Source organism: Pseudorasbora parva, chromosome 25 (genome assembly GCF_024679245.1).
Source record: "Pseudorasbora parva isolate DD20220531a chromosome 25, ASM2467924v1, whole genome shotgun sequence".
Lineage (NCBI taxonomy): Eukaryota > Metazoa > Chordata > Actinopteri > Cypriniformes > Gobionidae > Pseudorasbora > Pseudorasbora parva.
The window spans coordinates 13,597,456-13,741,634 of NC_090196.1; the positions used below are offsets into that span (position 1 = coordinate 13,597,456).

Consider the following 144,179-nt stretch of genomic DNA (forward strand, 5'->3'; position numbering starts at 1 on the left):
AAACATGCCCATATCATGATGCTTGCACCTCCATGCTTCACTGTCTTCACTGTGTACTGTGGCTTGAATTCAGAGTTTGGGGGTCGTCTCACAAACTGCCTGTGGCCCTTGGACCCAAAAAGAACAATTTTACTCTCATCAGTCCACAAAATGTTCCTCCATTTCTCTTTAGGCCAGTTGATGTGTTCTTTGGCAAATTGTAACCTCTTCTGCACATGCCTTTTTTTTAACAGAGGGACTTTGCGGGGGATTCTTGAAAATAGATTAGCTTCACACAGACGTCTTCTAACTGTCACAGTACTTACAGGTAACTCCAGACTGTCTTTGATCATCCTGGAGGTGATCATTGGCTGAGCCTTTGCCATTCTGGTTATTCTTCTATCCATTTTGATGGTTGTCTTCCGTTTTCTTCCACGTCTCTCTGGTTTTGCTCTCCATTTTAAGGCATTGGAGATCATTTTAGCTGAACAGCCTATCATTTTTTGCACCTCTTTATAGGTTTTCCCCTCTCTAATCAACTTTTTAATCAAAGTACGCTGTTCTTCTGAACAATGTCTTGAACGACCCATTTTCCTCAGCTTTCAAATGCATGTTCAACAAGTGTTGGCTTCATCCTCAAATAGGGGCCACCTGATTCACACCTGTTTCTTCACAAAATTGATGACCTCAGTGATTGAATGCCACACTGCTATTTTTTTGAACACACCCCTTTCAACTAATTCAACTAATTGCCCAATTGCACAGCCTTAAGAGCGTGCATATCATGAATGCTGGGTCTCATTTGTTTTCTGAGAATCTACTGAACCTACTGGTAACTTGTTTGCCACGTAGCAATAAAAAAATATACGAAAAACCTTGATTATTCTGGTTAGTCACATTGTACTGCTATTATTTTGAACAAGACTGTATGTATGTATGTATGTATATATATATATATATATATATATATATATATATATATATATATATATACATACAGGTGCTGGTCATATAATTAGAATATCATCAAAAAGTTGATTTATTTCACTAATTCCATTAAAAAAGTGAAATGTGTATATTATATGCATTCATTACACACAGACTGATATAAAATGAATTTTTATTTATTTTAATTTTGATGATTATAACTGACAACTAAGGGCTGTTCATAGAGCTCCGTGTCCAAGCACATTAGGGGAAGGAAAAGATGTGTACTTTTTTTAAGACTTTTATTTTTTTAAGTGTACAAGCAATAGGGATGACCGCACCGTGGAGAGGATTGTGAAACAAAACCCATTCAAAAATGTGGGGGAGATTTACATTTTTAATAGTAAGTGTGGACTGCAGCTGGAGTTGGTGCTTCAAGAACCACTATGCACAGACGTATACAAGACATGGGTTTCAGCTGTCGCATCAGACAGCATCAGAAGTTGTCCAAAGTTATATTCTTTGATGAAAGTAAATTTTGCATTTCCTTTGGAAATCAGGATTCCACAGTCTGGAGGAAGAGAGAAAAGAGGCACACAATCCACATTGGTTGAGGTCCAGTGTAAAGTTTCCACAGTCAGTGATGCTTTGGGGTGTCGTGTCATCTGCTGGTGTTGGTCCAATGTGTTTTCTGAGGTCAAAGGTCAACGCAGCCGTATAACAGGATGTTTTAGAGCACTTCATGTTTTCTGCTGCTGACCAACTTAATGGAGATGCAGATTTCATTTTCCAACAGGACTTGGCACCTGCACACAGGTCCAAAGCAACCAGTACCTGGTTTAAGGACCATGGTATCCCTGTTCTTAATTGGCCAGCAAACTCGTCTGACCTAAACCCCATAGAGAATCTCTGGGGTATTGTGAAGAGGAAGATGCGATATGCCAGACCCAACAATGCAGAAGAGCTGAAGGCCATATCAGAGCAACCTGGGCTCTCATAACACCTGAGCAGTGCCACAGACTGATCGACTCCATGCCACGCCGCATTGCTGCAGTAATTCAGGCAAAAGGAGCCCCAACTAAGTATTGTGCTGTCCAACTAAACAAATTCTTAAACTCAAACAGATTTTTTGACAATTTTCAATCTGGTTTCCGACCACATCACAGCACAGACAGCGCTCATAAATATTATAAATGATATTCGCTTAAATACTGATACGGGTAAAACTTCAATTCTGGTTCTACTCGACCTCAGTGCTGCATTCGACACTGTTGACCACAACATACTTCTAGACAGGCTGGAAAACTGGGTCGGGCTTTCTGGGATGGTCCTCAAATGGTTCAGGTCATACTTAGAAGGGAGAGGTTATTATGAGTATAGGAGACCATAAGTCTGAGTGGACGTCCATGACATGCAGAGTCCCACAAGGGTCAATTCTGGCACCACTCCTGTTTAACCTGTATATGCTGCCACTGAGCCAAATAATGAAAAAGAACAATATTGCTTACCACAGCTATGCTGATGACACCCAGCTATACTTAGCACCATCACCTAATGAAGACAGCCCCATTGACTCGCTGTGCAAATGCATTGATGAAGTTAACAGGTTGCAAAATGTCATGAGGTATGACTCGGCAAAAACACATTTACGAATAAATCATATTTGTAAAAAAAAATAAAAATAATTTTTACATATTAGAAAATGTAGGCATTGCACTCCAAAATTATTTCAAGCTTGTAGTCGACTATGAAGAGGTTTACTAAATGACTGGAGAAGTATGTCGATTTCATTGGAAGATCCTATTATATTTAGATTTTTGTAAAGACAATGTTTAAAACATACAACATACATGGTTTAATCAATCTTAAAATCTGACATCCATTTACAAAATATATCGGTAGGATTTTCATTTCTTGCTTGAAGCCATATTTTTGTAAATTACCACATAATTGTTTCATCCCACATCAAGTTTATAAAAAATGTGCAATGTTTAGATACACCAGACAACATATAGCAAAAAAATACAGAACAACTGATGAATTTTAAGCAACTTTTATTAAATTAGATCTTTATAAAACAGTGCAGAGTCCTATTATCGGCTTTGCTGATTACAAGTCTCTTTAAAGCATGTCTACCACACTTAAAGTTGTCAAGAAAATGGAAAGCCAAACGACTGAAAAAACCCTACAATGTAGGGCCTACATCAACGTTCAGTCCCTTATTCATCATCAGCAGAAGAATCACGCTCATTCTTTGCTGGCATGGTTGAGGTCAAATGAGCAACTTCATAACATGCTGCAATGAAAACATGAGTTCTATTTGCAATAATTCGCATATTTTGCTTCTGCAAAAATTGAGGTAACCCTAATAACGCTGCAATGTATCTTCAAAACAGTTCATTTAAAGTGATACTTTTGGTTTTAGACTTTACATGGAATGCATTACGAGCTACAAATGTAAAGGTGTTATTTTCGCTTACATTATGTATGCTACACTCTAGATTTACTTATCTTAACAAATGAGCTCACTATCGTCTATAAACAAACAAAATGAAACGTCTGATTGTAGACATGATTTATGAACCATGTGACTACTTGGATATCATCACCTCAGGTTTTATAGGTTGCCTTAATCGGCTTTTGCGGTTTGAAAAAGGAACATCACATTCAAAAAGGATCACGGCTGGAGCGAATTCAACGACATGGAGATCAATACGGAAAGAAATTTGCATAGAATGTCATTTATTTCCAAGTAGCAGTTACCGAACAATAACACTCTTTGTTCATATAATCTGGGACTGTCACGATGAATCGATCACATTTGCAAGGAGCCCGTTTTATCGGTTTTATTATTCCGACAATTATTGACCTAAATTCACAACAGAGAAAAAGACCTCAGTTAATTCATTCTCTGCATAAACCTCTTTGAGGGGAGAGTGTGCATTGCGTGGGATGACGTTCAGAGTTTTCTAGCATGGTTCTGGTAGAGGGCCTGACTGTGGGGTAAGGTCATGCTGTTAAGGTGTATGGTTCAGCAACCAGCAAAAGTTATCAGTGTGTTAAGCCTTGGTCACATGAAATCCTCGTAGTCCTGTGCATAACCGCCATCAAACTCTCCGTAGTCTGCCAGATCATCTTTCAGCTTGGCTTTAAAACCTCCTGCTGGTACAACTCCCTTCTTTTTCTTTTTACCTTTGTTTGCCTATTGAATAAATAAATAAAAATGCATATGTAAAATATTTAGGACCAAAATAATAATGATAATAAAGTAATAAATAAATTATATATACAGGGCAAATGCAGAATTGAGCTCTCTTTCACGTCTTCTTCCGCTTGAACAGACAAATTCAAACAAAACGATGTCAAAAGACCCGTCTTGGCAAGTATCCTTGTAAACATAGTCAGTTATGTCTTAAGTGAAGGCAAACAGTTGAGAAAGGAAATGCATGTGTATCAGTATATTGGAACCAAGTAGCTCTTAAAGGGACAGCAGCCTAATATTCCTGCTGCTGTCTGTGTTTTTAATGTTAATCAAAAGACAAAGAACAATCCCTCATTTCTCTGAATTACTTTAACTTTTAATAGATTATTTCTTATGGCTGGTTAAAAAAAATATATATATGCTGTACATTTTCTTAAAGGTGGGTTAAGTGCTATCTGGTAACCGTTGTTGATATATTTTAAATGACCAAAAGGGTCTCGACCCTATTTTGATAGCTCCGCCCCACACATACGTAACCCAGGCAACGACTATGGCAGAATCTGTGTGTAACTAATTCAGGTCGAATATTCAATGAAAAAGTCACCCCTTCCATCACAAAACACAAACCGTTCTCATGAACAACTCGATAGAACACGAGCCGACAGTGCAGCTAATGACATATTACAATTATGACAAGATAAGAGTTATAGCGATCACAAAACAAATCGTTCTCATGAACAACTCGATTACGTTAGTATACAAGCTCGATAGTCCAGCTAATGACATATTACAATTATGACCGGATGAGCCGACGCTTGAAACCTTGAAACACTGAGGGGATTTAGATGGTCCATTAGGTGTGGAAATGAATGGGTCTTTATCATCGCTGAAGTAAGAGACAATACGATCGCAAATGGACAAACAAGCGAACATAACACACGAGCATATTCAAGCAAAAGCCAGCATATATTAGTTATTTCTTGGCTAATGTCCGTCCTGTGTGACTCGTGCGTTTTGAATAATGTTGTGCACTGGCCCCCTCTTCTCACCATAGACACGCCCCTTACCTGTTGGTTGGGTACAAGTTTGTTATTCCACTTGGCCAAAGTCCTTTTTCTAAAACGGTTCTGAAATAACACTTACCCCACCTTTTAGTCACCAGCCATTAGCCCATGCTATTTATTTTTTCAGTTAAACACATTACAAATATTTAAAGCAGCATCTGTTTTTTCTCTTATCCTTTGGCTAGCGTTATAATCACGCTCTTTTTCATGCAAATGCTTTTAAACTATTTTTTTGTGGCCAACCCGTGTTTTTTCCATTTCCTGAAAATTAGCCGATTTGTACATACAGGGAGTGCAGAATTATTAGGCAAATGAGTATTTTGACCACATCATCCTCGTTATGCATGTTGTCTTACTCCAAGCTGTATAGGCTGGAAAGCCTACTACCAATTAAGCATATTAGGTGATGTGCATCTCTGTAATGAGAAGGGGTGTGGTTTAATGACATCAACACCCTATATCAGGTGTGCATAATTATTAGGCAACTTCCTTTCCTTTGGCAAAATGGGTCAAAAGAAGGACTTGATAGGCTCAGAAAAGTCAAAAATAGTGAGATATATTGCAGAGGGATGCAGCAGTCTTAAAATAGCCAAGCTTCTGAAGCGTGATCATCGAACAATCAAGCGTTTCATTCAAAATAGTCAACAGGGTCGCAAGAAACGTGTGGAAAAACCAAGGCGCAAAATAACTGCCCGTGAACTAAGAAAAGTCAAGCGTGCAGCTGCCAAGATGCCACTTGCCACCAGTTTGGCCATATTTCAGAGCTGCAACATCACTGGAGTGCCCAAAAGCACAAGGTGTGCAATACTCAGAGACATGGCCAAGGTAAGAAACGCAGAAAGTCGACCACCACTGAACAAGACACACAAGCTGAAACGTCAAGACTGGGCCAAGAAATATCTCAAGACTGATTTTTCTAAGGTTTTATGGACTGATGAAATGAGAGTGAGTCTTGATGGGCCAGATGGATGGGCCCGTGTCTGGATTGGTAAAGGGCAGAGAGCTCCAGTCCGACTCAGACACCAGCAAGGTGGAGGTGGAGTACTGGTTTGGGCTGGTATCATCAAAGATGAGCTTGTGGGGCCTTTTCGGGTTGAAGATGGAGTCAAGCTCAACTCCCAGTCCTACTGCCAGTTTCTGGAAGACACCTTCTTCAAGCAGTGGTACAGGAAGAAGTCTGCATCCTTCAAGAAAAACATGATTTTCATGCAGGACAATGCTCCATCACACGCGTCCAAGTACTCCACAGCGTGGCTGGCAAGAAAGGGTATAAAAGAAGAAAATCTAATGATATGGCCTCCTTGTTCACCTGATCTGAACCCCATTGAGAACCTGTGGTCAATCATCAAATGTGCGATTTACAAGGAGGGAAACCGTACACCTCTCTGAACAGTGTCTGGGAGGCTGTGGTTGCTGCTGCACGCTATGTTGATGGTGAACAGATCAAAACACTGACAGAATCCATGGATGGCAGGCTTTTGAGTGTCCTTGCGAAGAAAGGTGGCTATATTGGTCACTGATTTGGTTTTGTTTGGTTTTTGAATGTCAGAAATGTATATTTGTGAATGTTGAGATGTTATATTAGTTTCACTGGTAAAAATAAATAATTGAAATGGGTATAAATTTGTTTTTTGTTAAGTTGCCTAATAATTATGCACAGTAATAGTCACCTGCACACACAGATATCCCCCTAAAAAAACTAAAACTTCCAAAAATATTCAGCTTTGATATTAATGAGTTTGTGTTGATTGAGAACATGGTTGTTGTTCAATAATAAAATTAATCCTCAAAAATACAACTTGCCTAATAATTCTGCACTCCCTGTACAAGGTTTCCGTCCGACAGCGATTGTGTGTGTGTGTGTGTGTGTGTATACACAAACAAAATAATAAGAGCATTTTACATTAAAAGACAAAACATTGAAAAATAAAATGTACATAGTTTAGTTATTGTTTGGAATTAAATGGATTTCATACCTTTTCTTGCCTCTGCTTTTCACTCAGTAACACTGTCAGCGAGTTGCTAATTTTCTTCAAGTCGTCAACTTCCACTGCAAAACCGATTGGAATCGTACGTGATTTACATTGAGAAGGAATGAAGATCTATCAAAAATGAGGCGTACTTACATGATAGACACAGGTCCCTAAACAGCGTCTCTAAAAAGCTGGAATAGTGTATAGACTTCTCATAGGGAGATATTTTTTCTTTTAGCAACCGCTCAAACTCTGTGAAGTCTTCTTTTGAAGCGGGACTCATAGCATCAATTCCTGTAACATTATTCGATACTACACCTACAAAAGAGAATAAAAGTTAAACATTCAAAATGTAAAAATGTTGGATATGGATATACTGAAAGCACTTACCAAATGCCTCTTTTGCTAGTTCTAAGTCTGAATCCTCCTGTAGTTTTTTCACTCTAAGTTTTTCTGCCAGCTCTTCTTCTGGTGTGAGTTCTGTGCTGTTTGTTGATGACTCTAACTGTTGAAAAATTATAGTTATGCTGAGTGCAAGTCTTCATATATGCTTCTATCACACTTATACTATTAATAAAGGTATGAATTAATAAAAAAAAAAAATATATATATATATATATATATACACACACACATTTATAAACACTACTGTTAAAAAGTCTGAGGTCATTAAGATTTTTTTATGTTTCTATTTATTAGATTAAAAAAATAGTGTGATATATTTCACAAAATATTTCAGCATCACTACTCCTGTCTTCAGTGTCACATGATCCTTCAGAAATAATTTTACTATGATTTTCTGCTCAAGAAACATTTCACGAGTTCACACTTACATCAAATAATATAGAGTAAAGATAATGCGTATTTGGCGTGCTGTACAGGGGAGGGCCCCGGGCTCAGAATTTTTTGCCCGAACCCAGAGTATCCCCGTTGTTTAATTATCTGTATGTGCTCCTCCCGAAATTAGTTAAAGGGGTACTTCAGCGCTGGGAAGATGAATCTGTATTTAAACTGGGTCATCAATGTAGTAGAAATGTGAAATTATTTTTGAATTTGGTGCCTTCTAGACTGAGAAAAGACAGAAAAAGTATTTGTCTCATGGGGATGAAAGACTACAATTCCCAGAATGCTTCGCTGCCCTGTTAGGCCATTCCCAAAGTCACCTACTGGATTACTGTGACTGAGTTGGAGACCTCAACGTGTCTGTTAAATATAATGAGTGAGTCACCGCGCGAGTATCACAGCACTGATCACACTGTGAGAGAAATGAGCTCGTGATGAGAGCTGAGGTAATCGCGACTACACTCGCGGCATAGATTCACAACGCGAGTTCTGTCTGGCGCTTTTCAGTTCATGCCTTTGCAAGCTTAACTTTCATAGAAATTAATTTGGGAAGTTAAAAGACTTACATTGCACACCAAAGCTCCGTTTAAATGAGTGCCTGTAGCTGAGCTGAGCTGAGCTCTGAGTGTAATCTCCCATCCCCCCTGCGCGGGTTCAAAACATGCGGAAATAGCTTCCTCTGCTGGCTGTAGTCTTTGGCCTTATTCCATACATGCAAATTGACGATATTTGCATCATAGGAGGAATTTTTCCAGAAATAAACTGCATAAATTTCTTGTCTCAGGGGGATGTAAGGGGGGAAAGCACAATAATTTGAATATACTCCAGGGTTTCTACTGATACAAAGCCATATGCTAATCGCTGAATTAACCCTTTAATAAAACTTCACTTATTATTATTATTAATGTTGAAAACAATTGTGCTGTTTCATATTTTTCTGGAAATAGTGATACTTTTTTCTTCAGGATTCTTTGATGAATAGAAAGTTAAAAGAGCATTTATTTAAAATAGAAATGTTTTGAAATATTATAAATGTCTTTGTCACTTGAAGATTAAACATAATTAAAAAAGAAATCACAAACTTTTGAACAGTAGCGTATGTATTAGGGCTGCACGTTTTCAAGTTTTTCATTAACCGTTAACCGAGGCCCTTAGCGGTTAATACTCGGTTAACCATAGTGTGCGTCAGGGTTATTTTTAGCTTATTAATTTGACGACCACCATCTCCGTAGTGAACGCGCCTATAGAGAGAAATGCACATCATGGATTACATAATCAGAGAGTAGCCTATTTCTTTTCGTTTTAAATTGTTAAAAGACATTTTAAGTTTCTTCAGATCTATTTCATGTCTGCGAGGCTTACGCTGAGTTTCGTTAAATTAGGATGAGATGCGCTCCAGTTCACAAGCAATGCGAGTGGCCGCGAGGGCGCCTGCATGATTAGGGCATTAGTAAAATATGCAGCCGAGAATGATTCACACAGCGTTTGACTCGCGCGGCTGAGCCTCTCCCGGCAGAGAGTTCAAGCATCTGTGGACTCGTTCCTTCAGCTCTGGCCATCTTGCTTTCAGTCCGCGATTAGCTTTTTTGTTTTCTTCATTACAGTTAAAGTAACCTCTGCTTTTCTCTAGTCATTCACAAGTTTCTCACTTCAAACTTTCTTTCTTCTGATCCGTTATGCACAGCGCGCGCGGCTCCCGCTCTGCTTCTGCCCTAATGCGACTTATAGTCCAGTGCGACGTATGTTATTTTCCTCTTCATGACGCATTTTTTGACTGATGCGACTCATACTCCGGCGCGAGTTATAGCCTGAAAAATGCGGTAAGCACTGCATTGCAATACTTGCATTTTGCCCCGTCACTCTCATTTTTAAAGTGCTCCCACGCTTTCTATGCCCGCTTCATTGCCCGCTTAGAAAGCTGGTCATGACTTCTTCTTGTGGATATTACAAATGTCTGGGAGCGCTCTGGCGGTCTCTAGGGGTGCAAACATATATTACAACTAAATTCAAAGCACGTCATTGACGCCACTTAACCGAGCAAAATGTTTCACTCGGTTACGCAATTTTTAACGGTTAATCGGTCAATCGGATAACCATGGACACCCCTAGTATGTATATAAAAAAAAAATGCAACATTTACAAAATGCTGTAAATAAAAAAGCTGTCAGAGTCACAATGTAAATTAAATATAACAAATGTGAACATGTAATGCATAACTTTTTACATTACAATATTAAAATATTAAACGAAACACAGCCATGTCTGAACGTACTTGTTTTTTGAGCTCCTCTTGTTTTTTTCTTTGTAAATTTTCTTTTTCTTTTATCTTTTCACTGAGTTTCTTCTTTTCTGGTGGTTTAGCTTCAGCCTCTATATATGAAAAATACACAATTAAACCTCAAAGTTTAACTTTACAACTTTTAACTGCTTTGAAGAAGGTGCATGCAAATATGTGCATAATTTTGAAGCGGTTTAAAAAAAAAATTATACTCTTATTATAGCCAAAGATTCATTAAGAAATCTATCCAAAAATATATCTGTCACACACAGGACTACACAAGTTGACTACTATAAACCATTACAAGAGGTGAAGACACGTACATACAATATATATATATATATATATATATATATATATATATATATATATATATATATATATATATATATATATATATATTTCATCCGAAATGTTGAATGGTTGACATATACCAATTTATTTCATATCACTGTACCTGACTTTTTTTCCTCCTCCTTTTCTTCCTCTTCATCATCATCCCAATTATCCTACATAAAATAAAATAAATGCTTCATAGTGGTAGGTAGCATTAACATAAAATGAAAAGATTAACTGGAGATCTTTACTTCCACATTCATAAAATCAGTCTATCCTCTTGTAAAGGCTGGCTACTTTCAGAGTTATCATCAAGCATCAGATGAAAGTGATGTTATGCTGTAAAGTAAATTAATTAACTTACTAACTAAGCAAAGACATGCCTTTAGCATGTAATTAGTTCATATAATTATTATAATTCCACTGTGTAACTTATGACTATGTGTCTTTAAGCAGGTGTACGCCTATATGCTAATACTAACTGGACTCATCATCCTCATCACCACGCTATTTTTGACACTGTTGAGTTAGCAAGAGTAGCTAGCTTGAGTTAGCTGACTGCAACTTCTAGTTGTTTACTTGTTAAGAGAAATAAACACAATCATGGTTAGTGAACGACAAACAAAGCATTCATTACTAACTTTCACGTCGTCTTCTTCATCCTCGCCCTCCCACTTGTCGTGGACTGCCGCCTTTTTGATGGGCTCATCGGGCTCGAAACTATCGGCATCTGGAAAACAGCAGGGTTTAGACAGGTTACTAAATGACAGCCGTGCTTTATGGCGGCACTTTATTTGAGAAAACATATAAATAGGAATTTGTGCGGCCAGAAAAAAAAAAAATAACGGTGAAGTTTACACATATTCTCACCCCAAGAATCGACGTCCGCCATGATGTCAGTGTCGATGAGGGGGAAATGAGGGATTAGTGAAGCTGCTGAGAACACACTGCGCGCCAACATTTCCAGACATTTCAAAATAAAAGGCCATTTTTAGTCCGTGTATCAGCTTTAAAGGGATAGTTCACCCAAAAATGAAGAAAATCATGTCATAATTTACTCACCCTCATATTGTTCTAAACCTGTATACGTTTCTTTGTTCTGCTGAACTCACAAAAATATATTTTGAAGAATATTGTAACAAAGCAGAGAACAATCATTCACTGGTGTTTTTTCCCCTACTATGGTTGTGAATGGTTAATCTCTCTGCTTTATTACAAACATTCTTCCAAATATCTTTGTTTTTTTGTGTTCAGCAGAACAAAAGAAACTTGTACAGGTTTGGAACAACATGAGGGTGAGTAAATGATGGCATAATTTTCCTTTTTGGGTGAACTATCCCTTAAAGGCCATCTATATGCTAATTTACTCATAAAGGTGGACAAAATGTATAGCAGATTTATACATATTTAAAGTGTACAGTTTTTGCTATAGAAAAAGGAACACAATATTGATGACTCATCCTGCACTATGAGTGATTTTTTCCAATCAATTCTCACTAGAACACACCTCCCCCTACAACCAACTATTGCAGTCACATTCATCATTGTTTGGTAAATGTTTTAATGGGAATCCATGCAATCTGGAATCTCACATGAGGAAAAAAGATGTCCCCATACATACAGGTTTTGCTCATGCAGTTTCACCACATTGACCAACAGAAAGCTGCTTCGTATTAAAGTGACTTTTTATGTGAGCTTTACCCTTTAATAATTTGAGGGAACAACCATTTGTAGCAGTGTCTGAAATAGAGGACATCCGTGAGAGTACTTGTTCAATCCCACAATGCACTGCAATAAAAATGCACAAAATGTCTCCCATTGAAAATTTTCTAGTGACTGATCACATCTACATTTTTTAGTTGGCCAAAGTTCTGTGAATGTAAGTGGTGGTTACATGCGATTTAACTTTTTTAACTTTAGTTAGTGCGTAATGTCGCTGCTTGAGCAACTCTTTTACCACTCAGTCCAAGTGGTCTCTGCAGGATAGTAATAGGAGTTACCAGATCAGTGGGCGAGGCTATGAACAGTGGGGCGTTGTCCATTGCCATACCTGATTTGCCCACGTCACATTGTGGTTTAGGGGTGCACAGCAAAATCTCCAGTGTTGAAATCCTGTTGTTAAGGACTAAGGACTTTTAGAGTAACATGTTACATTTCTGGTGTTGAATTAACACTGCTAGTGTAAACCGCACTCTCTGGCTGGTGAAAATACTGTATGTAGAGTTAAAGAGAGAGAGAGAGAGAAAGAGAGAGAGAGAGAGAGAGAGAGAGAGAGAGAGAGAGAGAGAGAGAGAGAGAGAGAGAGAGAGAGAGAGAGAGAGAGAGAGAGAGAGAGAGAGAGAGAGAGAGAGAGAGATTATAGTCTCTATAGAGAGATAACTGTTTGTACACTTACAAAGTTCTCAATGCTCTGGTTTGCATGTAGGGACCCTCATTATGCTACCGTGTTAGTGTGAGACTATTTTGAGCCTTGTTAGTGGTATTAACTGGCGATTTAATTTCACTTACCCTGTGCCCCATAGACAAGCTTTATAAGCTAAACTGTTTTTAGACATAAAACTGGTGATTGTCCTTTAATCTGTTACATGAATGAACAACTAATGTCATTAAGGCTTTGCTAAAAAGAGCATTTAATGCTTAGCATTTGAGATGCTAATGTGTGCTTTTGCTAACTAAAAGTAACGTTAAAATATATGAAACTGAAGTGGATGAATGAATATATGATTTTGAATGCCCGATTCATTTCAGGGAGCCATATATCAATTTGAAACTACTTAATTGATTCACTTAAAATGTATTTATTCCATGATGTTGTAGTAAAAAATTATTTAACTTAATTGATTTATGTGGGACCGATGTACACAATTAAACATGTAAATACAACACACTTTTTTCAGTGTGTAACAATAAGACAACAGCTCTGATTTTAAAAACTGAACTTTACATTTTAAACAGATTTTATGGGGTCTTTATTGTATGTGTAATGGACATGGCCTGGTGCGCTAGCGGCTGTGGTCTTTAGTGTCCTTATAGCCTCCCACGCTGGAGACCCTAATCCAGCTCAGCGGGTCAAGTAGGGCGGTTACATTTGTAAAGTATATTTGCATGATTTCACAGTTCTGGATTCTTTGATGATCTATGTATGAACTATTTAAAGAAACCTCTCTTCTCTTCAGACTGTACGTCTATCTCTCAGAGAAAATTGTGCCCTACACTATTTGCTATTCCCTTTATTACCAATATAGTACACTGAATGAGAGAATGGAAATGAGTGTGTGAATTCGGACACTGAGTGCGGCAGAAGTGCTGCGGACACCATCTTCTGCCAAGACACTAGAATTAATTTGGCACAACACTTCCAGTGCAGGGTATTCTTTAGCGCCTAGTTGATGAGTTTACATCAATTACTTGCTATTCAATACAATACACTTGCTATTGAAGTGCATTGTAGGACTGAAAGAGTGTATTCGATAATTACCACACTACTACAAATGGCTGTCCTCTGAAATAATGCGCTATATAGGGAAATTCAAGATAAAGCCCCAACAACACAATTTTTATTATTGCATATTGTTATATTAGCCTACATAAAGTGCACTATTGTGATGTTTTCCAGACATGAATAGTTTAGGCTGATAGATAAAGAAAAGACTATCTGTAAATTAAGTTTGTTGACTTCAGAAAGGGAAGAGCATTCTTCTCACAGAAAAACAGAATATTTTTAAGTTTTGGACAAATCTAAAGAATGTATTTGCTAGTAGCTACTGTCTCTTTAAAAAAAAAAAAAAAAAAAAAAAAGTCATAAAGCGCTTTTCTGTCCCGGGATGCTGAGGGTGTGTGTGTATGTGTGTATAAGCTACCACGTTCCTCAGCATCTGTGGTTCATCAAAGACATGTCCTAACATTTGGTCTGTAAATGTCTGAGCACAACAACGACAGATAGCCATTCATTTGGTTGAGCAACGCCAAACTGGCTTCGGTAAGCGCTTGCTCATTTTAAAAGCTTATCTTCGGTCGGTTTTTAAATGATATATTACACGCTTCGATTTTAGTCAGTTTTATAATACCTGCACTAAAAAGATAAGATGCACAACGTGCGAATGCTCATCGCCACGTGTTATTTTGTCGTTGTGAGTGAGTGCAGGTTTTAAGCGCGTGCACATTTATGGCATCTCAATGACGCTGAAACGGCGACGTATCTTCATATTCTCTGGATATGAGGCGGGCACATGTTCCATATGATGTTATGTGCAGAGCATTTTGGCTATTATTCACGGAGTATGAGCTGTGTTTGTGATTAATTTGGGCTGTGGGGAGTCGGGTCGATGGATGTTGCAGTAATTCAGGCTCGAGATCACTGGAAGAATGGATTGTGACGTCAGAACTGCTGGGCTTATTTTGGTGCTGAAGGAGGTTCATTTAGAAACTTTTCGAAATATTTAAAATTCTGAATCGAAAGAATGTTTTGTGAGCTGTTATAAAAAGCAAAAGCTGTACAAATGCATTTGGATAAAACTAAGGTTGTTATCTGACCATACAACCTTGCTAAAAAAAACAGCTTAAAAGAGCACACACCGCTTTTATTGTCCCTTATAGGCTGTTTAGAGAGGTTTGGGATACTTTTTACCTGGTCAGACTAGCTTGTTGACCAGATGAAGCCAACAAAACTGTGGTTCTTTTACTAGCTTGTCTTAATTGGCTGGCTGGTTTAAGATGTTTTCTTTTTTCATTTTCTCAGCAGGGAAATATCCAGACAAAAGCATTTACATTTAAATGAGACAACAGCTCTCTGCAGATCTAAGGGTTGCACTTGCACCTTTACATTTAAACCCATGTTTGACAGATTGTGCATTTGTGTATTTTTCCTTTACCAATCCATTTAATTTGTCAGATATGGGCAGATCTTTGTGTTGTTGTTGTTGTTTAAGGTAATATGTGACTATGGACCACAAAACCAGTCATAAGGGTCCATTTTTTAAAGTTAATATATATACACCATCTGAAAGCTGAATAATTAAGCTTTCTATTAATGCATGGTTTGTTAGGATAGAATGTTTGTTCAAGATGCAACTATTTGAAAATCTGGAATCTGAGGGTGTAAAAGAAATCTAAATTTTAATAAAATCACCTTTAAAGTTGTCCAGATGAAGTCCTTAGTAACGCATATTACTACTATTAATACATTTTAGATATATTTACAGTAGGAAATTTACAAAATATCTTCATGGAACATGATCTTTACTTAATATCCTAATGAGTTTCTGCATAAAGGAAAACTTGATCATTTTGACCCATACAATGTATTGTTGGCTATTGCCACAAATATACCTGTGTGACTTATGACTGGTTTTGAGCTCCAGGGTCACATATGGTTATAAGGTAATAGGAAAATATGGATATGCATAGTGAGGGAATTTTAAATGTTGAAATTTTTGGTTTCTAATACTGGAAAATCAACGAAAATTTAAACTAAAAGATTAAAATACTATAGTGTTTATACATTTTCAAGTTGCTCAATTTGAGTGCAATCTATAGTCTATAAATGATTTTTAGTCCATATCATGAATGAAGAAAAGCTTTTAAAATCTGGAAATATCAGGGCATTTTAAGAAGAAATTAATATATTTTTTCCTATCTATTTTCTGCTCTAAAATATTAAAATATTTAAATCATAATTTAAAATAATCTCATAATCAAGAATTATCTGAAAAGTAATTGAAAAATCATGGAGATTCATTGTTCAATGGGTGTGAACTGTGAACCGTGGAAATGTCATGTTAGTTCAAGTGGCATTCGTGAACATAAGATAATCTATTTAAATCTAAGTGCATTCAAATACTTAAAATGGTGTTTATTTCAAACCTATTTTGTTAAATGAGCATCACAGAGAAATAAATTAAGGCACATTTATGCAATGCTGAATAAGAAAGCTCTACAATTTAGACCAAACGGGGGGAAACCCCTCTGCAAATTCATTGACAGTTGCTGAACATATGAGGAACATTAAGGAAGACAAGTATATTGGCCAGTTAGAAGTTGTTTGGTGATCTAATAGCGATACTAATGTGTTCGATTACATGCTTCAACCAAGACCAAGTTTTCAGCTTATGCTTGCTGTTTTTTTCTATTAAGGTCTGGGCCACTTTTACTTTGCAAATGTATATAAACCACATTAGCAGATAGATTAACAAGTTAAGCAAATCTAAATAGTGGCTGAAAAAAAAACCATTCTGCCACCCGTGATTTTTCCATTCTTAAATGTTTAGCAGTGAAGGCACATTTATGAAGGCACAATTATGCAATGCTGAATAATAAAGCTCTACTAAGCTATTAGTACCTTTGAGTACAAATACTTCTTGTGGTAAAAAATGACAAAGATGTCCTTTTTAGGGTACTGCCTCAGTGGCAAGCTGTTGTACCCCTAAAGGTTTTTTCTTTTTCTTTGTGAACCTAAAAAAAACCTGTCCATCTGTGTTGAAGCAAGCTTGTGTTGTATAAGGGGACTTAAGTGAGTCACAATCAAAAGCAGGAGGCCGTATTTCCACTGGGAATCTGATGCCTCTCATCAAGAGAGAAATCCCTGGTGTGCCGGAAAGTATCAGCATGTTTCCTGCTGATACACCTGCTGAATTGTGCAGATCTGTCTCTCTGATGCTGTGGTGTACTGTGCTTGATTTGGATGAGGTTGTTTTCCTCAGAGGTTTTAATACAACCCAGGGAGTTCAAGTCAAGCTGAGTCAAGGTATAGATTTAATTGCATATAGAATGATGCCTTGTAATCAGTTCTGGATATTGGCACATTTTATTCCAGTACTTTCTGGATATTAGCACTTTATTTCACTGCATACTTTATTGTACCAAACATTATGTTCATATATCTTGAGAATCTCTTCATCTCTACCTGGCTAATAAATGTTCTGTTATTGGTTAGTGTGTTGCACTATTAAGGGGCAAACATTTGCTTTTTTTCAATAAAACATATGATTGAATCCTTGTGATGATTTCAAAGGATCTTGATCTGAATCTGTTTTTCCCTGCATAAAGGTGTGGTCACATTTACTGTTGAAATCCTGTAATTTTAGTAGGAATCCACACGTCATTTCATGGCGAAAGATCTCCCCCCCAAGCAGATTTCAAGTTCAAGTTGGTCACATGAGGGCCTTTTGCAAAGAGTAGTTTAAGGAACTAAGTTATAGGAACTAGCTACCAGGATGGTAAAAGTTCCCCTTGGGCTGTTTTGTTAAATTCACACCACCATGTAACCTAACGTAAGCTGAACTTGTTGTTGTGACTTTTATTTTGACGCTACTGAGAATGCCAGAGCGTGAGCACACAGCAGCTTTACGATCTGTTTAACAGTCCTGTCCAATACGTTATTTGATAGAACTGTTATTCAAAGAAAGTAGACAGTATATGAAAAATATTAGCGTTTGCCGTGTGGTTATGTCGCTAGCTGAGCTGAAATACATAAACATGTTTCACTTGGTCCCCTTAAAGTTGCGTTGGATTTTCTCCTTAGCATAAAGGTTGAGAGGTCCATCTATTACTATTTTCCATGTTTGTAGAGTTAGTTTGTGTTGTAAATATATAGGCTATAATCTGTACACAGCTTTTTTTTAAATGGCTGGTGCTGGTGTTTCGCATGCGTTCAGCCAATCACTGTACGCTTACGCCACTGTTAGTTCCTTTTGTCGGTTAGACCCTACTCTGAAGTAGGAGCTAATTTATTTCCCCCAAAAGGCATTCCTAGAACTACAATTGTTCCCAGTTCCTGTGGTGCGAACATGCCCAAAAGTAGGTATTTCCACCATTAGTTCTAGGACCTATAATAACAGCCAGAACTCGCTTTACACCGATCAAAATTTCTAGCCACTTGGGGACAATATTCAGGCTAGGGGAGCTCATATTAAGGTTGAAAAACCTCATATAATTAAAATTTAATACCATGGGACTTTTAAAAAGGATTGTAGGTAGGTTATAAAGATAGGTAAAAGTAGTTAGAAGATTTATTTTGGTAGATGTACCTGATTTCAGTTTGACATAAACAATGTACTGTATTATGTTTCCATATTACAGTCACCAATTACTTTAAAGTTAACCTGTTTTATCTACTCATCAAAGCCAGTTTTTAATAACTTTTGGCAATTCTTGTTTCAGGGCTGACAGAATCCCACTTCTGTGGGTCTGATGAAGCCAGTCATGGCTCTCAGGAGAAGACCAGGGACCAGAGCGATTGTTTCAGAGCTCAACTCTTCAGCCTCTAGTGTTGAGCCTGAGGGAAGTGAAAAGTTCTGTGCAGATGGAGTTGATCCAATTCCTGAGAAACTGGACAAGCTTGAGATCCAACCACCCTCGCCTACGCCAGCTAGGTCCTGTCTTAGTGATGGGTCTGGGGACGACTCCATCCAAAGCGACAGCCCCCTTCAGCCAGTTAGCATGGAAGAAGACTCGCTATCCGAATATGATAATGTAGGATCTGGGGAAGAAGAGGAGGAGCATGATTATGAGGAAGATGAGGAACTGCAAACTGAAGCGGATAGGATGACCTACTATGTCCACTGTTGTCCTGAGGATGAAAGCTACATGGAAGGAATGGACTGCCATGAAGGTGCAGATGGTGCTGAATGTCCAGGCACATCTCGGGACATCCGGGATAGCCGTACACCAGAGGAGGCTTGGGAACATTCTGAAGGAGTTTACAAGGTACCTCAGGAAGATGCACCAAAGATGGTCTACAAACAACCAGAGCCTATCACAGAGACGACTTTCGTACAAGCCCCCATGGCTGAGGACGAGGAGGATGAAGAAGAGACTGAGGAAGAAGTGGAAGAGGACAGTGAAGAAGAAGACAATGAGGGGTTTTTTCACTATACAGGGAAAGAAGTGGAGTTGAACAACAATGAGATCCCACATAAAGTCAATTGTTCAAGTCAACTCTTTCCCAGAGATGAGAGAAGTGGTCCCCATGATTCTAGTAATGGTAAAGTGGGGCAAGAAACTGATTCAGTTTGTAACTATAGAAGAAACCAGGACATCCCCAAACACCCAAGGGTTATGCCCCCAGGGTCAAGTTGTGCTCCTAGGAATCGAATGGAAAGTGTTCAGGATCAGTGTACTAGTGACTGTCCAAAAGTTTGTGATGTCCCAGTGGTCAGAGAATGTAGAGGAGACACTAGACATAGTTTCAGAATTAGAGGACATCATTCGGAGAGAGTACACAAAAGAGACATTGCTTACCAGGGCGGTAGCGGGGTCAACAATAAAGCAAAATTAGCAGATTCAGAGGACAGAGGAGCTTGGAAAAAAAGACATTTGCTAAAATACTCTAGAGAGGACGACAGGGACAGAGATGGGAAACATTCACATGAGCAAAGTAAAAGTCCTGGAGACAGCAAATACACAGGATATGACCATCCTGTTTGTAGTCATAAACCAAAGGGAGGAAAAGAGCCAAAGAGCTTTGTGGATGTTGAGGAAGACCAGATTGTGATTGGAGTTAAGACCAAACTTAAAATTGCTCCAAACAACTCAGGGAGGAACAACGGTTCACCTGATCAGTCAAATAATGGGAATGGGGCACTTGACAGTTCCAGCGCCTCTTCAACATCATCAGGCAGGAGAAACAGCCAATCCAGAGCCCATGTTAATACACCTATACAGTCCCCAGACAAATGGCTGCATAAAGACTCAGCCAAACCTGTTGAAAAGGAGAAAACAATGCCTAGTCAAGAACAGGTAACTGTGAATTCTTTGCTAACTGTCAATAAGTCTTTGGTTCCTCATAGCAAAGGAACTGCAACATTTTGATCAATTTGAGTGGTGCCTTGTTATTGTGGTAGCATTTATTCCAGATTGACCTATTCCTAAACACCAAAAATGTGGATGTTGAATGTTAATCAGACAGCCTCTTGTCTTATTTGGAGACTCTTAACTATATTGCACCAGACGTTAACTAGTGGCTGCCTCCTTCTAGACAAGCTTTTCCAATGAGATTTGAAGATTTCCATCCATCCATTCTCCAAACCTCTTGTTTCCCTTGTTTGGTTGCTGGGATGTGTCTCAGGCTTAAGGCGAGGGTAACACTGGTCAGGCGGCCAGTCAAATTTTAAGATTTGCTTTAAACAATAGACTATTCGATTCTTTGTGTTAAGCCTCTGAACAGTAAAAGTAAAAACCATAAAAAGAGGAAAACAACACAACATTCCTTTATGCTAGGGTTACCAGATGTCCCTGTTTTCTTGGGACAGTCCTGGGTTTTTTTTGTCCTGTCCCTGACTGGAATTGTCCAAATGTCCCATTTAACAGTACGTTAAAAACTGCCCCTTAAAACTGCAAAAATTCCAACCAACATAGCCTCTGGTTACTGGAGCAATCCTGTAGTGATTATTTTCACCAACAGAGGGGGCTGCAAAATACACTGATTACTTTGTCATACAGCTCTACTTTTGCAATGAAGAACATAACCTGGACAGAGCAGAGGTATCATTAATTATCAAAAGAGACCGTTATCAGTTTTAAAAGTAACCATTTACTAACAAATGAATGTTTAATTAAAGTAATACTGTTTGCATCTACAATATAACAGGCCTGAACCATGTGTGCACATATAGTACTTTCTGCTCAAAATAAGCCTAACATGTTAAAGGGTTAGTTCACCCAAAAAGGAAATTTCTTTCATTAATGACTCGCCCCAATGTCGTTTCACACCCGTAAGACCTCCGTTCATTCTTGTTACAGTTTAAAATATTTTAGATTTAGTCCGAGGCCTTTCTGTCCTTTGAATGTAAGTGTATGCCCACTTGCTGTCCCCGTCCAGAAGGTAATGAAAACATCATCAAAGTAGTCCATATGTGACATCAGTTGGTTAGTTAGACTCTTTTGAAGCGTCGACAATACATTTTGGTCCAAAAATAACAAAAGATACGATTTTATTCATCATTGTCTTCTCTTCCGCATTTGTTTTCAAAATTCAAATAAAGAATCAAACGGTCATGAATCAGAAGATTGATTTGTGATTAATATCGCCAATGTCACGTGATTTCAGCAGTTTGACACGCGATCCGAATCTTGAATCATGACCGTTAGATTATTTATTTGAGGAACACGGAAAAGAAGACAATGCTGAATAAAGTCATATTTTTTTGTTATTTTTGGTAGGGATGCACCGGTTGACCGGCCCAAAATCGAAACCGGCCGGTTTTTGCTTCTGGCGCGCGACCGGCAACAGGACGTTTTTTTTTTTCTTTCCGCCGATTTTTCCGGAAGGGCGCCCGCTTGCGCAATCCACATACGCTTATATTACAATCATTCGCGATCGCGAACGTCACTTGTGTGGAAGTATTTTGCAATATGCGAGCAGGACTGGAAATGCAGAGCTACTGTCTGAAGTACAGATACCAAGAAGCAAACAGCCGTTGGTGTACGGGCACACAAATACGGTAAGAGCCGCTTTCCTGCACTCGCTGAAGTTGCGCGAGCTCCTCTCTGCGCCGTGCACAAGCGTAGATAGTGAGCACTTATTCAGCTCAGCTTCTCACGTGTTGGAAGAGAAACGAAACAGACTAATTTGTGAGAGCCGAAATGCTTCTGTTTGTAAAAAAGAACATCCATGCACTTGAAGTGAAATAGGCCTACTATCAGTTAAGGATGATCATTTTTATTTTATTTTTTATTTTATCTTACCTTAATTACATTGAATTAATTTGCTGTAGCATCTTTGTTTTCTTTGTTTTTTCGTTGCACTAAACATTATTTGATTTAACATTTTTGGAACAATGTATTTATAAACTTTTATAAATGATTTAATTTAATTATTTATTTTAATTTAACTGGTAAAGACTTTTTTTTTTCTTTAAACTGAATTTAAAAACAAATGCTGATTTAAGTTAATTCTTTGTTTGGATTGTTCAATGTGTGTTGATTGTGTTGTTTGGATTGCAGAATATGCATATGTTAAAGTTAATAGGTAATGTTAATTTTTAAATAGGTTCAACCTAATTTAATTTCCTATTAATTTCAGATTGCAAACTTGTTTTCATTGGCCAAAAGCCAATTTGGCCTATTAAATACCAAATAAACATCTTGTTCATGTATACTTTCTTTCTTTATTGTTTGTTGCTTAAAATAAAATAAAATCGGAAATCAGTATCGGAATCGGCCATGTAAAATCATGATCGGTGCATCCCTAATTTTTGGACCAAAATGTATTGTCGAAGCTTTAAAAGAGTCTAACTAACCAACTGATGTCACATATGGACTTCTTTGATGATGTTTTCATTACCTTCTGGACGGGGACAGCAAATGGGCATACACTTCCATTCAAAGGACAGAAAGGCCTCGGAGGTCTTATGGGTGTGGAACGACATTGGGGTGAGTCATTAATGAAAGAAATATCATTTTTGGGTGAACTAACCCTTTAAAGCTACACTGTGTGATATTTTCCCCCATCTAGTGGTGAAAAGGTATATGACCATCCAGTGAATAATAGTTTCTGCTCCTCTCAATTTCGATTTCGTTTCAACTCCTACGGTGGCCGATTTAGTCACAAACTTTCAGTTCGACCTCTTCGGTGAGTGTTGCTTCAACTCAAGTGATGAGGTAATTTTTGAATTTTTGAAAATTTGCAGTTATTTAATTTACCAAATGATCTATGATCAAATTAATCTATGTAAAATTAATAATAGTTTTACGTTTTCGTTATTTTTAACCAGTTAATTGCTAACATCAGCTATCAGGTTCCCAGACGAATGCAAGCTAATCTTAGTAAAGTAACTTTTATCAGTGCTATCGTTATTCTGTATATTGTACAACACCACTAGCGTAAGGCAAACAAATTATAATGCAATTAAAATATTAATCTCATGTTATCCGTCATAGAACACGGATTTATGTTATAAGGTAAACAATACTTTTTCATCATTGACGCGAGGAAAACTATCCTAGACGTCGTTCTAGTGTTATGCACAGCACAGCATGATATAATTAGCCAAGCAACAATAAAACTTCCAATATACACAAATAGGCTGAATTAATATTACCTGTCAAGAAGAAAGCAGGCAACGTCGGCGTTCTTTTTAAAATCGTTGCTCCTCATGAGCTCTTTCCATCTTGGAAAGGCCACTCCAATATTTACTTTTGTCTTGTTGATTTGCCCGTTGCGTTGCCGTCTTAATTCTCTTTTCTGCTTCCTTGGCGACTCTGATACATATTCCGCAATGTTACTAGGTCCCCGACCCGGGTCGAATTCGGTAATCAATTCCGGGACGTGGTTGCTTTTACACAGAAGGCGACCCGGCAATGTTCCGGGAATATTGCGGGTCCGACGTGCAGTGTGAAAGGGGCTTAAGAGTGATCCTCCATCATCATATAGCAGCCTCAAGCAATCCTCCTCTTCACATTCGACACAGTGCCATCGAGTGTAAAAACGGGAAAAGCAATGCTTGAATTTACGGGTATGTCCCTCTTTGGCAAATGTACTTTCAAGATGGAGGAGCAACATGGCGACCCGCCATCCGAACCCTTACCCGTATGTATTTTTAATGGTTTATTATAAAATTACGAGAGTACTTTATTACTTGAAAGAAGTAAATATACATTAATGAGCACATATATTTTTGAAAGAACTAAGTGATTTTAGCTAAGAATAAACTAAAAAAGTTACACAGTGTAGCTTTAAATAAATAGCCTAATTAGGGATAAATAAGATACATTTCCAAAAGTACAAATATAAAATAACATATTATTAGTAGTGTACAGTATTTACAAAAACATTCAAATAGTAATTACAGTTAGAAAGTGTTAAATATTTGTTACAGTTTAATTTAAATCAATTTTGTTTTATTTTTGTAATATACTTCTTGTAAAGTCAATTTTGTTATAATATAATACCATTTTGAACTGTTTGCCATTTCCATCAGTTACTATATACACTAACTAATACTTTACCTTATATTACTGTACTACATATATTCAAACTAGTTAGGGTCAGCTTGACTGAAAAACATCAAAATTATTAAATTATAATAATAGTATTCGGAACCCAGAACAATTTAAAAACAAAAACATGCAAAATCGTTTCATTTTTTAATTTATAGACAATGACAAGTGATATTTTGTCCTTTGAACTAGGGAATGTACCCGGTTTCCATTTCAGAAATCTGGTCACCTTAATTAAGCCTCAAAAATGAAAGCTATTATGCTAATGCTAATGTGTAAAAGGGTTACTTCAGCCATTAGCATATGGCTTTGTATCAGTAGAAACCCTGGAGTATATTCAAATGATTGTGCTTTCCCCCCTCATATCCCCCTGAGACAAGAGATTTATGCATTTTATTTCTGGAAAAATTTCTCCTATGACGCAAATTGACAATATTTGCATCATCGGAGGAATGTTTGGCCAAAGGCTAAAGACTACAGCCAGCAGAGGGAGCCATTTCCGCATGTTTTGAACCCACGCATGGGGGATGGGAGATTACACTCAGAGCTCAGCTCAGCTACAGGCACTCATTTAAACGGAGCTATGGTGAGCAATGTAAGTCTTTTAACTTCCCAAATTAATTTCTATGAAAGTTAAGCTTGCAAAGGCATGAACTGAAACGCGCCAGACTGAACTCGCGTTGTGAATGTATGCTGCGAGTGTAGTCGCGATTACCTCAGCTCTCATCACGAGAGCTCATAAGCTCATTTATCTCACTCCTGCAGTTAGTGCTGTGATACTCACGCGGTGACTCACTCATTATATTGAACAGACACGTTCAGTATTTAATTGTAGTGTCTTCTCCAACTCAGTCACAGTAATCAAGTTGGTGGCTTTGGGAATGGCCTCACAGGGCAGTGAAGCATTCTGGGAATTGTAGTCTTTCATCCCCATGAGACAAAAATACATTTTCTGTCTTTTCTCAGTCTAGAAGGCCCCGAATTCAAAAATAATTTCACATTTCTACTACATTAATGACCCAGTTTAAATACAGATTCATCTTCCCAGCGCTGAAGTGCCTTTAATTTAGCTAATATCTATATACAGAGGCATAATTTATGTGTTCTGTTCCCTAAAAATGTAGTTGTTTTGCCCCTGCTTATATACATAGGCTGCTTCTTGAAATGTATTAACTTCCATGTATTCCCACAAATATTCTAAACAGCTTAATCAATTGTTGAGCTCTTTAAAGATGAAATTGTAACAGCTACAACTGACTAGCTATTGGCTACTGGCTTTTTATTATAATAGCATATATTATGGCTCCATCCCTATGTTTTCATCAATAATCATGTCTCATCATCATGTCAATTATAAATTGTACCTATATATTTCAAAAATATGATTCTTGTCTGTTTTCATGATTCAACAGGTTCCTCAAAGTAGTCCAGAGGACTTTGGCACAGAGCCACCACCCGGACAAAAGAGAACGGCAAGTTACCTAGTTATATGCTGAACAGTAATCTCAGAATCAGTTCACATCCAATGAGGCAAGCTGTAACCTGAAAAGGGATCTGTACCTTAATTATTGTTTTTGCTTTTTCAGCAGACCCAGAGAAATCCCTCTTTTCCAAGCTTTGTGGATAGTAAGTTCTGTTTTGTTTTTAACACAATTGAGACACGAACCTTTAAAGATTTAAAATATGCATCTGTACATTTGTGTATCATTGGTATGTGATTGATATTAGTCAAGTTACGGGTAGTCAAGTTTATCAGTCTAGTTGTTTATCCGGGTTTTTGCATTCGTTTTCCAGTCCCTGGTCCATGTGAGCCAGAAGATCTCATCAATGGAATCATCTTTGCTGCAAACTACCTTGGCTCTACCCAGCTGCTCTCCGAAAGAAACCCGTCTAAAAGTGTGCGCATGAAGCAAGCGCAGGAAGCCGTGGACTTTGTTAAGGTATTTTATAAGATTCTCCACACAGTTCAAATATTCATGAAAAACAGCAGATGGAGTCAGACGTTCTCTCTTAGTCCACTAGATGACACTGTAACCTTTGTGTAACTGTGTTGTTCAGTCTGTAGAGGGTGAAGCTCAGAGTTTGACTGAGATTGACTTGTTCATCTCAACCAAGGCCATCAAGGTGCTCAATGCTGACACACAGGTAGGTAAAATTCACATAAACCTGGTAACTGCATAGGGGTGGGCAACATGGCCAAAAAAGTTAACATGATACAATTTTTCATATCAGTCCATTTCGATTATTATCACGATAAACGTCAAATCTTTATTTATTTCAAGTTTAAAGGCAGATTTTTGAGTCAAAGTTGTAGAAACCAGACAGTTAATTGTGGTTTTATCATCAACCCATGACAAACACTTGCCAAACAGGTAAACATTGAAAACAAAATGAACATTACCTTTTTTCTCTCTTAAAATTGCTCATTTTACAGTAGCTTGAGTTAAATGCAGAATCTGTAAAAATGGTAACAACCTTATTGTTAGAGGATAATATGGTAATTTGGTCTTCCATAGTATTTGGATCATGTTATCCACAGTAAAAACACACATTACACCTCACTACCATGGTAAAAAAAAAAAAAACAGAGGACCCTCAGAGAGTAATTTTAACAAACTAAGTTCTAACGTTATTTTAGGAATTTATAATTTGACTATAAACATCTAAATATTTTTTTGAGGGAATAACCCTGTCAAATCTGCCTATTCAGTTTGTCGTCCTCAATTTAGAATTTTGCATAATAGTTTGATTTTCCCCAAACATACGTTTATATGGTCTGTTTCATGTAATGACTGATTTATTATCAACATATGCAGAAGTCTCTGTTGCTAATGTGCTCTGGTCATAGCTCTGTCATGATGCAGTTTTATGGCCCGTTGTCACCATATTCCGCTGAAATGACACACTGATTATGTGATGATGCAGATGGAGGATTATGTTTGCTTGTGGCGTTTCTTGTCAAAGGTAACATGCGGTATTATAGAAGAGGACACTGTAAAGTTATGGGCTGATTGTAGCCTGAGTTTACTTTTTTCCCTGGCGACAGAGGGCCATGGTTCAAGAGTTACGGTTTGCTACTGGGCTATATGGTTTCTATGGTATCTGTTATGGAAACCAGTACCCTAAATACATTTAGTATAAATACCAGGGCCGCTAACTCTCATGCATCTATTGACACTGTTCTCATGCTCTCACGCCACACATCCATTTTCACAAGCGGTATAAAACCACAGAGCATAGAGGACACTGACATATATACCGGTATACTGATCATCTCTTCCTCTTGGAGGAGTTATTATTTAATTTTAATTTATTTACCGTTATAACTTATTGTTGTCATCTTGCTTTTATGACATGCTATTTCATTAGTTTTACATACTGACAGATGTGACTTTACAAATGCAAAACGTTTGAGCAACAATTGTTCCTCTTCTGAACATGGCCTTTGTCCCTGGGAGGCAGAGATTATGTACGTTTTAGGTTTTGTGATGTCACTAACCTGTGAATAAGCTTGTTGTAGTCCCTGTAGTTTGTTGTAGTCCTTGAAAAATTATTTCTTTAAAATAAAATATCTCCTTTTGATTTGAACTTTAAGCACCATAACTTTGCAGATGTTGTTTAAGCTCAAACATCAACATTACACACTAACTAAAGCTAAAAGAATAAAATCAAAATCAACCACCCCATTAATACTTCTTGCGTTCCACTATCTCATAAAAAGGCAAATTGCCCTTTTAAAAAGAAAACTGTTGACATTTAAAGAACAAGGTGCAGATTAATGCTTACAGACATTGGCTGACTCCTGATCGTTGTTCACAGGAGACGATGATGGACAACGCCCTCCGCACCATCTCATACATCGCAGACATCGGTAGCGTGGTGGTTCTGATGGCCCGCCGGCGTCTGTCTAACTCCTCCTCACTCGACTGCACAGATTCAGACATCAGCACAGAAAGTCAGAAGCAGTACCGCATGATGTGCTACGTCTTTGAGTCTGAGGATGTGAGACTAATCTTTTCTGAAATTTTTGATTATTTATTTATTTATTTATTTTTGTAAAAGATTCAAGCTAAAGCGTCTTCTTTATTATGATTAGTGGCTGAAGGTGTGTTTAGTTGACCTGTGTTATTTATGCAATTAGAAATATTTTCAGATTTGTTACTTACACACTTCAGCTAATTAACTAATATTTTGCACATTCATGCACTGATTTTATAGGAGGGGAAATAATTTATTGATTTGCATGCAAGATTATGCATTTAAATGTGGTCAAATTATTAGCTAATAAACCAACATGCAATATTTAGTTTTCAATAAGCAATATTTAATATTCTTATTGGTAACTAAATGCATTACCACATTAGCCAAAATAATTACTAAACAAACATAAACTATTTAATATTCATTAATATTTCATTAAAAAAACAATATTATTGGAAGCTGAAAGCCTAAATACTTACTTATCAAGCATATAATATTTAATATTCAGTAAGCAATAGTTAATATTAATATTTGATAACTCTTATTGGTAGCTGAAAGTAAAATAATGATGACAAAGCATATAATATATCATATTTGCAATTTTCAATAAGCAATTTTATTAACACAAACCTGATTCTAAACGTTGGGGCACTGTACAAATTGTGAATAAAAAAGGAATGTAATAATTCACAAATCTCATATTCATATTCTAAAAAAGCTACATATTCCAAAAAAGCTGGGACAGGTAGCAATAAGAGGCCGGAAAAATGTGTTAAATGTACATATAAGGAACAGCTGGAGGACTAATTCGCAACTTATTAGGTCAATTGGCAACATGATTGGGTATAAAAATATCCTCTCAGAGTGGAAGTGTCTCTCAGAAGTCAAGATCGGCAGAGGATCACCAATTCCCCAATGCTGCAGCAAAAAATAGTGGAGCAATATCAGAAAGGAGTTTCTCAGAGAAAAACTGCAGAGTTTGAAGTTCATTATTTACAGTGCATAATATAATCCAAAGATTCAGAGAATCTCTGTGCGTAAGGGTCAAGGCCGGAAAATCATACTGGATGATCTTCGAGCCCTTAGACGGCACTGCATCACATACAGGAATGCTACTGTAATGGAAATCACAACATAGGCTCAGGAATACTTCCAGAAAACATTGTTGGTGAACATAATCCATCGTGCCATTCGCCGCTGCCGGCTAAAACATGTCAAATAGGTCAAAGTAATAGGTCAAAAAAGACAAACATGATCCAGAAGCGCAGATGTTTTTTCTGGGCCAAGGCTCATTTAAAATGAACTGTGGCAAAGTGGAAAACTGTTATAATAATAATAATAATTTGTTCGATTTATATAGCGCTTTTCAAGGCACGCAAAGCACTTTACATAGAAGGGGGGAATCTCCTCAACCACCACCAATGTGCAGCATCCACCTGGATGATGCGACGGCAGCCATATTGCGCCAGAATGCTCACCACACACCAGCTGATTGGTGGAGAGGAGACCGAGTGATGAAGCCAATCAGGATATGGGGATTATTAGGAGGCCATGATGGACAGAGGGGCCACTGGGCAAATTTGGCCAGGATGCCGGGGTTACACCCCTACTCTTTTTCCGAAAGACATCCTGGGATTTTTAATGACCACGGAGAGTCAGGACCTCGGTTTAACGTCTCATCCAAAGGACGGGATGATGGTGCCTTTCCAGATGTGTAAGCTGCTCATGCCACATGCACTCATGCAACCCCATACCATCAGAAATGCAGGCTTCTGAACCGAGCGCTGATAACAACTTGGGTTGTCCTTGTCGTCTTTAGTACGGATGACATGGCATCCCAGTTTTTCAAAAAGAACTTCACATTTTGATTCGTCTGACAGGCGTTCCTGATGTAAAACTGTTATGTGGTCAGATGAATCAAAATGTGATGAACATTTGATGTCATCTATGTTGTATTTTGAAACTATAAATACTGAAATTTGAAACTTCCACATCATTGCAATCTGGTTTTATTCACAATTTGTACAGTGTCCCAACTTTTTTGAAATTGGGTTTGTATTTATTAAAAACAATTTAAACTGAAACATTTTCAAATAAGCCTAAATTAATACTAAGCAAATATATAATAGTTAATATTTAAAAAAGAAATAGTTAACATTCATATTTAATAAACAATAAAGAGTTTTATTGTCAACCAATTAAATAAAATTAGCCAAAATACTAAACAAACTAAAAAATAATATTTCATATTAATATTTGTAGCTAAAAGTAAAATAAAGATTAAAAAGCATATACAATTGCATATTCAATAAGAGATTATTAATATTTAATAAACAAACTAATCGTATTGGTAACCAAATGCATTATCAAATTAGGCAAAATAATTACTAAACAATCATATTTAATATTCAATAAGCAATATTTAATCATAAAAAAAAATCTTATTGAAAGCTGAAAGCTTTAATTTCTTATCAAGCATATAATATTTCATATTCAGTAAGCAATAGTTAATAATAGTTAATAGTTAACTAATAATAGTTAATATATAAAATAATAGTTGTGTATTTATTACTATTATTTGTCTTCATTGTGTTGACCATGAGCTGTATAAAATATCTGCTCATGTAATTGTTTTTACTTTTTTCCACCCTCTCGATTCGATTCAAGCACTCTCTCGCTCTGAGATGTCGTCACGTCGTCAAGTATCCTCCTCTCGCTGAGTGCTTCATCTCCTCCCCTCTCTCCCCCCACAGGCCCAGCTCATCGCACAGTCCATCGGTCAGGCGTTCAGCATGGCCTACCAGGAGTTCCTCCAAGCCAATGGGATCAATCCCAAAGACCTCAGCCAGAAAGACTACAGTGACATACTGAACACACAGGAGATGTATAATGACGACCTTATCCATTTCTCCAATTCTGAAAACCTTAAAGAGGTAATAATTAAAGCACTATAAACTTCATCACAGCAGCTCGGAATTGTAGCTGCTTTTCGTGCGAGCGTGTTGTGAAGCTCCTGCGAGTCTGACCTGTCTATTCCAGATCCCCCTCTCCCAGTCTTTCCTAATGTTTTATCACTTTTCATTTTCCTGTCTAGTGGTCGACCAGTTTGGGGTTTTTCAATGCGGCTACCAACAGAATTACATTTACATTTATTCATTTAGCAGATGCTTTTATCCAAAGCGACTTACAACTGAGGAATACAGGAAGCATGAAGAGGCAAAATTAGGATCAGGTGGTCAATATATTTATTTTTTACCACAAATGTTCTCTCCAGATTAGTTAGTTTTATTGTTTTATTGCAGGTTAGGATTCTCAAATTCAGGAGTTTTAGGGGAAGTCTTACAACTGGAGGTTTAGTGTAAAACCACTGCTAATCAGGAAATATAAATAGAAGGTAACAAAGTTTATAGATTTTATTCAGAGCAGTGCCATGACTCATGGCACTGCTCTGAATAAGATCTATAAACTTCCATGACAGGTATGAAAGCGAGGCTGTGTTTACAGTTGCATCCGCTGTAAAAAGCTGTATGAAGCTCTTAGATCCCTTCAAATTTTCCACAGCTCATACCGGGGCTTTTTTTCCCACTAAAGAGATGAATGTTTATCCCTCACAGCATCACTTTCATTTCCAATAAAATCCAATATTCCGCTGCTATGAATGAGGTCTCTTGTAGCTATGTGGGGGCTCTATGTTTAATATAGGTTAATTGGCAAAAAGCTTGTGTTATAAAAGTGACTGACAAAGTCTTTAGCACATGCTGTACTGGCTATGACTAGAGAACAAATAATAGACTAAGACACGCTTTTCCGCTCCTCAAATACATAAAACTTTAGCCTTTAAACACATCTTGTTTTGAATAAAGAAAATGCTGTATTACCAGAAAGCACTTACCCCACCTTTAATATTAATATGTTACATTTTATTTATTTTATTTTCACAATATTTTCTACAAAACACTCTCAATTCAAATATTGGAAAATTAAAATGTGCTAAACTATGACAATAAACGCATTAAAGGTGCACTATGTAGTATTTTTGCAGTAAAATATCCAAAAAACAATAGGCCGGTGTTATATATTTTGTTCAGTTGAGTACCTACAATATCCCAGATGTTTCCAACTATTTGTAAATTGTGAGAAAATTGCTATTTTAACTAAGGACAGGGACGTTTCAGCATACCATTTGAGGGAGTCGCCTGTCAATTGCGTCATATCTGCGTTACCCTCGGTTTCGGCTTTTATTTCGCAGGAGCGCTTTACTCTTAGCAGTGTGAACAAGTGAACGCACGGAGTAACGTCATAACATCGTTTTAAACACACTTAAATGTATCTAATATGATAAACAGAGTTGCATTACCTCAAAATCATAACCGGAAGAGCGGATCTGTGCAGGCGCCCGGCGAATGAGTCCCGTCCCGTCATTATAAAAGTCCCGGTATTCACGAGGCGGGTATTTGTTTAACAATCGCTCCAGCAGCTGTGCTCAGCTCCATAACACTCGGTCCTGCTCTGCTTTAGACTACAGTAACGTTAATAACCGCATGCATGAACATGATTTCTGCCCGAGTCCTATTTTCCACCGGCTGTGATGAGAAGACCACATCTCTCAAGATGCTGCGCTCACACTTTGCGTCATCAAACTACACATTTGTTTTGCATAGGCGCCCTCCAGTGGACGAAAGCTGCATAGTGCACCTTTAATAAATGTATATAAACATAAACTGTAACTATTATTTATATTCATGGTTTTATACATTTTATTCATGTTATATTCATTTCTAAAAATCAAATAAATACAAATCATGATAAAAAAATATTTATTTCAGTTTCAAAATATTTTAAAATCGTTGAAATACGAAACTAAAATGTGCTAAAACCGAGACTGGTAATATAGCTGAAATTGCTAAATACTGACCGATTAATTAGCCAGCCAGGCCAATATATCCGTGTACATGCAAAAGTAAATGCAAACAAAAACACAAATAAAATGTTCAAAACATGATCGTGGAGGATTTTCAGGCTGTTTCTACATCATTATTGTGTCAAATCATACTCATAACAGCACCTGCCACCCCATAATCATTTGATGAATGGAATATTCTTTGCCTCGTTTTACAATCTTATATGTCTTAAAACTCCTTTTTTACTCTTAGTCAATAATAGATTTTGACTCTTTTGTTGTAACCAGCTTCAGCTAGAGAAGCAGAAGGGGGAGATACTGGGTGTGGTGATCGTGGAGTCGGGCTGGGGCTCCATCCTGCCCACCGTCATCTTGGCCTGCATGCTGAACAACGGCCCTGCCGCCCGCTCCGGCAAACTCAACGTGGGCGATCAGATCATGGCCGTCAACGACACCAGCCTGGTGGGCCTGCCTCTTGCCACCTGTCAGGGCATCATCAAGGTTCTGACATTCTTATTCATGTATTCAACGTTAATGTATCATTAGATTGCAGTATTACATATTTTTGTGTTACAGGGCCTGAAGAATCACGTTCAGTTGAAACTGAGTGTAGTGAGTTGCCCACCTGTTACTACTGTCCTCATAAAGAGACCAGACCTGCAATACCAGCTCGGTTTCAGCGTTCAGAACGGAATAGTAAGTGTCAAGGATCAAGAAATTAGCTCAGTAAGTTTAGAGCTGCTTTGTGTAATTTCCACACCACTTGAAAAATGACACAGTCAATTTTAACAGTCATCAAACAATGTCAATTTCATTGCAATAACTTGGCTTATCTAATCAGCTGTGTATTTGCATAGTTAGGGGACTTTTTTATGGGATCATGACTTCCTTGATATTTTACTCTGTCATCCTGTTGTGAATTGCAGATCTGTAGTCTGATGCGTGGAGGTATTGCGGAGAGGGGAGGGGTGCGTGTCGGCCACAGAATAATTGAGATAAACGGACAGAGTGTGGTGGCTATGGCGCATGAGAAGATCGTCCACGCCCTTTCAGTATCTGTAGGAGAGGTACGGTGTTATAAACACGTATATTTTGGTGGAACATTAGTAATAATCCAGCCTCTGGCAGGGGTGTAAAAGTACAGCAATACCGTGCCAAAATATTAGCCCATTAAAGGTCAAAAAATGTCTTAGCCAAACACGTTCTTTGGTTAATGTAAAACAGTTTCCATATTTAATTGTGCTTGAATATTAAGATAGATAAGATAAGAGATTTTACATAAAAGATGTTTACATATAGTCCAGAAGACCCTGTTCAAAAGTTTACACACCCTTGATTCATAATACTGTGTTTGTCGATTCCTTCTTCTTTTTTTTGATGGTTGTTCTTGAGTCCCTGGTTTGAAACCTTGAGAAGAACAAATTAAATTGTACTTAATTTGTCTTCCGGAAAAAAAGTATTTAAACAAAATAAGACAAATTCGTACCTCTTCATCCTGTTCAAAAGTTTTAACCCCCCAGCTCTTAATGCATTGTGCTTCCTTCTGGAGCATCAGTAAACGTTTGAACCTTTTTTTTAATAGTTAGTCCCTCAGTTGTCCTCAGTGTGAAAAGATGGATTTTAAATTCATAGTTACTGCTGGAAAAAGTTCAAATATGCAATAGATGCTGGAAACCTGAAAATTTTGCAGGACCTGAAGGATTTTTCAACAGAAAGTTGGGGCAGTTTAACTGCTCAGACAAACAAGAGACTTAAGACGAACATCACAAAACACAAAAACAGCCGTGGATCATCCAGGGAACGACACACAGTTGTTATTTTTCTTTCTATGTAAACATCTTTTATGTAAAATCTCTTATTCACGACCATACTAAATAAAAAAATAACATGCATTTTGTATAATCCCTCTTATTTTGTTAACATTTTGGAGATTCTGCAAGGGGTGTGTAAACTTTTGAGCATGACTGTACGCTCACTGGCCACTTTACTGGGTAGACCTTGCTTTTCTCTTTCTAACTACCTTCATTTTTCATGACACATATTCAAGAAAGTGTGGAACCTCATTATAGAGTGAGACAGAAACATTTGACAGAGAGGTGCCAGAGAAATTAGAGAATTAAGAGAACTAAGAATAGAAAAAGATGGGACAGAAGTGATGCATTTGCGAGCATGGGCAGTGTTTGAAATGAAATGATCAAGAAATGTATTACATTGATGTACCGATATAGGTATATTAGAGAACCTGTTAGCATTGAGAAGTTTGTTAATGCTATGAAACACTTGTCTGGGGTTATGTTGATTATTGTCAGTTATCTGAGAGAAATACTGAGACCGGATTCAGTACAGACAGAGAAGTCAGGGAGATTGATGGACAATTCCATATTAAAAAGGATAGCAAAATGGTCAGATCCTAAATTAGAAGAGGCAAGAATGATCCATTGGTAATGACTGGATCTAAGGTGTAATCCTTTATATGAGTAGAGCAGTCCATAATCTGCAGAACGTCCTCAGTCATTACATAATTTTTGAAACATCTTGTGGAAGGATTTTATAGCTGTGACAATAAACGCTTATCAGGAGGAAATAAACACTGGATTTTCAAAAGTAAGTGAAGTATGTAAAGTATGTAAAGTTTGCAGTATAGACTTTTAATATACGTCCAAGAGTTGTAGAGACATTGACGCTACATTTTCATATGACAAACAAAGCGAACGGTGATTGGTTGCTTTACATGTCAGTCAGATGGCCTCTGGGCGTTCCTTGGCCAATGAAAGCTGCGATGGAGTCAGTCTGAAGGTCTGGCTATGTGAGACTGTGTTCAAAGTCACTTAAATCGCCTTTCTTCCCCATTCTGATGCTCAGTTTCAACTTCAGCAGATCGTCTTGTTCATGTTTACATACCTAAATGCATTGCTGAGTTGCTACCATGTGATTGGCTGATTAGATATTTGCATTAATGAGCTGGTCTACCTAATATAGTGGCCAGTGAGTAAATACCAAATGAACTAAAAATATTTATAAAACAGGCTTTTATACATGTCTTATGTATTATAATTATGTAATAAGTGTGGATGAGGGACATGCCCAAAATAGAAAATTTATGACAAATGAATCCATTAAAAAAAAAAGAACATTTTAAAATCAATTAAAGATGACCAATATAAAATGGAAGCTAATTATATACCTTTTGTTTGCCATGACAGTGTATTTGTGTCAGAGTACACGCTTTGTTTCGACTGAACTTCCTCAAAACAATACACAAGTACTGTACAGTTATGAAGAACAATTAGTACTTTACACCCCTTGCTTTTGCAGTGAGTCAAAAAAACCTGTCAGTCATCACCCTTTCTCACATTTTTGCATTCAGTTGTTTTTATTACGTAAATCCCTATTGCAGTCAATGCTATTAAAATGAAGCGTCTTTCTTTTTTCTCAACAGATTAACATGAAAACTATGCCAGCCGTCATGTTCAGATTGTTAACTGGTCAAGAGACTCCGTTGTACATATAAGGAATCGTGAACCTGGGACTTTTTCCTGCATCAAAAACATTTACAGCTCCTCCGAAAAGAAAAGTAGAAAAATATTCAAGAGCTGTCTTGCTTCATGTGGCTGTGGCCTGCATGTGAAGATCATTAGAAAGAGTGCACACATAATCACATAATTACTTTACTAAAAGGTGGGCTGTTACTTGCTTATTACTGCAATTATATAAACAGCCTAAGATGGCAGACTTATTAGTTTGTATATATGTTAAATACCTTTGGTTCAAGCCTTTTGGTTGCACTTAATTTTACATTATGTGTACTTACAGTGTACTTACTAAAGAAAGTATAGGTAAAATAAGATAACCTAACTAAGAGTTAAGGTAAGGTTTTGGGGTAGGTTCAGGGTTATTACCTAGTTATTGTAATTACTATATTAAGTACATAGTATGTATATGAGGAACAGGAATGTAAGATTAAGTGCTACCAGCCTTTTTGAGTTCTTTGTGTGCTAACAAAGTGCTTAAGAATTAAAAATACCAAGTAACTGCACTAAAGTTAAGACATACTGACAATTTCATCTATAAATTAGGGCATTATCAATACATTTAATTAACAATACTCATTTTTCAAACTCAAAAATTTGACTCGAGCATGCTAAAATCCAAAGAATACTGTTACATTTGCTGGATAGGCTGCATTTCGGTTCTTCTGGCTGTCTTCAGTGTCTCTGTGATAAATGGACTCATTTCTGTAGATTAGGTTAGCATGCCGGATTTGAAGACTAAAAAAATATACTAACCCAAAAAAAACTGAGCTGATGTTCATGCATGATATTATAAATAATGTTTATAGATTGAATGAGTCTGAATTATCTCATGAATGAACCCCATCCCATCATTTTAGGAACGTAATTTTAGCGTTTCAAAATTTTTCTCTGAGCATCAAATCCACTATATTGCCAAAAGTTTTGGGACGCCTGCCTTTACATACACATGAACTTTAATGACATCCCATTCTTAATCCGTAGGGTTTAATATGGAGTTGGCCCACCCTTTGCAGCTATAACAGTTTCAACTCTTCTGAGAAGGTTTTCCACAAGTTTTAGGAGTGTGTTTATGGGAATTTTTGACCATTCGAGTTCAGGCTCTGATGTTGGACGAGATGGCCAGGCTCGCTCTAATTCATCCCAAAGGTGTTCTATCGGGTTGAGGTCAGGACTCTGTGCAGGACAGTCAAGTTCCTCTACACCAAACTCCCTCATCCATGTCTTTATGGACCTTGCTTTGTGCACTGGTGCGCAGACATGTTAGAATAGGAACAGGCTATCCCCCAACTGATCCCAAAAAGTTGGAAGCATGAAATTGTCTTGGTATGCAGAAGCATTACTAGTTCCTTTCACTGGAACTAAGGGGCCAAGCCCAACCCCTGAAAAACAATCCTACACCATAATCCCCCCTCCACCAAACTTTACAGTTGACACAATGCCGTCAGCAAGTACCGTTATCCTGACTTGTCTATCAGATTGCCAGACAGAGAAGTGTGATGCATCACTCCAGAGAACAAGTCTCCACTGCTCTAGAGTCCAGTGGTGGGGTGCTTTACACCACTGCATCCGATGCTTTTCATGAAGCTCTCTACGGACTGTTTTTGAGCTATCCTGAAGGCCACACAAAGTTTGGAGGTCTGTTACTATTCACTCTGCAGAAAGTTGACGACCTCTGTGCACTTTGCGCCTCAGCATGCGCTGTGATTTTATGGGGCCTACCACTTTGTGGCTGATTTGCTGTTGGTTCCAATTGCTTCCACTTTGTTATAATACCACTAACAGTTGAGCGTGGAATATTTAGTAGTAAAGAAATTTCACAAATGGACTTATTACACAGGTGGCAACCTATCACGGCACCATGCTTGAATTCACGGAGTTCCTGAGAGCGACCCATTCATTATCAAATGGTTGTAGAAGGGTGTCCATGCCTTGGTGCTTGATTTTATACACCTGTGGCCATTGTAGTGATTGGAACCTGAATCTAAGGATTTGGAGGGGTGTCTCCATAATTTTGCCAATATAGTGTATATCAGTGTTATTTTAGTACCAATCATACTATTAGAGTTTTTGTTAATATTTCAAATTAGATATTTTGTTTTCATTTTATTTTGGTAATTTTAATAAAATTTTAGTAATTTGGTTGTGTTTCTTAGTTTTTGTGCTTTTTATGTTTATAATTTTTTTGTTTTATTTACTTTAAATTAAATGCTAATATTTTGATGTGTTTTAAAAATATTTATAGTAATGGTTTTATGGGGTTGAATCTGTAGTTGATGATGATAAGATAGAAAAAAATTGCTTAACTTATTTTGGTGAGCAACGTAAAAACATATGTTGTCATATGTTCTTCCCCTTCTCATTTTACTTAAAGGGTGATATTTTAACACAATGAAAATGGACACATAGATTTTGTAATTATTATTTTTTTTGCATTATGCACATATATACAGAACCACATATATAGAACCAGTAACATTTTATATACAGCTGTTCCCAGCAAGTTTTCAAGTAGTAGTTGTGGACGACATATCATCGCCTCTCAAAGCCTCTGTTAAAAGAAAGAAGAAAAGAAAAAAGGAAAACAATAATTATTTAAACAGCAAAGACGGTGAGTTTTAAAACAAAAGTTGCTGCCTTACATTTTTAAGTACAATCAACTGGATTAAGTCAATTCAACTTAAATTACATTAAACTGATTTAAAAAGTAACCACATGTTCTCATAACTTATTGATCATATAATCCTTTAGTGTAAAGACAGAATTTTGGTGTTAATAATAATATGCAAAGAGCAGCATGAAGATTCTTCAAAACATCTTTTGTGTCCCACGGAAGAAAACTATGGAAGCTCGTTTCCGCCACAGAATAAAAAAATAGAAAAGGTTATTGCAACTTTTTTTTCCCCTCACAATTCTGACTTCCTTTTTCCTCACAATAAACTCGCAGTTCTAAGATAAAGTCAGTCTTTTTCCCCTTTAAAATTGGACTTTATAACTCGCAGAAATGCACGATTTAACCTCGCAATTGTCAGATAAAAAGTCGAAATTATCTTTTAAAATGTTTAATTGTGTGGAGGAATTCCATAAGAAACTCTAAGAAGCTTCCATAAGAAAACTTGTATGGAATGATGGTGAGTAAATAAAGACCAAATCTTTTTCTTTTTTTCCCAGCTAATGTTAATGAAAGTGCATTTATATGTGTTATAAAACATACTGTTAATGTAGTGATCTGCTGAGGTAAAGAGCTGTTCCCTGTCTGTGTGGTGTCATCGTAGGTCACTCCCTCTAGAAAGCCTGAGTTGAGGTAGCCTTCACCAGTATGGCAGTCATCATCCTCGTTGTCTACGCCCACACTGAACGCTTCCCTCATCCTCGCAGGAAATAGACAGTCCAGCAGCACCACCACCAAACCAATCACAGCGCACAGCAAACCTAAAAATACACCGTAATGGCCATAAATTAAATCATGTTTTTAAATATTTTATAAAAAAGAGTGATGAGCTTTCCTATAAGGAGCATTTACCCGTTGCCAAAGCAATCCAGAAGGAAAGGCTGTAGTCTGTCGTTAAGGACTCTGCACCTATACTGAAGTCACATTGGGGCACGGCGTATATAGTTGAGAAGGAAGCCATGGAGAAGAAGATGAAAGCAGCCGTGGCTATCATCATGTAACCGGCGTAGAGGATGACAGGCATTGAGAAGAGGATATTGGCCAGCAGCCAGCAGCAAAAAGCCGTCCTGGGGGAGAAAGCCATTCTTTACTTTAGCTTGTTTGCATTTGTTGAATAGGACAGAGTTTCTTTACACTACTGTAAGGGATTGGTGGTGACTGTGTGTTGGTTTACCACAGATTGGCTGAGGCAAAGCGTCCTGAGTATCTGTACTGGTAGATGAGCCCGCAAGCGCTGTTGCGCGTGAACTTCTCTGCGATGTAAAGGATGGGGTTAGGAAGACCCCGTTCGAGCGCGTCACCGTACTGCTCATCCACGCTACTCGACCACCTGAAGATCTCGTTGTAGTCGATGGTCTCGTTTATCTGGGATACTGGCTCGCCTATTGGAACACATAAAGACCCAGTGAGTTTTGCGTAGCTCCCAAAAGTGGACCAAACACACTGAGGACTTGTCCTGCTCACCTCTGAGTGTGATGTTTATTCCGTACAGGCCCACATGCAGTCCCACCTCAGCGGACACCACTGCGCTACTGAAGGATTTGTAGGTGGCGTTGGCCTTCACGCGGGCTTCAGCCCAGTCTCCAGTATAATTAAGCACTGAAGCGGACAGGAAGAGTTAAGCAAGATACTGAATGAATATGTAGGCTTTGTTATATAAGTTTAGCAGTTCTTATATAATGACACAAGATAATTGGACATTTGTTTCTGTTGTTCCAGCTGAATATTTAGACTCTTATTCACATAATCGCATTACATAACAAATGTCAAACTAAGTAGCATTACATTTAATTAAAGACAATCTCTGGTTATTACCTTGACCTCATTAAAAGTTATTGAAAACTTTGACTTGGAAGTGAAAAAATAGTTTTTCAGGACACTATACAGCAACAAGTAGATTTCCTTGCTGAAAAAAAAAGTGTCAAAATTGTACCTTAAGGGGTACAACATCTCGTCACTGGGGCAGTACCCTTAAAAAGACATTTGTATTATTATTTTTTACCAAAAAAATGTTCATAGTAGTACCTTAAGGTATGTATTTGTACTCTAGGGTACTAATATTTATCTTTTAGGAGTAAAAAAAGGTACAAAGATGTTCTTTTACTGCCCCAGTTAAAAGGTTTTGTACCCCATAAGGTACAATTTAACACCCGTTTTCTACTTTATAAAAATACTTGAAATACTCACCAACTAAGACAACTCCAATAAATAAACTAATGATTATCCTGAACATCCAGAACAGTCTCTGAAAAAAGAGGGCATTTTATTTTTAATATACTTTCACTTTTTTTTTACAGAAATGTACGTGGGGGCTGCTATTTTTTAGTTCACTTAAACTATCAAAATACCCCAGAAGTGTAATTTTAGTTTTAGTTTACAGACCCTGGGATTAGAAAGTAGAAAATGATTCTTATTAGGGGACTTGGGTTGACTGGGACACTTTTTTCCAAATCATCTCAATGGCAAAAAGTGTCCCAGTCATCCTGGATTCACCCTATTTGTAGAAAAATATAAATACTTTAAATAGGCAAAGTTTGATAACTCACGTAAATTCAAGGTGCAAGGAAACAGTTAACGTTAAATTTCAGAAAATCAAAATGTAAAAATGGCATTTTCAACAATTGTAAGCATTATAAAATTACATTTACAAATGGCTTAGTTTTTCTATTACCTCACATCTTTATTTATCATTTTCCCTTATTGGAAAGCTGAAGATGCATATTTATTGCGTTAGTGTTGTAGACAAATTAGCCCAACTCACCGATTTGCCTCGTATTCCTGGTAGAATGAGGATGAAACTGACAGCCAGAACCGAGAAAACCAGGATCACGATCAGCAGGCTGGTGTCGACGATGAACGGGCTTCTTTGTAACGAGTAGAACGGGTAAATGCCATCGTAGAAAGTCATCTTCCCTCCACAGGCAAGAACTAAAGCTGAAAGCAGGACAGTGTTGGCCAGAGGCTCGGTTACCTGAAGATTGCAGATAACAGTCTAGTGTGCGAATTATACAGTTCAAGGGTATCGAAATGTAAACGGCTGCTAGAAGGGCGTTTGGCGCAATATGTTTATTTTTGGCCGTTGTTATCTAGAGAAATCTGCAATTGTCAACCAAAGGGGGGAAAAATGGTTTTCTTTTTGTGTGTGTGTGTGTGATTTTGTAATTAAGTGATATAATTTAGTTGAAATATCGTCCATAAATATTCCTGACAGAAGTGCTCCGCAGCCACTGCTAGGTGAGCAAGTGATTTCCCTGCTAACAAAAAAAAAAAAAAATAGGCTACAAGAATGTTTTTGCTAATGTTCGAATTAAGTTATGAATATTCTGAGAACGTTTAAAACGTCCATTTTTTATAGCTAAATTATTTTAAAACGGTTATGGGAAAATGTTACAATTTATCATTTCAGTTTCAGGATAGAGAACATTCAAAAGCAACAAATAACGTTAAAGCAGATGAAATGTTCAGCTAACAGGAAAAAGATAACTGTTAACATAGAAACCTAGGCCTAACTTCGATAGTTATCCAAAGTTCTGAGAACGTTCAATGTGACCATATACACTTTTATATTCTAACTTGGTCAAAATTAGTTTAATCATGTTTAAACAAATAGGCTGCTATAAGGAAGGATAGATAGATGGTAGGCTACTTTTTATACATTTTTAAAAAGGTTTTTTTATCGGTTGTGTGAATGTTAAGGGAACGTTGCTGCAAACACGAACATTTCAGAAATTTTAGAGAACATTCAAAATGAACAAGTAGCCTAGCCTATAACGTTAAAATAACCAGATCAATGTTCAGCAAACAAGAAAAAAAAGGGTGGAAAAAAACAGACAAACATTGAATATGTCTGACCAGGGTCTGACAAATAACTTTGAAAGAAAATAGTCTAGAACGTACTTGGACAGAACCTTATCCAAAGTTTTGAAAACGTTAGATGGGTGAACATGTTACACAAATATGCTAGCCTATTTCTAATAGACCTGATTCAATTGTCTTCATGGAGGATTCAAATTAATTACGGGATCAAACTCCGATGATTCAACCCATCCATCTCCTTCTCACATTTTCGCACTTATAACCCGTCATCATTAAAACATCTTAAAATATATGTCCTACAACACAGAAAACGCTACTCTTATAACAGCCCGTTATAGCGCTCAGGTAGTTCCAAGTAAGCGCACCATTTGATTATCAAAGGACATCGGATATTCTCAGAGTCTGCCAGGATCCGATGCCGCTTGATAGACATTGACAAAACTCTGCAGACACAATGCCGTATTGCAACTCACCTGTGGGCGCAACGAGAGCCGTAAAGCAACACGGGATATGTGTCCTGGAAATAAAATGACCCGCTCGGCGCTCATCTTTTAAACGATCGCGCTTCCTAATAACAGCTTTGATTTGCATTGATTGGTATTTCCAGAGAAAGGTGGAATCTGCTCATGACCAGCCCTTCATCATAAACTCAGTGAGAAACGGTCAGGTGTGGATGTGGGTCGGACTCTCATTCCGTCACTCTGCTCTTCCTTTTATTTTCTCTGCACTCGATCTAAAGCGGACAGGCGAGGTCTGCTGTCCTGTACAGACTGACAGGTGTGACTGTGTTTTCAATTTAATTGCCTTAATATTGGTTTGAAGCTCCCGGCTTTGTCATTCTTCCTCAGTTGGGTCTACTTTTACACACAGCACTTAGTGTTTTCTCTAGTCTGAGGTGAAGTGCTCTTGCTCAGGCGAAGAGGTGCTTCATTGGTTCGCAAGAATGGGTTTATGTGAGGAGATCTGGAGGACTTTAACTGCCCTGACTGTTCTCTGTCAAGCTGTTGGTGAGTCTGTCTGTCTATCTATCTATCTATCTATCTATCTATCTATCTATCTATCTATCTATCTATCTATCTATCTATCTATCTATCTATCTATCTATCTATCTATCTATCTATCTATCTATCTATCTATCTATCTATCTATCTATCTATCTATCTAACCAATGTGCATTTTAAATAAATAAATATAGGCTAAACAATAAAAATAACAGCATTTTCATAGAAAAATACATGCATTTCGAGCTATTTATGAACATATAAACATTATGCAACAAAAAAAAAATCATGTTATTCATGAAACTTAAGTGTTGCAGTAAAAAAAAACTATTTAGCAATAAATAAGCAGGGGCGTAGAAAAGTCTCATTGTCACAAATGAGCCTTCTTGCCTTAGAAATAGAACATCATTTAATTTTTACACCAAAACAATACTTAAATGACTGTCAATTTTTGGGTGTTAACTTAGATTTTAAAAAGATGTCCTAGATAAATGTTAAATTCTTACTTTATATCTCACAATTCTGAAATGGGCTTTTTTTGCCTTGGAAATAGAGCAGATCTTAATTTTTACACCATAACTAAACTTTAATGGGTGTAAATTAGATTTGTAAAAATCCTAGATAAAAGTCTTGTGTATATTTTAGGATCATCTTGAATGTGCTATTATCCTATAATGTTTGTTAATGACTGATGTGAATTATTAGTGTTGCCAAACTCTCTTTGATCTTGATCCAAGCAGGTGCCAATTCTGCCATTACCTGGGAAGTTCAAAGGTATGATGGGTGGTACAATAATTTGGCATATCATGATCGGGGGGCTGCAGGTGAGTGATTCCTCTTGCTTTTTACAAAGTTAAAATAGTAAGAAATATTTTTTTCTAAACATCAGGATGCCGCCCCTACAGATGCAGCTCTGGTCCGTCTCTTGCCGGCGCAGTATACGGACGGCGTTTATCTGCCCCGACAGGAACCGCACCTGCCCAACCCCCGCCAGATAAGCAACACGGCCATGAGCGGCAAATCCGGTCTCCTGTCCTACAAGAACAGAACTGTTCTCTCTGTGGCCTTCGGTGAGTGTCTCCTTCATTTAAACTAGGTGCAGCCTGATGATTGAGACACAGCCAGCCCTTTAATTATAGTTTAAGGCAGTTCAGTAAGATTCCATTTCAGTAGAGGCATCCTGAGTGTCATTTACCTTAAAGGATGGAAGCTTGTTTCCGTAAAGGTAATAACAATAAGATCATGGTCATCTCAAATTCTGACTTTTTTCCCCCCTCACAGTTCCGAGTTTATAACTCACAATTTAGACTTTTTCCCCCCACTAATACAAGTTCATCTCACAATTTGAACTTTATCTTGCAATTGCAAGTTTATAACTCACAATTTAGACTTTTGTCCTTTATTACAAGTTTATATCTTACAACTCAGACTTTTTTCCCCCACAATTGTGAGTTTTATCTCATAATCCTGGCTCTCACAGTTCAGACTTTCTGCAATTGCAAGTTTTATCTCACAATTGCGAGTTGATATCTTCCACACAGACTTTGTTCCACTATTGCAAAGTTATATCTCACATTTCTGACTTCTTTTTCAGAATTACGGTATCTTTTTTAGATTAATTGATGAGTTAATGAAGATAATTACAACTTTATATCTCACAATTCAGACTTTATTTCCGCAATTGCTAGTTTATAACTCACAATTCTGTTTTTTACCTTGCAAATTTATTTCACAATTCAGACTTTTTTTTTGACTATTGCGGGTTTCTTTCACAATTCAGACTTTTTTTTTTTTGACTATTGCGGGTTTAGCTTTCACAATTCAGACTTTCACTAGTTCACACTTACATCAAATTAAATAGAGTAAAGATTATGCGTATTTGGCGTGCTGTCCGGGGGAGGGCTCTGGGCTCAACACAGCTTTTAACGATTACATAATCTTAACTTCTAATCGTAAACACGATTATAAATTTAATTAGAATTGTGCAGCCCTATACCAAAGTGGTATGTAACTTTAGAGACGGTCCCTAGATCCACGGATATCGAATGACTATGCCAAGGCAGCTTTACTCCAGTTAATTTCACCTGTAGTAAGTAAGTCTTGCCAGTAGTAATGTACTACAAACTTTGGAATGTAAAAAAGCCTTTTGGTGAGTTACTGTGAATTTGCAGACGGTCCCTAAAGCAGCCTCAGCGGTATCCGGTATCTTGGCTGCGTCCGAAACCTGGAAAATGCTTCCTTCGGAGGACACATTTCAATTTTTCAATTCGATTTTTGAAGGCATCAATCATGTATCCTTCGCTGCCCTTGATATCCCTTAATCCTGTGATTTCCATTCAGTGACAGTTGAGCTGGGAGAAAAAGATGGCGTCCAGAAGTTGCGTTTACGGGTCAGTTTGTGTGTAAATGTAAGTTTTTTACCAACATATTATATTTCTGATATAATTTCTAGCGAGAAATCACTACTGTAGTAATTGAATATGTTTAGTTCTCACCAGAGCTCTCTCTATTTAGCAGTAGATCATTAAACTGTTACACTGCCATAGAAGTCTGTCCGAAATTAGTTCTGTGAGGTGCCTGCGTGCACAAACGCTGCCTGCAGAGTCATTGTCTGGTGAGGCAGCGAGGCAACGAGTTAGCTGCCTAGGTTTTCGGACGCAGCCTTTACCTCGTTAAATTAGGTACTGCTCCTTTAAGGCGGAACGTACATTCCTCTCTCTCGCTGATGAGAGGGCAGTCCGTAGTGAAGCGCGAGCTGTGAACGTTGCATGGATGCGTTTTAAATTTCTGTTGCTCTTTGCCGTTTGTTTTTCTGTTTAGTAACCCAGTTGTCAGTGGAGTGTTTAACTGCCCCATGTGTGCGAGGGATTTACGGTGATAATAAACCCCCTTTGAAAAGTCTGATACGCGAGTTTGCTTCACTTGGCTGCAACCATTCAGGCCAGCTATCCGGCCTCTCTGTGTGAAGCATATTAAGACATACAATATTAATCACAATAAAGAAAATTGTTATTTTTGATTAGAATTTGCTTTGGCATGAATGTGCGCGATTCATTGCGAACTGCTCTGAACTGAAGCATTGGTGACGTGCACGCCCGTAGAATGCTCAGAATCTGAAACGTGAGGCTCACATTATCAGCTGGTTCCAACCAAGCCTGCAGCGCCCCTCTCAGAAACTGAAGCTTTCGCGCCTCGATCGCCCCTCGATCATTGTCACTGAGGCACTAACGGACTTTTTTCGGGATTTTTGGGAGCAGATTGGAGCTTTAGCTTTAATTTCTACATTTCCATAACTGTTTATTTCACACCAACATAATTAATTGTTCTGCATCTGTGAGAATGTGGGTGGGCTTTTGATAGCGACTGTACTTCCTGCTCTCTACTGCGCAACTTTGGTCCTTGGCATCTTTTACTGATTTAGCTTTGCCAGAAAGTAACATTATAATAATGTGTTCGATTTATATAGCGCTTTTCAAGGCACTCAAAGCGCTTTACATTGAAGGGGGGAATCTCCTCAACCACTATATTTATAGTTCATCACCACAGCAACCTTGTGATGAACGCAATTGTCGCGTGTGAAAAGTATCTGTCTGTAGTACCCAGAGGCGGCAATTGCAAGAAATATTGATGTGCGCCCGTAACAAATTATTTAAGATCATTTTCTATTTCTGTTGTAGTTTCCCCTGTTGCAAGTCTGCGGTGTGCACTTTTTACACTGTCCGAGCGCGACTCTGTCATCATTTGTATTTATTTATTTATTTTCTAAAACAACCAGCTGTTAACATACCTTAGAACAATGATTAGACTTTAGAAGACGGAAACGCAATTGTGAATCATAGCAAACACAATTACACACATTACAAAAGCAGAATTGGTTTTACCGTGATGGAAGCGGCCAAAATGGCTTAGAAATCTGTAAGGAAAAAAATGTAGCATTGTAGAATTGCTTCGAGCTGTTTGAGCGATCTATACAGCGTGGGCGGGCGAGGCGACCAGCCGGAAAAGCCATCCACGCTAAAATGGTCAACGAAAGAAGGTAAATCTGCTGAATACACACCTCTTATCGTTGATTCGCTTGATGTGCTCCACTTGTGTTTAATTAGGTTTAGTTATCTGCACATGCTCCTCCCGAAATTGTGTTAATAAAAACTATACTTATTTCCACATAAAACCTTTCAAATGTTTAAAATGTACAGGTTTGTCCTTGAATGCGAATGTGCAAATCGCCATTCGCGTGTGAATCGTCTTGGATTTGTGTGTGTGTACTTTTAAGACTCTCCTGGCAGCGCTCTCCTGCCACCCAGATCAGTCGTATTCTTTAGCCAATCAGATTTAGGCTTATCAATCGGCCAATCATAATCGCGTCCTGGTGTTACGTCATCAGCCTTTGCCCACAGTTCGTTATGGGATGGGGCTAAGCAGAGGTATGCACAATTGGATCTGTCAATACACACTTTCATGTTGTTGACATTTTAAAGACTATACTGGTTGCTCTTTTTCATGCAATTAAAATGAATGGGGACTTTAAAACTGATGCAAAAGCACCATAACTAAGGACTTTGAATCCTCCTAATCTTCCTCCACGTTACAGCGCCACTGTACACTTCTCCCTTCCATCCGATTATATAGACATTATTTTGGTGCATGTAAACGTAATTAACAGCTTGCTGTTTGGGAACTTTGTCAGTGAATAATTATTGAAAATACAGGTTCCAAAATCTAATAAAGGTTCCAAATAGAACCATATAGCCCGATGCTAAAGAAGAACCTTATAGACCATTTCAGAATGTTTGTAAACAATCGCCTCAAGATACTTCCGGGTGGCAGAACGCGAGCGGCTTCTACTGACAAACTGAAGAGATCAGCCGGCTACTGTAAATATTAACATAGTTAAGAACATTGCTGTTGTTTAAAGTTGAAACTATGACGAAAACGTGTTGTGTTTGGGGTTGCGCCATCAGATATACAGGAAAAGGTGTAGGATTTTATCGATTTCATTCAGAAAGAAGTAAATATATGCAGCAAAACCTGTGGGTGAGGAGGCTAAAGCGAGTGGACGTCGTCAAAAGTGGCGCTACAGAGAAGTATTCTCAAAATGGTCCATCTACAAAATCATAGCAGAGCATAATTATCTTCAGCTGGGGAATTTCGAGACTAATATTAGTAAACTTTAGATCTCTTTTAACCCCTTACGATTCAAAGATCATACGGCCTCAGATTACTATTGTTCAACATTCACTGCTCATCACACATTATCTGGACAAACTCAGTATCATCAGAAAGATTAAAGACTCCAGCTTTGATATTTGAACACTGTTTATGATAAAACTGGGTTGCAGTGACATTCAATTCTTAATTTATGTCAGGAGTGCATTATTATCGATCCGTTATGAACGATATTTTGAATAGATTATCAGACGCACTTTATTCTCTCGTCTTCACTGGCTCATTTGTGTTCATAGAGATCGCAAAGAACAGCTTTCAGTTTAGCTCTTAGTTTAAAAGTCCTCATATTTGGAGAAATATTGACATATCACGTTTGCAAAATATTTCGTCATACAGAATACCATTTCTATTCATTTCTCACGGAATTATTCGATATAAAAGAGTTAAAACATGCGCAGACCTCTCTCCTACTGTCTCGGACATTTCCTCATTCTGGCTCGAACGGGCCTATTCTAAATTTCTACGCCTGAACTAAGAAGCTAATAAACACACGATAACTATGGAATAAGGTTTTTGTGTGATTGTTCATGTGATTTCGGCTATTTTATATCAATAATGGATGTTTACATGACTGCTAACAGGTGTAGTGATTAGTTCCATATAAAATTATAAATATAACATATTTTAACATCGGGAGTTTGTGAGATATTGCAGATGCCACGAGTCATTAAAGTGGATCATTGCATCAAATCAGCTGGGAAACAGCATGACTGCACCGCGAGCCGGCCGCAATCACACAAGGTTTCGTGTTAAACACAGACACCGGAACTTTCAATGTTGCTGCTATAGCTTCAGATACAAAAAATAAAGAAAAAATGTGTGCAAAGGATTTGTTGAAAAGCAGAGAACAGGGAAATAGACTATCTACGATAGCCTAACATATTGTAATTCAAACAGCAACAGTCACTAAAATAACTACTCAATGGTAAGCTGAGGCTCATTTAAAAATTGTGGTATTAGACTAGCACTACATCTACTAGACCAAGGTTAGGCATTTCATGTATTGCTATCTCCTGAATTAATTAATCGGTCCCTCAATAATCATGTTAACTATGTCTGAATACTAGCGTTGCCATAGGAACGCTTCGGCTTTTGCCACCCGGAAGAACGTTTATTACTGTTGTGACGTCATGGTGAATTGTCCTATTACTTCAGTAAAACAACATGCACTGGTGTTAAGAATTAAGAACTTTGTAGAGTTCTTCAAAGATTTCACATGCAGTGAGATGCTTTTGCAGCTTATTTCCAAAAGAAGTTTTCCTAGTATTGAAAAGGTCAAAGAGAATTTGATTCCTCATGATTGCCATTTTCACACATGCTCTTTATTACTACATTAGGTTACCATGTGTGGTCTGAGATCTCAGAATCCCGTCGGCCTGGTTGCCCACCTGAGTTCATGCATATTAAAGTCCATAAAGAAGATCCTGTCTTTGGCTCCAACTCCTCAAAACCAGTCCTGCTCCAGTTCCAGAGAGCAGAGTGGGACCCGAGCACAGGCAAAAGTCCTAACAATCCTCGTACACAGGTGCACATGTAGTCACAATTAACAGTAAGAGTTTTGGAATGGACCCGTTTTTGATCTACCCATAACTCATTTCAGGTGAATCACGTGACAGCTTGGATAGATGGCAGCTCCATCTATGGATCCTCCAGCTCATGGTGTGATGCCTTGAGAACGTTTTCCAAAGGGCTCTTGGCCTCAGGCTCCTCACAGGACATGCCCAGACGTAGTAACAGCGGTTACTTCATGTGGAGTGCGCAGGACCCCAGTAGTGCTAGTCCCGGCTCACAGGAACTCTATGGTAAGAAATTGAACAGTTACTTTCTAAGTTGTAGTACATTTATTTATCATTACACAACCAATAGTTGCAATGCTAATCAGGAAGTTTTGGCTGGGTAAGACATGAAATATTGCCCATTTTCTAGGGGGGGTTTTCAAGTAACATCCCTTACAGTAACAAATACAAAACAAAAACCCACGAGGGGGTAAAAAAACAACAATAATAAAACATAAACCAAAGCCTCAAACATACCAAAAGGAATCACAGCGACCCAGGAGACGTAGACAATACAACGATACCACAAAGACTGACAAACACCAGGAGCTTAAAGGGAACAAATGAGGCAGGGACCGAGGAAACACAGGTGGGAGAAATCAAACACTAATCAGATAACAAGGGGGGAGGGATCAGACAATGACAGAAGCACAAAGGCCATACTGACAAAACCCACATGTGCACACAAGACAGGACAGGCATGTGACAACCATAGTTTCCTCCGAATACTATAGTTTTTACTGTTATTTCACTACTATAAAATTATAAATTAATATAGCGTCACATGCAAACACTGCAAAAAGCTTTTCGAATTTCCATTCAGTCAATAATTCATTAATTTAAAAACAATTATATAAAGGGATTTATTTGTTTATTTTGATTTATTTATCTATGAATGAATGAATGAAACTTTTATTGCCCCAAGGCTAATTTGTTTTACACTCAAGAGAGCCACATTCAACATAAACACAGATAACAATAAAGTAAAACCGCACCAAACATCCTACAACATTATAGTCATAGAGGATACAACAACAACAAAAAACACTAACAACGCAAGTTTTGGTTGCACCATTCATGGAAGTGGTCAAACTCAGTCCTAAAATCCAGTTCATTATGTTTTAGAAAACGATTAGGGCAACATTGTCTCCAAACTTAATTAATGAACAGTTGAAATGGTGACTAACACAATCATTAGTATATCAAATAAATAACAATGGTAATAAGACATAATTGCGGCACTCCCGTATTTGTCATGATGGTTCTTGACTGATTATGACCCGCCCCCACATACTGTTGTCTTCCTGTTAAAAAAGTCCCGAATCCACTTTACAAGAGTGAGGTTTACACCCATGTTTGTCAGCTTCTCTATCAACATGTTTGACTAGAAACTGGATGGAGTTGAAAGCGAACATGATGCGTACATGAGAAGCTGGTGTTTCAAGATGTTTGTAAATTTTATCCAGGAGGGTTGTGACCAATGTTGGGAACGTTACTTTAAAAAAGTAATTAGTTTTAGTTACTCACTACTTGTTCCAAAAAGTAACTGAGTTTGTAACTGAATTACTCTATAATAAAAGTAACTCGTTACCAGGGAAAGTAACTCTTTTCGTTACTGTACAAAAAAAAAAAAAGTTGCTATAAGTCATATAATTTTTTTTTTTTAACCAGTTTTCACAAGTCAGTTGCCTGTTCGGATGAAAATCGCTTCAGTGAGCGTAATTATAGTAACACCGCATTTTATTCTCAGTAACGGTAACGGTGTTGTAACGGGGGAAACAGTAATTCGTTTGATTACTCCTTACTGAAAATATCAACGCCGTTAGTAACGCCGTTTATCTATAACGCCGTTATTCCCATCACTGGTTGTGACCGCATCTTCCACACCCCTTTTCTCTCTGTAAGCAAACTGTAATGTGTCCAATCTTGGGTTTGTGTTTTTAAATTATTTAAATGAAGCCACCCAAAACACTTCATAGCAACAGAAGTGAGTGCCACTGGTCTAAAAATCGTTCAGTGTAACTGGTTTGGCTTTCTTAGGAAGTGGTAAAGTTTCCACTGTTTTCCATATCTTTGGGACTTTGTGTGTGTCAAGTGATTTTTGAAACAGTCCTCTGAACACCGGGCTCAGTTGTTCTTTGCAGTTCTTTAGGATGGTGCCTTCCAACCAGTCAGGGTCGGCAGTTTTCCGTGTCCTAATATGGGAGAAGATCCGGAGCTGATTGAGATGCACCCTTACCCTTTTTCCACCAGATTGAACGAAGTGCTAGTTCAGAGCCAGTGCTAGTGCCAGTTTGGTGTTGGCACCACAGAGCCAGGTCTTACGTCACTGTGTACATCTCATCTTTCTCAGCAACACTAGAGAGGCAGCGGGAAACACAAAAACACTAGGCTTTTTCGAGATGCATCAGCGCTGCATAGACCGATCAATGTATGATATTGCATGAGTGATTCAAAAGCATAAGGAATCATATGCCCTTGTTGTACTTTGATGTCATATGGCGATCAGGCTGCACAGCGCCGATGCATCTCGAGCAAGCCTTACATCAACAATGGCGAATGTTGCCTTACTATTGATGCACATGGCTTTACGATCTTACATCGGCATCAAAACACAGGGAATCCAACACATCCGTGCAGCTCGCCGTAATTTGTATAGACAGAGATTACAATCGAGTAGCTGTTAGCTCGATTAGCTGCTATTTAAAAAATGGCTTTTACAAGTTTGTGTTTGTCTTGTTGGTCACGGCAACCCCGCCACCAGCCACTGACGCAAGTGGTTCTTACTTTTAGCCCACCAATGTTTTGGTGCTACTTAAGAACCACTTTTCCTGGCTCGGAACTGGTGCTTTGGGTGTGGAAAGACAAAGAACCGATTTGAAACTAGGCTCTGGCTCTGAACCAGCACCAAGACTGGATTGGTGGAAAAGGGGTAGTAGGGTGGTTTAAGGGTGATTGGGACACTTTTTGTCATTGAGATGACTTGGAAAAAGTTTCCTAATCACCCTGAATTCACTTTTGAATAATATTGTGACTAAAAAGGAATGCAATAAATCTCATATCTCATATTTAATTTATCTCATAAAGTCATATTTTATTCACAATATAATATAGATAACATATCAAATGTTGAAAGTGAGACATTTTGAAATGCCATGCCAAATATGTGGTAAACATGGCCTTGTCCCAACTTTTTTGAGACGTGTTGATACCATGAAATTTAAAATCAACTTATTTTTCCCTTAAAATGATACATTTTCTCAGTTTAAACTCTTGATATGTCATCTAGCTATGTTGTATTCTGAATAAAATATTGACATTTGAAACTTCCACTATATTGCGTTCTGTTTTTATTCACAATTTGTACAGTGTCCCAACTTTTTTGGAATTGGGTTTGTATATACACATTTATTTATTTTATGTAAATAACAAAATAAATAAGTAAATAGATATTTGTATTTTTTTGTGTTTGTATTTTTCATTTATTTAAAGAGAAATAGAAAAAGAAACATAAATAACATATGTTTAAAACATATAAAAACACATAAATCGATGTATACATTTATTAATGAATAGATTGATTCATATTTTATTTATATATGGATAATTAGATAAATAAATAAATAAAAAAATTATATATATATTTTTTAAAATTTATTATTATTATTTTACTAAATTAATGAATTATAAAAATGTAAGAATTATTAAATAATAAATACCAGAGTTTTATTGTTGAGACTATGACTATAGTAATTATTGTATTTAAGCAGTCACTATGATTACCGTGGTACATTTTTGTAAGGGATTCATAGTCTGTCATAGGGTCAACTAAAACTCATAACAATGTGAAGGTGTTAACCACTTGTAAATCGCTGCATACATTGCAAAGAAATTAAGCAATACAGTACAAGAGATACAGGGTGGAATGACGTCAACCCTTTTACTTATTTACTGTATTTTCACAATATTGTATGGTTTTATTACTTATTTTTACTCAAATGTATTAAGTGCATTGCAACATAACTTGCCTTGCATGTTGTGGTTTTCAAGTGCTCGTTTTGTGTTCTCAGAGTTTGGGAATGCCTGGGCCAATGAGAACATCTTTTCGGTCACTGAGGGAATTATTTGGTTTCGTTACCATAATTACCTGGCCTCCAAACTGTTTAAGGAACACCCCTCTTGGTCAGACGAAGAGCTTTTCCAAAATGCCAGAAAGAGGGTTATTGCCACATTTCAGGTAAAGCAAATAGTCCTCAATTACTGACTCACTTCATGTAACAGCACAGGTGCCAATTTCGAGGGATGCACCACAGTATCCTTCACTTCTCACTTCCTCTGAACTCTAGCGTATAAATATAAATGTCATTAGACTAGATTTCTGAAGGTGTATGTGTTCTTTCTTTCTTCAGAATATTGCATTCTACGAGTGGCTTCCGGCCTATCTGGGAAAACCTGTGACTTCCTATCCAGGTGAGAGGTGTGTGTGTGTGTGTGTGTGTGTGTGTGTGTGTGTGTGTGTGTGTGTGTGTGTGTGTGTGTGTGTGTGTGTGTGTGTGTGTGTGTGTGTGTGTGTGTGTGTGTGTGTGTGTGTGTGTGTGTGTGTGTCTGAATGTGCACATGCTGAAGTAATCTGTGGTTTGTCTCAGATTCAACTTTCAGAAGATGTGTCGTCTCGTGTGAGACTGAGTTAAATTTACTTCCACTCATATATCACATTAAAGGTGCACTATGTAGTATTTTTGCAGTAAAATTTCCAAAAACCACTAGGCCAGTGTTATATATTTTGTTCAGTTGAGTACCTACAATATCCCAGATGTTTCCAACTATTTGTAAATTGTGAGAAAATTGCTATTTTTCCTAAGCACAGGGACGTTTCAGCATAGCGTTTAAGGGAGTCGCCTGTCAATTGCATCATATCTGCGCTACCCTCGGTTTCGGCTTTTATTTGGCAGGAGCGCTTTACTCTTAGCAGTGTGAACATGTGAACGCACGGAGTAACGTCATAACATCATTTTCAACACGCTTAAATGTGTGTGTGTGTGTGTGTGTGTGTGTGTGTGTGTGTGTGTGTGTGTGTGTGTGTGTGTGTGTGTGTGTGTGTGTGTGTGTGTGTCTGAATGTGCACATGCTGAAGTAATCTGTGGTTTGTCTCAGATTCAACTTTCAGAAGATGTGTCGTCTCGTGTGAGACTGAGTTAAATTTACTTCCACTCATATATCACATTAAAGGTGCACTATGTAGTATTTTTGCAGTAAAATTTCCAAAAACCACTAGGCCAGTGTTATATATTTTGTTCAGTTGAGTACCTACAATATCCCAGATGTTTCCAACTATTTGTAAATTGTGAGAAAATTGCTATTTTTCCTAAGCACAGGGACGTTTCAGCATAGCGTTTAAGGGAGTCGCCTGTCAATTGCATCATATCTGCGCTACCCTCGGTTTCGGCTTTTATTTGGCAGGAGCGCTTTACTCTTAGCAGTGTGAACATGTGAACGCACGGAGTAACGTCATAACATCATTTTCAACACGCTTAAATGTGTGTGTGTGTGTGTGTGTGTGTGTGTGTGTGTGTGTGTGTGTGTGTGTGTGTGTGTGTGTGTGTGTGTGTGTGTGTGTGTGTGTGTGTCTGAATGTGCACATGCTGAAGTAATCTGTGGTTTGTCTCAGATTCAACTTTCAGAAGATGTGTCGTCTCGTGTGAGACTGAGTTAAATTTACTTCCACTCATATATCACATTAAAGGTGCACTATGTAGTATTTTTGCAGTAAAATTTCCAAAAACCACTAGGCCAGTGTTATATATTTTGTTCAGTTGAGTACCTACAATATCCCAGATGTTTCCAACTATTTGTAAATTGTGAGAAAATTGCTATTTTTCCTAAGCACAGGGACGTTTCAGCATAGCGTTTAAGGGAGTCGCCTGTCAATTGCATCATATCTGCGCTACCCTCGGTTTCGGCTTTTATTTGGCAGGAGCGCTTTACTCTTAGCAGTGTGAACATGTGAACGCACGGAGTAACGTCATAACATCATTTTCAACACGCTTAAATGTATCTAATATGATAAACAGAGTTGCATTACCTCATAATCATAACCGGAAGAGCGGAAATAGTTTAGGCGCCCGGCGGATGTGTCCCGTCCTGTCATGATAAAAGTCCCGGTGCTCGCGGTGTTTGTGTAACAATCGCTCCAGCGGCTGTGCTCAGCTCCACAACACTCGGTCCTGCTCTGCTTCACTACAGTAACGTAATAACCGCATACATGAACGTGATTTCTGCCCGAGTCCTATTTTCCACCGGCTGTGAGGTGAAGACCACATGTCCCAAGATACTGCGCTCACACTTTGCATCATTAAACTACGCATTTGTTTTGAATAGGCGACCTCTAGTGGACGGAAAGTTGCATAGTGCACCTTTAAGGTGCCCAGACAGACAGACTGGTACATCTGACCAATCAGAGCAGAGCAGACCATTCACAACAGACCGATCCATCTGACAAATAAGAGCAGAGTAGACCAATCACAACAGACTGGGTCATCTGACCAATCAGAGCAGAGGAAGCTCTCAGAAAGGAGAGGTTTAGAGAGACTTTTATGTTTCAGACACTGTGAGAAAGAGCTAATGCTGCAATGTTTTGGACCTTGGATGCAAACCTGCTGTAGACATAAAACAATATTAACCTTTAAAATGTAATATAGGGGCAAATTAATAATAATTATTATTCTTTTTTTATTTAAAATGTTAGTTAATTGAGCCAATTTTGATTATCACCTTTTACCTTACTTTAAAAAAAGATATTTTAATATAAATAATACAAAATATAAATGTATTAAATGTATACAATTATTATTAAATTGAGCAAACTAAATAACATTTATAATTAAATTATTGGTGAATTGCCATGTCATTCTTCACTTTTCATAGAGGCCTGTGGATGTTAGCAAGATAGCGTTGATATCATGATATTTAATATCCACAGGCTGAATAGAACATTCCACTTTACAATTATTTATAGTCTATTATTGGGATATATCAAGCAAAATGAACTGTGGCTGGTCACTTTACATGTGGGTCAGACGGTCTCTTCCTGTTTAATGGGTGGTTCGAGGGGAGAATATGCTGTAAACTGGAGCAGACTTTATGCCGCTAGTCAAAGGTTGGCTAGTTTGTGGTCTGTTAAAATATCTCTTATGGTTTGCATAACGTGCAGTTGACAGCATGCAGATGCCATATACGTCATTACAGGTTAGCAGATGCCAAGCATGTCATTTCTGTTGAGTACAGAATTGCAGCACATGAAATTAATATTGACTCTATTTTTAGTTGTCGGTTTGTCACTCATTGGTTTTCATTTTGTTTTCATTTGTGTGTGTGTTTTTTTGTGAACAATAATGGCTGATTTAAAAAAAAAAATACTGATTAATATTAGCTTATAACAGACTATATAATATGAGTGTGATCACGCAGCGCTGCTCTCGTTCTGTCCCTCTGCAGGTTATCAGAAACATGTTGATCCAGGGATCTCTGCTGAGTTTGAAGCCGCTGCTGTGAGGTTTGGACTGACTCTTGCGCCATCTGGTGTTTATAAAAGGTACATTTTCTCAATTATTCTATTTCGTAAAATGCACCTGATCAGTTGAAAGCCTTTTTAGCTGTTCTGCTGGCTGAATGTTTATTTCCAGGATTCATCAGTGAATAGAAAGTTCAAAAGAACAATGTTTATTTGAAATATAAACTGTAGTATACATACAAAATCCCCAATTGTATCTGAAATGGTGTTGAAATGTGATTTTGGGGATTCAGAAATGAGACGTGTCACTACAAAAGTGCCGTGAACAACGATGCAAGTAAATCTCCTGGCCTGCGTTTATGCAACACCTTCTGGAACCGAAATGTGAGTCATAACAGACAGGGTTTGGTTTGGATTATGCAACCATATAATTAAAATTTCATAAATAGTGGATTGGTACTGAAATTATGCCTGGTTTTCTCCCAAAGGATTTCTTTATTATATATTGTATAATTTATTGGTTATTTATTAATCTAATTAAATATTTTTTTTGTATTTTTTAAAATGTTTAAATAACAATAATTACATTAATATATCATTAAGTTATATTTTATATCAAGTTATATATGTTTCAGAATCCAAACCTGCAGTCCAGTCAGGATGTAGATGAGCTAATAATGGGCATGGCTTCTCAGATCGCAGAGCGAGAGGACAACATCATTGTCGAGGATTTGAGAGGTTGTTTTTTTGTTTGTTTTTTTGATTAATTGAAAGTCAGAATGAAACAGAAGTCCCTTTTGAGATGTTCACTATATTGACAAAAGTATTGAGACACCCCTCCAAATCATTGAATTCAGGTGTTCCAATCACTTCCAAAGCCACAGGTGTATAAAATCAAAGCAGCTAGGCAGTCAGGCGCATTTACAAACATTTCTGAAAGAATGGGTTGCTCTCAGGACTGTGATAGGTTGCCACATGTGCATTCGTGAAGGTTCCTCACTATTAAATATTCCACAGTCAACTATTAGTCGTATTATACGTATTATACAAAGTGGATCAAATGGGAACAACAGCAACTCAGCCACAAACTGGTAGGCCACATAAAATCACAGGGGTCAGCGCATACTGAGGCGCACAGTGCCCAGAAGTCACTAACTTTTTGCAGAATCAATAGCTGCAGACCTCCAAACTTCGTGTGGCCCTTAGATTAACTCAAGATCAGTACGTAGAGAGCTTCATGGAAAAGGTTTCCTTGGCCTAGCAGCTGCATCCAAGCTTTACATCACCAAGTGCAGTGCAAAGCGGCGGATGCAGTGGTGTAACGCATGCTGCCACTGGACTCTAGAGCAGTGGAGACGTGTTCTCTGGAGCGACGAATCACGCTTCTGTTTGGCAATCCAATGGTCAAGTCTTGGTTTGGTGGTTGCTAGGAGAACAGTACTTGCCTGACAGCATTGTACCAAGTGTAAAGTGTGGTGGAATGTGGATTATGGTGTGGGGTTGTTTTTCAGAGGTTGGGCTAAGGGGCCAACCCTTAGTTCCAGTAAAAGGAACTCTTAATGCTTCAGCATACCAATACATTTTGGACAATTACATGCTCCAAACTTTGTAGGGAACAGTTTGAGGATGGCATCTTCCTATTCTAACATGTCTGCGCACCAGTGCACAAAGCAAGGTCCATAAAGACATGGATGAGTGAGTTTGGTGTGGAAGTACTTGACTGGCCTGCACAGAGTCCTGACCTCAACCCGATAGAACACCTTTGGGATGAATTCGAGCAGAGACTGCGAGCCAGACCTTCTCTTCCAACATCAGTGCCTGACCTCACAAATGTGCTTCTAGAAGAATGGTCAAAAATTCCCATAAACACACTCCTAAACTTTGTGGAAAGCCTTCCCGGAAGAGTTGAAGCTGTTATAGCAGCAAAGGGTGGGCCAACTCCATTATAAACCCTACGGATTAATATTGGGATGTCTTTAAAGTTTATGTTCATGTAAAGGCAGGCGTCCCAAAACTTTTGGCAACATAGTGTATATCTGAGTGAAATGGCTTCTCGGACAAGAAAAAATGTAGGGCGGGTCTTGATTTTGTCCATTGGGAATTGATTGGATGGTTGCGGTTTGCTATTGGTCCATCTCAACGGTAAACAGATCATCAGAGAAGAGAAGAGATGTCACTGCAAGAGGGAAGGGGAAGTTATTTTTATTAAAGGTTATAAGGGCACATTAATAAATAAAAATATGTGCACCAATAAATCATTTATAATAAATACATTCAATAAAAAACAATTTTATTTTTATCTATTGGCTAATTTGTCTTCTCTATTTTATTTCTCCATTAGATTACATGTACAGCCCCTTGCGGTACTCACGCTCCGATGCAGTGGTATTATCCATCCAGAGGGGGCGTGATTTTGGGCTGCCCAGTTATAACCAGATCAGAGTGGCCCTCAACATGCAGCCAGTAAACTCCTGGGAGGAGATCAACCCTAAACTGAATAACACACAGGTGCTGCTTTCAGTATCAATGGCATGAACCATCAGCAAACATACTGACAACAACTACCCCAACCCCCCTGTATTGTAACCTCATTCAAATGCAAAGTGTTCTTTCGCTTTAATCAAATCTCTTTTCGCTGCTTTTCAGTTGTTAAGGGAGCTTGCAGAGTTATATAAAAATGACACCTCCAGATTAGAGCTATTTGTGGGCGGCCTACTAGAAACACAGGAAGGACCGGGTCCAGTGTTTTCCGCCATCATCCTAGACCAGTTTGAACGCATAAGGAACGCTGATCGCTTCTGGTTTGAGAACAGACAAAACGGGTGGGAAACTTTCCAGTGATGATTATATAAATAAACAACCGTGTCAGTTTGGTCAGACGAGCCAGGGTATTCCTGGCTAAGCATCAGCTGTTCTTCCTCTCAGGTTGTTCACAGACGAGGAGATCCAAGCCATACAGAACACCACATTTCATGATGTCCTTCTGGACGTGACCAGTGCAGAGGAGGGTGACATTCAAAGGAACGCGTTCTTCTGGGTGGATGGTAATAAGCAACACACACACAAACATATTTCACATACACACAAAAAAATAATAATATTGAGAAGTCTTGGTTTGCTTATTTTGGGCGTTTTGTGCAGGCGATCCCTGCCCCCAGCCTCAGCCAATCAGAGCCTCCGATCTTCACCCCTGTGCAAAGGCCTTCTCTGCGAGTTACTTTGACGACAGCAGCAAAGCTGGTTTTGGCGCAACAGTGGTGGTGCTCTTCCTGTTTCCTGTTGGTCAGTTTTATTCATTATTAAGTTGTATACTGTAATTAAAGGTGCAGTAATCCATTTCTGAGAAACTACTGAAAGTGTGTGTGTGTGTGGGGGGGGGGGGCTATCAGGATAGGGGTGTGATCCTTTTGGGTAGGAGCGTGTTTGTTTTGATGATTTATAAATATCAAAAGTTTCTCAGGAATTGCTATAAATGAATGTATTTTTATTTATTAACTTTTTTGTAGATTTTTTTATTTAAAGGTGTAGTGTGTAATATTTATGAGGATCTATTGATAGAAATACAATATAATATATTTTCAGTGGTGTATAAAGACCTTACAGTGAAGTCGCCATTTTGGGCTACCATGTTTCTACAGTAGCTCTAAACGGACAAACTGCTCTACTGAGCGCTAGTCATTCTCTGCTCTCTGACGACGACATCTTTGTCCTGTGTCAGCCACCGTAGCTTCTCTGTGTGCTTCAAAAGGGAGGAGTGAGCGGTGGGCGACTGCAATCACAACCTCAACGCTAGTTTACACACTGCACCTTTAAAAAATGTAATACAATATATTATTTCTAGGGCTAGGCAAGTTAAAGCGTTATTATCGCGTTAATGCATTAATTAATTAACGCCAACATTTATTTTATCGCGCATTAACGTAGTTATATTAATTAGATTTAAATAATTACTCACTGCCTCTGAATATCTACACATACAGACAAACCATATTCACAGGAGAATACAGGGCTGTCTGTAAGCCAAAGGCTTGACATTCTTTGTCTTGGACAAATAAAATATTAAATAACCAGAAACGTGAGAATGATTTAGATTTTGTTGTTGTTATTATTATATTCAATATAAAGAGCAATTGATAGAGTGTAGGCTATCTCTGCCTCTGGTAACAAAGTCGCGTTGAGGCTCGCGCTGCCTGTCTCTTTGTGAGAGACATTCGTGGATATATATATCGCAATATAAACTCACAGAAGAAACATACTGGGGTAAAACTGAATTTTTTGTAGCTGTTGATATTTATGATTTAAGATATTGTTAATAACAGAAGTCTACTTTGCAATTCTGAATTGTGTAGCATGAATGGTGTAGTTCGAACTGATATACTTATACAGTCCCTGACAAAAGTCTTGTCGCTTATCTATTTTCTAGAAATACCTGATATTAACCTGACTTTTAATTAATTAATTGGTGTTAGAAATAGCTCATATGAAAAGCTAAAACCCTCCAAAATGATGTTTAATGCACTGAAATAAATAATTTTCATAGAAAAAATATTTATCATTTAATTGAGACAGAAAGGTCAAATTTTGGCAAGACAAAAGTTTTGTCGCCTATACAGAAATTGAACAAATTTACTGCAAATACAAAAATATGTCAGCAAATTAAGTTGTGGTGCTGTGAGATCCAAATTTAATATCTTGTATGACTTCCATGAGCTTGAAGGACTGCATCCATGCGGTTTGGCCAGGATTCATACAATTTATTGATGAAGTCATTAGGAATAGCTAAGAAAGCAGTCTTGCACGCCTCCCAGAGTTCATCAATATTCTTTGGTTTCGTCTTTCATGCGTCCTCTTTTATCCTACCCCACATATGCTCAATGATGTTCATGTCTGGTGACTGGGCTGGCCAATCCTGGAGCATCTTGATCTTCTTTGCCTTGAGGAACTTTGATGTGGAGATGGAAGTATGCGATGGAGCACCATCCTGCTGCAGAATTTGGCCTCTTTTATGGTTGGGAATATAAGAGGTAGCTAAGATTTCTTGGTATTTTAGACTATTGATGTTGCCTTCCACCCTGCAGATCTCTCGCACACCCCCATACTGGATGTAACCCCAGACCATGATTTTTCCGCCACCAAACTTCACTGTTTTCTGGGTGAATCTCGGATCCATTCTGGCTCCAGTAGGTCTCCTGCAATATTTGCGGTGACTGTGGTGTAATTCAACAGAAGATTCATCTGAAAAATCCACCTTCTGCCACTTTTCCAGCGTCCATCCTTTTAGCAGGCTGTGGGCCTTGGCAAATGCCACACGGTTTTTCAATTGTCTTTTGTTTAGTGCTGGCTTCTGCGCACTGATTCGACCATGGAGGCCATTTCGAGACAGAATCCGACAAACAGTTCTGGTTGACACAGGGACTTCAGGTCTCGTGGAGCTCTGCTGCAGTGGAAAATGGGCTGGCCTTGGATTTTCGAGCCAACAAACGGTCCTCTCGAGCAGTTGTCTTGTGGGGTCTGCCTGACCTGGGCTTGTCAAAAACGTCTCCAGTCTCTTCAAATCTTTTTTCTATCCTCTGTAGTTGACGCTGAGACACATTGAAGGTGTCTGCCACATCAGCAGTGGATCTGGTCTTCAGCCTCTTGATAATCAAAACTTTAGTCTCTGAGGTGAATCTTAGGCATGTTTGCAGAGGTCTAGTTGCAGTTGATGTGAAGGAAAAAAAATCTTGATTAGAAATATATTTCAGCGGCACTTTAGGTCAATTTGTACACAAGCGACAAGAGTTTTGTCAGGGACTGTATATACTTGATCAATAAACAATTATCCTAATTAATATTAAGTTACTTACATTTTAGACCCAAACTACTTTTTTGTTCTGTTTCACCCATGATTTCACAGACGAAAATAGGTCCAGAGGACATCAACGCTCAGCGCGGTGTTTTGTTACTGAATGATTCAGCGTTTTGAATGAATAATTTGAATGAACGACTCGATGACTCACTCATTAAGATGATCACTTGCTGCCCCCTATTGGCAGTTTAGTTTCATGTTTAAAGGTATGATTGCTTTTTTTTTTTTTATTGGTAACAGCCCTATAGTGTCTTTATTATTTAATCTGAATTTATTAATTAAATGTAAGAATTTAAAATGAAAGGTGATTCATACATTTAATAAGATTTTTAAAAAATGGCCTTTATAAAAATAAATAACACAGACAAGTCTCTTGAGTCTCCTGCATTTTTAGAACTGTGACCTTTAATGCCTACTCTCTGTAATAAGCTGTTAAGGTCTTAACGATCATTCCACAGGTGCATGTTAATTCACTGATTATGGTTAATTGAACATGCATGGAAAACATTGTTTAAACCCTTTACATTGAAGATCTGTAAAGTTATTTGGATTTTTACAACATTATTGTTGAAATACACAATCCTGAAAAAGGGACATTTCTTTTTATTTCTTTAACTTTCTAGTTTATTTATAGCACCAAAACAACAACAACAACAACAACAACAACACACATTGTACAGTAGATAAAATTTGCTATGTACTCTACCTGACAGGCCTGAAGTTTAGTGTAAATGTTTTTTTACTTGAAGCAAATGTTATCTTTTACCTTTATTTTCTTGTCAGAGTGCACCAAAAGGGTTCTGGACTGAGGAAAAATGGACTGAGGCTCTAGACATACCCTGTTTTTTTTTTTTAATACCAAACCAAACATTAATGCCATGGCAGTGGCAAATAGCTTTGGTTTTATATTTAATTTGATTAAATTAATGTTTAAGTTGATATTTACAAGAAATATTGTAACTGTTACTAACTTTTAAATGATGTAAAAAGCACCTTATTTGTTTAAATTGTTTGCAAACCATGTTATTGCACTTTTGTTCATATAGCAGCAATTTTAAAATAAAAGTATGCAATAGACTGGAATTTTGCGCATATTGCGATTAATCGCGATTCAACATTTTAATCATGGCCCAGCTCTAATTATTTCCCTGTTTTAATGTTTTGTTTGCCAAAAAGTTACCTGCTAGTTAATATATTGCTTATGTCACTCAAGCATTTTTCAACACTCATGCTTTTTCTGATCTCTCGACAGTAAGCTACATAGTAGCTTGTGTAGTTGCTCGTGTTCGGACAGCCAGATACAAACGATTCCAAAGGAAGCTCGGAGGTCCCACAAGAGACAAGGAACCCGCACATGGGATTTCTGGTCAGTAACATCACCTGCAATGTCATATTGGCCTGATATGCCAATGAAGATGAGTTTATTAACTTCTGGGGGGGTTTTGGTGTTGGATTTCACTTTTTTGTTCAGCTAAAGAGTGGTTGGGGCACAATGCGGGACCCCGACAGGTCACACTTGCCTTCAACGAGAAGAAAGTATTCCAGACCTTTGATGAGAACGGCTCTCCTCTCAGCTCTCACAGTTTGGGAAATCACGAGGACCTGAACGTGATCATATCCAGTGACCATCAGCATCGTGCTCTACTCTTGAAGATCCCCAAAGAGTATGATCTGGTAAGATTTTGGAAGTTCGCTCTGTTGTCAACATGCAATTAATGCTCAATAAGACATAAAGTTGGATTTCTGTGTGAAAGGTTTTGTTCTTTGAGGACGTTGGTCAGAGGTCCGAGTTCTTAAATCACCTTAGATCTGAGCTGGAGGGCAGAATGCAGAGTCTAACTGTGATGGAAATGAGTGAGAAAGAAATACTTAGAGATGCAGTGACCAGAGAACAGAGGGAAAAGATGGTGGAGACGTTCTTCAAGCATGCTTTTTCAAAGGTATGTCTTTCTGCTGTTTCTTAAAAGGTAATTTTGTCCTCATTCCACTGGCAATGTGTCACAAAGTTGAGATGTAGCATCTTAAATGTCTTTTTTGACTCCAGGTCTTGGACATTAATAAAAGTGATGCAGGAGACTTGAGCAATAGGACCCGAGAGGCTTTACAGTGTGAGCTCACGCGAGTTGAATTTGCCAGCGTGTTCGGCCTGAAGCCTGACTCGCTCTTTGTAGAGTCTATGTTTACACTGGCTGATAAGGACGGTAACGGATACCTTTCCTTTCAAGAGTTCCTGGAGGTTATTGTCATTTTTATGAAAGGTGAGGTTGTTCAGATCTTTTATATTATAGTTTAGTGTTAATCACAAGATTTTATACCTCTAAGGAAGATCCTATGAATCATTTACAAGGTAGAAACATGTTTGCTTATGCTAAAATAGAAATACACATAATTCTTACTCATGTTTATCCAATTTCCATACTTATATAATACATCTGTGATGCTAACATACACCCGTTTCTAATGGGTGAAGCCTTGGCCTGGAAGACAGGTCGTCAGGTGTTCCCCAACCTTCACTGGGTGTTTCGACCCCTAACCACCACACCCTCCAGTTGATGGGTCTGCAGTGACTGGCCAGGTCACTGCCCCTCTCCTCCAGGCTTCCAGCTTTTGTCCTCTCTCTTGTGCCAGAGCCAAGCTCTTTCTGACGCTTCCCCCAGCCTACGGGCGGCAGCTTTCCTCAAGTGGCCTCTCAGTCCAACCTTCGTCAACAGATTCCACACAAATTGATCTGGGAATCCTCAACATCCGACTTCCACCGTCATCAGCCATGTTACCCACCCCTTCTCCCGGCTGTCTAGGACAAGTTGCTGGTATTTGGCTCTTTTCCTCTCTGCAGCTTCCTCACAGCCCTCCTCCCACGGCACCGTCAACTCCACCATGATGATCTTCTTTCCCTCCAGAGACCACATGATGATATCCGGCCTTAAAGTTGTGGACAGTACCGCCTTGGGGAACTGGAGTTTCCTCCCAAGATAAACCTCCATTTTCCATCTCTGGGCTGAATGCAGGAGTTTCTTCCTTCCTAGGCTGTGTGAGACAGGTCTTTGGCCCTCTTTCACAAATGCGATGGTGTTCAGCAGTGGTCTTACTTTGGCTGGTTGTTTCTTCCTCCTTTCTTGCTCCAAGATGTCTGCGAGCACTGTCAACAACTTGTCATGGCGCCACCTGTATCTCCCCTGTGTTAATGTGCTCTTACACCCTGCCAGAATGTGCCATTGTTCCTTTCCCACCACACAACACGCACAGTGGGTCCTCCCTCATCCCCCACCTGTGCAAATTGACTGAGGTTGGTAAGGTATCATACACTGCTCTTAGTAGAAAGGATATACGGAAGGGCTCCAGCCGCCACAGTTCACTCCATGTGATTGCTCTCTTGGGGAGGAGCACCTTGAGTCACGAGCTCGATGGATTTTGCCATACTCCCTTCTTCCTCAAGGCTTCGGACTTCGTCCCGGATCATGGTTCTCTTCTCCCTAGGGGTGGACTTTGACCACTGCTGAAATTGTGCTGTTCCTAGACCCTGTCTTCCAGTGCAAGGGTTTCCGACGATCTCTTTGGTCCTAAGAGAATTCTGCCTGGTTAAATGCCACGCTGGCGGCCCACTTCCATCCCGATTTTGTACTAACTCCTGCTTCCTTGGTGATTTGGTCATGAGAGTCCCTATATGTCAGGGACAGTCTGCATTTAGCGACATTAAACTCCTCCACCACTGATGAAAGGGGAAGCTGGAGCTGGCCCGACCTTATGTAGATCCCCACGGATCTAAAACTCGGCAGTATTCCCAACCATCTTCTAAGGTGCTTGTTGAACTTCCTCTCCATTTCTTCAATAGTTGATAGGGGCACCTTATATACTGTGAGAAGCCACATGAGTCTCGGGAGCAGGCCATGTTGGTAGATCCAGCACTTATATTTCCCAGGCAGGCCAGACTTATCAATCTTCTTCAGTCATTCTTCAACTTGTTTTCTAGTGCTGGAGATGCTGTTCTTATCTGAAAGGGAATCATCATACCACTTTCCAAGGCATCTTATTGGGTTCTCTTGGATGTTCGGGATCTCTTCCCCTTGAACAAGTAGCTTGAACCTTCCAGTGATCTTGCCCTTTTGGATCACCATGCTCCATGATTTCTTGGGGTTAAAGACCATCTTTGCCCAAGTGGCCATACGATCCAGTTCTGCCAGGACCCATCTTGCCTGAACATGAGTTGGTGTTATCACGGTAAGATCATCCATAAATGCCCTGATTACTGGCTGCTGACATCCAACTGCGGTCTTTGGTCCTCTTGCCCTTGAACTCGCTGCAGAGATGATCAGATTCATTCCCACGATAAACAAGATGGGAAAGATTGTGCATCCTGTCACTATCCCCTTCTCCACTGGCTGCCACTTTGTTGTAATCTTGGCAGACTGGAATCGTAGCTTGATGTCTCTCGTAACTGGTGATCAGTCCCTGGATGTTTTGTGGGATGTGGTAGTAGTCCAAAGCAACTTGGATTAAGCTATGAGGAATAGAACCATATGCATAGTTCGGAACTGACTGATCTGTGTGGATCCCTGCTCCTTGGGCACAAAGCACCCTTCCGCCCTTCTCCAGCTTGTTGGAATGGTTCCCTTGGACCAAATTACCCGCATAAGGGTCCACAGCCTTTGGAGGAGATTAGGGCATTTTTTGTATACTTTGTACGGTATACCACTGGGTCTAAGCCGAAGATGATCTTGCATGCTTGACTACCTCTTGAACCTCTCTCCATGATGGACAGGGATGTGGATGGTGGGTCGATGTTGTTTGGTAGATCCAGCACTTATATTTCCCAGGCAGGCCAAAACAACTGTCTTTTAGTGTATACATCCTTGGTACATATGCAGTGGAAATCATTCCTTTCCTTGTATAGAATAGGCTTACTGTACAGTGTACAACAGTCGGCATACACATCTCCTCAGCACACATGTACAGACAAATTATTATGAATATGAATTAAAAAAAATAATAGAGGAAATAATATAACAAACAATATTTTTTTGTCTTCAGTAACAATGTAACAATGTAACAAGGCAACTTTGTAGCATTGTAACCTGGTCTTACAGCATTACAGTTTCATGATGTTACAATGCTACAAAGTTGCCTTGTTGCATTGTTAGGATGTTAGAGTTTTTACAATGCTAAACTGTTACAATGCTACAATGTTTACTAATTAAATAGTTAGGATTTTACAGTTTTACAATGTTAAAGTTTTACAACTTTACAGTGTTATGATGTTACAGTATAATGCTATACAGAATAAAATGCTACAAAATTACCTTGACACATTGTTAGGATGTAAAAATTTTACCCTTTAAAGGTGCACTATGTAAAAATATTTTGGTAAAATACCCAAAAACCACTAGGCCAGTGTTATATATTTTGTTTAGTTGAGTACTTGCAATATCCAAAATGTTTCCAACTATTTGTTAAACTATTGAGAAAATTGACATTTTAACCAATGAACCGGGACGTGTGAGGGTGTCACCTGTTAACTGCATCATATCCGCGTTACCCTCGGTTTCAGGTTTTATTTGGCAGAAATGCTTTACTCTTCGCAATGTGAACAAGTGTCACAGCAGCCGCTGAGCGAACGCACCGGGTAACATCATAACATAATTTTTAACACACTCAAATGTATCTAAGATGATAAACAGAGCTGCGTTACCTCATACTCATGACCGGAAAAGCAGAAATATGGCATAATAAAAGTCCTGCTGTTCGTGAGGCGTGTGTTGCATTCATCTTATTAACAACCGCTCCAGCGGCCTTGCTCAGCTCCTCAACACTCAGTCCTGCTCTGCTTCATGCTACAGTAATATTAATAATCACATTCAGGATTTCTGCCAGAGTCCTATCCCAATTCTTTTTCACCATCTGTGAGGTCAAGACCACATGTCCAAAGATTCTGAGCTCAAACTTTGCGTCATCAAACTACGCCTTTGTTTTGAATAGGCGCCCTCTAGCGGACGGAAAAGTGACACAGTGCAGCTTTTCAACTGGTACTGTTACAATGCTACAAGGCTATTATTACATAGTTAGAATGTTACAGTTTTAAAATTTTACACTGTTGTGATGTTACAGTGTTGCTATGGTAAAATGCTACAAAATTACATTGTCACATTTCTTTTATGTACAATTTCATGTTGTTACAATGCTATCCTTGTTACATTGTTAGGATCTTGCAGTTTTATTATTTTACAGTGTTACAATGTTAAAATCCTTTAAAAATCCTTGTTATATTGTTGGAGTGTAACAGTTTTATACTTTTGCCATGTTACAATGCTACAAAGTTGCCTTGTCATGTTGTTAGAATGTTTTACAATGCTATGATGTTATCATGTGTTGTTAAGAGTGTTACAATGTTTGATGTTTTTGGCTTGCAAATCCAGGTACTCCAGAGGATAAGTCTAAGCATCTGTTTTCAATGCATGATATTAAAGGAGATGGCTTCTTGTCCAAGGAAGAGTTCACTTCTTTACTCAGGTCGGTGCTGATGTCAGATCCTGTTTTTGAGCATTGAAGAAAAAAAGTTAATTGGCGCAAAGATTCAGATGATGCATAACTTTGAGATTCAGATGATATACATCAATAAAGCCCCTCTGGACGATTTGTTCTTTCTGCTAGTCACTTTTTCTCCTTTCTTGTTCAGGTCTTTCATTGATATCTCTGGAAGTGCTCTGTCTAAGAGTCAGGCTGATGATGGCATAGCAGCTATGCTTCAGGCAGCTGGTCTTTACAACAAAAATTCCTTCTCATGGGAGGACTTTCACTTTCTGCTGCGAGACCATTCAGCTCAGCTCAATATTAAAGGTGAGGGATATATTTTTCTTAATGCTCTAATCCCCATATGTCTCTATAATTCTTAGTTAACTCAACACAGAGGTATTTTTCTTTTTAAACTGCTGCATGTATTCCTAGGAATGGAAGTACTTGGTAAGAAAAAACTAGGCAGACAACAGCAAGTATCTTTCATCAAGAAAAATAGGTAAAGAAAAAATGTATGACATAGCACTCATATTTCCCTTTTTAAAATGAGTACACCGTAAAACAGATAATACGTTTTTTCTTTTGTAGTTCTTCAGCAGTGGAAGAGCTTGCCCACGGATCTGAAGGGGAGCAAGGTCAGGAACTTCGTCAAAGACAGACCAAGAAGTGAGACGTTACTGTATAATATCTCTGTCGTGGTCATTTTAGAGCATGTGTTGCATTATGTGACGTGTTCTGACATGTGTATGGCTATTAGGAGCTCAGCTAGGTGTTAGATTTAAGCCTCTGTGAAACCTGTCATTTGTTGGTTATTGAGAAATGTGGCAATTGGTATTTGTGGGAACTGATGCCATTCTGTGACATAATGTCGGTCAGGTTTCATTTTGAACGTCATCTTTAGTTGACTGTCAAAATTGAAAAGGCTAATGCAGCAGCGGAAGTAACTAGATTTTTACATATTATGAGGAAAATGCTTGTCTTTGCAATAACTAATACTAATGATTTTAAGTTGTGGGCGTTTGGAAGGATTTTGCTCATTACTATTTGATTGCTAGATTAATTACCCCCCCCCCCCCCCCCCCCCCCATGTTCACCTGATGGTTCACCCCTTAGTCTATGTTTATGTGCAACCGAATAATCCATCAGTTATCGGATTGACGGCTCAGTCAGACAGAAAAGCCTTCATGTAAACACCTTAAAGGACAACTCCGGTGAGAAATGAACCTAGGGGTAATTAACAGATGGTTACCGAGTAGATCATTCTCTGGGATACGTTTTAATGAAAATCTAATGTAAAGAGTTTTATCTCTAAAAACAGATTAGCTTATAGCGCTTGTCTATGGGGCACAGGGTAGACACAGGGTGGTAAAATTAAATCGCTAGTTAATACCACTAACAAGGCTCAAAATAGTCTCACACTAACACGGTAGCATAATGAGGGTCCCAACATGCAAACCGAAGCATTGAGAACTTTGTAAGTGTACAAACAGTTTAATAAGATAATTTATAAACATAGTCCCTTACGCGTTCACGGACAGGCACCATCTCGAAAAACAGTCTCGACTAATCGATCCACGAGCGCTGTTCTAAGTGAGCTGGTCGATAGGAATTAAGTTTGTGAAATGTAATAACATGGACATTTTTAGTTTTATTTATTTATTTTCTCTGTTGTGTTCAGTGTTTTCTTCCGGAAACAACGGACCATATGAGATTCCAAGTCACAGTTCATCACTTAGCAGAGCGCTCGTCGCTCGATGAGTCGAGACTGTTTTCCAAGATGGCGACTGTCCGTGAACGCGTAATGTACTATGTTTATAAAGTGTCTTTTTATTAAACTGTTTGTACTCTTACAAAGTTCTCAATGCTTCGGTTTGCATGTAGGGACCCTCATTATGCTCCCGTGTTAGTGTGAGGCTATTTTGAGCCTTGTTAGTGGTATTAACTAGCAATTTAATTTCACTACTGTGTGCCCCATAGACTAGTGTTATAAGCTAATCTGTTTTTAAAGATAAAACTCTTTACATTCGATTTCCATGAAAACGCATCCCAGAGAACGATCTACTCTGTAACCATCTGTTAATTACCCCTAGGTTCATTTCTCACCGGAGTTGTCCTTTAATCGATCCGTTTGAGCTCGATCCAATTGAAAGGGGTGGTTTATTCCTTGTCTAATCCGATCGAGAAGACATGTAAATGTCCCATCATTCTAAAACTCTCCTTTAACTCTGTGTCTGTGAAGTGGAGCTGAACAAAGTCCCACCAGTCCTTGTTTTGGACTCTCATCCACAGACGACTGATTGTTGGCGCGGGGAAAGGTATTTTTACTGCGTGATAAATATAAGCAGCATGGCAAAATGGTTCATATGCTCATTGTCTCCTAATTATGACCAGACACTGATCAATATTAAGTCTGCTGTTTAAAACAAATAAAGAATCATTTAACCTGCATGATGATTAGTGTAGGAGAATAGTGTGTGCATGTCAAAAAAATGATTTCCGGGTTGAAGTTTGACATATAAATGTGTACATCAATTCGATCACTTTGTTTAGTGTTTATACTTAGAATGATACTTAGAAAGCTACAGTGGAGGTAAAATTTTGACCTTTTACCTTTAAATGTATAAAATTGGTACTTAGGGTACAATTATACCATTGTTTTCCTCTACCTAGAGCAGGGGTAGGCAAGTTCGGTCCTAGCGACTTGCTGTCCTGCAGAGTTTGGCTTCAATCCTGAAAGACATATATAGAAGCTCTTATTGAGAATTGGCAGAGGTTTAGATGTTGATGTTTTATTGGAAATGTTTGGTCACCATTATGGGGATCAGTGTTTCCTTTAGTTGGGTAGTTAGACTCTTGGCTTTTTATGCGAGTTTGTGGTTTTTAACAAAAAAAAACCTTTCAGTGTTAACAAAACACAATATGTTTAAATCAAAAGAAGCCATAAACACAAATTATCTTGAAGAAAAATGCATGACTAAACTCATCACTGACTAAAAATATTCATAAATAATATTTACCAACAATTATTTTCTTGCCACAGATGAGACATTCTCAATTTTGATTATTAAGATTATGAATCTCAACAATAATGGTGACATACTTAATGCTGCAATGCATGCTGGGAGCCATGAGTTTTGTGGCTTTGTAGAGTTGCGCTAAACTCTGCAAGACAACAGCTCTCTAGGACCAAACTTGCCTACCCCTGACTTAGAAGTACAAATTGTTACCTTGAGAGTACAACCCACATAATTCAAATGTTCAGTTTCCCCAGAGTTGGACAAAGCAACCCCAAGGTGTATGTGAGTCCTCAGAGAGAGCGCTACAACAGAAACCCAGTGCAGAAATGGATCCAGCAGTTCAAACGCTTCATAGAAAACTACAGGAGACATATAATTTGCGTCGCAATTATATACGGGATCACAGCTGGACTAGCGCTGGAAAGATGCTACTGTAAGTGTCTTATCTCTTTTCATTTTTGAATATTGTATTGTACATATTTAAGGCCACTGAATTATTATTTGTAATTGCCTTGTTTATTATGATCATGTTGAATAGGTCATGCATTTTTGCACTGGAGATCCACACTAACGGTTACAAACCAATAGCGATGTTTTTAGATTATGGTTTACAGGCCCACTCCAGTGGCATCCCAGAGGCTTCCATGGTGGGCGTGCTTGTGTCTCGCGGTTCTGCAGCCGCCATCTCCTTCCTGTTTCCCTACATGCTCCTCACGGTGTGCCGTAACCTGATAACCATGTGCAGAGAGACTTTTCTGAACAGATACATCCCATTCGATTCGGCCATCGACCTTCACCGTCACATGGCTATAACTGCTGTCATCCTCTCAGGTCAGACAAGAAAAATTCCCTCTACGTGCAAAACGGCATTTATGAATACTTGAACTTCCTTGTGTGCCCTGTAAAAAATTTACCACAAATAAACCTCCGTGGAACTTTAAGTCACCATATTTTACACCATAATCTTCACCATATTACATAAGTATTACATTTGTGCAGTTTATGGCATATATGACTTAATTGTTGTATTTAATTACCAGGGTTCAAATGTCCATTGTGTAATGTAACTTCGTCAAATTATGTATGCATTACATCAATTATATTTATGCATGTAACAATAACTAATTATTTTGTTTATTTACATTTTATTTTGTGCCACAGTTATTCACAGTTTGGGTCATGTAGTCAACGTATACATTTTCTGCATCAGTGACCTCAGCATTCTTGCCTGCTTGTTTCCCAGAGTGTTCTCCAACAATGGGTAATTCATATTAGTCATGTAATTATTGGACTGATCATGAAAAATATATAATATAAGATGCATGGATGGGTAGTAAGACAGGCAGGCGGATGGATGGATGGATGGATGGATGGATGGATGGATGGATGGATGGATGGATGGATGGATGGATAGTAAGACAGGCAGGCGGATGGATGGATGGATGGATGGATGGATGGATGGATGGATGGATGGATGGATAGTAAGACAGGCAGGCGGATGGATGGATGGATGGATGGATGGATGGATGGATGGATGGATGGGTAGTAAGACAGGCAGGCGGATGGATGGATGGATGGATGGATGGATGGATGGATGGATGGATGGATGGATGGATGGATGGATAGTAAGACAGGCAGGCGGATGGATGGATGGATGGATGGATGGATGGATGGATGGATGGATGGATGGATGGATGGATGGATGGATGGATGGATGGATGGATGGATGGATGGATAGTAAGACAGGCAGGCGGATGGATGGATGGATGGATGGATGGATGGATGGATGGATGGATGGATTGGTGGATGGATGGATGGATGGATGGATGGGTAGTAAGACAGGCAGGGGGATGGATGGATGGATGGATGGATGGATGGATGGATGGATGGATGGATGGATGGATGGATAGTAAGACAAACGAATGGATGGGTAATTCATATTAGTCAAGTAATTATTGGACTGATCATGAAAAATATAAGATGGATGGATGCATGGATGGGTAGTAAGACAAACCAATTGATGAATGGATGGATGGGTAGTAAGAAAAACAGATGGATGGATGGTAGTAAGACAGACAGGCAGATGACAAATGGATGGATTGTAGTAAGTCAGACAGGTGCATGAATGGATAGTAAGACAGACAGATGGATGGTTAGTAAGATAGACGGACGGATGGATAGTAAGACAGACAGGCAGGCAGATGGATAGTAAGAGACGGATGGATGGTTAGTAAGGTAGACGGACGGATGGATAGTAAGACTGACAGACAGGCGGATGGATGGATGAATGGATAGTAAGACAGATGGATGGTTAGTAATATAGATGGACGGATGGATAGTAAGACAGACAGACAGGCAGATGGATAGTAAGAGACGGATGGATGGATGGATGGATGGATGGATGGTAAGACAGACAGGGGGATGATAGATGGATGGATGGATGGATGGATGGATGGATGGATGGTAAGACAGACAGGGGGATGATAGATGGATGGATGGATGGATGGATGGATGGATGGATGGATGGATGGATGGATGGATGGATGGATGGATGGATGGATGGTAAGACAGACAGGGGGATGATGGATGGATGGATGGATGGATGGATGAATAGATAGTAAGAGATGGATTGATAATAGTAAGACAGGTGGATGGATGGATGGATGGATGGTAAGACAGACAGGGGGATGTTTTGATGGATGAATGGTAAGAGAGACAGATGGATGGATGGATGCATGGTAGCAAGGCAGATGGATGGATGGATGGATGGATGGATGGATGGATGGATGGATGGATGGATGGATGGATGGATGGATGGATGGATGGATGGATGGTAAGGCAGGCGGATGGATGGATGGATGGATGGATGGATGGTAAGACAGACAGGGGGATGGATGGATGGATTGATGGTTTGATGGATGAATGGTAAGACAGACAAGTGGATGGATGGATGGATGGATGGATGGATGGATGGATGGTTTGATGGATGAATGGTAAGACAGGCAGGCGGATGGATGGATGGATGGATGGATGGATGGATGGATGGATGGATGGAAGGCAGATGGATGGATAGGTAGTAAGATAGATAGATAGATAGATAGATAGATAGATAGATAGATAGATAGATAGATAGATAGATAGATAGATAGATAGATAGATAGATAGATAGATAGATAGATAGATAGATAGATAGATAGATAGATGTAAACTAATGCTATGTGCTGATCATTTGCAGGTCTGAGCTTCCGATGAAATGGACCTTCTGGTTTTTCAAGACCGTTCCTGGTAAAGCTGCTGTTCTGATATGACCGTATTCAAATCACAGATTGAATGTAATATTTTTGTGGATGTATGGTTTGTGTTTTTTTCTTTCAGGTCTCACTGGGGTCCTTTTGCTGTTGATTTTTGCTTTTATGTACGTCTTCGCCTCACACTATTTCAGACGCATCAGCTTTAGAGGATTCTGGATCACACACCACCTATATGTGCTCGTCTATGTCCTGGTGAGTAAGAAACACTCCTCCAGTTTCATGAGTCTGAGGTTCGGTATTGAGTACCGAGAAAAAATATGTAAAATAAAAATAAAATACAGATAGTAAGAGAAATCATAAAACTTTGCTTGTGCTTTCAGGCACCAGTTATTGTTATTGGAGGTGAAGACAACAAAAATAATAATGTTTATATCAAGATTACAATCCAATACAAGTTTTAATATTTTATTAGCTTACCAAACGCAAAACTTACATAAAGAAAAAACTTTCCTAGCAAGTGAATAGCGCTGACTGGATGAGCCTGTGAGCCTGTGCTATCAGGTTTAACCGGTTGTTATTGGGAAATGACATACCGCACGATTGACCAATCAGAATCAAGTATTCCACAGAGCTGTGTAATAATACTCTTTAATGCATACATCGTGAAATATTATATTATATATTTTTTGTTATTTACAATTTTGAAGTGAAAAGAAAGCAACAATAATTAATTTTTGTTTTGTTTTGTGAGAGAGTAAAGCATCTGACTTCGCCCATTCTCTCGTCTCATTTGGCAGACGGTGATCCACGGCAGCTACGCCCTCCTTCAGGAGCCCCGCTTCCACATCTACCTGATCCCCCCGGGCCTCCTCTTCCTCCTGGACAAGCTCATCAGCCTCAACAGGAAGAAGGTGGAGATCCCAGTGGTGAAAGCCGAGCTGCTGCCCTCAGGTAGACAATACTCTCAGCAGATCCAGCACAAAGCTCTGTTTATCTCCAGCCTCCAGGGGCCCGAGCTCACACGGGTCTGTCATGTGCCGTAAAGGGTCACTCCTAATTGCTCTGGCTAAATCAAGGCCTAAATCATACGGCGTTTCACAGCAGGAAATCTCAAGTCAATTTCAGGGGTCACTTTATTTATATACATATACACACACACACACACACACACACACACACACACACACACACACACACACACACACACACACACACACACACACACAAACAGGGTGTCCTGTTTAGGGGTGACCCCGAATAGTCGAAGATTCGATGCATCCTTATGCTTAGCCGGATTCGTCCACCGATGTTATGAAACGAAGATCATGCCATTTTGGCAATATGGGGGTGCTCAATATTTTCGATGAGTGTACACACACCGGCGGCGGCATTCGGCGCCTGTCCGCGGCGACTCGGGAAGTTGTTTAAAATCCTGCCGCGCCACAGAGCACCATTTCAAGGTTTTATATTAAATGTATATTATATTTCCCTCAAATCGTCAATGTACATACTGATTTCACCCTGTGCTAGAACATACACACATGGTGCAGCTCTTTTGGCAGAAGTCGATTCAAAATAGAGCTCGGGCGTATATAATGTGCATGTCCGGAGTGAGACACCCGAGACGGCGCTGAGCTTCGCGTCTGGTGTGCGACCCCCTTTAAATAAATAAATGGTAAATGGACTGCATTTATATAGCGCTTTTAACAGACCCTATGGCCATCCAAAGCGCTTTACATTTTGCCTCACATTCACCCATTCACACACCGACGGCGGTGTCTTTAGGCACAATCGGCTTAAGAATGTGCATGTAAATGCACTCAGTGTTCTTTTCCTCTCTAGGCACGTATTTTTTTTAGGTTTATTTATCGAAATGTTCTGTATTTCGATCACGGCTTATACATGTTAAGAGAAAACGGTTTACGAATGTTTATCCACCACATTACCTTTTATTTAAACCTAAGAAAGCCATTATGAGTTCGTCTGTCTGTTGGCAGGCAGTTTTGGTCGCTTTATTCAGAGTTGTTGCTGTGTGCAGCAAGGTTATTATAGTTTTGCTTTGTGAAATTATTTTTTATTTTATTATCGTTTTCAATTTTGCTACAAATTTCAGTTTAGTTTTAGTTAGTTTTATAAATGGTTTTGCTAGTTTTAGTTAAGTTTTTATTTTGCAAATACATTTCTATTTAGTTTTTATTTATTTAGTTTCAGTTTTAGTTTAAGTAATTATAGTTTAGCAGAGTTACCATAATGAAGTGTAGAGTTTAATCTTACTAAATATCCTTAAGTGAAATAACTTTATAAACAAGCATTATTGTTTATACCCAGGATGGTCATACAAAACATGCATAAAGTTGGGTCTTCACCTTTGAGCAAAAAAGCTTGAGTCAAACTATGAAACAACGATCTGGAGATTAAAAATTAAATAAATTATATTTTGATATTAAAATTATATTTTATATTTTTGACATAGGCTAAAACTCGGAGGATCTATCTTAAAGAACAAAATAAATGCAATGTAAAATATATAAGTAAAAATTATAAATTCCAGACAAACTCATTCATAACAAAGATGAAATATTGTTAAACAATTAAAAGCTTGTTTTAATTTCTTCAGTAGTACAATGTAGGCTAGCAGTGTAAGACCACAGCTAAAATCATCTGAATACAGCCAACACACACTGTTTTGCTCTCTCTCTGTGTGTGTGTGTGTGTGTGTGTGTGTGTGTGTGTGTGTGTGTGTGTGTGTGTGTGTGTGTGTGTGTGTGTGTGTGTGTGTGTGTGTGTGTGTGTGTGTGTGTGTGTGTGTGTGTGTGTGTGTTTGTGTGTGTTTGTTTGTTGTGCTATAATTGTAATGGGGACCAATGTCCTCACTTTTCTAGTATAATATTATGATAACTGACTAGTGAGGACATTTGACTGGTCCTCAATAGTTAAAAAGGCTTATATATCAGCCAAAACATGTTTTTATTTAAATCTATTGTTTTGCACGTTCTTGGGATGGGTAGGTTTAGGGATAGGGATTGGGTTAGGGGATATAAAATATCATTAACCTGATATAAAATCAATGGAAGTCCATGCAATGTCCTCACTTATATAGTGAAACAAACGTGTGTGTATGTGTGTCCTGGTATTCCCTACTTTGTGGGGAAATGTCTCCACACAGATAATATTATTAGTAGTAAATGAATATGAAAACAGCTTTGAGCCTGTCAATATTATGCAAACATGAAATCTCAAACGCACAGTAGGCTAGTACTTGCTACTATAGTTGCTGACTTTTGTGCCTGCGTCTCTCGTCGCGTAAGAAACAGCATTCTAAAACAGTGAGCTTAAGTTAAAAGAAGTTCAACGTGCATCTCATTACCTTGTGTTATTTCCCATTTCACTGCCACGGACGCATTGATTCATTGTGAACTGCCGTTTAGGACTAGCGATGTGTTGCCTGTCTGCATGCGTCCGTCACAGGACAGCGGTAATCTCCTCAGATGACTTCACGCGCAATATTCAGACACTCCCTCAACCGCCACAGTCAGATTTTCCACCACAGTAAAGACAGCTTATTAATAACGAAAACGAATATTTATTTTTGCTAATTATTAATTTATTTCCGTTAGTTTTTTAGTAAGAGTAGTTAGTTTCGTTTAGTTTTAGTTTTTTATTTATTCAGATTTTTAAATTTTATTTCAGTTTACGAAAATGTTTTTTGACCAATAGTTTTAGTCTTAGTTTCAGTTTTCGTTTACAAAAATAACCTTGGTGTGCAGTGTGTAAATAGGAAACTAAAAATAGTTTTTCCTCCTGCCAACTAGTGTCGTGCCCCTCCTAACCCATTCACGCACACACATAGATGATTCGACTCTCAGTTGACCATAGAAAGATTCGACAATTATGATTCGAATGTGTAAATGCTTCGGGGACACCCCTAGTCCTGTTATATCACATCTTTGTTGTCAAAATGTTTAAGATCACCAGTTATTCTGAGGTAACAATGACAAACCTGCTTCTTTGAATTGGCAGATGTAACATACCTGGAGTTCAAGCGTCCACATGGTTTCGTCTACCGCTCGGGACAGTGGGTTCGTATCGCATGCCTGGCGCTGGGCACGGATGAGTACCACCCCTTCACCCTGACCTCCGCACCCCATGAGGAAACCCTCAGCCTTCATATCCGTGCGGTGGGACCCTGGACCAGCAAACTTAGAGAGGCCTACACCCCTGAGAAACTCCAGGAGCTTGGAGGATATCCCAAGGCAAGGATGTCAAATTTGTGTTAGGATAATATAGATATAGATTAACCTGATTTTAAAGGATCTGGGGCAGTATTCATAAAACATTTTATCTTAGCACTAAGAGTTCTCCTGAATCGGCAAGTTAGGAGCTACTTTTAGCCTTAAGATGTTTTGTGAATGCGGCCCCAGATCAGGTAGAAGTTAGCCTGGCAAGCCAGACCCACATCAAGATGTTTGGTCTGGAAACTCACCATAGACAGGGCTCAATCCGAGGGGCGGGATAAACGGTTGCCTTTCAAACTCCCTCTGCATGCGATAGGATAGCGCTACAACCAACCAGAGCAATGAAGGTGAAGCGGAGCTAGTTGACAAATTAAACATTCGCCGTATCCGGTCGGCAAAACTCCGACAACATCTTCCCTTTTTTAAGAATGACTTCAGTGCCGTTCTTTGTTCTTTTCTCAGAGAAAAGCTTAACTCCAAGTCTTCCAGAGTCACGGTCAAAGCTGATTCGAAAGTCCGAAAGCAACTCGCCCGTCATTATGTTTAGCCCCGCCCACCGACTCTTTACATGATGTGATTGGCCCGACCAGAGTTTGTTTTTTACAGCTCAGACATGTATTAGAGTTGCTAGATGACACTCACGTTAGATTAGATTTGCTGCCGCTAGGGTGCATCTAGATTTCTAGGCTAGGTAGAAGTAGTTCTTCAAGATAAAATGCCTAAGCATTCTTAAGGAACTACTCTCTAATAGACAAGCCAAAAATAAATAAATAAAAAATTGAATGCATATTATATTATGAATTGATTATATTATATTTAGAGTACTCATAATGATTAATTGTAGCTTGACGTCATCATACTCCAATTCTAGTCTGATACTGCTCCACTGGGCTGTTTCAACCGAATCAGGAAAGGAAATGCCTCTGCACTCAATTGGAGAGACCTACAACCAATCAGAGCAACGGAGTGAGTGACGTATGTTGAGCGACGTATACTCGGATCTTTGAATCTCGTTCAGCAAAATGAACAAATCTTTTTTTCCAGTCATTTTGTTCATTTTAGCAGAATATAATTAAAATGTTGCATGTTAAATTCCCCACGTTGATCACATTTGGAATAAAAAATAAATGATAAACTAATGCAGCCATTGCCAAACTTTAAGAAATTATTCATTAAAATCTCAGCTGAGTCTTCAGGCTATGCAGTCTGTTAGTTAACCTCACCTCCGAATCCGCATCTTTTGTCACTTCAGATTTAATCACACCTGTTCCCTGGAAATATTAGTACAGCTCTCCTGTCTTCGGGTTTGAGTCGTTAGTTCCGTCATCTGTGTCTGATCCGGGCTGGGACAGCCCCAAATGCAATCCATGCAGTCCTGAAAACAGAATTTATTAGTTCACCTCTCGAGTCTTCAGGTTTGAGTCATTCGTTCTCCGACTCACAGCCCCATCGGCTGAGTGGAGAAGATCCTGTGTACAGAACCGATGGCCTGTAGCGCATGCACGGTCAACACAAAATGAACAAATCGCTCTCTGAAAAAAAAACTCCTTGCTCCTGAGTCATATTAAAAATTCGTTCAAAAAGAACAAATCGTTAATGAACGATCATCATTTTTGAGAGAAATAATAAAGATGAATGCATATACAAACAAGTTCTCCTTTTAGGATTAGAACGAATTGAACTCAAGAGCTCTTTGGTGACGTGAATGATTACGTTCCGGTTGATCATCCGTCAATCGTCGAATAAAGCCCGCCCTGACAATTTGATTGGTCCGAACAGCTCTGGTTCGAGCATACTCTGCCTTCACGTGCTATCGGAAGTTTCCTACTTCCCACTTCAGAAGTCGTGATTACGAGCTTGTTGTGTTCAGGTGCTTTGTTGTCAGAAATAATGGAGGACGCCAGATTCATACTTTTGTGGGTCTTGGGAAAATGTTAACACACATGTTTAACACTATAACCATTTCAGTCATTTCCCGGTCCCAGAAAATCCTAGAATCACTGGCAAACACTAGCACAACACGAAAGCATATTATTTATAATCTCTGTAATAACGTTCGTAGATGGGAAGGAAGGAGGCAGGATTCAGGAACCGGCAACAACTTCAACAACTTTTATTAAATAAACAAAACGAAAGTAAAACACGGGCACACACACAACAAAACATAAACAAAACTCTACGTAAAGTCCAGGATTGGTCCTCTCTCGTCCTTGACTGGTGTCACTCGTTCTTAAATGCCTCCAAGCTCCCTCATGAGAGGACTCGAGACCGGTGTGGATCGCAGGTGGCGCTCCTTCGCAATCACGTCCCTGGACTGACTCGCTCCTCCCATGTCCCTCGCTCGTTCACCTCGCCACAAATCTCATTCATAATTAAGGTGTGGACTAGGTAAATATGTAGACAAGGTAAGGCTGCCTAAAGACTAAAATGGTAATAGTTTTCAGCCATGCATCCTATTGTAAAGCTACTTTTACCACTCTATCTTATAATAGTCAGTTTGCTCACTATTCTGGAATGATGGTCAGCTATGTGATTTTCGATGTGTTTAAAATACACAATATGCTTCAAATGATTATTCATTTATGTAAATATGTACTACTTTAATGACAAGATAAGACAATGAAACTGTTGCGGAAAAAAAACAACTAATAGAACACCCACCACAGCAGAAATTCGTCTCCCATCCGGCATTTTTAACGGTTATGCCACGCCCATCTTGGGATCTTGGGTATCAAAATTATTTCCGAGCTTCCCAGTGGTAAACGCGACATCAGAAAGTGTTCATGTACAATTTTTCTTCAGAAACTCGTATTTACGTTAATTCTGATAGCACGTGAAGGCGGCAATAGTTGCTTCACAACGGATCAAGCCCAGACCAAACTTCCTGACCTCAAATGCTGTGGGCGGGGCTAAGTTTGGCTGGCATCCAGGCTAGATTAATCGTGGTTAATCACATCTAACATAAATATTTGTAAATATACTGTATACATACATATGTTATATACGTATTTACAAACTTTTATGTTAGATGTGATCGTCTGACAGCGTTATTTATATTATGTGTATTATATTTTGTGCTGTCAAATCGATTAATTGCAATTTAATCACACACATTTATATATTTTATATACGTATTTACAAACTCTTACGTTAGATGTGAATAACCACATTAAGCAATTGGCATTAATCATTATATTGATTATATGAATTCATTTATAATATATTATATCTCGCGCTGAAAACTAAATTTAGTAAATACCACACCAAACATTATTCAGACACCGGATACAATTTTTTACTAGTGGGTGCAGGACACTATAGTTAATTTATGTAAGTGATAGCAAAATAAAGTAAATTGAGACATATTATACAAAAAAAATTCTTCATACAGTGACTACCATAAAATTGATAACAATTTGGGACCAAAATGATTCAGACACTTTGACCTGATCATGTTTTTGCTTAAGTGTTTTTCCTTTAATAGCTAAATTTAATTTTAAAAAACAAATATTTAGCATTTTAAGTTATTTATGATATCTTCATAAACCAATCATTTAAACGCAGCTGTATCTGGACGGGCCGTTTGGGGAGGGTCATCAGGAGTGGACAGACTATGAGGTGTCGGTGCTGGTGGGTGCTGGGATTGGAGTCACACCCTTCGCTTCCATCTTAAAAGACCTGGTCTTCAAATCTTCAGTCAAGTTCAAATTTCACTGCAAAAAGGTACAGTTCCCTTTTTTTTTTAAATAATTTTTTGAATGTCCCTTGACTGAAGTTTTCAAATGTCCTCCGGCTCCAGGTGTATTTCCTCTGGGTGACGCGCACTCAGCGTCAGTTCGAGTGGGTGTCTGACATCATCAGAGAGGTGGAGGACATGGACGGCCAGGAGCTGGTGTCGGTGCACATCTACATCACACAGCTGGCTGAGAAATTCGACCTCCGCACCACCATGCTGGTAGTTTGAGTTTATGACAAAACACAATTGGTTTATGGCTACCGTTCGTTCTCCTGAACTACTGTGACTTAGTTTATATCAGCTATGAGGTCATGGCAGGTTGTTTCTCTTTCTCTTTCTAAGTATGTCTGTGAGCGGCACTTTCAGAAGGTGTGGAACAGGAGTCTGTTCACCGGCCTGCGCTCCGTCACACACTTCGGCCGTCCACCCTTTCTGGCTTTTCTCAGCTCGCTACAGGAAGTTCATCCAGAGGTCAGAAGCCAGTTCATTCGCCTCCGTTGCAGCTTTAACGATGAACTCTGTGTTATCCATATCCTCCAGTATCAGTAAAAACCTGTGATTTGTGCTATTTTTAAGTTAATAAGTCATTGAATTAAATCAATGTGACCTTTTTATCAACCTCACGTACACAGTTTACGAACGGTTCTTTCTGCTCTTGCTTAAAGGTGGAAAAGATCGGCGTGTTCAGCTGCGGTCCTCCCGGTCTGACTAAGAATGTTGAGAAGGCCTGCCAGCAAATGAACAAACGGGACCAGACACATTTTCTTCACCATTATGAGAACTTCTAGACTGTCAATGTGTGAATTATGTGAAGAATAAAGGACAACGAATCAATTAATTATACGTATTTATTCATTTTCTAAGGGCTGGACTCCATTATTCCATTTAAAACAGCATTTCTAGTTTGGTAAAGAACGTGTTGAGGTCAAGTAGAAATGAATCAGTTTCAGTAGCAAACTTATTTAGAGGGGTGCCAATCATTGAAAGAAACTGATTACTGCCAAAGGAAAGATCTTTTGGAGTTATGCTAAATAAATCATTCTTAAAGCATTTTGCATTTGTTTGTTTTTTTGTCTTTCTCTCTGCCTGAATGCAGAAGTAAATATGATATATATTCTGTAATGGATGATCAATAAATGAAGTGTTCTGCGATGTTTGACTGTTTTGTAGTTGTCTTTTGAGTCTCATAATTATTATTATTATCACCTGATCCAATAAACCATTTAAAATCACTGTCATAGATATAATGGTTTCAAACATGGAAAATATAAATGTATTATATGCAATGTCTGTGGGCACATCTATAATACGTGCATATACAGTATGTATGTGAATGATTTTATTATTTTTTATTATTATAATATATTAATTATAACATGGAAAATATACATGTATTATGTTATTTAAATGTCAATGGGCAGGGCACATCTATAATATGTGCATATGTGTATGTGAGTGATTTATATTATATTTTATAAGTGTATTATATTAATTATAGTGTTAAAAATATAAATTATATTATGAAAAGTACAAATCCAATCCCAAAAAAGTTGGGACACTACAAATTGAATAAAAACAGAATGCAATGATGTGGAAGTTTCAAATTTCAATATATTATTCAGAATACAACATAGGTGACATCAAATGTTTAAACTGAGAAAATTTTAAGGGAAAAATAAGTTGATTTTAAATTTCATGGCATCAACACATTTCAAAAAAGTTGGAACAAGGCCATGTTTACCCCTCTGTGCCATCCCCTCTTCTTTTTATAACAGTCTGCAAACGTCTAGGGACTGAGGACACAAGTTGCTCAAGTTTAGGAATAGGAATGGTGTCCCATTCTTGTCTAATACAAGCTTCTAGTTGCTCAGCTGTCTTAGGTCTTCTTTGTCACATCTTCCTCTTTATGATGCACCAAATGTTTTCTATGGGTGAAAGATCTGGACTGCAGGCTGGCCATTTCAGTAGCCGGATCCTTCTTCTACGCAGCCATGATGTTGTAATTGATGCAGTATGTGGTCTGGCATTGTCATGTTGGAAAAAAAGTCTTCCCTGAAAGAGAGGACGTCTGGATGGGAGCATATGTTGTTCAGAACTTAGATATACCTTAGATATTCAGCACTGATTGTGCATTTGAAATGTTATCTATATTCTTTTGTGAATAAAATATTTTTATGTTTATGAGATTTTTTTAATTATTGCATTCCTTTTTTTATTCACAATTTGTACAGTCCCAACTTTTTTGGAATTGAGTTTGTATTCGTATAATATTTTATAATATATTATATTCAGAATCATGTATTATATTACATAATATTAATTATAACATGGAAAATATAAATGATATCATGGAACATATTTATTTTATATTTATTATATATTAATTATAACATGGAAAATATTTATATTATATTTATTATACATTAATTATATCATGGAAAATATGTATATATATTTATTACATATGAATTATATTATGGAAATATGTATATTGCATTATATTAATTATAACATGGAAAATATAAATTATATTATGGAAAATATAATATTATATATTTAGAAAAGGTGTAGAATAATGGCAGTTATTTGATCATAATCAAACACTCATTATATATCATGGGAATAAGGCAAGTTCCTTTGTACAATATTAAAAAAAACGTAACGTAAAAAATTCACGTAACCTCAGTTCCCTTTCAAGAGGTTCTCTCGTATTGCATATGGGAAAAGCTCCTTTTCTCGAGAATATGACGCAAAACTTTATTCAATAGACAGCTCGAGCTACGCACTGATTGGCTGTGCCGCCGCAACTGCATGAACCTATGGCGAGGCGGCTGAGAGGAGCGAGCCAATGAGGGTCGCTGAAAACTCCCGCTGGCAGGGGTCGTCTGAATTTTTATAAAGAGGCTATAAAAGGCTGTGTTCAGCCATAGGTGTTCAGATTAAAATCGACTGAAGCAATAACCTGATAAGCACGAGCATGGCATGTTACGCAATACTCGTTCCCTCTCTCAAGGAACCGAGGTTGTGTGAGTAACTCGAGTACGTTCCCTTTTGAGAGGTTCTCTCGTATTGCGTATGGGAACATAATTTAAAACGCTGTGCGTGTTTATCTGCCCCAGCTGTGATCTGAGGAAGAGCCTGAAATACATAAGATGGTGACAGTGAGCTCTAATGAGGCAGACGAAGTGGGCCTTGTATGAGGGCATAAGGTGTATAGGCCGGATAGAATCGGGCCATCTGAATTATAAACTATGACCGGACATAGTCGGGCTTATAGTATTTAAAAACACATGATTGTGAACACTGGTTTATAACTGTCGAATGGGATAAGGCCAGAAGTATTTGGGCCTGAAAGAGAATGACAATCCCAATTAAATGGATAGGATCCCGGCTTGTAAAGCGGGGACTTCCAAGTTATAGAACCTGATAAATGTGGACGGAGAGGCCCAGCCTGCTGCTACACAAATATCTTCCAAAGGTATGCCGCATGACCATGCCAATGACGAGGCCATGCGTCAAGTGGAGTGAGCTATAGGGCAAACAAGGCCTTTAGATCTATGAGCCAAGCAAGATAGCGTCCACTATCCAATGCAACAGTCTCTGCTTGGTGACAGCACAGCCTTTACTTTTTAGTGCAGCCACCGAAGCACACAAACAGCTGTTCCGACTGCCTGGAGGGGGCAGAGCGCTCCAGGTATAGTCTCAGCGCTCTAACTGGGCAAAGCAGATTCATGTCTTTTTCGACTTTTGACGCGGACAAGGCCGATAGTTAGATTATTTGTGCCCTGAAGGGAGTGGAAAGCACTTTAGGAATATAACCATGTCTCGGCTTGAGGACGACCCTGGAGTCGTTAGGCCCAAACTCGAGACAGGACGCACTGGAGGAAAGTGCGTGCAAATCACCCACATGCTTGTCTGAGGCCATAGCCAGTAGGAAAGCGGTTTTGAGTGAGAGGTCCTTTATGCTCACAGACTGAAGCGGTTCGAAGGGGGAGCCCTTCATAGCTTCTAATACTGTAGAAAGATCCCATATAGGAACTGAGGGGGGGCGAGGAGGGTTCAGTCTCCTGGCCCCTTTAAGAAAGCGAACTATTAGCTCGCTTTTCCCCAGTGAATGCCCTGAGACCTGCGTGTGATGTGCTGCTATTGCAGCAACGCACACTTTGAGCGTGGAGGGGGAACGACCCGCATCCATTAGCTCTTGAAGGAAGGCGAGCACTTCTGCCACCTCGCACGAGTGTGGACAGAGGTTTCGTGCTGTGCACCAGTTAACGAATACCAACCACACTTGATTGCGGGGGCTCTAGCTTCGGAAATAGTGTTCAAAACACTTTCAGAAAAGTTTACGGTATCCGTTGATGGGCCCATAGATCGGGGCGGGGATGCCAGATTTTCCCTTTCGCCTGCGTGAGGAGATCTCTAGCGTGAGTCTAGCATCTGAGTCAGCTCTGAGAACCATATCTTGTTTTTCCACATCGGCAACAACATTTGCAACAACACTCTTGCTCTTTTAGAAGTGGTTGCAGCTTCAACACACGGAATGAATAAAGGATATGGCTCGCCGGATGGTGTAGCTGGAACAGCAGGTGGCTGAAGGCGGAGACCAGGTGGGAAACCGGCATCCTCGGGGCTGCAGTGAAGTTCCGCTGGGTGCTTTTCGACGGCGGTGCTTCAATTCCGAAGATCAACGAGATTAAATCGCTCCTCTCAGCCGCCTCGCCATAGGTTCATGCAGTTGCAGAGCACAGCCAATCAGTGCGTAGCTCGCGCTGTCGCATCTGCTGTGCAGCCGCACTGCGCTTTGAATATATACTTTATTGAATAAAGTTTTGTGTCATATTCTCGAGAAAAGGAGCTTTTCCCATATGCAATACAAGAGAACCTCTCGAAAGGGAACATTATTTATCTGAAGTATCAGAGGCTGATTTTTTTATATAAGGAATGCATTAATAATGAAGAAATCTACATACTACATGAATTGTCTGCCAGTATATCATTTATTAAGCATTTGGGATCATTGACCATGAATGGGAAATCCATGTTTACTAAGGAAATAGTTCAACTGATGATATATGAGGAGGTTAATGATCGGTTTTCCCATGAATGCCGGCGCAAAACTCCATCTCGCCTAGGGCAACCAAAGAGCTAGAGCCGGCCCTGCATTCGGACGTGCGAGCCCAACTTTGTTCGTCGGATAATATAGTCATGTCCGAAGCAGCTGAGACAAATAAGAAAGAAAAGGTTTTGTTGGAGGAAAGCAATAAGAGGAAACGAAAAAGTGATGGGATTAAAGGCAGGACGAGAATCAACATGTGACCAGCGTTTGCTCGTCGGCGTGAGCTGAAGGAGGCGTAACCGACCGATGCTGTCCTGCTTGTTACGGTGATTACCTACCACTCAAACATTGAACTGAAGTATCATATAGATTCTGTAAAACGGTAACCAATAGACTACTATAATGACGCTGGCTTGTAAACGTGAGCATCGTGATTATTTGGCATTTGAAAAAAATAAAACCCATGAAATTATATTCATATGACATGCTGAAGCATATGCCACTGACTGTAACGTTACCTGGGATGAAGACATTTCACACGCGACGCCAGAAGAACTCCTCTTGCAGTGTTCAGGGGCACTGTTAGTGCTGCACCGACCCGCGGGACGCTTTTATGAAGTTATTTGGCCCGCACCGCAGTAGTGTAGTTGAGGACATTATTTTTTCCAAACTGTAGGGGGACCCCGAGAGCAAAAGTAGCCAAGTGCGGCTTTAAGTGGAAGGTGTAATTATTTCTGACCCTCAATACAGTAAGAATATACATTTAAAAATTAATTACAAATATACAAAAGTAAAAAATAATTAAAAATGTTTAAGCAAAAAAAAGGTAAACTACAGATACAGGTTTTATTTCACTATAGTAAATAATCATATCAATTAATATTTCGTTGTTCTGTCTTGTTTTTGAATGTGTTTTTTTTCAATGGATGGCATCCTGGCTAAAAATAATGTCCACACTATTTGGCATGTTTCACTGCGTTTTACAAATAAAACAATAGACTCCACTGCACAATATGCAATACAAAACTGTCACATGTCTGGTCTTCGTCTGTTGTGTTTTCCCCATGTACTTCCTGGTTTCAGTTTTAGTCACATGTTCCTTTGTTCTAGTGTTCCCGCCTCAGTTCAGTCCCCTCGTTTGTTAAGTTATGTCAGCTGTGTCTTGTCATCTGTGTCACCTGTTCCCCCTCCTTAGTCAGTGATCAGTGTATTGTTCCCTGGTGTTCAGTTCTTCCTTGTCCGGTCTCCGTTATGCCTACCTTGATGTTGTGAAGAGTAATGTGTTAGATGTTACTCTCCTTCTTCGTCTTAGCATCTACACACACCGTAACAAATACATCTTTCATGTTTAACAATATTTGAATGAAGAGTGAAAATGTCAGTTTTGTCTAGACTGGACATAACTTTAGGCCCTGTACTGTAAATGTGAAATAATATACAAACTAAAATAATATTAACAAAATAAAAGAGTTGAATTTTTACATGCTATCTATTGTGCTCTTTGTCCTGGTGTGTGACTAATTTCCATAAAATCATCTCAATTTATGGTAAGTGCAAGTAGCAGACGTGCAGCAATGCACAGGCTACTGACACACAGCCTTTGACGTCACCAACGAAAGATATGGGAAAAGTTTTGTCCTGAAAAATGTAATTTAGGCAGTGACGTGCTATGGGTGTTCTAAAATGAGGAGGCAAAGTCCGTTTAAATGTGTTATGTAATACACTTAAGGTTGTCACATTTTCCTGGTTAAGTAAAAAATACCTTACACAACAAACAAACGAAGAAAAAAAAGAAACCAAACACAATTCCAAGCTATTTTGTATTTTTACATTAACAATGTAATTAAAGTTATGTATTAAAATCAAGTAGGCCTATAAATAGACCTATCATCAAGTTATTGTTTTTAAGCATTTTTACTTTTATTCCAAAATAATAAATCAAGGCAGAGGAAAATTTCTACTGGTGTTCAGCTGTTCTTTTTAATAATCAGTTTATTTTCATATTATCATTCACTAAGCTCGCTCTGTAAACATTATAGTTTGAAGACGATCCGATGTTTTCAGCCCACTTCGAGTTAGATCTTAACGTGGCATCAAGCAGTTAGCATCGAATTGACTGAGTTTTACTTACTTTTAATCAGCCTTCCCATTAATTCCATCATTTTGTTTATTCAAACTGATTCCCAAATGCGCATGAATTTTGGATTTGTGGATTATTGCGCAAACTAACCATAACGCGATGAGACGTTGCCTCCTCTCATGTGACTTTCCCACATTCGTCCTCAATTACCCCCACTAATCCCAGCGCACGCTTTAGGGGTCTGTTAAAACTCTGCTGGTGTCGCTCGGACATTGTTACTTTAGAATGTATTTCTTTTTACCATTTTTGCTTTGTGACAGGACACATTATCCTGCTGAAAGAGGCCACAGCCACCAAATACAGTTTCCATGAAATGGTGTAGTCCTACATGGTCTGCAACAATGCTTGGTACGTGTCAAAGTAACATGGCAGCACCCAAGGTTTCCCAGCAGAACATTGCCCAAAGCATCACACTGCCTCTGTCGGCTTGCCTTCTTCCCATAGTGCATCCTGGTGCCGTGTGTTCCCCAAGTAAGTGACGTTCACAAACCCTGCCATCCACGTGATGTCAAAGAAAACGTGATTCATCAGACCAGGCCACCTTCTTCCATTGCTCCGTGGTCCAGTTCTGATGCTCACATGCCCAATGTTGGTGCTTTCAGTGGTGGACAGGGGTCAGCATCTTGGACAACCTGACTGGTCTGCGGCTATGCAGCCCCATACGCAAACAAACTGCGATTCACTGTGTATTCTGACACCTTTCTATCAGAACCAGCTTTAACTTCTTGAGCAGTTGGAACTACAGTAGGTCGTCTGTTTAACTGGACCACACGGGCCAGCCTTCGCTCCTCACGTGCATCAATGAGCCTTGGCCAAACAGCACCTTTAAAGGTGCTCTCCAGCACCTTTGTCAAATGGTGCTATATGTAGAACCCATAAGAGGTGGCATATTGCAATTATTTCTTCCTTAAAAATGGTGCTAAGCGGCACCAACAGTACAGTCCCTGACAAAAGTCTTGTCGCTTGTGTACAAATTGACCTAAAGTGCCGCTGAAATATATTTCTAATCAAGATTTTTTTTACAAGAAATGGCTCATTTTAATCCCACCAGCTTTTGTGATAATGTTTCAGTGAAAAACTAAACTTTCAAAAAGTATTCTAATATTCACAGCTTGGTAAAGCCCATTGAGTCAATTTTTGCAAAGACATAAGTGTCACCTTGTCCTATGAGCTTCACCTGTGACTAATAATGGATCAATTAGGTCTCAAGTGTGTATAAAAAGAACCCCAGTACGCTAGATCTTCACATCAACTGCAACTAAACCTCTGCAAACATGCCTAAGATTCACCCTGAGACTAAAGTTTTGATTATCAAGAGGCTGAAGACCAGATCCACTGCTGATGTGGCAGACACCTTCAATGTGTCTCAGCGTCAAGTACAGAGGATAAAAAAAAAGATTTGAAGAGACTGGAGACGTTTTTGACAAGCCCAGGTCAGGCAGACCCCGCAAGACAACTGCTCGAGAGGACCGTTTGTTGGCTCGAAAATCCAAGGCCAGCCCATTTTCCACTGCAGCAGAGCTCCACGAGACCTGGTCACCTGAAGTCCCTGTGTCAACCAGAACTGTTTGTCGGATTCTGTCTCGAAATGGCCTCCATGGTCAAATCAGTGCCCAGAAGCCAGCACTAAACAAAAGACAATTGAAAAACCGTGTGGCATTTGCCAAGGCCCACAGCCTGCTAAAAGGATGGACGCTGGAAAAGTGGCAGAAGGTGGATTTTTCAGATGAATCTACTGTTGAATTACACCACAGTCGCCGCAAATATTGCAGGAGACCTACTGGAGCCAGAATGGATCCGAGATTCACCCAGAAAACAGTGAAGTTTGGTGGCGGAAAAATCATGGTCTGGGGTTACATCCAGTATGGGGGTGTGCGAGAGATCTGCAGGGTGGAAGGCAACATCAATAGTCTAAAATACCAAGAAATCTTAGCTACCTCTTATTCCCAACCATAAAAGAGGCCAAATTCTGCAGCAGGACGATGCTCCATCGCATACTTCCATCTCCACATCAAAGTTCCTCAAGGCGAAGAAGATCAAGATGCTCCAGGATTGGCCAGCCCAGTCACCAGACATGAACATTATTGAGCATATGTGGGGTAGGATAAAAGAGGACGCATGGAAGACGAAACCAAAGAATATTGATGAACTCTGGGAGGCGTGCAAGACTGCTTTCTTAGCTATTCCTGATGACTTCATCAATAAATTGTATGAATCCTTGCCAAACCGCATGGATGCAGTCCTTCAAGCTCATGGAAGTTATACAAGATATTAAATTTGGATCTCACAGCACCACAACTTAATTTGCTGTCATATTTTTGTATTTGCTGTAAATTTGTTCAATTTCTGTATAGGCGACAAAACTTTTGTCTTGCCAAAATTTGACCTTTCTGTCTTGATTGAATGATAAATATTTTTTCTGTGAATATTATTTATTTCAGTGCATTAAACATCATTTGGGAGGGTTTTAGCTTTTCATATGAGCTATTTCTAACACCGGGGGGGAAGGGGGGGGGGGGGGGTACTCTGGGTTGGGGCCAAAGACAGCACGCCAAATACGCAATTAATATTACTCTCTATAAATTCTATGTAAATGTGAACTAGTGAAACCACTAAAGAAACATACAGGGGCTTAACAGGTTCTGTATGGTAATGGTGCTATAGCACCTCAGTCATCCCAAAGAACTGGGGAAGAGCTGCTGAGGAACCACCAAGATTTGGTTCTATACAGCACTTAAAATGGTTCCCCTGTGATTACAAGCCAAAGAACCACTTTTAGTACTATATAGCATGTTTTTTTTTTAGAGTGTATCCCACCTGCTAACAGGTGCCATGATGAACAGTGTTATAACAGTGAATCAGTGTTATTTACTTCACTAGTCATAATGTTAAGCCTGATTGGTGTTTATATTACACACACACACACACACACACACACACACACACACACACACACACACACACACACACACACACACACACACACACACACACACACACACACACACACACACACACACACACACACACACACACACAAACATACACACATTTGAAAGTAACCAAAGCACTGAGTTTAAATAAAACCAATCACACTGTAATAACACAAAAGATCAAAGTTTAATGCCGATCAGGAAAGACATCAAAACGAATCAATTAAAAGCATTAGTCATATCCGATGACTTTCAATAAGTAAATGGTTGATTTTTTTTTATACTGGTAATGATGTGATGGAACAATAAAAAAGTATTGTGCCAATAATGCTTAACCCAAATCTGATAGTGATACTGGGAATGTAATGAAAAAATATTCGGAAGAAACTTCCTGATGCTGTAATAGAGGAGGTGTATTACTGAAAATCTAAATCCTTTTAAGGAAATACTTGTTTTATTATTATATGGGACAGATAACTGAGGGTTTGGTCGGTCACGTACGCATCCTGAGACATTATTCAGTGGAATATGGCCTGATTGATTTGCTTTCCAATGTAGTGGCATCAATGTGAAACACCCATTGGTCACTTTTAAATGCATTCATGTAATTGGTCTTTTATATTGGGGGTGGGGGGGGGGGGGTGGTGGTGGTTGGGGGATTTATCCGATGACAATACATACCTTTTATACAACCAATCACATAGCATAACATTTAGTCAGGATTGGTTTTATTTTTGTACCATTAAATTCAGTATAGCTTTGCTTACAATTTTTAATCACACATTCTCCTAAATTGGTGCTCAAAGAAATTCGAACTCATTGTGAAATTGCTATGTACGGTATGACGTTATTTAGAGTTCACTGGAACTGAATATGAGTCAGAGCCACAGCATGAGGTTTGTATAAGGGAGGTTTTAGTGAGATACATGCTAAAATAATACAGATAACATCAGGTTATCAGAGAGCTGGATGCCTCAGAATCAGATGAACGTAGCCACCATTATTTACTGCTGATACAGATTTGTTTGTGATGTTTACTGAAGTGGAGGTATAGCTTTATGTCATCATTTTTGTTTGATTAGTTCCAAGCTGGTCTTGACCGCATCTTGACATGTCCATATCACATCGCCATATGATTTCAGTTGTTTCAAAGGTCCATGCTTTTTTTTCCTTTTCTTTTTTGCCATGCAATTACATTTTATTATGTACAGAATTTAATTTTCCATTAAACTGTGCATTTCATGTTTTCAGCCAGAACCAACCTGGATATACATAACTAAATGTTTTTTGCAAGAAATATCAAGAAATAGCCAACTATATAGTATATATTAATAAGCCCTATAAAACAATTAAACAATACATGTACAAACAATACAAACTAATAGTAAAATATTCAAAAAATATAACTTTTATAGCATAAGGCTCTGTTTTATAACTTTTATAATAATTTTATAACTTAAAATATAGGCAGTACTGTAAGTTTAAATTAAAAGTCACATTTTCCTAATGAAGCTATATTAATAAATGCTTGAATAAAATCATTAATTAAACACAAAAATGAAGGTAACAAAAATCGGCTAACACATAAAAATGATCATTCATAATGCAACACATTTTAGCACTTTCTTATAGTAATAACCCAAATGTTATCAATGGTAGTTTATGGCATATACAGTACAGGCCAAAAGTTTGGACACATTAATATTTGTAATGTTTTTGAAAGAAGTTTCTTCTGCTCATCAATCCTGCATTTATTTGATCAAAAATACAGAATTTTTTAAAAAATATTGTGATATATTATTACAATTTAAAACAACAATTTATTATACTTTAAATGATCATTTATTTCTGTGATCAAAGCTGAATTTTCAGGATCATTCCTCCAGTCTTCAGTGATCATGATCCTTCAGAAATCATTCTCATATGAGGATTTATGAGTGTTGGAAATATATTTTATATATTTGTGTTGGAAATATATTTGCTGTCTAATATAGTTGATGAATAAAAGTTTCAAACGAACTGCATTTATTCAAAATAAAAACATATTTTCAAATAATATAAATCTGAATAAATCACATTCTTGCTGAATAAAATTATTGATTTATTTCAAAAAAGAAAGAAAAACATTGACCAGTAGTGTATATTGTTGTTACAAAAAAATTATATTTTTAAAATATTTACTTTTTTTCTTTTTCTTTTTACTTTTTATTCATCAAAGTATTATAAAAAAGTATCACAGGTTATGAAAAATATATTAAGCAGCAGAACTGTTTCCAACTTTGAAAATTAATCCTCATATGAGAATGATTTCTGAAGGATCATGATCACTGAAGACTGGAGGAATGATCCTGAAAATTCAGCTTTGATCACAGAAATAAATGATCATGTAAAGTATAATAAATTAGAAACCAATTATTTTAAAATGTAATAATATATCACAATATTACTTTTTTTTCTGAATTTTTGATCAAATAAATGCCGGCTTGATGAGCAGAAGAAACTACTTTCAAAAACATTACATAAAACAAAACAAAAAACAAACAAAAAAAACTAGCCTGTACTGAATATATATCAAATATAAAAACAGCAAAGTAAAATTTCTCATTTCCTTTCAGTTTAACTTGATGTAAGGAAATAACTAAAACTGATATTAAAATTAAACTTTAAAAAGTCTATAAAAAACTCAAGAAACACACAAGAAAATTACCAACACTCTAACTAAAATGAAAATGAAAAAAAAAAACTAAAAAAACCTAAATGAACAGCAGAAGCAACAGTCATGACTGTAACAGTGCCGCCCTCTACTGGTAGATTCTTCTTCTGCAACCATGCTATTTTCTGACTATAGTACATACTGTATATATATACCCAGCAAATGTAAGATGAAGAGTTAATTAGGCTTAGTCTAATTACTCTATTTTTGACAAATATACAAATTCAAATGTTATATTTCACCTACATTTATGTTTTCCAAACTCGCAATAGACAGAGCAACCTGACCTAACCTAGTCTGCTTAACACAAAGCTAATCCTATTACTCTCAGTAAGTACTGAGCACGTATTTTGTGTCTGTTCAGATTGTCCTGCTGTTCCAGACACTTTGGGTGTCACAACAAATGCTGTGTTTACAGAGGCAGAACATGAAGGCGTGATTGTGTATTGGTTGTAAAAATATGCACTTTCCTTTCTTTGATGGCACTGTTCAAGACGTCTTAGTAGGAATCCTCAATGTGAAGATGTTTGGAAGTGGCACTAAGAGGTGGTTTATCAAGAAAAATAAAAGACAGAGGACTAAAGGAAGAAAACCCGTCACCCGGAGGAGAAAGAAATGGGTCGCCAAGGTCCTGAAACAGCATAGGGAGATGATTCTGAAGGAACTGGATGTCAACAAGGTGCTGCCGTACCTGGTGTATGACAAAGTGTTTTCTCTTGGGGAATACAAAGAGATACTGGGTCAAGACTCCAGCAAGAAACGGGCCGAGCTCTTCCTGGATCAGCTGTCCCAGAAGGGCCCGTGTGCGTTCAACGCCTTCTGCTCCGTGCTGGAGGAAGTGTGTCCTCACCTGCTTACCCGCTTCCTGCTGGATTGGGAAGGTAAATCACACTTTTACAAATTAGTGAGCTGACTATTTAAATCACAGGTGGGAAAACCAACTAACTAAATAATAGCTATAACTATTTTAAATAATATATACATTTTACATTTTTTAAATAAATGAATTAACAAATATTTATTTTAATTTATATGTTTAAATTACAATTTGTGTGATAAATATATATTTAAAATAATTTACATCTTAAATATCAGGGTTCATTTCACTCCTAACTAACAAACTAACTAACTAGCTAACTAACTTTAAATAAATAATAATTTAAAAATAATAAATTAATAAATAAATATTTGTTTAAATAAATTAATCAACAAATATTAATTTATTTATTTTAATCAATTTATTTTATAATAAAATAAATAAATGTATAATAAATAATTACTTATTTTAAAAAACAAATAAGTATTTTAGATAAATAGATATTTTTAAATGATATAGATATATTTTATTTAAATATTTGTATTAATAAATAAAAAAATGTAAGAAAGAAAAACAAATAATCTTATATATATATATATATATATATATATATATATATATATAATAATAATTAATAAATATATAAAATAAATATTATGATTATAATAATATACTTAGTATAATATATAATGTATAATTGAAATATTAAATATTTATTTTTAAATATTTATTTATTTAAATAATATAAAAATAAATATAAAAATAAATAATATAATTAATATAATAATATACTAATTAGTGTGTGTATATATATATATATATATATATATATAGAGAGAGAGAGAGAGAGAGAGAGAGAGAGAGAGAGAGAGAGAGAGAGAGAGAGAGAGAAGGAAAGGTAGAGTGAGAAGGTGTGTGTGTGTGTGTGTGTGTGTGTGTGTGTGTGTGTGTGTGTGTGTGTGTGTGTGTGTGTGTGTGTGTGTGTGTGTGTGTGTGCTGTATTTCGTTTTTCTTTCTTTATATAGCCTATAAATTATGTAAGGATTATTCAATTCAATGAAATTGATTCTCATTTGATTAATAATGAAAATATATTTGTTTTTGTTGTTTTAAACTACAGTACGAGAAGAGATTGATTATTTTTATTTTTGCAATACACTAATGGTAAATTTGAGCAAACCATAAATGAAATTGTGCTATATTGCAAAAATATCATATACCTTGAATTTACTTTTAATACTTTCCTTTTTTATGATTTATTTTGTCACATTACAGTAATAAGAATGCTATTTTGGCATTATGGTAATGACAATATTGAGAGAAATGGAACAAACAAAAACAAAACAAAAATATTTTTTATTAATTAAACAGTTTAATTAAAAGTAAACTTCCATCAAATCTTCCATCTAATCTTTAATTATTCAATTAAATTATGTAGGGTTTATTCAATTCAATTGTATGGAATTTTACAATCGCTGTGACCCATTTATAAGTTAACTTAGCCTTGGCAGCAAGAAAATGAAAATAAAAATAAAACATACAGTAGCTACATGAGGTTTGTATAGTTGGAAATATGAATCCTGCACAAATGCAAAGCCTCAGTACCTTTACAAACACCTTTGCAAACGGCTAAGGTTTGCTATCTTAATCTAATCTTAAAGTGTAGTTAAACCCCAGGTGGACTACCACAGAAGAAGACACCAACACTATCTGTAGGCCTAAGGCACAGAAAGATCAGTTTAAGCCAGTGCGTCCCACTGGCAGAAAATAGCCTGCTTAAATCCGCCCCTCTGAGGAGATTACCGGCAAAACCCAGCATATGGCCTCAAACTAAACTGTCTAGGCTAAGATTGTCAGCTAATTTAGCTTAATCTTGCATTTTAACGTAGACAGATTAATGTGAGGATGATAAACAGGCCAAAATATCAGGACAGCTCGCTCAGCTATTACTCAAAGCTAGGGGTCTCATGATTTATTCATGCAATTAATCTACAGTCTTTACCCTTACAGAAGACCTTGGTACAACGTTTTTAGCAATTTAACTCTCAATCTTGAGTTCCAGACGGTTGATTGTTTTATGTCAACGGTTGCAGTTTTATTTGGCACCTGAAGGAGGTGCCATTTGTTGGGTATAAAGACCGGCGGAATATCTTTCTCAGCCTCGGATTTATAAATGAGTGATGTGCAAAACACTGATTTGTTTATCATAAACTTATTTAATTTCTTAACTTACCTTATTTACTGGTAAACATTTGACTTGAATAAGTCTCCTGACAGCCGTCCGCCTAAACATAAGACACGATAAAGACTTTTGCTAGCATTTCACAATAACTTTCAACATCAACAAACTATATACAATCTAACGTTAATCATTTAGTCAATATGTTCAAAAACGGTAAAAATGTAAACCTCAAATAGCCAATAGCCTAGCCCTAGAAGATAGTTCACAAAAAAATTACATAGACCTATCTGTCATTAATTCCTCACCCTCATGTCTTTCCAAACCTGTAAGACCTTCGTTCATCTTTGGAACACAAATTATATTTCTGATTAAATCCGAGAGCTCTCTGACCCATCTGACAGCTATTTAATTAACACTTTCAAGGCCCAGAAAGGTAAAGACATTGTTAAAATAGTCCATGTGACTTCAGTGGTTCAACCTTAATTTTATGAAGAGATGAGAATACTTTTTAATAACTTTATTCAACAATTTCGTACTAGCCTGTGTCAGTCTTCGATGCCGTTTCTGTTGTTTCTGTTGTAACGTTACAGTGCATCTCCCGCGTCATCATCATCACGCATGCGGTAGTGCTCACGTGAACAGCGTCGGCCGACGGCAGAACTGGGAAGCGCAGCACTGTTTATACTATGTAGAACAAAATTGTTGAATAGTTTTTTTTTGTTTTTGGTCTCACGGATTGGGAATGACACGAGGGTGAGTGACGTTAACTAATGACAGATTTTTCATTTTTTGGGGTGAACCAATTCAATTTTCAAAATTTCATTTCTTTTAGTGTTTGCTTGTGTTTTATAAAATAATGCTCACTTTTTAAATGACTGGATTATCCTAAGTTATTAAAATATCAATAAAGAAAGAATACCAAAATGAATTCAGGAAGTAAAATCATGTTTATCATAGTAGGCCTAATTTCGTGCAAGTCCTCGTGTGTTTATGACGTGTGTTTATCAAGTCACTTTCGTTGGAGCAAGATGGAGGTGTTCTCTTAATTAATTACACAAAAATACAGCAAGGTTTTTAAACTACTTCTAGAAAACGAAGGACAACGAATGTGCATCAGGTGTGTTTTGCTTTTTTATGTTTTTAATTAAAATCACTGTAAACTTCATTATATTGTTATATTTGTGCATGCGATTAGTTTATTTCGTTGTAAATAAAAAAGCCTTACAAAATCACTGCTAGAATGAAAATTACCCCATGACACCGCCATCCTATAGGACATTCTTCTTTCTGATGAACACAATCGGAGTTATTAATAAATATCCTGATGCTTCCGAGCTTTATGGCAGTGACTACGAGTTTGACGCTCAAAATTGTTTTATTTTACTCTTACTGCGGTGTGCAACAAGTTTCACAGCAGCCGCCGAGTGAACACACAGAGTAACGTCATAACATAATTTTAAACTTTTTTGACTGGAAAATCAGAAATGGCGCCGGCAACTGTGGCATAATAAAAGCCCCGCTGCTTGCGAGGTGTGTGTTGCGTTTATCTTATTAACAATCACTCCAGCGGCCTTGCTCAGCTCCTAAAACACTCCGTCCTGCACTGCTTTATACTATAGTATTAATAATCGCATCCATGAACTTGATTTTTACCTATCTAGATTCTTTTCCACCGGCTGTGAGGTGGACCACATGTCCCAAGCGCCTTTTGCTCCTTTTGGTTGTTGTAAGGTGCTATATAAATATAATTTGATTGATTGATTGATTGATTGATTGATAGTGAAACTTTAAAACTTTATAAAGTAAAATATCTAGCTCCCGCCAGACTACCTTTCGTATTCAACTTATGCAGAAAGAACACCTCTCGCAGTTCAAAACACTTACGCTACAGCAGTTACGCTTTTTTCTGCAGTGACGCGATGACTTTACTACTCAACGATTGGCTCTTTCATGTAAAAGGCGGGGCCCAGAAACATGTCTTAATTGACTAAATAAATATTTCCAAAATACTTCAATGATACAATGATACTACATGATTCCGTTCAGAGTAGAAAATAAATCGTCTTTACATTACTATTCAGATGCTGACGTCAAAGTCAACTTTTCAAAGGTGTCTGAAAGATTTTTGTCTCCTAAAAGTACTGTTTCTCTCTGACGTTTCCCCCTCACAGATGGCTCAGCTGGAGGAAACAAAAAGCAAGGGCAAACTAAACCAGCCCTCAGCCAAGAGAACGCTCTGTCCAAGGGACAAGACACAGTTTGTTTTCTACCTATGTACACAGACCCACTTTTTGACACGAGGTAAGAGATCCCAACGCCTGCGCTGTAACTGCTGCAATCTGTCCTCTCCAGCTCCCTCGTGTTGTTTTGCATAATAAATGAATGAGAGCCTGAAAGGGCCTATGTAGAGCACAATGTCAGACTTTAAACTGCTGGTTTAATGTAAGTCACTTCTCTTTTATTCATGTCATTTGACTTTAAAGGTAGGGTAGGAGATTTGTTCCAGAAACATTTTTGTTATGCTGGTTTAAAGTCTCTTCACATCCTAATAGCAAGTCAAAGTTATGTGGTCTAAATGTATTAATATGTATATGTGACCCTGGACCACAAAACCAGTCATAAGGGTCTGAATAAATAAGCTTTCAATTGATGCATGGTTTGTTAGGATAGGACAATATTTGGCCGAGATACAACGATTTAAAAAACTGTAATAAAATCAAAATATTGAGAAAATCCCCTTTAAAGTTGTCCAAATTAAGTCCTTAGCAATGCATATTACTATTAATAATACATTTTTATTTATTTATGGTAGGAAATTTACAAAATATATTAATATCTTACAGAATTTTGGCATAAAAGAAAAATCTGTAATTTTGATTCTATTGACTCTATTGACTGTGGGGAGTCTATTTCTATTGCCAGGGTCACATATATCTCGTCTGTGGAAGGATTAGGACCATAAAATGTTCATCCAATCGTTGCATTTGTACTAAATGGAATGATGCAATATCCTACCTGCCTGTAAATATATATTTCCATATCTCCGTGCACCTGTTCGAACAGACATCACGCATCATCAGCGTGTTTCATGATATGCAGAGTTAGACAGACGTCAGTCACCGAGAGCCACAAAAAAACAGCAGCCGCCTTTTACAGTTCCTCCTGAACCAAAACAACCAGCCTATGCTGCGTTCAGGCCATAACTACTGTCATATGGAAGAAATTGGAAACCCGTGACACTATACTCTGAGCAGTTAGCGACTCGGATTTATGTGTTTCTATGTCAACACCATCAACGCTGAGATGAATCTGCAGCAGTCAGGCGGTACTGGTCAGAGCCCTTAAAGTTGTGCTCATTATTATTGTAATGCTGTGTTCTTTAAGACATGAGGTAGTTTAACACCATCACTGCTGGTCCTAGAATTCTGGGGGCCCTTAGCAAAACTCACATTGTTCATTGTAAATCATTGTTTTGAGCAAAGGGGACCCGTCATAATGTTAAGCCCCGCCCACTGACTCTATACACGATGTGATTGGCCTTACCAGAGTTTGGGATTTACAGCTCAGACGTGTGTTGAGAGTTGCTAGACTACACTCGCGGCAGATTAGATTTGCTGCTGCTAGGGTGCATCTAGATTTCTAGGCTATAGGTAGTGGTTTTATATATATATATATATAATGTACATCTTCCTCTGATAGAGTAGTAGGCCTACTCCTCTAAAATATGAATTGGCTGTCACAAAAAACTTGGGGGTCCTAAAACGGCAGATTATTGTAGGATTATTTTGCCTTTAATAGCCACAGTCTGTCAATAGAGGACGTCACTGTGGCTGTTGGAAAAAAAAACTATGAATAAAGCGAGATCAGGCAAAGTGGGACTTTTTGCTGGGCATCAACACATTTGAATAGATAGGCAGAGATGCTGAGGATGCTGCTGTTTGTCTCTTGTGATGTGCGAATCCTTCTCATCAGTCTTCCTTATTTCTAGAGTCTCTGGAGACATTGACCTTTTCTGTTCGGGATGCTTATCAGGCCTGAAGGAATGCCCACATTTCTGTGCCCTTTCAGTGGCATTTCTTTATTTGTTTAACTGCAGATATTGTACATGTAGTAATTAATGCAACGTGTATCAGCCGCTGTAAATGCCTTGGAAAAAGAATTCTTATTTGACTAATTTTCTGCCATGTCATTTTTCAGTGTTTTTTCTTTTAATTGTAGAAGCTAATTCATAATATATGAATGATACTTAAAAGAACACTGTTCGTAATATAAATACCAAGTTCTGTCATGAAGATGGGTCTTTAACGCTGACAAATACATTGTTACTGCACAGCACAAGCTGATTGGTTCCTGCTGCATTTGTAGCCAATGAGCTTGCGGCACTCTTTCAGATTTCTTCTTAAACCCTCCACCTTCCCTAGCTCCACCTGTATAGATTTGCTATAGGTAATTTCATATGCTATTTGTGCAGCAGAAGCATGTCTTGCTCACAACAGCGTGTCGTGTATCTATTGGCAGTAGCAAGTCTCTGTACTTGCTCTGCAGCAGCATAGCAGATAAATTCTGCCAAGACCACATACTATAACATTGCCATATACATTATCATGCCAAACTCTTTCAAGAGTTATCATATTGGATATAAAGTTAAATATTTGTTTAGGATTGGATTAGGATCCTTTGGGATTGGTTTCAAATTGTGATGTACTATAGTGAAGTACTCCGATTTCCTACACAATGTTTGATTAAATGATGTGTTCAAACAACTCTTTGTTAAAAATCACTGGACTAAGGAATGACAACATTTTGGTGCTCATCCAAAAAAACATCCTCAGTTGATTATAATTAGATTTTTCACCCCCCTTTTTCATATTGTGAAGGTTAATAAAAAGGTCCAATCTAGATAACAACAGTTGTTCAGTGCATGTTTATCTATGTTAGTTATTGTTCCCTGGCCTCATGAAACATGGGTACACTCTCCGCTCGATGTTGCAAAGTGCGAATCCCACCAAGTTTTGGTTCCACCGGGTGGTGTGAATCAAACAGATACTGGTCCGGATTAGGGCTGTAACGATACACCAAACTCACGATTCGGTTCGTATCACGATTTTTGACCCACGGTACGATACAAACCTCGATATGGGGGGGACAAAACAGTTTTATTCTGTACAGTATTCTGTAGCCTATTTTGCCGTCAATACCATATATCTGTATGGTCAATAGGCTACTGCCGACGTTTTCTTTGCGGTACCAATAGGCAATATATATTTAACATGAGGTATAGGGCCTCCTGTACATCAATACCAACAGAAGCGCCGCGTCAGACATGCTTCTGGTGTGCAAAGAAAGAGAAAACGCCACGCAGCCGCCCCGCGGATGACACGCAACAGAAACGCCACGCTCACACCACGTTGCCAGCCGGTTGGGGAAGCTTCTTGAAACACGGCAAGTTTTACGGCAAATTGTGTGGGTCTTGTCAACTACACGATTGCCATCCTTGTTATCCACCGTGTAGCTGAAATGTTGCCATACTGCTGACTTTAAAGTTGGACCTGGACAGGAAGGATAATTCTGGGAGTTGGAAGGGGTGTGTCGCGATTCTGCCTTCTCACATCGCGATACAGGTTCGTGGACCTGCGTATTGCGATTTCGATTTCATATCGCATATCGTTACAGCCCTAGTCCGGATGGATGGGCTTCCGGTACACTTGCACTTGTGTTTCCCAATTTTCCCTACTTTTATGGCACAGACTAAAAATGGAAGTTTGTTCTGATCTCACACATCTCTTTAGTGAACTTCATATGAAACAGGGTGAAACAATCAAGAGAAATTATATGTGTTGCCCAGAATATCATGTGGTTATCAGTGTAGGGGAAATTTACTTTTAAAAGGAATGTTTTACAATTTTGCGTTGCTCCCTTAAAAAGTAACTGATAGTTAGGGTGCTTTCATATCTTTAGTTCGGTTCATCTGGTCCGAACCAAGGGCAAACAACATTGTTGCATTTTTCAGCTTTTTTGGTTCCTTTTCACACCACACTGATTGCTTTGGTCCGAACCAGTTGAAACGAACCAAAACGCAGGCACGTGACAGCATCCACATCACTCATTGGCCATGGCGTATTTCCTAAACTGCTTGTCGATTGGTCAGAATTTACGTGTGGGAAAATTCCAACAGAAGAGGAAAAGCCAGCAAACTATAACACTATGGAGAGACGACTGCGCGGGCTGGTTTTGTCCCTGGTCATAATCTACTACATTGTGTGTATGTTGCATACCACAGTATGCAAACAACACATTTCTATAATGAAGCGCGGATGCGACGTGAAAACAACGCTCTAATGCACTGCAGACGGCGAGCGCGCATCGCTCATCACTTCAAGCGGAGTCGTGCATTATAATCATTCTGAACTCTGACATGCTCCTCTTCCGAAAATATTGACAAGGATCTATCAGGTAATGTCATGCACATAATGTCAGCGCAGCTAACTACAGCAGCTGGTTCAGTCCAAAAATGATAAGTACTTTTGCAGTTGGTTCTGTTCGAGGTCGGATCACGTTCTCACCACAAATGAACCGCTCCAGAGTTCGTTTGAAATCGTACCGAGACCAGCTCTTCAAGGAGGTCTCGGTACGCTTGTTTGGTCTGCTTTTGGTGCGCACCCGAGTGCGATTGCTGCTTTCAGACCTGACCAAACGAACCACACCAAAGAGGGAAACGAACTCTAGTACGATTCAACCGAACTAACTGTGAAAGCACCCATAGTTCATTTTTTGGAAAGTAATGTTTCATTAATTTTGTGTTACTTTTTCTCACCTGAGCTGGGCTTGCTTGTTTGTTTTTAAATAACAAAAAAATAATAATAATAATTTGAAAGGACCAAAAGTGAAATATATAGGCCTCAGACTAAAGGACATGCAAATTCACGGCTGTACAGTAGAGGATGTAGCTCAAACAAACCGTTCAGCTGTGCTGCATCTAGATTACAGAAAAATAAAACTAGTTCAACACAAAGGGGGCAGTCAGTAATGGATTGAGAGTCAGACTGCTAACCTGAAGGTTGCAGGTTTGATTCTCAGTACCGGAAGGAAACGACTGATATGCCCTTGAGCATGGCACATAAACCCCAATCGCTCCTCAGGCTCCACAACAAAAATGGCTGTGTGTGTGTCTACGGTTTGCAGTGTTGTGTGTTCACTACTCACTGCTCCTAATGTGTGCGCACTAACTTAGATGGGTTAAATGCAGAGAACAAATGCTGAGTATGGGTGAACATAATTGGCCTTAATGTGTCACTGTCACTTTCACTCTTCAGCAATAAAAAAAAAAAAACACACAAATGTGATGTTTAACTACAGTAACTTTTGGCTTATTTGAATGCTTTTTTGCATATCATCGAAGTTCAGCAGCAAAGACATTGGTTTATAAAGTCAGATTAAATACATAAAGTATATTTGTGCTGTTTAACATGTTTATTGCATCAATTTGAATAATAAAATAATTTTTATTATTATATTTTATTACTTTGTGAAGCAAGCAACCTACAGTATATGCTGAGTTTCGGTTAATTTTTGTGATGCGCTCTAATTCATCAGTTCTTTGTTTTAAAAAGCTTAACATTTTTGTTGTTATTGTGAGCGTATACAAATAAAAGTAGACCCTTTACAGTTGTAATTATGTGTCGCTCTTATCTGACCAAAAATGACAGAATGTTTAGCTGTTTTCCACTGTGCAAGTAATGGTAAATGGACTGTATTTATATAGCACTTTCAACAGACCCTATGGCCATCCAAAGGGCTTTACATTTTTGTCTCACATTCACCCATTCATACACCGACGGCGGTGTCAGCCATGTAAGGCACCATCCAGCTTGTCGGGAGCAGCTGGGGTTAGGTGTCTCCGGGACACTTTGACATGTGGAACTGGGGATTGAACCACCAGGTTTGTAGACAACCTACATGAACCACTGAGCCACTGCCGCCCCGTGCCAAGTGATCGCGCCAGCGCCTCCATGTCATTCAGTACGCGCAATATACTTCAGCTTCCACACTCAATATGAACACTTGGATTTACATTAGAGTGACCAGCCATGTAAAGTTGCTACTACTTACATGTTTCAAATGATAAGTCATATTTGATGTCGATGGATGATAGGTGAACTTTTGGATTCCCTAACCACATACTGTAATTACCATAAGGACCCGCCATTATTGATCTGTGAGTCAGACTGCTTGAATTTTTTTGTGCATCTTTGGAAGCCTGATGGCTCGTTGGCACGGCACAACATGTATTTTTGGCTAAAGACATCAATGTATCATCACGAGCCGCAGGGTTTAATATGGATTTGCGTGTACATGTTTTTTACTCTCATAGTGGCTCTCATATAAAAAACCCATTGACATGCATTATACGGCAATGGTTGAAGTTAAATCTTCATTTGTGTTTACTGAAGAAAAAAACACACCTACCTGTTGGATGCACTGGGGGGTGAGCAGATAAATATCATATTTTCATTTTTGGGTGAACTAACCCTTTAAATCAATAACTACGTTGAAACAGCGTTTAGTCCATCCAACGGACCTGATTCGCAGACAGCTTAAAAAAATAATATTGTATATGAAAGAGATCAGTGTGCTCCACCTCAAGATAAGAGAAGAGGCAGCACCGTAAGTGCCGTGGAATATCATCTGTTCTGGCAAGAATACTATGTGGTCAATTTAGAAGTCATATGACGTGCTGATCATGTGACTTTAGTGGGGTACATTTGCAAGAGTGGCTTCCTGTGTTTTTTTAAACTTAGGATGGTGTTTAGATGAACACTGAAACACCTTGTCCTTCTTTTTTATGTAGTCCAGCAATTTTTAATGAAGAGGTTGTTGGAACATTTTATTACCTGGCTGTTTGAGGAAGTCATGAATTTACATAGACAGTTTAAATTAGGTCTATATTTTGTTATACCAGCACAGTGTCCTCTTGCCATGTATATCAGAAAATGTGCCTTTGACTGTGAATAATTGCTGACATCACTGTTAGAAGTTTGCTTATCTCATCTCCCTTGTGTAAACAGACTTCACCTGCCTGTGTAATAGGAAGACAGTGTGGCTCTTTGTTACTTGTATACGGCCATAATTGGACACCGCATCAAAGCTTCGTCTCAACCTTGTCTTTTAAGCATGAAGAATTTTGACAAGCACCAATACATCATTTAAGGCCAAGGAAAGTGTGCTGAGGCTCTAGATGTTGGCCAGAGGCTCCGGCAGTCGTGCATGTGAAGCTGCTTTATTTGTGGTGTCAGCGTGCTGCTGTTAGATCAGGGAGACTAATAGCTGACAGTGATTGGGAGTGTGTGCTGTGTGTATTAGTGAGTGGGATGTGACATGAACAGCCTGCAGGGCCAATCGGAGAGGAAGGTGTGCGTATTTCAGGTGTGCGTACATGGTGTGATGGAAGATGAGGTAAAAATAGGAAATGGGGCCTTTGCCTGGCAAGTGTTGTGTGCATCTTGTGAATTAAATGGATGCTTTTTGAATCTGGTGTGCAAGGTGGTCATTTAAATTTAAGGAATAAGAATTCAAATGTAATGACATTTATAGAAATGCTGCCTATAGTTTTTCATTTCATTTTTCAATATGAATTACTGATCAACCTTAATCATACACACCACATATGTGGTAGGGGAAAAAATCCAGAAAATAATATGACTAATCAGTGTTTCAAATTCCACAATTATATTTTTTAAATTTAATTAATATTGACATAATATAAAAATTACTAAATATATATTTTAATACAAATGAAATGTGTATAGGCCTACAATATAACTTATTTACATATATATATTTTCAAGGTGCCCTAGAATGATTTGAAACAATATGCTAAATTGTTCTCTGATATCTACATAGAGGGTATGTGGCTTATTTAAGGGCAAAAATTGTCCAGATACAGTTTTACAGGTCCATTTACAACCCTATAAATTGTCCCTAGGATGTAATGCTCTGTTTTTGCCTTATTTGGAAGAGTCATGAATATTAATGTTGAGCTCTGCTCTGATTGGCTTATTTCAGCAGCTCACAGCAGTTCAGTGAAGCGCCTCGTGAGTCCTGACCGTTCTGACAGAACACAGACCGACTGAATGACACTTTAAGCAGAACATCTCAAATGGAGATTGATAAAATGCAGCTTACTTGTTTATTGGTGTTTTTCGATCATCCGCGCGCGAGAAAGAGCTTGCATGCTTGCAGTTGCCAGATTTCAGTAATTTAAATCCCCCAAACAGAGCTTTTCTGTGAAAAGAACACATATATTATCCGGTGTTTTACCTAAACATGTCCAATCTGGCAACCATATGCACGCGAGCTCTCTTGCGTTCGCGGATGATCTGAAAACACCAATAAACAAGTAAGCTGCATTTTATCAATCTCCATTTGAGATGTTCTGCTTAAAGTGTCTTTCAGTCTACATTTTAGACTTGTCTTTATTCGTCAACGATATTGCATGTTTATATTAGGTTAGTCACAATGTAGTAGGGTTGTGTTGAAAAAATCGATTCACCAATTCTGAATCGATTTTCATATTAATTTATAAAGATCGATCCGTAACTCAGAGAATCGATTTAATAATAGGCCTACATTGAATTTTAATTTGACGCGTCATTGAATTCACGCATGCACGCGAGATGGAAGGACATTAACACAACGAACATGGCAGCTTTGAAAACTCCAGAAACGCCGCGGACAGAGAATACTGGCTGCCGTTTTCAATTGTTTTCAATGAGAGCGCCGTGTTTTTATAACGCCTGGACCGCACCGAGGCGCTGAGCGAGTATTTCACGCTCACGCGCTGAGCGCTCAGCGTTTTTTACTGGTCGCCGAGAGTTGAAGCATGTTCAACTTTGAGTAAAACGCAGCACTCATCACTGTCACTTTTCACCCAGCCGTCCAGTCACAGTGGAGGAGGGGCGGGACAAACACAACACAGACCAACCACCACATTCTGCGTGTCGTCATCAGATGACAACAAGCAATAATAACAGAACAATAACAATTTTATCTGCAATTTTATATAGAATCAATACAAGAACAAACTACCTGTGAAATTAGAAAGACCTCAGCGGATTTTCCGTATCACAACAAGCAAGTCTCAACTGAGGAGAAAAAACGCTGCCTGCCAAAACGCTTTCAAGCGCTCACAGCGAGGCGTTTTCAGCTGAGCGCCTAGCGTTTTCAGCTGGCTAAAAACGCTTTGGTGGACACAAGGCCTAATGTTATACCGCCGTCACCGTGCTGAAGAACACAGCCGTTCTCACTGCAGCGCGCTCTTACTGCCAAGGAAGTTGTAATGGCTGCGTTGTCATGACGGCGCGCGACAGCACAGCTCCACAGTGCGCGTTCGCTGACTAGAGCAGCCTGGAAGGGGATTGTTCTTTACAACCATCAATACTCAGCTGAATGTCTATAATAATAGTATCAATATGTTGAATAACTACAGTCCTGTAATTCAGGTAACAACTGGGAAAAAATGCTTTCTTCAAAAACACTTATCTATAAATCTCGAAGATCGGATCGAATCGAATTAAATAATGATAATCGATTCAAGATCTTGAGAGTTGGAATCTAATCGATTCTTGAAATTTGAATCAAACCCCAGCCCTACAATGTAGGCTACGCAGTGACTGTATGTACTCTGAACAAGCATGCAAAAACATCATAGGCCTACTTCAGTTCTCAAAAATATAAATATATTACTTATATTTTTACAAAATGAATAGCCTTGACGCTTGCTAGAAGGATCGAGTGAATGATCTGTAAGCAAAGTATCTACGTTTGTATTTTGTAATACAAAAATAATATTAACCTTTGTCATTAGACACACTGTTTAGTTTAGTATGGTACTTGGTGTTTCCTATTGTTACCGTACTAGCATCTTGCGTCATCTAGACAATGCTATTTATCTAAGAAACTTTCAATTTGCTCAGAAATTGTTTAAACAGTCAATAAGTGGATAAATCACTACTTACTGCTTGCAGGAATACAGTTCCCTTTCTTCAGTTTAAGACGCTGAGCGAAGCTTGCTTGAAATGGGCCGAACAAACGAACGATCTTGAATTAAATTGTTGTGGTATCGGATTATAATAAACATCAACCACTGTTGACATATGAAAAGTCCTCACGTCTCCTGCACAGCGTGAACATATGTGTAATGAGAGCTGCTGTTTTTGCTCTCCTCCAGTGTCGTTTGTTTACCTGCAGTTCAGATGATTCGGCTTCGTCAGTTCCACCAGACAATGAACATGTTTGGACAGATGCAAATGTTGGGGGCGTGCATATAAATGATCCCCAACGCTTGCGTCACGGTTGGCCTTATATTGAGATTCACTTATTTTTCCGTGGTGTTTTTGATTCACGAGATTTACATGAGAAGTAGGAGGCAATTTGAGACTCACAGTATGTGATGTCAATGTACTGAACTCTTATTATTTCACTATGGCAAGGTTAATTCATTTTTTCATTCTAGGGCACCTTTAAATAAACGATATTACATTAAAATCTATGTATATTCTATTTTATTATTTATGTAATATGCTATTTAAATTAGATTATTTATTTTAATTATTTAAGTAGATTAAGTAGAATATTTTTATTAAATATATACATTTTGGACTGCGATATTGAATTCAATATAATATATAAAATAAATGTATAGATGTGTTTATATTACATTATTTGTTCATTTTATTATTTATATATATTTTAATTATAGATACATTTTGGATTGTGACTGTAGAATCTTTTTGAACTAAGTATGTAAATGTAATAATATATTAAATGTATAATATTTTAATTATGAAATAAATATATACGCCAAGTCTGTGAATTGTAAATAAAATGCAAAATTAGTGCATTTTCAAATACCACTTCCACTTCAACTTCCAATTTAACTAATGGATTGAAAGGGCCCTAATTATTATATTCCGAATTGTTCCGAACCCTGGTGCTGTGAAATGGAGCCCTGCAGACCTGGTTAATACACAGATAGTTTTGGCCCTGTAAAATCAGGCTAGATCCAATCTGGGCTTGAAATAGAGGACGTGGGCTCACAGTGGAGGAGGACAGACATCGCAAAGATGAGTCGTGAGGTGAAGGCACTAACTGGCGTATTGTTCGCTAAAGTAGGCCTCCTTCATGTCTGACTGACAGCAAAGTCTTCATGGAGACGACAGCACCACTGGTTTGACCCAGAGCTGGAACACACATCAAACACACAGTCACTGACGTGGCAATATGACAAAATGATTTTGGGTCACACAAATGTTGTGTGTAGACACACACAAAGGAGCTGGACAACCGGAGACACTGTAACGGCACAGAGCAGAGAGGCATGATTATGGACACTATGATGGGAGCGCAGCATTACGGCCACTGCATGTAAGTACGCGGTTTATGGCAATGACGATATTTCAGGTGCGAAAGTTCAAGGTTTGTTTGAGATGTGTAAGAAAAAGAAGAACGCATGAGGATTCTGTTGAATATGGATGGGGAGTACAAGTACGGAATGCAAGACCATCTAATTCGTTAAGATATTTTACATTTACATGTATACATATTTATAAGGTAGTTACATAACCTATGCAATATCATGCTTAGTGAGTCTCTAAGTTGACTTAGTTGAATTCGGATAGATAAAAATAGATTTGGATTGACAACGAGAGCCACAATCCGAGCTGACGTCTCTACGATGATGCATTAGCGCCTGGGGATTGACACGTTTTATGAACACTTGTGTTTTTCAAATGAAGAGTAAACAGCTTTTAGCTAAACAATGCCTTTACAAATGTTGGAGAATGAGGCAATTTGGGAGTTTGAGTAGCTGTTCTTTGTGAAAGTAGGACACATCCTGCCTCCAGCGCGGCTTCATGACATTTGAATACAAACATAACTAGTATGTATATTTTTTCTGTCTTGTTTGCCTGTAATGTGCGAGTGTTTGTATGTGGCTCATGGGACACTCTTAAAAATAAAGCTTCCCAAAGGGGGGTTTTGCAACAATACCATGGAAGAACCATTTTTTTTTACGCAAAGATTCTGTCTGGAACAGTTCATAAAATAACCATTTTTTTAGAGTGAAGAACATTTGAACACTATAACACTATAAAGAACCTTTTGTGCTGTGGAATGTTTTCCTAGATGTTAAAGGTTCTTCATGGAACCTTCGTCTCTGATCTCCTGTCAGGTGTTCTCCAAAATCATCAGGCATTATAGGATAAGACTCAGAGCTGTTATCTTGGGAAAAGGCGGTTGAAAAATTGATTAATAAAAAGGGGTCAGTGATTGTGGCCAACATGTTTTGGAGAAAAGCATTTATTTCATAATGTGATTTACTCCCTAATTCTTTTACTTAATTGAAAAGTTTGATTTTTGCATTTTTTGAATGAAAGATCACACGGATAGAAAAAAAAAACAGATTTAATTTTACAGCTGCCTTTGATCATATTTACCAGGGGTGCCAATCATTTGGTGCAATACACTGGTGCAAAAGTATCTGCCATTTTTGTATAGTATAAATTGCATCTAACAACTATTTACACTTAGTTCAAATACACTGTAAAAAATTATTTAGAAAAAAAGTTACCTGGTTGCCTTAAAATTTTGAGGTCATTGAAATAAAAATTTTGAGTTAATAGAATGGAAATTTTTTGAGATTCGACAACCTTTATTAAAATATTATTAAAAGATTTTGTAAGCATATTGGGTAATTGTGTGCGTTTTATTTCTGATGACGCAGTGAAACATGCCAAATAGTTCTATTTTCATGATTTATCAATTTTTTTATGTGGTTCAGATACAATAATATTTTGAGTTTTATTTATGAAACCAATTTCCTTCATTGTATCAACTCAAATTTTAAATTTTAATAAACTCAAAATTTTAAGGCAACCAGGTTACTTAATTATTTAAGTTAAACCAAAAAAAAAAAAAATTTTTTTTACAGTGTAGCATCTAGCTATTATACTGCTATTTTCACGAATGCAAATAGTCTCTGCCTTAAATTACAGAAAATTAGTTAAAGCTGCAGTCCGTAACTTTTTGCTTCTTGCGGAAGAACATTGCAGCCGGAGCTACTTCTCTCTGTTTATGTCTATGGCAGATCACGCAGGGACTGTGATCCTCCGCAGCGGTTCGTACCAGTCTGGGCTGAAATAGTCCCAATATAAAATCTTATTATAAGTGTACCATAATGATTTAGGGTAAGACAAAAACACAGTTTAGAAAATGGATTCATGTTGTACATTCTCATTATATAATTTTTGTAAATCTTGAACACCAAAAAAGTTACGGACAGCAGCTTTAACGCTGTTGTGTGACAGCAAATTTGACAATTTTCTCTCTTCTGACAAATGTGATCAATCTCAGTATTTTTTCCTCTTTTGGAAAGTCATAGAAATGCTATCATGGATTTTTTTTTTTATGCTATTGGAGCAAATGGAAATGCAAAAATGATATTTGTTGTCTCCATTCATGTCTATAAAAGTTTACCCAACTATGCTGACTTCTGCTTCTGAGAACCCTGGAAATTTGAGTTCCATTCTTGAAATAAAACGTTTAAAAATATATAAATAAAAAAGTTTTTCAAAACTATATGAAACCACCATAAATATCAAGAGTACACTGGCACGTTTTAAACTAGATTTTTAAAGATTTTCTTTCTTAATCAAGGACACTCTTATTTGTCATTGAACCACAAATCTTTTCTCACTCTCTTGCGCACACACAGGCGCTTGCTGAATAGAAACCCAATTGATTGAGCACCAGATTAAGTTCTGGTGTTGTACGAGAGGATATGGTATTTATCTGTTGAGCTCTCACTTTGTCTGTGTCCGTCCAATAGTTTTCAGTTTCTTGCTGACTTCGAGCAAACGATCCATTCTAAATCATACAGGCCAAAGCCAGTCTCCACTGAACCGAGCGACCATAAAAGAACCGGGCCTGGCTGAGCTGATCCTTGACCATCAACGTTAACTACTATAATGATTTCCAATTATAGAGTTCTGTTGTGGAGCTAATGCAGTAAATTAGGTATGCAGTTAGATTAGGTTTTTGCTAGCGTCATGTTTTTGTAACGCCATATGCGAGTTGAAAGCTTGCAAACGTATAATTTAATATTCAATGCCTGTGAGGCAACTGCAGTTGGCAATGGAGATACGGCATTACACAACATAATCAAAGATGCAACCGTCTTCTGACGTGCACTTTGCAGATCCTTTGATCCAAGTGGCCTGTGTTCAGTAACATTTAATGCTACATTTCACTTCAGGCCCTGTAACCAAAATGAAAGAAAGAAAAGTGTCTAAAGCAGTTCGTGCCCATCTTACGAACTCTCACATGCACTTTGCAGATACTCTGATCAAAATATCTGCTTTCGGTTTCAATTTCATGCTACAATTCACTCCAAGGCTCTTTTTGAGGCTTTAAAGCCTAATGCCTAGAGTAGTAATTGTCTAACAAACTCTCATATGCAGATGTTTTAATCTGTATACAGTTAGTTAAGAAGCTTCCCGTGCTACATTTAATTTGTAGTCTCTTTCCGAGCTATTAAACCCAGGATCAGCTAAATAAAATGAAATTAAAATATGCTTGTTGAAAGAGAAAATTTGTGCTTGTTTATTGGCTAATAGTTAAAGTAGTAGCTATCTAGCAAACCTGCATACAGCGTTAGTTTAGTATATTTCTATACTATTATAGTAATTTGATTATCTTTTACTTTAATATTTTCATTTCGATTTAAGATTTAGAACTTTTATGTGCTTTTGGCTTTTTTTATTATATCCATTTTTTATTTGTAATATATTTCTATTTAACTATTTATTTAGTTAGTTGGTTAGTTAGTTAGTTAGTTAAATTTTAGTAACTTTAGTACTTCAACTTATTTCAGTTACACTGCTGATAGAAAGTTTGTGAACCCCTTGAAGCATCTGAAAATGTGAATACATTTAGCAAAATAATAGGGATATACAACATGCATGTTTTCTTTATTTATTACTGTCCTGAATAAGATATTTAAAATATTTTATATTTTACATAAAAGAAACACTCAGTTTCAGTCAATCTCATGTCAGTCTTGAGTAACTATAGAGTAGTATTGCATCCTTCACATCTCCAAAACATCTTTGGTTTTATTACATTTATAAAAGAAGCTGTACGGATCGAGTCTTTCCAGAAAAAAACAAACAAGCGGCTGGAGGCGTATCGTGTGGGCAGAGCTAATGAATCACGAGCGTGCACAGCTATTCCTTTGAGAGTGTCTGGAAGCTCTGACATCCTTAAACGTGGAGAAAAAAAAACGTTATCCTAAATAAACTATTGAGATCAATAAGATTTAGCCACACACATATGATCCAGAATCAGATCTAGAGGCTGAAATTGAACAGGAGCAGCAGCAAAGACGACTACAGCAGGACGTTTTAATCACTGGAACCGCTCCATCTTTCAGCATTAGACGAGCTACAATCCGGCGTTGAACTGGAACAAACAAAAACACTTGCTGTTCCGAGAAAACAAACTCCCATTAATGCTGGGTTATTTGGGAAGCTGTACAGGGTTGTCTTGCCATGACAACCAAAAACACACTTCTTTGGTGACATTGTTGATTTTGTGAAGTCTTGTGTAACGGATTCACAGAGGCAGGATTCAATTGCAAGTAACTCAGTTTATTGACAGAAGTGTCACAGAAGCCAAAACTCAGAACACAGAAGAAGTCCGGATAAGACGGAGCAGTGAGAGAGACTCTGTTGGCGACACGGGCAGGCTGTGAGCAGCAGTGACTCGGGAGCGCGGTTGAGGTAATCCGGGAAGGGATCCAGCGTTTCACGGAAGGGGGAAACGACAACCAACACGGAGACACAAGGGGAACATCCAACAACGCTCTGACAAAGACAAGAGAGAAACAGAGAGACTAAATAGGGTGAAGGTGATGAGTTGCAGCTGGTGCAGGTGATCAGCCACAGGTGCGTGATGAGCCAATCCCAGGCTCCGCCCTCACCTACATTCAACACGCACCCAAGAGTGAGACAGGGAATCCATGAACCGTGACAGTACCCCTCCCCCTAGGAGCGTCCCCTGACGCTCCCAGCCGACCTTACCTGTTGATTGTAATCATCAATAAGGGAGTGATCCAGAATGTCCCTAGCAGGAACCCAACTTCTCTCCTCCGGACCGTAACCTTCCCAGTCCACCAAGTACTGGAAACCGCGTCCCCTCCGTCTAGAATCCAGAATGCGATTAACCGAATAAGTTGGTTCCCCATCTACGAGTCGCGGCGGTGGGGGAACCGGGACTGGCGGATTAAGGTGGGAGTGAAAAACAGGTTTGATTTTGGATACATGGAAGGCGGGATGAATCCTCCTGTACGCCGGAGGGAGTTTGAGGCGGACTGTCACCGGACTAATGATCTTGGTGACAGTGAATGGGCCGATAAATTTGGGAGCAAGTTTATTAGATACAGAGCGGAGAGGAATGTTCTTGGTAGAAAGCCACACTTTTTGACCGACGACGTAAACGGGAGGCTTAGACCGGTGGCGATCGGCTTTAGCCTTGGTGCGCGCTCCCACCTGGAGCAGAGTCTCACGGGCTCTGGTCCATGTGCGATGACACCTCTGGATAAAGGCGTGAACAGAGGGGACCGCGACCTCGGAATCCAGACTAGGAAAAATAGGTGGCTGGTAACCTACACTACACTCAAATGGCGAAAGGCCCGTAGATGACACTGGTAACGAGTTATGAGCGTACTCAACCATAGAGAGTTGCTGGCTCCAGGATGAAGGATTCTTGGATACCAAACATCGCAACACTCTCTCCAGATCCTGATTGGCTCTCTCGGTCTGACCGTTGCTTTGGGGGTGATAACCCGAAGACAGACTAACCGTGGCTCCTAGTAATTTACAAAACTCCTGCCAAAATTTGGACACAAATTGGGAACCTCTGTCGGAGACCACGTCCATCGGGAGGCCATGTAACCGAAAGACGTGATCTACTACAGATACCGCTGTCTCCTTGGCTGAGGGTAATTTGGGCAAGGGAATGAAATGTGCTGCCTTCGAGAATCGGTCAACGACGGTCAAAACGACCGTCTTGCCCTGGGAGGGCGGGAGGGCGGTAACAAAATCTAGAGCGATGTGGGACCAGGGTCTCGAAGGAACAGACAGCGGCTGAAGTAACCCCTGGGGAGGTTGGTTAGATGTCTTACCAACCGCACAGACCGAGCAAGCCAAAACAAAACTGCGAACGTCGCGAGCCATAAGTGGCCACCAAAATCGTTGCTTTATTAAACTGCAAGTGCGGTTTACCCCTGGATGACAGGCAATGTTGGAGCAGTGACCCCATTTGAGGACCTCGGATCTTAACCCCTCCGGAACGAACAAACAACTCGGTGGGCCGCCGGGCGGGGGCGTTACCCCTTCTAAGGCCACTTTGACCTTCGATTCGATCTCCCATGTGAGTGTAGAGATAACTATCTTCTCTGGCAAAATACACTCGGGAGTAACCGGGCGTTCGGAAGCATCAAAAATACGAGATAAAGAGTCGGGTTTGATGTTTTTAGACCCGGGGCGGTACGAGAGAACAAAGTCAAAACGTCCGAAAAAAAGTGCCCACCGAGCCTGCCTGGAGTTGAGTCTTTTAGCAGATCTAATATATTCAAGGTTCTTATGATCCGTCCATACAATAAAAGGTACCCCCGACCCTTCAAGCCAATGACGCCACTCCTCCAACGCTAACTTGAAGGCCAACAACTCTCTGTTACCAATGTCATAATTGCGTTCGGCAGGAGAAAGACGATGGGAGAAAAACGCGCACGGGTGCATCTTGTCATCTGAGGGAGAGCGCTGTGAAAGAACCGCTCCTACCCCCACCTCTGACGCGTCGACCTCTACCACGAACTGACGTGTGGGATCAGGGGCGACTAAGATGGGAGCCGAAACAAAGCGGCTTTTCAGTTTGGCGAATACAGCCTCGGCTGTATCGGACCACCTGAACGTCATTCGGGGAGAGGTCAAGGCAGTCAGAGGTGCGGCTAGTTGGCTGAAATTGCGAATAAAACGCCGATAGAAATTGGCGAACCCCAGAAACCTCTGTAGGGCCTTACGGGAATCTGGACTTGGCCAATCCATCACAGCCTTAACCTTGTCGGGATCCATGCGCATTCTCTCCGATGACACGATGTACCCTAAAAAAGGAACAGACTGTGCATGAAAAGCGCATTTCTCCGCCTTGACAAAAAGCCCATTCTCTAGCAACCTCTGAAGCACTCGTCTGACGTGTCGAACATGTTCCTGGAGAGACGAAGAAAAAATCAAAATGTCATCCAGGTAGACATATATGAATTGGTCGACCATGTCTCTCAACACATCATTGACGAGTGCCTGGAAAACCGCTGGGGAGTTGGAAAGGCCGAAAGGCATGACCAAGTATTCAAAATGCCCCCTGGGGGTGTTAAATGCGGTTTTCCATTCATCCCCCTCCCTGATGCGAACCAAATGATAAGCGTTACGTAAGTCCAACTTCGTGAAGACGGATGCTCCCTGTAACCTCTCGAAAGCTGAAGACATCAACGGCAAAGGATAGGTATTCTTTACCGTGATGTTATTCAGCCCTCGGTAATCAATGCAAGGTCGCAGAGAACCATCCTTCTTCCCCACGAAGAAGAACCCCGCCCCCGCTGGAGAAGAGGAAGGGCGGATGAATTTGGAGGCTAGAGAATCAGAAATATATTTCTCCATGGCCTCCCTCTCTGGAATAGAAAGAGAGTATAGTTTGCCCTTAGGCGGAGACTTACCTGGGAGTAAATCTATAGCACAGTCATAGGGACGATGCGGAGGGAGAGAAGCAGCTCGGGACTTACTGAACACTTCCTTCAGGTCGAGGTACTCCGGAGGCACGTTAGACAGATTCACCGTCTCACTCTGAAAAACAGAACGAGAAACAGACGAACAAGCAGACACCAAACAAGACTCATAACATCTATCACTCCACGCAGACACAGAGTTTTGTCCCCAGTCAACCCTTGGATTGTGTAACTCCAGCCAAGGGTGACCGAGGACAACGGGAGCCAAAGGGGAGTCCAGGATGAAAAATGAAATGCGTTCTGTGTGGTTGCCGGAAGTGATCAGTGTAAGTGGTTCAGTGGTGAATGAAATGTCAGGGAGAACTTGTCCGTTGAGTGCGTTGACAGAAATGGTGTTCTTGAGTGCAATGGTGGGTATGTTAAGTTTGTGAGCAAGGGCAGAGTCAATGAAGTTACCTTCCGCTCCCGAGTCGAGGAGGGCGAGGCTGGAATAATCCTGAGCTGCCCACAGCAATCTCACCGGGAGGAGAGTGGAGGATGAGGTCTTTTCCACGGAGATCCCGCCCGACAGTAGCCTTCCTTTTACCGCCGGGCGTGGTCTTTTACCGGGCAGGAGTCTAGCAGGTGTCCGTTCCCGCCGCAGTACAGGCAAAGACCACAGGATCTCCGTCTCGCCTTCTCCTCCCGGGAGAGCCGAGCTCGACCCACCTGCATGGGCTCCGGGTCGAAGATGTAGCTGACCGCATCCGTAGCGCTGGCCTGAGGGCATTCGACACTCCCATGCTGAGGCTCCATCCTGGACCTCAGCCGACTCAGACGAGCGTCCACCCTCAAAGCAAGGTCAATGAGACCGTCAATCTTCTCCGGAAGGTCGATGGCGAATATCTCCTTCTGGATGCGGTCAGCCAGCCCATGCAGGAACATGTCCCACTGTGCCTCCTCGTTCCACTTGCACTCGGCGGCCAGGGTGCGGAACTCGATGGAATAATCCGAGACCGAGCGGTTACCTTGGCGGAGCTCTGCGAGTTGACGTGCCGCTTCTCTTCCGGTCACCGCTCGGTCAAACACCCTTCTCATCTCTGCCGCCAGCGTCTGGAACGAGGAGCAGCAAGGATGTTGGTTCTCCCACACCGCCGTTCCCCAAAGTGCGGCTCGTCCGGAGAGCAGGGTGAGGACGAATGCCACCTTGGATCTTTCCGTGTTGAAAGTCTGCGGTTGAAGAGCGAAAAACAAGGAACACTTGGTAAGGAAGGCTCTGCAATAATTGCTCTCACCGGCATAACTCTCGGGGGTAGGCAGACGTGGTTCCGGTTGCCGCGATGCAGATGGTGTGTGGGGAATCGGCGGTGGGTCAGGCACAGTGGGACCGACGAGTTGTTGCATCTGTTGGGTCAGCTCGGCCACCCGTGCCACCAAGGTGTGTACTGCCTGTCCTGTGGCAGTTAAGTTCGCCTCCTGCTGGTCCAGTCTCTCGTTGCTGCTGGTCAGTAGGGCGTTGATACTCGCTGAATCCATGGTTGGTCAGAGCGTTCTGTAACGGATTCACAGAGGCAGGATTCAATTGCAAGTAACTCAGTTTATTGACAGAAGTGTCACAGAAGCCAAAACTCAGAACACAGAAGAAGTCCGGATAAGACGGAGCAGTGAGAGAGACTCTGTTGGCGACACGGGCAGGCTGTGAGCAGCAGTGACTCGGGAGCGCGGTTGAGGTAATCCGGGAAGGGATCCAGCGTTTCACGGAAGGGGGAAACGACAACCAACACGGAGACACAAGGGGAACATCCAACAACGCTCTGACAAAGACAAGAGAGAAACAGAGAGACTAAATAGGGTGAAGGTGATGAGTTGCAGCTGGTGCAGGTGATCAGCCACAGGTGCGTGATGAGCCAATCCTAGGCTCCGCCCTCACCTACATTCAACACGCACCCAAGAGTGAGACAGGGAATCCATGAACCGTGACATCTTGTGATTGCAGCGCAGTCGGCTTCCCTAAAGCGTTTGCTCTCTCACTCTAGTAGCGTGTGCGCATCCGCCCTTCCGGGAGAAGATCCTGTACGTATAAGGACATTCTGCCCTATCTGAAGTCTGACCCATACTCGAAAAAAACTTTCAGAAACTCGTGAGAACCCTTGATTCTTAACATTTTTAATTGTAATTAAATGTCATTCACACCCTTGATTCTTAAAGGGGTACTTCAGCGCTGGAAAGATGAACCTGTATTTAAGCTGGGTCATTAATGTAGTAGAAATGTGAAATATTTTTATTTTATTTGGTGCTTTCTAGAGTGAGAAAAGACAGAAAATGTATTTTTGTCTCATGGGGATGAAAGACAACAATTCCCAGAATGCTTCGCTGCCCTGTGAGGCCATTCCCAAAGCCACCGCTACTTGATTACTGTGACTGGACCACTTTCCCACCGTGTTCATTTTCACAAAATCAGTTCAGTTAGAGAAAAGACACACGATTAAAAACTGAACGTGTCTGTTCAATATAATGTGATCTAGCCGCTGAGGGAGTGTCACGGCACAAACTCAGCAGGAGTCAGATTACATTCTCTTTGATGAATGAGCTGAATGAGCTCTCGTAATGAGAGATGAGGTAAACGCGACCACGCTCTTGGCAGTCGTTCACAGCTAGTGGTGTAACGGATCACAAAACTCACCTACTAACCTATATGGTTATGGTTTTAACAAATATACAATAAATAACCAGCTGAATAAATCACATTTTACTCAGTTGTTAATGTGTAACATGTGAAATAGAACCTGTGATGTGAAAATAGGCCTGAGCATATAATGTGAAAAACAAGAACAAAACAAAAAACAAGATTAGGATGTCAACATTCTCAGGGGAGAGAAAAGACCTAAAAAGAACACATTATCATTATTTTTATTTAAAATCCAAAAGTTGGTATTGAACATGGCTTGTCATCATTGCAATTCTCTTTGTAGGTCTACAGTCTACACTATTTTATAGATATCATGTTTAAACACACTACATTTAAACAATGTTTTATTCAATTAATTAATTACTTTATATTGATATAGCCTACTACCTTAGAAACAGGCTCTCCATTATTTCACTTGTTTACCTAAAGCTAAAAGCCATTTTCCTTGCTTTACCCAAGGCAAAAAGCCATGTGTTGACTTTTAAACAGAGTAGGCCTACACTTTACATTATATGCATATGTGGGGAAATTACTAGATTTTCGCATCAATACTTGTTTGTTTTAATACAGACAATGTGCTGTCCCTTTAATTCAGTGCATCCAGCACAGCAAATCAGACTCGGTGCAGAAACGATCGCCTTCGCCGCACTTCGCACTGATGGACCGAAACTATGTGCAGTGTGAAAACTGTAATCTGTTAACACGGTACTGTCAAAGAGCACCGTCTTTCGTATGAGACGTTAAACAGAGGCCCTGACTCTCTGTGGTCGTTAAATCTGCAAAAAAAAAAAAAAAAAATGCAATAAATCCGCGGGTCACGTGCGTTCCGAACCGTGGATCGTGATCCGTTCGGATCAGGGATCAACTGCGATCCGTTGCAGCACATGTTCAGTCTGCCGCGTTTTCACTTTATGCTTTTGGATACTTAATTTTTATTAGGAAGTTATTTTTAGAAGTTGAAACACGATCATTCAAATATACTCCAGGGTTTCTACTCATAGAAAGCCATATGCTAATCGCTGAAGTAACCCTTTAATATTGTGTCTCGTTCTCTGGATGATCCACGGCTGTTTTTGTGTTTTGTGATGGTTCTTCTTGAGTCCCTTGTTTCTCCGCGCAGTTAAACTGCCCAGCGTTCTTTAGTAAAATCCTTGAGGTCCTACAAATTCTTCAGTTTTCTGTTGCATATTTGAACCCTTTCCATCAGTGACTGTGTGATTTTGAGATCCATCTTTTCACACTGAGGACAACTGAGGGTCCCTCTTTCGCTGTAAATAAAAATATATATTTTTTAATTATTGGAGAAAAAAACTCCACAAGTAGTAAACTAGAATACTGTCTAACACTGACAGTGTTATGGCTGCTTTGTCAAGTCTTCGTCGTCAGTGAGGAACCTGGGTGTGCTCTTTGATACCAATCTTTAATTTGAAAGCCACATTTCTAGCATCTGTAAAACTGCATTCTACCATCTTAAATATATGTATTAATTACAGCACATTCTTTCAATGCAAAATGCTGAACATTTACTTCATGTGTTCATGACCTCAAGGCTAGATTATTGTAATGCTCTACTGGGTGGTTGCCCTGTTCGCTTAATAAACAAACTCCAACTGATCCAAAACGCAGCAGCTCGAGTTCTTACTAGAACCAGGAAGTACCGTCATATTAGCCCAGTTCTGTCAACACTGCTCTGGCTCCCTCTTAAACATCGCATACATTTTAAAATCTAACTTATTGCTTACAAAGCACTAAATGGATTTGCTCCCCAGTACTTGAGCGAGCTCTAACCTCATTAAACTCCATCACGTCTATTGAGGTCTCAAAATTCTGGCGAGTTAATCATTTCCATAGAATATCAAAACCAACTGCAGGGTTTTCTTTTTCTTTTCTTTTCAGGATCCTTTTCTTATTTAGGACCTACGCAAATATTCCTAGTATAGTTCGGGAAGCAAGCACACTTCGTCAGTTTAAATCTAGACTAAAAACGCATCTCTTTACTATGGCATACACATAGAACATTTTTAACTTTCATTATTCAAATCAATTGACTGATTGTTAGGCTGCATTAACTAGGTCAGCCGGGACCGGGAACACTTCCCATAACACCTGATGTACTCGTTACATCATAAAGAGAGTGGCATCTATGCTAATGTTAGTTTCTCTGTTTAACCCGAGGTTTACTGCAGTCAGCCGGATCCAGGCCATGTCCGGATCAGATGGTGGACCTGCGCCTAGACATAACTAACGCATCCCTGAAATGTCTGCAGAGGCCGTATTAATTAAACTCCCCCTGTAAATGCTGCATCGACATGACATCCTTATTAAACCTGTCCCAGGCGTGACTACTCTGATCTTTCAAATAATCTTTCGAATATCTTTCGATCTAATATGACTCCAGAAGGTTGCCAGAATCATAATCATACACTGTTTGTTTATTGGCCAGAGGAGAACTGGCACCCCTACTAAGCCTGGTTTCTCGCAAGTTTTTTTTCCTACATATTGGCCCTGAAGGAGTTTTGGTTCCTTGCCACTGTCGCCTTTGGCTTGGCTTGCTCAGTTGGGGACACTAAAATTTTAACTATATTACTGATCTGCCCGCATTGACACTATATGATAATTGAAATGAGCTGGATGACATAACCATTTTCTCCAGAGCGGCTGTACAGCCGAATCTAATTCTGTTGCATTATTTTTCTGCTAACACTGTGTAGCTGCTTTGAAACAATCGACATTGTAAAAAGTGCTATATAAATAAAGGTGACTTGACTTGAATCAATGCGTTCAATCAAAGGGTTCACAAACTTTCAAGCAGCACTGTACTCAAAAACAGAAGTTGCGATAGCCTTTTCTTTCCTATTGTGATGTAAATCTGAATAAAACAGCTTCTCGAACAAGAAGACATGTAGGATGGGACTTGATTTTGTTAATTGGGAATTGATTGGATGGTTGTGGTTTGCTATTTGTGGGTCTCATGTGAGTGACAGGTTGTCCCGCACTCACACCAGTAAACGCATCATCAGAGAAGAGAAAACATGACGCTGCGAGAGGGAGTGGAAGTGATTTTGAGGGGACACATTAATGAAAAAATGTATTTAAAAATACTGCAATATTCTATAAAGATTCCAAGAAAAATTCATGTTTCAAATTTTTTTTACAAATCCATACAACCTTAATTAGTTTGGGGAATTCTGTTGGTCTTAATGGGCTTTTATTTAGTTTGAAGTAATTCATATTTCTTAGTATTTGTGACTCAAGAGGCACAATCCATTTAATGTTGGATGTCGTGGGACGCATGAATCGATCGTTTCGTCCTGTTTCAAATTTTCAAATAATTAGATAGCAAATAGAATGCGAAATAGTATGCGTAGAAGTATGCGTATTTGGCGTGCTGTCCGAGGACAGGGCTCCGAGCTCGGTATTTGGCCCGAGCCCAGAGCTCTCCCCCCGTATCGATGCTTAGGAAAGTAACCAGGTGAGTGTGAGGACGATGGGGTGGTGCAGGGATGCTGAAAAACTGTCTATAAACATCGGAGACTTGACTGGATATTTATATAGTCCTTCACTTGTGCTGATTGGTGGACAGCTGGTTAGAATGACATGATGATTTGGATAGATCATTTGAACATATTCCTCTCGAACTTTGTTAATAAAACATCATATAGTGTATTAAAGTGGATGACAACCGCTTCACGACGTCACGGCAGAAAGACTAGCATGTTTAATTTTTTTGCCCCCACCCCCCACGTTCCTTTGACGTTGACGCACAGAAGCTCTTCTGTACACAGCTTTCAAACATGCCGAAAAGAAAGAGAGACAATCGTATTGGTGCTGTTATGTGGAATTATACATTGATGGAACGGTTCGTGGAGCTATGGCAACTATACTCCCACATTTATGATGTTTCCTTGAGGGATGAGTATCATGACAAAGTGAATAAAAAGATAAATGCTGATGAACAAAGGCTTTTCAGCAACACGGCGAGTCCAATTATTTTATTTTTACTATTGGCTAGAAATATATATATATTTTAATTAATAAACATTTTTTTTTAGCTCAAGTTCACTTGACGGCTCATACGGGCCTCTTCCAGGAGCATGCCCACTATCCGGTTCACTCTCTTTTTGGGGGGCTTTTCTGATGCAAAGTTAGACAGTGCAAAACATGCCGCTTTGGTAGCCATTGTTTACGCTCAACACCTTTTTTTTCCGAATACTATTCATTCAGATATTCTACTCTTTTGGCGTACATTTTTTCACATACTATAGAGTAGGTAAGTATTTGATTTCGCACACAGTGCTGTTGTCAGTCAATAGTTCCGCCTTCTCGATGACATCAGGCAAACGGCAAGCAATGATTGGTTGGGAAGCAACGCGTGGTCTGACATGTTTCTTGTCCATGACACGAAGACAAGAATTTAGAGTCAAAATCGTATAATCTGAAACAGTGATTATAACAACAGACTTTTTTATATTGTGTAGTCTGAACTTGGCATTATCTACTGGCTAAAGTAGTAAACATGTCTGTGTACATTGTACCGAATACGTTTTTGTGCAGTCAGCGAGGAACATTTCATGTTATGTTTCACTTCAAGCCTTTTCCTGATGTGTTAAAGCAATATTTTGGTTGGAAAAGACCTTGAGCTTGCTTTGTCGGATAACCAGCAAACTTGTTAAGCAATATAATTAAACATTTAACCAATTTCTCTCACATGTAGGGTGAATTCAGGGTGATTGAGACACTTTCAAGTCATCTCAATCGCAAAAAGTGTTCCAATCAACCTGAATTCACCCTACTTTGCTGACGTTATGATCAAACTGCTAAACTTTTGGTTACGAATGTAATGCTAGGCTACGTTTTGCTTCAGGCCCTTTTACCATGGTGTAAAAAGCAAGATAAGCTGAATATAGTGAAATATGTTTGTTGAACATGTTCACTTGTTTTTCAGTCTAACTATTGAATATCTTGGAGGGAAATACCATGAAACCTGAGCTTTTAGTCTTAATTTTTCTCTCGCAGAACTGCTCCTACATCCAACCAGGGAGAAGTCAGCTCATTATTGGTTAAAAATAACCAGGCTGAAATCCTAGTCTGTCAGGTTAGCAAAGAAAAGAAGAGGAGAGGAGAGAGAGGAAGATTAAAGCGGCTGGGTTATGCTACAGCCGACGGATGACTCACCTCACAGCACACAGGGAAAAAGCACTGCGACAGCAATGAAGTGTGACTTGAAGTGTGTGTTTAAAGAGGACAAAGGGTCTGTGTGTTACTTTATGCGTGCATAAGTGTTGTGGTTTTAATATGTTGCTGTGTTAGCACTGTTTCGAGTTGAATGTGTTTGGCTGTGCGTGTGTATCTGGATGGACGAATCACGGGCTCCCATGTGCATATGTTGGAACCTCCCTCTCGTGTCTCTAAGTGTGTCCTCTCTCCTGGTGCAGTGAGCTCATGTGTGAAGGACCACCTTTTTTTTTTTACCTCGTTTCTTCTCTTTGTTCGCTTGGTAAAAGTCATAAATCACACCGCACCAGCTGGAGAGGGTTCTTGCAGCTCAGGTCCAACTCTCGTTCCTTGGGGAACGAGCTTTGAATCATATAACCCGTTCCTGGACCCACATTTTTCTGTTTGTGGAAGACCGAAGAAGGAGGGCACTCCTAACTTGTCCTATTTCACGGACACACTCTCCACATCATGCTGGTGTTGTTACCACACATGCTGGGCTTGGGGAAGAAAGGTCCTTGACCAACTTAGATTGGTGGGCATCCTGAAATAGATTTGTAAATGTTTGAATTTGTGTCCTATATAGAGGGAATAAGACGGTGTCCCGGACAAATGTCTCTTGAGAGAAGGGCTTGGTGATACATTGAATATTCATGTCCATATACAATTAAGCAGCATTGTGAATATTGCTAGAGTTTGGGTTAAAAGCCTAGGATGTCACAATCACACCAATATAACAATGTTTCTATAATAATGGAAAATAGGAATCTATGGGAATAGGAAAGTCCACACCACTACTCTCTTAAAAGAAAAGCATACTACAATTTATAGAACCTTAAAGGGTTCTGTCAGGCACTAAATATAAAACCTTTTAAGGATCCTTATAAAATAGTTTTTTTTTTTTTTTTAAAGTGCAAAGTCTTTTTAACATTAATGCTATGTCATCTTTTTATTTTTAAATACAGCATATGAACAACAGGCAAAATACATTCACAAGGTCAAATGTTTTCAAATGGAGAACATAAATAAAAGAGAGTTGAGTCCATCAACTCCCCATAACTATAAGCTTAAATATAAGCATTCATTTTAAACTATAGTTTTAAAGGTCCTGTTCTTCGTGTGTTTTCAAAGCTTTGATTATGTTTACAGTGAGCAATATAACATATGTTCATGTTCTGCGTGTAAAAAAACACAAATAATTTACTTATTTGTACAGCGCTGTTTTCTCTGTCCTAAAAACGGCCTGATGATTTCCTTGTTCTATGAAGTCCCTCCTTCAGAAACACGTAACGAGTTCTGATTGGCCCAGCGCTTCCCGTGTTGTGATTGGACAGCAGCTTAGCGCACTTTGCCCGGAAAGGTCCCGTCTCTTACCATAACGGGGAGATGCAAGAGCTGAATGCGCGCTCTTCTCCACATGGGAGAGCAACAAGACCACGCCCCCTATTTTGCATGTTCTTGTGGGCGGAGGGTTAGTCAACAAACGGTTCTAGTGACGTCATTACATCCCTGCACTTCCTGCTGTAGTCCAAACCGGCCGTTTGCTGTAGGCTTTGAAAGGGAACTTTTGTTAAATAAAATATCTCGCTTGGCATTGAACTTTGAGCTTTATAATTTTACAGGTATTATTTATGCTCTAACAGCAACATTACACACTAACTAAAGTTTGAAAGATGGAATCGCGAAGAACAGGACCTTTAAAAGGTTTATGTGTGGCCTACTAAAAAGTGAATAATTTCTGGAATATGCGAACATTATCAGAAAAATAAACAAAACCATGAATACATGTAGCTATTACAGAGTCCATCTCACCGGTACATGATCAAAATTATTAATAATGTTTGTGTTGGTCTCTAGATTATGAAATACTGATGACAGAGTGCTTTTTTCATCTCTGCGTTTACACGTCTTGCGGAGGCCTAATAATTAGTTTCCATAAAGCTGTAATTAGTTAGATGTTTAATATATAAATGTTAAATAGCAGACGTTAATATAAATTAAGAAGTTTTAAACGAGTCGGTCTTGTTTAAAGTTGCATACGGTGACTAGACTTTGCTGGAGACTGGATCAACAATCACTGAGGGAACGGCTGAACGCGAATTTCACGAGATGCAGCATAAACAGAGAGATTAGTTTGGCACTTTTATTTCCAACCTGCTCTCATTCATGGCTGTTTTAGTCCATTCATGTAAAGTTACGTCTTTATTGTGACATGACAGATTACCCAACTGACTCTGAGAGTTTTGTCTCTATTTTTACCATCTCATAACTGTAACATCTTATTTGTGCATATCTCATTTGTGCATTACTGTTGGATAACGTTTATTAGTTAAGGGATGCAGGTTATTTTACCTTTGAACACTGTTGTTGAACTCATCTCCCCTCAGACGCAGTACTTTAATGGCGCTTGTACGCATTTTTCAAAAAGCCCACAAGACGGTGCCATTTATCGGTGAATCCAATATTATAAAACCGATACCCAATTATGGGAAAATGCTTAAAAATCAGGAAAAATGTCAGGAAAACAATATATTGGTCGATCACTAGTAAGCATTCAGAGTTTAGCGGTATCAGCGGGGGCATAGAATCATCATCTTTCTAAATCCATTGCTCAGACTCATCCTCAGTGGTGGGAGTGTAGGCGAGGCTCTAATTCACCCCCTCATAATCCCTAGACAATGTAACCGGCTCATATTCGGGCTCAGTCGTTCCATCTTCACTGGCTCTCCGTCTGCGGTGGGCTCAGTCCATCTCACTGGGTGGTGTCAGGCTGGACTCTGGGTTGGGAGTGGGGCAAAAGTCTTTGGCAGAGTCCTGCTTGGGTTCGGGTACCCGCGGGAATTTTGCGGAAACGGGTGAAAAACATCCAACTGTGTCGGATCTGACGAGGGAAACACGGGTCTAACACGGGTTTAAAACAGTCACGTGCGAGCGTAAAAATGTATGCATATTTTTAGGAACACATCTACAAAAATATGTCTTGCCTGTATTTCAAGTCAATCAAATAATTTTAAAACAATATCAGGTTGTTTGTGCTTGCACCGCCGCGTGCCCTCCTAGGATTCTCTCACTTTCAAAAAATCATACAAGGCTTCAAGGGGTCGCATACCGGACTCAAAGCTCAGCGCTGGACGCGCACATTATATATAGGCCTACGCGCAAGCTCAGTTTTGAATTCACTTTTGACAGAAGAGCTGCACGATGTGTGCATCTTGTAGCACAGGGTGAAATCAGTACATTGGAGCTCTGTGGCGCGGCAGGATTTTGTACAACTTCCTGAGTCGGCGCGGACAGGCACCGACTGCCGCTGCCGGTCTGCGTACACTCATTGAAAATAATATGTTCGAATTTTAAAGACGTAGCGCGGTGCTGTATTTACTTTTGTATGACCTGGCAATAAATGTGTAGGCCTATGTAATGTTATATGCTAAACTGATTTTATTTCGGGTGCGGGTCTTGTGTCGGTTCTATTTTAAGTGGGTCGGGTCCGTTGCGGATTTTAATTAGTGCTCCTGAGCATCCGACCTGGAAAACGGGTCGGATGCGGTTTAACGCACCGCGGGAACGGGCGGGTGTGAATTTATAAAATCGGACCCGTGCAGGACTCTCGACTTGGGTGTGTTCCAGAAAACGAACGGTCCAGCTGCTCCAAGCAAAGCTGTCAAATGGCAAGTATATCCTTAGTGATCGTGAAAAAAATTCACCTTCCATCTCTCACGATTTATGCACTATTTATGCACTTACTGTAATCCGATACGTTTACTAACTTCCTTTTGCTGATATATACACCACCATATATCATTACATAATGTAATTCGTAATGGAACTTGAATATGTTTTAAAACAAAGCTTTAAAGGAATCAAGTACGAATCCCAGTCCAAATCATTTGTGATGAAATAAATTTTCATACGCCAACAAGCTGTCAACATCTCTTTTATGAATTTCATTCACTAAAGAGCACAGAGTTAAATAAAAACGTACTTTGCCATCTATTTATTCTTTGTCTTCATTTGGATATCATTGTTTGAATGCAAGCCCATTTTCTGCATGTCACAGACAAAAAAAAAGTAATTACCCTTTGATAATTGGAGATGAAGCACTGGTGCATGATTCAGTGGGTTGACAGCGCTAGTGATGTCACGAACATAATTACAATATACCTGCATGAGATTCTTTGTTTCATCTAGCCCATTATTCTGCACATATCCAGCACAATCATCCAAAAGATTTGCTTAAGAACGGAGCGATTTAGCTTATGTGCAGAACACTGTCTTGATACTGACAGTCTAAGCATCATTGCAGCCATGTCCAAGAATAGAACCCGGGCAACTGAAAATGTGAATCACTGCAAATTAGCTCTCAGTCTGAGGCTGTCTGAAAAGTAAATTATTCCCCAAACAGAATTTGGCCAAATTGAATGTCCCACATTGAAATCAAATAAAGCAGGCTACATTCTCTCTGGTTAATTTTGAGCTAAAGTATGGGTGGATTTTACATGGGTGTTTATTGCAGTGTCACAACTACACTCCAGTTTTTAGGCCTACATGAACATACATTTCTAAATTTGGTAGCAATTTATTATTACAGTAATAATTACAATAACTATTTAATAACCCTAAACCTACCCATAAACTTAACCTTAACCCATGTATTTGCCTCATTTTACCCAGTACTTTCTTAAGTAAGAACGCAGTAAGTACGGTAAAATAAAGTTCAACCCTAGATTCCGTTGCATTTGCCTAATTAATGAGTGAAATGCTTTCATTAACTCTATTTAGACATTTTATTTTGATGAATAGGTGCTGCAGCTTTGCATCATGATACTGGACCTAAAGCAAAATAAGTTAATAAATAAATAATTTTAATAAATAAAATTAAAATATAAAACAATAAAAATAAAACCAATAACAACAACAATTATAATATACAGTATTCTAATAATAATAATAATAATTTGTCATATTATGAGCCAATTGAATTCTTGAATGGGTTGTATTTTCATTTGTATCAGAAAGTTAAATAATTGTGCTGATTATTTTCAACGAAAACTGATGCGTTTCCAAAACAGCCCTGACCCGTCAAGGCATGAGCTTCACTAGACCCCTGAAGGTGTGCTGTGGTATCTGGCACCAAGATGTTAGCAGCAGATCCTTTAAGTCATGTAAGTTGCGAGGTGGGGCCTTTAAGTTGCGAGGTGGTGCCGAACTTTGTTCAGCACATCCCACAGATGCTCGATTGGATTAAGATCTGGGGAATTGGGAGCCCAAGTCAACACCTCAAACTCGTTGTGCTCCTCAAACCATTCCTGAACCATTTTTACTGTGTGCCGGGGCGCTTTATCCTTCCATGAAAGGGTGTACATGGTCTGCAACAATGCTTAGGTAGTTGGTACGTGTCAAAGTAACATCCACATGGATGGCAGGAAAGAACCACCATGGAATACCGTTTCCAAGACCAAGTTTTCCCAGCAGAACATTGTCTAAAGCATCAACACTGCCCCTGCCGGCTTGCCTTCTTCCCATAGTGCATCCTGGTGCCATGTGTTCCCCGGGTAAGCGACATACACACACCTGGGCATCCGTGTGATGTAAAAGAAAACGTGATTCATCAAATCAGGCCACTTTCTTCCATCGCTCTTTGGTTCAGTTCTGACTTTTGGTGCTTTCGCGGTGGACATGGGTCATGACATGGGTCAGGTGTATTCTGACACCTTTCTATCAGAACCAGCATTAACTTAAGCAATTTGGGCTAGTAGCTCATCTGTTCGTTTGCTCCCCACGTGCATCAATGAGCCTTGGCCGCCCATGACCCTGTCGGTGGTTCAACACTGTTCCTTCCTTGGAGCACTTTTGACAGATACTGACCACTGCAGACCGGGAACACCCCACAAGAGCTGCAGTTTTGGAGATGCTCTAACCCAGTCGACTAGCCATCACAATTTGGCCCTTGTCAAATTCGCTCAAATCCTTACGCTTGCCCATTTTTCCTGCTTCCAACACATCAACTTTGAAGACAAAATGTTCATTTGCTGCCTAATATATCCCACCCACTAACAGGTGCCGTGTTGAAAAGATAATCAGTGTTATTCACTTTACCTGTCAGTGGTCATTATGTTATCGGTGTAAAATTTGCTGGAATAATATTTTTTTCTTTAGATTATTTTCAATTTTAAAAAAAATGTAATTGCTTTTGAACATTTCACAGGACTTTTGGCCATTGGACTTCATTGTGTCACCAACACAGTAGGGCATGGCCTTTTCTTTATTAAACCCTCTGTTTGACCACTATGGGAGAGCATTTCATTTCAGTCCTAGTGGGATGGTCTGTTTAATTACCTTGACACCATTTTGTGAAGGTGATTGTGCACATATTGCTATATATACACAGTAAATTTATATAGGGCACACATTAAATCCATTGTTGAAATACATCTAAATAATAGGGATGCAAAAACTATTTAAAAGGTGCTGGACTGTAACAATGAGTCAACAGAGTGGGGATCCAAATGCAATTTTATTGAGACAACAATCCACAAATCGAAGTCTGGAGTACAGGCAAGATCAACATACATGTAGGCAGTCCAAACAATCAAACACAACAAGGCAGGGAACGTAGGCAAGAGAGCAGTCCAGAAACAGGCAGGTGATCAAAAACCAAGAGACATGAAACCATAATAGACCCCTCAGAATTGTAGTGGTTACACTTTACAAGACTTCGCAGTGAATGGCAGAGTGAACCAGGTTTATATAGACTGAGGTGATGAGGCTAATGGCACACAGGTGCAAACAATGATGGCTGATGAGTCAGGGCAAAGGATTATGGGGAATGAAGTCCGGAATGGGGATAAATATTGAGGTGAAGGAGCCCTCTGGTGGCGATCAGAGGGAGCCCCAGAAGCCTGATTTGTGACAGAACCCCTTCCAGACACTCCTATAATTGTCAAGGAGACGGTAGAGAGGAGGAAGGCCTGGGCGTGGGATGGGGGGCCAGGCCCATGGAGTGGAACAGGACCTGGGCCCTGGCTTGACATAGATGGGCCCTTGGCATGTAGGGGGACCTGGGCCTGTGGAGCGTGGGCGGACCTGGGCCGTGGAGCTTGGGCGGACCTGGGCCGTGGAGCTTGGGTGGACCTGGGCATTTTAGAAGCCATGGAGGTGCTGGCCGTTCAGGGGACCACGGGAGCGCCGGAAGCTCAGGAGACCACAGAGTCGCCTCTGGACCTGTGATCAGGAGTGGTGTCCTCTCTGGAGGCTGTTCCTTAGCTGACCACGGCAGGACGAGGCACCTGGGCGGCGAGGGCAGAGCCAGAGGCCTGGGTGACGAGGGGAAGAGCCAGAGGCCTGGGCAGCGCATTCAGGATGGCAGCAACCTCCGGAATGTTCTCTGGGCTCGGGATCCCCGGACTCCTCCTTCTCCTCCTGCGCTTGCGCCGGTGAGTCCGGGGTATGATTTCCATAGCCACTGGAGACTCCGGCATGACAACCACCTTGTCTGGACACATTGGCGTGGCAGCCGTCTTGTGCGCAGGTTCAGGTTGAGCAACCACAGGACTAGAGGGTGCAGGAAACACAGGACTAGCGATAATCAACACTGGACCCGGTGAACACTGTGAGGGGCTAAGCTTTGTGCCTATCGGAACTTGATGCACGGTGCCCCCTCCCAAAAAATATTTTTGGGAAACCTCCTCCTCTACTTCCCCAACAGTGTAGGAGGACCCACTTTCTAAGAGAGCATGATCTAAAAACTCAACCAGTGATCTTCGAGGACCTTCTCTGATGAGTTTGGATTTGTACTGATCATTGAGTCCATAACAAAAAAGGGCAAAATCTGGAAAGTCGGTTAAATAAGCAAGGTCCAGGAAATCTTGGGTTTGGTCCTCTAGTGATCTATTACCTTGTTTCAGACGGATGAGTTGAATTGCTGGATCCATGTGCGGCGAAGTCTTCTGTAACGATGAGTCAACAGAGTGGGGATCCAAATGCAATTTTATTGAGACAACAATCCACAATCGAAGTCTGGAGTACAGGCAAGATCAACATACATGTAGGCAGTCCAAACAATCAAACACAACAAGGCAGGGAACGTAGGCACGAGAGCAGTCCAGAAACAGGCTGGTGATCAAAAACCAAGAGACATGAAACCATGATAGACCGCTCAGAATTGTAGTGGTTACACTTTACAAGACTTCACAGTGAATGGCAGAGTGAACCAGGTTTATATAAGCTGTGTCTCATTTCAGAAGGCTGCGTCCTCCGGAGGTCGCATTCGAAGGGTGCATACGTCATAAGGCCGTCTCATTTCAAAAAAGTGAGTAGGACACTTCAAATGCGACCTTCGAATGTGTCCTTCTTCGGAGTGTACATGAGGTGTAGCCTTCACGGCTGGAGATAACCCACAATTCTTTGCGTCTCCGTTAACAACCGTCATATTTTTTTTTTTATATTATATGAAAAAACGGCACCACCACCAGATATACATGCGAGCGTAGGTGTGGTGTTTAAATTAAGTAGTTCAAGCTTCTTCTTTTTTAAGCTCTATTACCTCAAACAGATAGTTGTGGTAAACAGGATTACAACTGTTTTGTGCATTTTAAACGTTTAGAACAGTACAATGATGACTGATGAGTCAGGGCAAAGGATTATGGGGAATAAATATTGAGGTGAAGGAGCCCTCTGGTGGCGATCAGAGGGAGCCCCAGAGGCCTGATTTGTGACATGGACAAACATCAAGATATGCTTGCTAAATAATGGTTACATAAAAGGCGCTTAGTACTTAATATATTTTTACTCAACCTTGCTTACTTTCATTTTAAAGTGATATATTTCTTTAAACATTTTCATATAGCCATGAAGAAATGTTTTATTATATTAATTTGCCCTCCACTGGGGCGGTTTTAAGGACAATTAGATGTTTTTACAAATCGTTAAATTTACTTTTGAGCCTGAGGCAATTTGTGTATGTAACAAACTTGGGCTGCATTTCCCAAAACCTTCTTAACACTATGTCCTTTTTAAGTTATTCCTTAAGGTATCCCTTAACGTTAATATGTGTTTCCTGAAACAATCTTAGTTAAGAATACCTTCTTTAAGTCATACTTTCGTAAGGTTGGTCTCAACCACTCTTAGCTATACCTTATCATCATTATTAACAGTTCATTCTACTAGTGTACGAATATAATCCTGAAGTTGCAATTAGGCTATTTGAATTGTTTTTTTAATGCAATGATTCAAATTGTCATTACACTAGACATTGTTAGCTTTTTAATTATATTATCCAAAGTTACATCAGCTGGCAAACCATTTGACAGGAAAGGCTCAGGAGCCTATTTAGAGGGAATGATTGTGGAGGAGTTTGGTCAAACTATGGCAGCGAGAAGAGGAATAGTTGTGCTAAATAAAAGACGGCGCCATCCACTGAGCCATTTAGTGTATGTGCACTATTTCATCTGGGAAAACTTAAGTCCCCTGGCTTCCAATATTAGAAGCTGCTATTCAAAATACATTTTGCCTGCCACGACAGCAAATTCAGCGGCTTTTAGATCTTGTTGGTCCAACTTTGTCGAAACAAACTGGAAGGAGCTACTCCCTCAGTCCTGAAATCCAACTGCTGGCGGCTCTCCTTTTTTATGCAGTGGGGAGTTTTCTGGAGGTGATTGGGATGGATATGGGCTGAGTAAAACCTCGGTGTGGCGGTGCATTCATTCAGTAACGAACATCCCGCTTGTTCATGCCACAGATTATATCCACATGCCTTCCTCCAGGCACGAAGTGATGGAGGTGCATCAAGGCTTCCATGCCATTGCTGGTATCCCGCAAATAATGGCCTTGTCGACGGCACACTTATACCCATCACAAAATGGAAATAGGGGTTTTCGGGTAGAGCATTTTTTAGGAGACAGCGGCTACCCTCTCAGCGGCTACCCTCTCAGAATCTTTTAAATCCAGTGACCAACCCCACCACACAGGCCGAGCGCGATTACATCGCACACACCCGCACCCGCAACTTGATGGAGCGCTCAATTGTGCGCTGGAAGATCTGTGCCTTCATAAAGTGCCTGCATAAATTTGCTGGAGGGTTGCGTCTGAAGCCAGAAAGATGCTGTGCAGTAGCAGTAGTTACAGCCATGCTACACAACATTGCAGTAAGTGGAGGTGCAGCCTTGCCAGAAGAGGAGGAAGAAGATGAAGAGGAGGAGGAGGAAGAAGAGGAGGAGGAGGAAGAGGAGGAGCAGGAGGAGGAGGAGGAGGAGGGAGAAGTCCACAACCCACCTCAACTAAGAGATGGTGTACAAACAATGCAGCAAATCATTTACACTGTTTTTGGTTAATGTATTTTTTGCACCCTGTTTTTTTCTTTCAACATTCCTTTCTTTTTTTTCTTTTTTTTGCAGAAATATACACTTTATCCCTGTAATTTTTTGCTTGGAATTGTGCACAAGCGATTTTGCCATTAGGTGTCATTGATCATTGCGCAATGAATTAATTGCAATAAATATGTTCACAGACCCAACATTGATGACAGGAAGTTTGTGGTTAATCAAATTTGTGTTTAATGAAACAAAAACAAAGAAAATCCACATCATTGATAATGTATTCATAAAAAGCGTGCTTTCCTGGAAGCTGTCAGTTACTGGGTTGTTGATAGTTCATCTGTAATGTAATGAAATGGTTTGAATAAAAAAACATAATACACAACACTGAACTCTGAGCATCATAATCACATTTACCTTGACCTGGGATTCCAATTATGATTGGAACAGAAATGGCATGTCTTTGAAATTTTGCTTCAGACAAAGCATACTGCTTCTCCAGAATCTGAAGTTTCGCCTTTTTCACCTCCAGTGTGGCCCGGGCAAGGTTATTGGCCTCTTATAACCCCGGCTCGATTTCCCGCAACACTTTCAGCTTCTCCTTTTCGAGCTTCGCCTTCTGGAGCCCCTCCCGGATTGCTGGTGCTGGGCGACCTCAGTCGAGGCTGATGATGGAGCAGACTGCAGGCGTGGTGACACCGATGCCGGAGAAGCCCTCCCACTGCTGGCGGAGGAAGAGGGCATGACAGTGCGTGGGGGCAAGGATGGGCTGTTCAGAGAGCCTGGAGTGGTATCTACACCTGCTCTCAGATCTATACCCCGCGAGATACCCTGTGAGGCAGCTTCCCCAATGATTGTCAGGGCCTTTTCTTCGTCAGGGCTGAGTGCAGGCACTTAGCTGGGCCCACTACCTGTTCTTGCCCGGTCTCTCCAGACTGCAGCACCCCTTGCTTTGGTAACTAACATACTGCCAGTTAGGCCCCGTTCACACTGCAGGCAAAAGTGGCCCAAATCTGATTTTTTTGGGTTCAAGTGACCGGGTCAGACTTCTTCAGAGGTAGTGTAAACACTCAAATCTAGTAGCGTGTTTGACGCATGGTGCGGTTGAGCATGAGATTGCTGGTTCAAGCACTCATGCAATTTTGTATGATAAATTCAAGTTGAACTATTTCTGAAGTGCTTATTTTATAAAGAACTTTTTTTCCGCAAAACGCATTGAAACAGTCCCTGCATAGAGTAAATAATCAATTCCTGAGCCATCGATATAAGCCAATTTAGCACCGCCGTCACAGACAGCACCTGCTAACATCGCACTTAAGAAGGCATAACTTAAGCAACCTCCTAAGGTATAGTTTGGGGAACACACCTAGAAATGGTATACCTTCAGTTAAGTTATACCTTTAGAGTCTTCGTAGCGTGCTAAGAGACAACGTTATCGGGAAATGCAGCCCTGGTTGAGTATGATTATTTAAAAAAAAATGTTTATATATATATATATATATATATATATATATATATATATATATATATATATATATATATATATATATATATATATATATATATATATACACATACATATTTGAATGTATGTGTCAATTATTACATGTGAAGCACCATGAGAACCGAAATCGAGTTGCCCCAAGGGGATAAATAAATCTCTAAACTAAATAAATAAATTAAATAATAATAATAGAAGTTAAAAACAAATTATTCATTAAAAAGATTAATTCACAAGTAAAACATTGTATGTATAAACAAACCAAGAATATAATGGATAGATTATTGGTGTATAGCAACTTAAATTGTACACACACAAAAAAAAACCTGTCATATGGACTACTTTTATGGTGATTTTGCAATGTCTCCATATATTGTTATTGTATGGAAAAGAGTGGCTTGCACATTATTTAAAACTTCTTATTTGCAAAAAACAAAAGTCTTATGCTTATAAGGCAACACGAGAGTGAGTAAATAGCTGTTTCATTGCAAAGTTGCGAATTTAACTTATTTTGCATAAAACATTTACGCATAAAGCACTGTATAAATCAAAAACACTTCTTTAAAAAAAAAAAATATTTTAAGAATGTTCGGACCTTGTCGTCCATCCAAACATAGGCTACATCTTGCTCTCTGCGATTTTTGTGATCACATGCTCTGTTGAGACAAAATCACTACTTTTTTGTTGTACGTCGAGTGATTTATTCTGTAAATGTGTTTCCATCGCACACTGTAAACCCGAATAAGTTGGCAAAACTCAAAAAAATGAGGTAATCGTTTTTTTAAGTTAAGAAATTCAAAGTGTAAGTAATCAGAACTTGTATATTTTTATTTTGTACTCATACATTTTAAAGGTGTCATGAACTGGCTTTTTAATTTTTTTATACTGTTGTCTGAGGTCAACTAATGACGTTTGTGTGGTTTTTACATTCAAAAACATCATAACTAGTAATAGGCTATTTTGCTACACTGGTTTTGAGGCTCTCTCCTGAACACTGGGTTTTAATGGGCGTGCCACTCAGATGTCAACGAGAGACTGAGAGAGAATAGCAGAACAAGAACGGAATATAATGAGATTTATCGGCCTGCCGGGCTTTGCGAGCCCTGGCCCATACGTGTCTGAGTTCTGCGTGCTAAAGTTATGCTCTGTTAGACACGTAAGCAAAACGATCTATAACAATGCAGTCCTATTACATATAAAAACACGTTTTACTCACATAAGTGTGTTGCACCATTCCTGTCGGATCCAAATCCAGCATCGACCAGAGAATTGTTTACAAACTGAACTGAATGTGAATATGTCTACCCCACGTGAGCTGGAACTTCATTAAAAATAAAGTTCAACCACTCATTCCTAATATTAGGATCAGAAGGAAGCTTATGCGGCGACTGTGTTCTTCCACATCCAGGAATAATAGCGCAATATCTTAATCTTCCTCGGCATGTATATTATTGTTGTCTAGCTTGCACAAGCCCTCCATAAGTCGGTGGGCGGGGCTACTGGAATAGACGCGCTGTAGAGGCGGTGTTTCATAGCGCTATGATGTAAGAATGAAGCACAAGATCGTTTTCTGGGCATGGTGTCTAGAAAAGCTTTTCTTTGACTAACAAGGAAGTTTTCAGCTCTGAAACTTAGAGGATATTATAATATTATAATATTAATAAACATCACTAAATCTCCCACTTAAAGGGTTAGTTCACCCAAAAATTAAATTGATGTCATTAATGACTCACCCTAATGTCGTTCCGCACCTGTAAGACCTCCGTTCATCTTCAGACACAGTTTAAGATATTTTAGATTTAGTCCGAGAGCTTTTCTGTTCCTTTAGTGAAAGTGTATGCACACTATACTGTCCATGTCCAGAAAGGTCATAAAACATCATCAAAGTAGTCCATATGTGACATCAGTTGGTTAATTAGAATTTCTTGAAGCATCGAAAATACATTTTGGTCCAAAAATAACAAAAACTATGACTTTATTCAGCATTGTCTTCTCTTCCCTGTTTGTTTTCAAACCTCAAATAAAGATTTGAACGGTTATGAACCAGCGGATTGATTCATGATTCGGATCGCGTGTCAAACTGCTGAAATCACGTGACATTGGCCAACCCGAATCATGAATCAATATGCTGATTCATAACTGCACTCGAAAGGGAGAGTAAAGGCTCAAATTAAGTGTACTATAATGTTTTTTGTGCAACATTAATTTTAAAGGGTTAGTTCACCCAAAAATGGGCTCTGAAGATGAATGGAGGTCTTACGGGTGTGGAACGACATTAGGGTGAGTCATTTATGACAAAAAATTCATTTTTTGGGGTGAAGTAACCCTTTAAAATTAATGTTGCACAAAAAACATTATATTACACTTAATTTGAGCATTTACTCTCCCTTTCAAGTGTCATGGCAAAGCATGATGGGAAATTAAATATGTTTGTCTAAATTAAAAGAAAAAAAAAGAAAATTAACTCAAAACAATGAAACAATTTAGATT

At 39.1% G+C, this 144,179-nt stretch overlaps 5 protein-coding genes across 8 annotated transcripts in view; 3 read left to right on the forward strand and 2 right to left on the reverse strand.

Moving 5' to 3' along the window:
- Positions 1–2,943: 2,943 nt before the first annotated feature.
- eif3ja (eukaryotic translation initiation factor 3, subunit Ja) lies at positions 2,944–11,560 on the reverse strand. Of its 2 annotated transcripts, XM_067436491.1 has the most exons (9): positions 11,473–11,560; positions 11,244–11,332; positions 10,724–10,775; positions 10,261–10,358; positions 7,536–7,650; positions 7,299–7,463; positions 7,149–7,222; positions 4,197–4,238; positions 3,986–4,108 (listed from the first exon to the last, which is right to left on the reverse strand). In XM_067436491.1, the coding sequence occupies exons 1-8, from the start codon at positions 11,492–11,494 to the stop codon at positions 4,224–4,226; spliced, it is 630 nt and encodes a 209-aa protein (XP_067292592.1). In that variant the 5' UTR covers positions 11,495–11,560; the 3' UTR covers positions 3,986–4,108; positions 4,197–4,223. The 2 variants fall into 2 exon arrangements, with proteins under 2 accessions (XP_067292591.1, XP_067292592.1); XM_067436490.1 differs by lacking the exon at positions 4,197–4,238 and having other exon boundaries at positions 2,944–4,108.
- A 2,855-nt stretch (positions 11,561–14,415) lies between these two features.
- Positions 14,416–39,287, forward strand: apba2a (amyloid beta (A4) precursor protein-binding, family A, member 2a). Of its 2 annotated transcripts, none has more exons than XM_067435811.1 (12): positions 14,416–14,581; positions 18,760–20,337; positions 25,950–26,009; positions 26,124–26,163; positions 26,332–26,477; positions 26,596–26,682; positions 28,357–28,539; positions 31,272–31,451; positions 33,707–33,919; positions 33,995–34,114; positions 34,345–34,485; positions 36,858–39,287. In XM_067435811.1, exons 2-12 carry the CDS (start codon positions 18,790–18,792, stop codon positions 36,927–36,929), a joined length of 2,790 nt encoding a protein of 929 aa, XP_067291912.1. In that variant the 5' UTR covers positions 14,416–14,581; positions 18,760–18,789; the 3' UTR covers positions 36,930–39,287. The 2 variants fall into 2 exon arrangements, with proteins under 2 accessions (XP_067291912.1, XP_067291913.1); XM_067435812.1 differs by having other exon boundaries at positions 26,127–26,163.
- Positions 39,288–39,298: 11 nt separating this feature from the next.
- On the reverse strand, positions 39,299–42,608 carry duox2 (dual oxidase 2). Its single transcript, XM_067435813.1, is given in 6 exon segments — positions 39,299–40,418; positions 40,420–40,686; positions 40,794–41,001; positions 41,084–41,218; positions 41,807–41,864; positions 42,381–42,608. Coding segments are annotated over 6 exon segments (1,239 nt in total). The 5' UTR covers positions 42,528–42,608; the 3' UTR covers positions 39,299–39,994.
- Positions 42,453–86,156, forward strand: duox (dual oxidase). Its single transcript, XM_067435814.1, has 34 exons — positions 42,453–42,503; positions 44,306–44,442; positions 45,177–45,260; positions 45,342–45,506; positions 51,000–51,187; positions 51,263–51,464; positions 55,289–55,455; positions 55,628–55,688; positions 58,713–58,809; positions 59,022–59,112; positions 59,364–59,466; positions 61,070–61,236; positions 61,375–61,550; positions 61,654–61,772; positions 61,870–62,010; positions 65,829–65,942; positions 66,048–66,250; positions 66,331–66,516; positions 66,621–66,834; positions 70,987–71,080; positions 71,247–71,407; positions 71,516–71,582; positions 71,672–71,749; positions 74,346–74,533; positions 74,701–74,931; positions 75,262–75,361; positions 77,336–77,385; positions 77,476–77,603; positions 78,149–78,302; positions 81,372–81,604; positions 85,151–85,309; positions 85,386–85,541; positions 85,665–85,793; positions 85,988–86,156. The coding sequence occupies exons 2-34, from the start codon at positions 44,379–44,381 to the stop codon at positions 86,108–86,110; spliced, it is 4,593 nt and encodes a 1,530-aa protein (XP_067291915.1). The 5' UTR covers positions 42,453–42,503; positions 44,306–44,378; the 3' UTR covers positions 86,111–86,156.
- Positions 86,157–101,818: 15,662 nt separating this feature from the next.
- The window catches only part of tjp1b (tight junction protein 1b), a 193,048-nt gene continuing 150,687 nt past the window's right edge, over positions 101,819–144,179 (forward strand). The window contains exons 1-2 of one of the 2 annotated variants that reach the window (XM_067437090.1): positions 101,819–101,916; positions 103,335–103,464. In XM_067437090.1, the coding sequence (XP_067293191.1) occupies positions 103,436–103,464 (29 nt within the window). In that variant the 5' untranslated portion in view covers positions 101,819–101,916; positions 103,335–103,435. Of the gene's footprint in view, positions 101,917–103,334; positions 103,465–144,179 lie in introns of those variants that run through there. The other variant, XM_067437099.1, reaches the window with a different exon arrangement.

Bases quoted from the DNA above. Each gene is read 5' to 3' on its own strand.
- eif3ja (XM_067436490.1), bottom strand. From the start codon at position 11,494: ATGGCGGACGTCGATTCTTGGG. The intron at 10,359-10,723 runs GTACAGTGATAT...TTTCATATATAG, and splicing joins GGAGGAGGAAAAAAAGTCAG to AGGCTGAAGCTAAACCACCA. The intron at 7,223-7,298 runs GTAAGTACGCCT...TCGGTTTTGCAG, and splicing joins TAGGGACCTGTGTCTATCAT to TGGAAGTTGACGACTTGAAG.
- apba2a (XM_067435811.1), top strand. From the start codon at position 18,790: ATGAAGCCAGTCATGGCTCTCAGGAGAAGACCAGGGACCAGAGCGATT. The intron at 26,010-26,123 runs GCAAGTTACCTA...TTGCTTTTTCAG, and splicing joins CACCCGGACAAAAGAGAACG to CAGACCCAGAGAAATCCCTC. The intron at 28,540-31,271 runs GTGAGACTAATC...CTCCCCCCACAG, and splicing joins ACGTCTTTGAGTCTGAGGAT to GCCCAGCTCATCGCACAGTC.
- duox (XM_067435814.1), top strand. From the start codon at position 44,379: ATGGGTTTATGTGAGGAGATCTGGAGGACTTTAACTGCCCTGACTGTT. The intron at 58,810-59,021 runs GTACATTTTCTC...TTGGGGATTCAG, and splicing joins CCATCTGGTGTTTATAAAAG to AAATGAGACGTGTCACTACA. The intron at 75,362-77,335 runs GTAATTCATATT...GATCATTTGCAG, and splicing joins AGAGTGTTCTCCAACAATGG to GTCTGAGCTTCCGATGAAAT.